This window comes from Triturus cristatus, chromosome 3_2 (assembly GCF_964204655.1).
Source record: "Triturus cristatus chromosome 3_2, aTriCri1.1, whole genome shotgun sequence".
Taxonomy (NCBI): domain Eukaryota; kingdom Metazoa; phylum Chordata; class Amphibia; order Caudata; family Salamandridae; genus Triturus; species Triturus cristatus.
Genome location: NC_140584.1, coordinates 740,644,243 through 740,788,421, shown reverse-complemented (window position 1 = coordinate 740,788,421; position 144,179 = coordinate 740,644,243). Strand labels below are relative to the sequence as shown.

The 144,179-nt window shown below is 46.9% G+C and overlaps 1 protein-coding gene across 1 annotated transcript; it reads left to right on the top strand.

Moving 5' to 3' along the window:
• Positions 1–35,950: 35,950 nt before the first annotated feature.
• MSTN (myostatin) lies at positions 35,951–124,020 on the top strand. The gene is made up of 3 exons (XM_085648806.1): positions 35,951–36,464; positions 113,680–114,050; positions 121,461–124,020. Exons 1-3 carry the CDS (start codon positions 36,089–36,091, stop codon positions 121,839–121,841), a joined length of 1,128 nt encoding a protein of 375 aa, XP_085504932.1. The 5' UTR covers positions 35,951–36,088; the 3' UTR covers positions 121,842–124,020.
• Positions 124,021–144,179: the final 20,159 nt, after the last annotated feature.

The window sequence follows — 144,179 nt, the reverse complement described above, 5'->3', positions numbered from 1 at the left end:
CAGTCACTCACAAAGTTAGATCTGTTCCTATCAATGTCAGGTCTGACCTCAAAAACATTTAGAGACATTAACTAATGATGGCATTATTGCAGAAACTGACTCCTCAGAATGGATTTCTCCCATTGTCCTTGCTAAGAAGAAAAGTGGTGATCTTCGCCTTTGTGTTGATTTGAGGTCTCTGAACCGTAATATAATTGTGGATTGTCATCCTCTTCCCCACATTCAGGACATGCTCGCTAATATCGGCCATTCTAAATATTTCTCCATCATTGACCGACATTCTGCATACCAGATAGCCTGAATCTCAAGAGCTCAACACTTTTGTCACACCATTCGGAGCTTATAAGTACTTAAGGCTACCTTTTAGATTGGCTTCAGCAGCCTCAGACTTCCAAAAAGTAATGGATATTCTGTTCAAGGACATTCCCCACATCCAAGCATTTCAGGACGACATCCTTGTCTTCACTGAAACCAAATAACTATATTTAAAAACTTTACACAATATTTTCTCTATTGTCAATGCCAGAGGTGTTACTATTCAACAGGAAAAGTGTAACTTTTTGGTGGAATAAATTTAGGGCACACCATTAGCCCTGAAGGCTTTAAAACTAAGTTTTGTAATTTGGAAGCTAATGTTCAAGCTCCTCCTCCTCCTGATAAGGATGCCTTGAGATCCTTCTTGGGTCTCTGCAAATATTATGCCCTATTTATTCCTGATTACGCCTCCTATGTTCAACCCTTAAGAAATCTACTCAAGAAAGGTACTAATTTTACATGGACTGATAAAGTCAACACTGCTTTCACTGGCATCAAAAAACTTGTAGTTAATGCTCCTGCTTTGAGTCCCTTTGTTCCTGGTCATCTATGTACTGTTACTGTTGATGCCAGCTTGAATGGTGTTGGAGCAATTTTTGGGCAAAACCTAAATAACAAAGATCTTACTGTAGCTTTTGCTTCCAAGAGTTTCTTTTTTTGAATTCAAATACAGTACCATTGAGAGGGAAGCTTTAGCTTGTGCCTGGGCTGTTCAGAAATGTAAAACCTATCTCTGGGGCACTCATTTTGTTATCTTCACAGATCACAAACCCCTTGTTTATTTATTACAAGGAGATGGTTTAGGCAAAGCTTCTGCACGTCTTGTACGTTTGTTATCTAAACTACAAGAATATAATTTTACCATCAAGTATATTCAAGGTGGTAAAAATTTCAGAGCGGACTGCCTCACCCGTTTACCTTTACCTTCTACAAATGACATTGATGCCGATTTTGAATATGTTGTTGCGACCATTGATGCGTCATGTTATTCCAACGGTGTCATTTCAGAAAAGGAATGGAATGATGCCTCCTCTAATGATGCCATTCTCAAAAAAGTTTGGGAATTTGTCATTAAAGGTTGGCCTCCTCTTCACAGTTACCTCATGAGTTGAAACCTTTTGCCCAAATTGCTTCTGAGTTGTCTCTTGAGAATGATCTATGCATTAGGAATGGTTGTTTTATTCCTCTTTCATCTCTAAGGGGTAAACTTATTCATATTGCACATGAGGGGCACCTAGGTATGACTGCCACATGCAAGAAACTTTGGGAACATTATTGGTGGCATTCCATGAATTCTCATGCTTCCTCATTTATTGAATTGTGTCCTCAATGTACTGTTTCTGACAAGCATTGGAGAACCATGCAAAATCCTCTTCGTCCAGTTCCTTTACCTGAAAACCCTTGGTCAAAGGTTTGCTTTGGATTTTGCTGGTCCTTTCAATCTGTTACCTACCTCATCAAAGTTTTTATTAATACTCATTGATTATTATTCCAAATGGATTTATTTTTCATGTGTTGAATCTGCCTCCACTCAGTCTGTCTTACACTTTCTTAGAAATGTTTTTTCTCTTGAAGGTCCTCGCAAAGAACTTGTCACTGACAATGGCAATCATTTTGTCTCTGCCTCTATGAAAAACCTTTTAATTGACTGTGACATTAAACATATTCATGTTGCTTACTACAGCCCTTCAGCTAACGGGCTAGTTGAAAGAGCTAACCGCTTCTTAAAAGAAGTTATTCAAACTGCTCTTTTCTCTGGATTGGGTTTCAGTTTATACCTCAAAGATAAAGTTAATGCTTACCACAATTCACCACTTTCTACAACTGGTCTCACTCCTTTTGAATTGTTGAAAGGTAGGAAATGTAGATCTAAACTCTTACCATCTTGGCTTGAACAGCAATCTCTTTTCACTGATAAAACTGCTTGCTCTAATTCTATTTTGCGCAATACGGTGTCTTTAGCACAACGTAGCAGAAACTGTATTATGACAATGGTAAACATGTTCTTGACAAGGACTTTTCTTTAGGATCCTGGGAAAGGGGTGGTGGAACAGCGGCAGACTAGTACCCATTTCTGAATTACAAGCTGAAATCTATAAGAATACTGTTATACCTTGTTATGATGATGATTCTATTATTTTTGAGCCTCATGGACATTCTCAATCCTCCGCTACTCATTCCAATGATTACTCTCTTGTTAATGATTCAAATGTTAATCCTACGTGTGATGATTCTTCCTCCTCTGTTTCACAGGCAATGTCTACTAAAAGGATTTCTAGATTGCCAGCATGTTGCAATTACTTTGTTATGACTTAATTGTTTGTGTGAAGGGAGATGTTGTAATATCCTGTCTTTGCCATATTTCCTTTCTCTGTCTCTTTCCCTCTAATTCCCGCGTTCCTTTCCCTGCCCCATTACTTCTTAGAATGTGTTTCCTTTTGTATCAAGGAGCATTCTGACTTTTGAGCTGTGCAGTTCTCCCTGCTGTGGGTCCTGCTTACTATGTATCCTACTTTTCAATTGAATAAATTCTACTGACTTGATACATCCGCAGCGCTGCAGCCAGGCAGCGTTGGTGGTGGGGGTGGGGTCAGGGCACTAATACTCACTATACTAAGGTCGTCAAGTGTGAGTGTGCCCACTGCCCAGGACTGTGTGTGCAATCAAAGGCACTTTGTTACTACAGTATAAGTACGATGTGGAGTGATTTGGATTCATGGCTGGGCTGGAAAGGCTCAAAACACTGAGCAGCAGCCCTCACAGAGTGGTGCATCGTACATGTAGGGAGCGGGATGATAGTGCACAGGGGACAAGAACGTCCCTCTGAACTGAATTCTTCTGATACATTCATACTCATGTGTCAGGATAGTTCATCGCTTCAGTAAACTACGTAACTGGCTTTGTTCTTGCTGTTTACATATATTCAGCCTTCAACATACCACCACTGGCGGTTGGCATCTACAGAAAGGGGCGACGAGCACCAAAAATAAATAATCAAAGAAAACAACACTTACCTGAACCAACGTCCTCCGTCCTCTCCTCCGGAACTCGTCTCAGGAACTGGTTGCACTTCAGTGCAGGCACCAATACTGGCACTACTCTCATGCTGTGAAAGCAGCCCCCAGATTGGAGGGAGCGGCCTTACTAGCAGCTCCCAAGGACACTAGAGCCCTGCACCTACTCTGACCCAGCTATCTTAAGACAGCTGGGTTAGAGGTTTCTAAGTGTGTAAGTGTGGCTGGCCGTAACAAGACAGCCGGCCAAAAAGACATGGGCACTTTGAAAAGTGCACAATTAGCCTACCTCCTCCCTGCTGCTGTCATTCAGCAGTTGCCCCGCCCCCATCCTGACGTGAGCCTCAGGACTATAGGGTAAAAAATAAAATGGTAATGCATTACCATTTTATTTTTCATTCTTTGGGGGGTAACTTAAGTGGGGCGATGCTCCCCCCCCTCCAATGGAGGAGACGGCCCAGGTGAAGAGAATACTAACCGTTGCATGTTGGCAGTTGACTCACTGTGAGAATGGATTTGGAGGCATTTAAATAAACCTGCTTTCTACCAGGGTGGGCGCCTCCGTGTGAGCGGAGGAGCGTCGCCCCACTGCTTTCTCGAAGTGCGTGAAGGAGAAACATAAAATGGTATTATAAATAAATAAAAATTGTTTCTGCTTTTTGCACTGCGTGAAAGCAGAAGGGTTTGGTTGGGGGTGGGCGGGTCTGCTCAAGGGCAGGAGAGGAGTGGCTAGCCCAATGCTGTTGGCCCTGACTGTTAGGTCGTCCCCCTTGGGCCGACCTAACCAGTCATGCGCACTCTCCCTTTTCTCCATGTAGGCTGCATGCCGCCTGTGCGGTTGGGTCTAAACCAATCAAAATGCTGCAGATGCAGCATTGTGGTTGGCTTAGGAGAGGGGAGGGAGGCTGCCTGCTTCCTGTTCCTGCGGAGGCAGGAAAGTAGGAGCTTAGAGCTTAGAAAACGCAGGACCCAGGAAAGGTAAGTTTTATTATGTTTTTTTAATTATTTAAAACCCCGCGTGATGACCCCTTCCCTCGCGACCACTCGCCAGCCCCACCCACCCCGTGACTACCCCTCTCACCTCATGACCGTCCCCCCCCCCACCCATGAGCCATGCCGGCCGTGACTGCTTTCTGCCTTCTAATGTATTTGCTATTCTTTACATATTTTGGCGACACATGAAGAACGGCGGCCGATACTGGACCTCTTATAATTTTCGTGTGTAATGGGAAGGGCTCTCCAGGCAAGGTTTGCAACAGGGTAGTTGAAAGCTAGCTTGGTTGGTTGCAGTCCAGCTGTAGAGATTTGTATGGCCATACTCATGGGCAGTTTTATTAATGTTTTGCACCGGTGTTGTAAATCATTACAAAATGTTTATTTGGGATTTACTTTGCATCACAAAACAACAGCGCCTTTCCATACAATCACCCAAGCTTTTTGGCACAAAGGCCTATCTAGTAACAATGGTAGTTAGGCCTTTGCACCCAAAAATAATGTCTCTTTGAGACAGGTGTTAAAAAGGAAAAATATTTGTTTTCTCCTAATGTTTCTGATGTTGCCTGTGAGATGCACTGTACAACACACATTCAAAGAGGGAAACGTTTTTAAATGTCTCTAGGCATAGTATTTAGTACTGGAAGGTTACCCTTTCAGCACAAAACCAATGCTAGACGTCACATAGACACCTTTGACTAATGGTGCAAAGGTGTGTGTGTGGCCCCAAGCAACTTGATTGTGCACCAGTGCTTGGGAAGAGATCAGCAACAAAGATAATGCAAGCAAGAGGATCATTCGCTAAACACAACGTTGAACAATAATTTTTACCACGGAACTAAACATTCATTACATAGCCAAAAGGTGATTACACTGTTTGTTACAAGTAGGCTGTCCGGAATTCGGTTTAAACCGACTCTGCCCGAAAGTACCCTACCGGATGAAAATCAGCTGACCCGGTTTAAACCGAGTGTCACTGATTTTCATCCTTGTTGCACCTTTTGGCCACTTGATGGAGCCAAAGCGGTACAAATGGTGGTGCATCGCGCGGAGGTGTCAGGGGAAAACAGTGGTTCTGGGCCGGTCCGGCACGCAGGGAGCCGAGGTGTGAATGGCCCACGGGCCAGAGCAACACCAGGCCCCCTGCCTGGCTCCGGTGGGGGTGGGAGGAGAGGAGCTGTTGTGGTCTGCTGTCTGTCCTACTGCGGCCGCACCCGAGTACTTCACAGGTCTTTAAAAAGACCATTTACTTAACAAGGCTTTGTTGTTGTTAACGGGTGGGCGAGGGAAGTGGGTACCGGGGTGGGCACCGGGGAAAGAGACTACTCGCTCAATTATTTGCCTCAATAATAGTCAGCAAAGTGTTGTTTTTCTAGGTCTTGTGCAAGGTGATTTGTAAAACATAAACCGGGTTGGAGAAAAAAAAAGTGATAGTTTCTACAATGTTATTTTGCCTGTACATGTTGGAAGGATTATCTGCTGAAATATTCAGCAATGGCCAGACCAGTGGATTTAAGCCTCCCCACCCCAATTGCATTTATACAAAACACGAAACATTTGCAAGCCAAAAGAAATGCAAACGCCTCCCCTTTAGCTCAGAGGCCTTGCATCAGTCATCGCCCTGCCTGCATTTCGCTGGGGAGCCAGCCTGAAATTGTCTGCATTTGGCAGGGTTAACACTTCCTGGCAGGGAGCTATTAAGAGGAAGTATTCGCGCATATCTGTCAGAGGCAGGAACAAATGCGCGCCCCTTTCGATGTGTGGCACCGCTAACCTACCCGACCTCCCCTCCCTTTCACGCACCCCTTTAGGCTAAACTGCAGCAGTGCTGGGGGTCACGGAGAGCACCTAGGTGTCTTGAAGCAGACCCAGAATATGTTTTTGGGAGGGCAAATTTGTCTCCGACCTGAAAACCATTGGGATTCCGAAGGAAAATGCTTATTAACAGATGTGGCTGCTTTGAGGAGACTTGAGGCTGATGTCGCTTCGAGGACTGCTTTGAACTTAACAAGCACCGATTTGTGGAGCAGACTAGTTTATGAAAGTAAATTACATTTTCTACCAACCTTTCCTCTCCTCCTTTCTGTCTTGGGACCGTGGGGCCGAGGACTTAAAAATTAAAGAGGGTTTGCTTTATGATTCAACAGAAATGGTCACATCTGGATTCAAACGAACAGTGCTCCTGCAACTCTAGGTGTGAGTGTTAAAACATAACTAACATTTTAAGGGATTATAATTGTTCTTGATAGGAATGCAAACTGCCACACAGGCAAGAAAGCTCAGTTAAACGCTCCCACGCAGGTTCCGGAGGTAGCCTACAGGTCACAGCAGCAACCACCACATGGCAGATTCCACCCTTCACCCTTCTGAAGTCGATAAAATGAGCACTGTTGAGTTGGGCCGATGTGATTACATTGGTTACTTTCCGGTTCTAAAAAAATGGCTAATTACACAAACAAACCCCACGTAAATTGCAATGTGTTGCTTTTTTAACATTCAAGTAGTTTTATTTGTGTACAGTTATAAATTATTTAGTTTTTTCTTTCTGAGATTCACAAATTAATGTGTTATTGATAGATTAGTGTTGGGAGCAAATGAGGTAGGTAACGGGATTTTATACATATGTTGTGTTACATCACATTTGTTACATCACATTTGACTTTGGCTCAAAAGTAACAGCTCCATGTATAACACTCCGCGTATATCGGCAGCCAGAAAACGACTGGGCAAGCAACAAGAACATGGGTTTAAAAACAAGCATTGGCATAGCCAATAGGTCTCGCCTTTGGGACTTTATAAGTGTTTAGCCATGCAACAATTAATGTTGTTGCACCAAGGATATTGTGCTGCATAACTAAATACTTATAAGGTCCCAAAGGCGAGACCTATTGGCATGGTGCACCTAACAGTACCTTATTGCATTTCAGCACTTGCTACACAATCCTGTTGGAGAGCAGTCAAAAGAACAAAAGCTGCCATCACTGTCGGACAAAAAAATAAAATCATTTGCAATAACAAAGCCCCAAATACTTATTTCTTTTTTTTTGCTGGAGGAAGGCTTTTTCTTAACCCCATTTTTTTGACTTGCATATGCCCCTTCGGCCACACTGCAATATCATAGCATTTTTAAAAATTCTCTACGTATATTTATTGACAAACGCTGAGTGACCAATTCACGCTTTCATTTAAAACAAGCATTTGCAATTAAATAGGTCTCGCATTTACAAGAGTTTGAGCTATTGACATTGCAAATAACAGTGCCTTTTATTTTTGTTCTCGTTTTTAAAACCTAAATAAAAGGCTTTGTCATTTACAATGCCAATAGCTTAAACTCACATAAATGCGAGACCTATTGCATTGCAAATGCTTGTTAAATCTGAGCTGCAGAATCAAAGGACAATGAAAAGTATTTCATGACTGTATTAACTTCTGAAATGGAGAGCAGTATACAATTTCTGGAAATGGAAAAAGCAATAATAAAAGCGAAGCGTTCCATAAAAACCGGTAAAACACTGTTTCAGTTCGTTTTTATGGCGCAAAAATAAGTAACCACTGAAAAGCACTGTTTTTTTGAGGTATGGAAATCACAGGAAATCACTGAAAAAACACCACCAGAATTTACCAGAAATAGAAACTGAAAACAGGAAAGCCTAGTTACAAGCTATTACTTGGGGATTGAAATAGAGAAAATGAACAAAACTGAATAAATAAACAAAATAATTAAAGGCAGGTGTACATGTAAGATATTTCTTCCATAGGTATTTTAGTAATAATATAGTACAAAGCCAGTTTCCGACATATTAGTAAAGCTAAAGAAGATTTAGAGAGCTAGGAAGCTACCATGAAAGACTTTGAAAAGTGCAACATTTCTAAAAGGCAGAAAAATCCGAGAAACCTTTTAATGTTATCACAAAGAAAAAAAACTATTAATATCTCAGAAAAGCTTTATATCAATCACAGCGATTTTTAGGCCCCCAAAATAATGTCTGTCTCTGTAATGGCTGTGAGAAACTGGGAGTTGGTTGAGGGGGGTGAAACTCTACTCAAGCGACAACCACAATCCTTGTCAAGGTGAACAACAAAAAGTCACTAAATCAACCTAAGCTTAAATCTCTGGTACCTCGGCACAAAATCTGTCATGCAAATGTGTAAAGTATTTATGCAGTGCTCAAACAGTAATAAAGTGAGAACACAACACAAGAAAAATCCCACACCAATTAAAACAATAGAATAAAATGTAATAAATTATTAGACACCAAAATGACAAAAATCCAATCAGTAGAACCAGAAAAATACAATTTTAAAGATTTCAGGTATGTATAGCACATAAAAGCACAACGCGCCACTCGTGGTTATCTGATCTTATGAGACCGGGTTAAAGTCAAAAGCTCAGGCCGATGGCAGTGCAGCGGACCAGATACAAGGACCATGTTGGTCCCGCTAAAAAGGTTACCTTCTAGAGTCCAACGCAAAGGGTTCCTTTAACAATAGAGAAGGCCACGAGGAGCAGGAAGAGTGTAGAGTATAGCTGTCACTGTAGTGCAAAGAGCAGGCCAGGCGTCACACGGTCATCGCTGTAGTGTGGAGGTCCTGTCAGGCATCACCACGGTTGTTGCTGGAGATTCAAGTTGGTGGTCACCGCGGGCTGTCATTGTAACACGAAGTCAGTGGCGTAGCTAGATCTTAGGTCATCCGTGGCGGTCCCTGCATTTGCCACTCTGTGAACGCAATGAAGAGCGGGGCAGTGGGGTGCTGGCGATTCCTCTGATTGCCATTGCCCCCCCTGGAACGGCCGCAATGAAGAGCAGGGGGCTAGCGATTGCCACCAAAGACAGCAGGTAAGAGTGGGGAGAGACTGCCCCCCTTGCTACGCCACTGCAAGAAGTACAGATCTTGTGCTGCTGGTTATCATGGGGGGTTGCTGTAGCACGAATAGTCGGATTCACTGGAGGTTCCTGTTAGTGGTCAGTGCAGGAGGTATAATCTCGGCACAAGCAGGCCCATTCACAATTGCGGAAAGCCCAAGACTTCAGCCCACAACTTCAGGATTTCTTCTTTTCTTTCAGGAGCATCTGAACTGTTGCAACACAGAAGTTAGAGAAACTGGGAGGCACCTTTTGGGGATCAGGAACACACTCGAGCAAAGGCCAGCAAGGCTCAGGCAGATCTGATTGCAGATCCAGGCAGATCCAGTTGTAGCAGGCCAATGGGCATTTGCAGAAAGGCCTCTGGAGCTTGTTATGTCCCTGTAGCTCAGAACAGGAGGTCAGTCAGCTGTAGTATCCACAGGTCCAGTATCCACAGGTTCAGGAGTGTACTGAAAAGTGGGTCTGAGGGTCCTCTTTTTAGGTCTCGCCTGGCGTTAGCAGCGCGCATACGCTGCCCTCGTCATGCAAGAGCTTCTTGGAATCAATACGGTTCCAGAAGTTCGCTTTGTGCTCCGCCCGTGTTTCCCATTGGTGTGCATAATTTTGCATCACCTATTAGCTAAACGTGGTGTTATTATTGCTCGGGAGGCTTTTTAGACCCTCCTGGGTGCCACCCTGTCCGCTTTTGGCCCCGCCCACTGGGATTGGATCTTTTTCTTGCGGATGGACATGGCCTCCTTCAATTACTCGATAAGCACTATATGTGTGACCGCGAGCACTATATTTGTTATTTTTTTAGTTGGGCTGCTTTCCGCTCAGTCCGCGGTGAGTGTCTAGTGCCAGGGCCGCTGGTATAAGGCGATCACCCCGATGCTGCTAAACCAGGTCACGCTATTTGTTATTTTTTTAGTCAGACTCCTTCCCGCTCAGTCCACGGTGAGTGTCTAGTGCCGGGCCGCTGGTATGAGGCGATCACCCCAATGCTACTAAACCAGGTCACGCGGTCTGTAACCAGCACAGCTCAACAGGTCAGAGCAGAACTGCCCAACAAGCCGCGGGTAAACGTGCTGCAAACACAAGCAACTTCACCTGTGTCTGAGAGAGAACACGGAAGTGGTGCATGGAGTGGAATAAAGCGCCTAAGGGCAGGCTGGGGTGAGCGTGCCCCTCATGCATCGAGGGTTGGCTAGTTCAAGGAAGCGCGTCCTTGGCAACGGGTTACAGGCAGGTGGCAGCCACAAACTTTATTTTACATTTCTGAATGCTTGTAACGAACTTTCCAATTATTTCAAAATATATCAGAGCTAGAAAACTTCAAATGAATGACATTGTTTTTTTAAAATAATTCCGGTCCCTCTTTGCCCCCTCCCCATCAGTTTCCGCAGACAGGGGCACAGGAAGAAAGGCTAGAGAGAGCACGAGGCCAAGTGCAGCAGCATTAGGAGGACACCAAAACCAAGCTTCTGTGCACAAAACAACCTCATTCTAAGTAGATTGGGTCCTTCCCATATGATCCATACACAGAGTCCTGCAGCCAGCCGGACGGCACCACCGACCTTCCATGCTTCTCTCCTAGAGACGCCTCAATCTATAGGACGCCTTCTATAACGGCTCCCCATGCCAGCTGACGGCACCCAGGGGCGTAGCTTGGTCAGTGAGATTGGGGGGGTGTAAGCTTCAAATTTCCCAACAGTCACGCTGGGGATATCTTGTTAGAATACATCATGAAAAGCAGGACACGGGGGGTACAAGGCAGTGGAATGAGAGAGGAGGGCTGGATGTTAGGGGGACCTAAAACACAATTGTTTTCAAACTAACCACGTTTTAAGGAAGAGACAAGAGAGAGTGAGAGAGAGAGTGTGTATGTTTGTCAGTATATGTAAAAATCCAGGTGAAATCCGACAGACACCTCACCACACCTGACTGAAAGCACCTGTACCCAAGTATTTGCTGCAGAATAATTTTTTTAGGGGTGTAACACCCCAAAACCCTCCTCAAGCTACGCCCCCTGCACTGCACCTGTAAGTTCTATCAGGTGGAGGGCTTATAATTGGGAAACTAAAGTATGGCATCTATTCGCTGGAATGGAATGCCTTGGAAAAAGATGATCCTCAGGGCTTTAAGTGGGATGAAAAAACTGGAGGGGTCTGTCAAAGGGGCGTGGCCAGTGTGATTAAGGGCGTGGTTTAAAAATCTGTGCTTAGCACAGTGTGCTTCCCGACTGGTGTTTCGCTGTTTCTGTCATTGTATCCGGATATATAATGCAACAAGTAACATTACACCTATTGCAAGACAGGAATATTGGCTTTTGCCAATGGTTGTTAGTTGCATAAGGAAACAAGCATTAAAATGCAATAGGTCTCGCCTTTCATTAAGACAAAGCCGTTTACTTTGCTATACAATACCATTAGCAAAGCAAATGGCTTTAACTTAATCAAAGGCAAGACCTATTGCATTTTAAATGCTTGTTATACCTGGTGTTCACTTTGAAGTGGGAGGAGTCTCTGGAGTTTCCGCCTAAATATATGTCTGGAATTTCCTGCCTCCTTGACCTGGTCCTAGTCTGTCTGGGAGCACAAATGGCTACTGTGAAGTCCTTCGACTGTGAGTTGAGCCAGTTCTTTTGAAGTTCAAGTGTGCTAGAGATGGCTCATCCTGCCAACACCAAGACCGTCTATTGCGATACTGTGAGGAATAAACAAAAGACCAACTGCCAACAACATCTAGTCATGTGACCCAGAAACAGGATGCAGGCACCAAATGGTCGGGACAAGAAAATGCCAACTTGATAAAGTGGCATTTTCAGCATTGCGACTTAAAATCCAACTTTAACTTTTTTTTAACAATTTTTTTAAAAACTTTATTGCAGGTAACACATTGTACACAGCTATGTGCCTACAACCCTGAGGCCGGCAGCAAAGGATGACTTACAGTAGGAGCGTTATTACACAGCTGTTACACCGACAACCCAAAGGCCCGGCAGCGATTTAGGACATTGCGTGTTAATATTGCATTTGTTGTGGAAAAGCCTGCATGAAATATCCAAAATGTATGAACCCGTGTCCAACAATTAAAACATTTGTAACTCCCCCCCTCCCACCCCACCTAACCTTTCCACAAGTTAACAAATTAATATCTGCACACTTAACGGCGTCACTGGTGCTCCTATGACGTATCACAGTTGTACAAGTCCACATACCCCGCCTGCAGCGGACAGCCTCCTATAACATTAGGCATATCTCCAACTTCACAAAAATATGGTAAGGACTAATAGACCCATTTTTCTCAGTAGCCCTCAGGCAGCGCTATCTCCCTGAAGGTCTGCCCCGCCGGCCGCCAACCAGTTCACAAAGGGAACTCATATGTCTTTGGGCCTAGAACTGCTTGGCATTAGTTCCCAATAGCAAGCTAGTTGATCTTTGCAATATGTGGCAGCTTTCAGCCACTCTGCCACTGTAGGAGGAGGCTGTTTTTTCCAGTGCATAGCCACCTGACGTTTTGCTAGCAACAGCAGCATAGCCGTGAGTTTACGAGAACCTTTCGGGACCTCCAGTACAAAACCCAGCAGTGCTACCAGTGGTGTAGCCCGTAGGTGAAAGCCGGTCATTTGTCCAATGTGTAAGAAAATTGATGCCCAGTATTGTGCTATTGTTCCACAATTCCATGCCAGATGCGTAAATGTGGCTGCTGATGCACCACATCTCCAGCAGTTCATATCTGGGTGTAGGCCCATACGGTATAATTGTGGTGGTGTGCGATAGACTGTGTGCAGGAAATTAAAATGCACAAGCCGCAATCTGTAATTTGGCAACAGGTGCTCCAGCTGGGAACAGCAGAATCGCCACTGTTTATCTGTAATAGATATGCCCGCCTCCCTTTCCCAATCAGCTTTAGTTGTAGTGAGGATAATAGGGGAGTTCTTTGTGTTATACTATATATACGCGTGATCAGTTTACGGGGAGATGGATTTGACAATACATTTTCTAACGCTGGCAACGTAGGAGGTTCCAGCGGGAAGTCCGTATACCTAGCCCTACATGCAGCTCTGAGTTGATAGTACAATAACATGTTCAATGCTGTAGGAGTATGAGTTTTGCACATCTGCTGAAGTGACATGAAGATTGCATCCGGATAAAGGTCACCCACTTTCTCCAAATCATGTGCTGTTGCCCTCTTAGTGGTAGCTTTGTCCATTAGTGGTGCTAGTGGTGGATTTCCCCCTAGAGGCATAGATGGTGCATATAAATCCCTCTGGCCCGCCCTCTTCACAATGCCTTTCCATGCTCATCGAGTTGTTTCTACTGTGTCTATCTCTAGATGGGGCTGCCTGTATGGTTTATAAACAGCCGCGTTTAGCGGTACAGGAGCAACTCGATCTATTTCTATCGCCACATGTGGCTGACATGTAGTTGGGTGGTGCCAGAAGTGCAGATGGGTTCCACCAGGTCTTCCACTCTGGCTTCTCGAGGGGCTCACGGGGGGGTAGCTATACTAATACACCGCAGGGTCCCCTATACTCATGATAAACAGTGGACAGACACGCAGGGGTGCTACTTGTTTATTTGGGGCAAGATCGGGGCAGATCCCCTGGTGTTGGGTAGTGTCTATGCTCCCCCTCCTCTGAAATGAAATCTAGTAGAGCGGCTTATGACCTTGTGGGCGGACATGCCAGATGTACTCTCTGTGGTTGGTGGGGACTGGAACAACGTCATGGAGTTGGCCAGAGATCGATGGCGGGCTGGGGGAGGTCCAAAGGGTGGTCGCCCCACGGGATTACACTCATTGGTGACGGGACTTGATTGGGTTGATGTATGGCGGCGCCTTCACGGCGATAGACGGGAATTCACTTACCTATCCATGATTCCTATTCCAGAATTGACTATCTCTTTGTTCCCAGGGTGGCGGTGGGTAGGGTAGTATCGGCGGAGATTCTGCCCAGGGACCTATCCGATCACTCTCCGGTGGCCCTCACGCTGCAAATGGGTCGCGGGCGCCAACCGTTCCGATGGCGCCGCTCTGTATGGCATTTGCAGAAGGACGACTATAAAGAACATATGAATGAAGCCATCAATCAGTATCTGGGGTCCAATGTGGGATCTGTCCCTAGCGCCGGGACTTTGTGGGAGGCACTGAAACCCACACTGAGGGGGGTAGATATCTCCTGGTGGGTGGCGGCCCATAGGGAGCGTAGGGAAGAGCTGATGCGGGCGGAGGCAGAAATAGTAGCACTTAAACGTCGGAGCCGGGAGGCAGAGGGAGGCCAGTCTAGGAGGCAATTATTGATGGCTCAACAGAACTATGCGACTCTTTTGATGGGCGAGGCCCGCCAAACCTGGCTGGCGATGCGTAGCAGGGTGTATCAGTGGGGGGACAAGTCCAGCAAGATGCTGCATCGACTCTGCCAGGGAATTTTTCATTCCCAGGCCCTCCCGAGCGTTTTGGGTCCGGAGGGGGAACCTATTACGGATCCCCCGGCCATCGCAGATAGCTTTGCCGCCTATTATGCAGACTTATATGCCTCCAAAGAATGGTTATCGGCCGCCGTAATAGATACATTTATAGCTGACCTGCCCCCAAAAACCGTATCAGATGAGGTGAGGGAACAATTGGAGCTACCACTGATGGACAAAGAACTGGGCACGGCCCTGGGGGAACTCAACCACGGTAAGGCGCCGGGACCCAACGGGTTCCCCAGTGAATTCTTTAGACACTTTGTGCAGTTGGCCCCTCACTTTCGACCCATGGTAGAGGAGGTTCGGGAACAGGGTTCGCTTCCCCCAGATTGGAGGCATGCGGAGGTAGTGGTGTTTCATAAGCCGGGCAGGCCCCCGGAGCAGCATGCCTCGTATCGTCCTATTTTCCTCTTAAATGTGGAGGCCAAGGTACTGGCCAAGGCCTTGGCCAATTGCCTTTTGCCCCACAATTCCACTCTGGTACACCCTTACCAGGCTGGGTTCATGCCCCAGAGGGGGACCAGACACAATATTAGCACATGTGGCACTGGCGGCTATTCGGCAGTTGGGTGAACCAGCGGCGCTCTTATTGGCCGACATGGGCAGGGCGTTTGACTCCCTGAGTTGGGTCTATCTCTTTGCCTTGCTGCGTAGACTCAATTTTGGACCGTGCTTTCTCTCCTATTTAACGCTCCTCTACACAGATCTGACGGCGTCGGTGCGGGTTGCTGGGTCGATCTCATCCACATTTTCCATCAAGGGGGGCACGCGGCAGGACTTCCCCCTGTCCCCATACTTATTTGCGCTAGCTATGGAACCTTTAGCTGCATAGGTGTATATTGACATGCAGATTCGGGGATTCAAGAGGGCGCCGGGTGTATTCGATTGGATCGCACTTTATGCGGATGATGTCCTTTTCTTTCTTACGGCTGTAGACAGGACGGGGCCGCGGCTTATGCGCATTATGCAAATTTTGGGGGAGACGTCGGGGCTCTATATGAATCCCCGTACGTCCACATTATGTTTTTTGGGGGATCAGACGGGAGTGGGCGCGTGGGCATCATCGGGTTAGTTAGCGGTGGGGGGGCTGAAATACCTTGGTGTGTTTTTAACAGATGTGTCTGCAATCTCCCGGGGGTTGGACTGCATAGGCTTCTCTGTCCTGGGTGATGTTATGCAAGGACGAACGCTCAAATCCTTTCAAGAACTACAGAAAGAATTCCAGAAGCCGTGGTCCCAGTTTTACCACTACCTTCAGTTTCGACATGCTCTGTCCCCTAGCTTAGAGGGTCTGGAGTCGTTCCCGGAATTCAGCCCTCTGGAGGCGAAGGTTTTTATGGGAGAGCTAAATGACCAGAAAATTTCACGGATTTATCAATCCCTGGTTACTCACTGCTCCCCCACACTACGGAAGCTTAGGGGGGACTGGGAAGAGGATGTGGGCACACTGGAGGAGGAGGACTGGACCGGGGCCCTGGCAGCCCCGCGTGGGGCAGCCATAGCGATGCGACTCTGCCTTGTCCAGTTTAAATACCTCCACAGGGTCTATTTTACTCGAGTGCGCCTGTGGAGGGCAGGGCTGATCAGCTCTCCCGTATGTCTCCGCTGTAGTCGAGAGGAGGGTACATTCATCCACACAGTTTGGCACTGTATTTCCCTAGACCGCTTTTGGAGGGGGGTGTCTGCATGCCTCTCGGAGGTCCTGGGGTGGGAGCTTCCCCGCACGCCGCAGCTGGCCTTGCTTCACGTCATGGAGAGAATAGGAGGCAATATTTACAAGCGACACCTCATGCAGCTGGGTTTTACTCTGGCGAAACGTGACATCGCCAAGGTCTGGAAAGCGCCTCGGGACCCATCAGTGGCCGCATGGAAGAACGGGCTAGACTTCTGCATGGGGCTGGAGCAACCTATCTTTGTAGCCTGGGGGCGCAAACATTATAAGATTTGGAAACGGTGGGCGGACTATCGGGGCCTGTTGCTAGACCCGCCATCAGTAGCAGAAGTTCATCTATTGGGATAAATTACATGTCTATATTTGGACTGTGGGGGTGCATTGAGGGTGAGACCCGGAGGGGTTCATCCTTCCTGCTATATCTACAGGATGTGGGCATGACTATGCGGATCTTGTGCGATCAGGGGGGTGGGGTGGGGGTGGGTGGGAGTTGGGGTATCCTTTTCAAGTGTTGCTTTTTTACGTTTAGATGTTATAAAAGTCAAAGTCATCATATTTGTGTGGTTTGATTTTGTAGTCGCCTCTGGGGTGCAGAGCTCTGCAATTTATGTGCAACATGACAAATAAAGTTTGTTTTAAAAAAAAAATAGGGAGAGTGACGGCAAAATGTTTAGTGATGACCCTGCAGAGAGGGGCAAGTCCAACACTGGCTCAGACAACAATTTCAATCAAGAGTCCACCACCGATTTAGGGTTTAGCGAAAAACCATCACCCTAGTTCAATCTCTTTTAGATCAGGGCCAATGAGGTCTTCCCGATTGACTTGGAAACGAAGGAGGGGACAGAGGATGGTTCAGTAATAAATACACTGTGAGTCAGAGGCAGATCTGCAACCAATATGATTAATGGTTAATCTAGCTGACCAAAATGTACCCATTTTTAACCTCGCTAATTACATTCTGAATGAGACTGAAGTCTCTGTTATAATCTCTGGTCTCTCTTTTGTGCATATTTAGTTCAACAACCCCTTACAAACTAAAACTGAACTGTATTGGTTCTTTAGAACAAATAGACTTAGTCGTTTGATACACATGGCATCTGGCCTACTCTACAAAGGGACTCCGGGTCTATTCTAATTTTGTTTCCCTCAAACAATGATGTAACAAAAGATATTTGCACCTATGAAAATGCTATCCTCAGGGAGGTAGACCAGCTCTTTAAAAAGAGACGTAACCATAATTTTAATAAGTCAAACACAGATAATCCTGCCCTTAAAATGCTCCAATCTCTTCCAAACTTCACAATCAAGACGAAAGACAAGGGTGGTGCATTGTGTTACAAAACACAACAGGCTATAACAAAGAATTACTTAGGCAATTAAATCAAACTGCACATTACAGAAAATTAAATAGTGATCCCTTGATTGCTATTAAGCAAGTAGAATATGACACTACAAACAAGGCACTTAATGAAGGATGCCTGAGTGATAAAGAGTTTACTTTCATAAACAAGTCAGACTATGTTGTGCCAGGAACCAAAGATCCAAAAAGAGACATCCAACCAAATATCCAAAAAGACAAGCAAACCACCTGCAAGCCCCATCATATCTGGATGTGAATCCATTTTGAAATCACTTGCACAATATGTGGACTTTTTCATTAAGCCTTTTATTTCTCCGATTACCTTTTTACATTTATAAAGTTTATACACGAATATTTCGCAAAATGAGGACTTCGAAATGTTGGAGACCATACTTGAAACTAGAACACGTCTCCATACTGGCTTCCGCATCATTTTTCCAGCGTGTGCTAACATTGCTCTCAGCAAGATTTATTTCATTTATGAAAACCAATTCTATGAACAGTCCAATTGTGTGGCCATGAGAGCAGTTTTTGAACCAAATATAGATAATCCGTATGTGGCTAATTTTGAACAGAATTATATTTTCAACGAGAAAAATAAAATAATTTGAAATGCATCATCGTTAAATGGGTCCTCCACATTCATGATGTTTTTCTTATTTTCAAAGGCACCGATGATTACCTCAGTGATTTTCACCAGCAGCTCAATTCAGTGAATGGCAACGTTAAGCTAATACAATATGATAAAAATGTCATTCACTTTTCTGACCTCACTATTGAGGAAGACAATGGTATGTTGCATATATCATTATACATGAAGCCTACTGCCCTTAATGCCTTCCTGAGACATGACAGCTATCACCCCCAAAATCTCAAAGATAACCTGCCTTTTGGTCAGTTTTAACACCTGAAACGTATCTGTAGCAAACAAACTGATAATTCAGGGGAAAAACACTTTCAGACAAGCTGAAAGCTAGAGGCTACCCATCTAGGTTGGTTAGGCGATCAATTAAATGCACTTGATATAACAATCACAATGTTTTGATTAAAGTTAAACCACAACCAAAATAATCCAAAATTGTTTAGGTAATGCTTGCCTGGGCGGGTGGACAACCTCGTATAGCGTGGGAGATAATGATGCTCCCCTTCGGGAAAGGGGGACTGGGAGCCCCAGATATGAACTTATAATACTTCAGTGCCCAAGCTTAGTTTGTGCATTACTGGGTCTTCCCCATGCAATTCATGGCACATATGGCGCCAGAGCATGATCACGGCGCTCTGTGCCCCCTGCAGAAGGCATTGTATCTGGCACCCAAGAGCACAAATAGACACTGTGGCTTGCATGGTGCGGTGGGCGTGGAGTGAGCTTAGGCAACGTGTGAGGGTGGGCTCCCTTTATGCTCCCTCACTGTTGCTAATTGGTCATCCTTCCCTCCCGATTACGATTGACGCCAGCACCCTTTGCTCCCTCGGTGTAGCTAATTGGTCATCCTTCCCTCCCGGTTACAATTGACGCTAGCACCCTCACTAGACTATGATCCTCCATACAGTTTACATCCATGGGAGCAATTTACCCAGAGATTTCTTTTGCAATGCCACAGCAAACCCTCCAGGGCCTTGATGAGACACCATTGGGCACGTTCACATATTATCAACTACCGGCTGCTGTTCGGGCGCTTCACACCTCTTTCCCTGCGGCCCTTCTACATTTCAAGAGCTTGAAATGATCCTCGCATGCTGGTAGCAAGACTGTATACCGGGGTGCTGGAGACTGCGCCAGTGCACTTACTCGGTGCTCGACATGCATGGGAGATGGACCTGGGGACTCCTCTCACTGATAATCAATGGAAGTCTGCTTTACTCAATCTAGAGCTCTATTGCCCAACTATAAGAGACTATGCCTGATACAATTCAAGTATTGCATAGATTATACTGCACCCTGGTGAAGTTATTTTGAATGGGGCTGATTGAGGATGTGTGCTGTGCACGCGGTTCCTTGCGCTGACTTTTTCCATCTAGTGTGGGATTGCCCAGAAGTCCAGCAATTTTCGCATGAGGTATTTGATGCTGAAGATGGTATTACTCAGCATATGATTAAGTGCTTGCCGCAAGTTGCGCTTTGGGGATATGTGAGGATGTCCCCTCTGACATGTGCAAATTGACAGCTATGCTTCTACTGCTAGCGACCATTAAATATAAAGGGGTTACCATGTGTCCCTTAGAACCTGGGTATGCAGTTATAAGCTACAAACAGTTCTGTTGGGAGAACGAAATCTCCTCAAGGGGAATTGTAAAATAATGTTTGTCATTAAACATTATATACTAAAAAGGCCTATAAATGATCCCTCAAGCATGTGTGAAACTTCTCCTACTCCAAAACCAAAAATCTTTAAAGAAAAATGATTTACAAAAACCACTGACACAACACAACCATTAACTTGTTTTAAATACATTATTTTTCATATATCAAAACATGCATATCTAATTTCATATTTATATTTTCAACGGCTATCCAGAGAACACAAAGAAAAATACATCACATTCACATATACATAGTGAAAATTACAACTCTCCCGTTGATCACATACACAAACATGAGAGCTTGGAACCACAAATAATCAAAATGTCCCAAAAATGTTTTGTCCCGTGTATCCTTACATCTTCTGTACATATTCCAAGGATACTTGACAGTGGACATAACGTAATTTAGTCGACGTTTCGACCCTTTGATGACCCACCTGGAGATGGTCCCTTTGTGCATGGCCCGACCTTTCTTGGCGTCCAAGAGCTAGTCATTTACCCGGAATTGTTTGGTGCGATCCAAATTGAAGGAAAGCGCAGGTTTTGGATCCAGACCGTGGAGCCTCTCTTCCTTCTTTGTAGGATGCAGAGGAGGAAAGAAAGTGGGCAAAGTGATGGTTTGGCCAATGTGGAAAGAAATAACCACCTTGGCAAGAAAGGAAGGTCTACTTCTGAGGACGCCCTTGTCCGGATGAACAACCGGAAAGGGAGGCTTGGAAGAAAGAGCTTGGAGCTCACTCACCCTGCGAGCAGAGGTGATGGCCACCAGAAAGGCAGTTTTCAAAGTCAAAAGCCTGAGAGGACAGTTATATAGCAGCTCAAAGTGAGCACACATAAGATATGTAAGAACAAAGTTCACGTCCCATTGGGGCATTACAAAGGGAAAAAGATGAATAATGCCCTTAAGGAAACCATTTACAACAGGGGACTTGAAAAGAGAAGGCTGATCAGGAAGCCTAAGGAAGGCTGAAATGGCCAAGAGGTAGCACTTTAGAGTGCTCAGAGCAGAGCCCTGCTGGGCCAAAGAAAGGAGAAACAAGAGAACCTCAGAAAGAGGGGTGGGAAGGGGATCCACAGCCGTTTCTGCGCACCATGCCACACATTTGTTCCATCTGCAGGTGTATACCATCTTAGTGGAGAGACGCCTGGCTGCCAAGATAACATCACAGACTCCGGGAGGCAGGTCAAACAATGTCAACTGCCGCTGCTCAATCTCCACGCAAGGAGGTGGATGCTGGACAGGTTTGGGTGGAGGACCGTCCCCTGCTGCTGCGACAGAAGATCCTCCCGAAGACGCAGTCTGATCGTAGGATCGATGGCCATGTGTAGCACCTCTGGATACCAGACTCTTCGTACCCAATCCGGAGCCACTAGAATGACGTGGGCCCGGTCACCCTTGATCTTCTTCAGCACTCTGGGCAGAAGTGGTATAGGCGGAAAGGCATATAGAAGACCGCAACTCCACTCGCAACGAAAAGCATTGCCTAGCGAGTGCCACCTTGGAAATTCAAACGTGCAGAATTGCTGACATTGCGCGTTCTCTTCGGTGGCGAATAGATCTAACCAAGGCTCCCCCCACTGTCGAAAGAGACCTTGCACCACCTCCGAGTGAAGACGCCATTCGTGATCCATCATGCACCTGCGGCTGAGTTCGTCTGCCCTGGCGTTCAGGGAACCTGCCAGCTGTTGAACCACCAGGGATATGCCCTTATGTTCCAGCCATGTCCAGAGGCGGAGGGCCTCTTGACATAGGGTCCACAACCCCACCCCACCTTGTTTGTTGCAGTACCATATGGTGGTGGTGTTGTTAGTGAACACCTGCACTACTCTTCCCGGGACAGAGGGAAGGAATTCTTTGAGTGCAAGACGAATCGCCCGAAGCTCCAGAAGGTTGATGTGGAGCCCGGACTCCGCCACATACCAGAGGCCTCTGATCTCCACCTCCCCATGTGACCGCCCCATCCCAGAAGTGATGCATCGGTCACCACTGTAAACTCTGGTTGGGGAAGGGGGAGCTATCTGGCATCGACCTAATCCTGGTTTGTTAGCCACCACTGCAATTGGTGTGCAGTGCCCTCTGAGATCTGGACACAATCGGACAGGCTCCCCTGATGTTGTGCCCACTGGAACTTCAGGTCCCACTGCAGAGCCTGCATATGCCATCTGGCATGGTCCACTACCAGGATGCAAGAGGCCATCAGGCCCAGTAGCCTGAGGGTCATCGTGATCGAAAACCGGGATAGAGGCTGAAAGTTCGGAATCATAGCGGAATATCCCGGACTCGCTGTTTGGGAGAATCGCTCCGATGAAGAGGAGCTTCTTAAAGGAAGTCAGGTACGATTTCGGCACGTTGATGGAGAACCCAGCGAATGCAGGAGGTCGGCCGTAGTCTGGAGGTGGGAGACGACAGCTTGGGGCGAGCCCGCCTTCAACAACCAGTCGTCGAGATAGGGGAAAACTGGAACCCCTGATCTGCGCAGATGAGCTGTGACCACCGCCATCACTTTCGTGAATGAATGAATGAATGAAGGAATATTTATAAAGCGCATGGTTACCCGGAGGCATCCCAGCGCTAGCATCAGAGGGGCGCTGGTAAGGCCAAAGGGGAGCACAGTAAACTGAAAGTTCTCGTCAAAGTCAAAAGCCTGAGAGGACAGTTATGTAGCAGCTCAAAGGGAGCACACATAAGATATGTAAGAACCAAGTTCAAGTCCCACTGCGGCATTACAAAGGGAACAGGAGGAAAAAGATGAGTAATGCCCTTAAGGAAACCATTTACAACAGGGGACTTGAAAAGTGAAGGCTGATCAGGAAACATAAGGAAGGCAGAAATGGCCAAGAGGTAGCCCTTTAGAGTGCCCAGAGCGGAGCCCTGCTGGGCCAAAGAAGGGAGGAACAAGAGAACCTCAGAAATAGGGGCGGAAAGGGGATCCACAGCCTTTTCTGTGCACCATGCCACACATTTGTTCCATCTGCAGGTGTATACCATCTTAATGGAGGGACGCCTGTCTGCCAAGATAACATCACAGACTCCGGGAGGCAGGTCAAACAACGTCAACTGCCGCAGCTCAATCTTCACGCAAGGCGGTGGATGCTGGACAGGTTTGGGTGGAGGACCGTCCCCTGCTTCTGCGACAGAAGATCCTCCCGAAGACGCAGTCTGATCGCAGGATCGATGGCCATGTGTAGCACCTCGGGATACCAGACTCTTCGTGCCCAATCCGGAGCCACAAGAATGACTTGGGCCCGGTCACCCTTGATCTTCTTCAGCATGCTGGGCAGAAGTGGTAGAGGCGGAAAGGCATATATAAGACCGCAACTCCACTCGCAACGAAAAGCATTGCCTAGCGAGTGCCACCTTGGAAATTCGAATGTGCAGAATTGCTGACATTGCGCGTTCTCTTCGTGGCGAATAGATCTAACCAATGCTCCCCCCACTGTCGAAAGAGACCTTACACCACCTCCGAGTGAAGACGCCATTCGTGATCCATCATGCACCTGCGGCTGAGTTCGTCCGCCCTGGCGCTCAGGGAACCTGCCAGCTGTTGAACCACCAGGGATATGCCCTTATGTTCCAGCCATGTCCAGAGGCGGAGGGCCTCTTGAAATAGGGTCCACGACCCCACCCCGCCTTATTTGTTACAGTACCATATGGTGGTGGTGTTGTTAGTGAACTGCACTACTCTTCCCGGGACAGAGGGAAGGAATTCTTTGAGTGCAAGACGAATCGCCCGAAGCGCCAAAAGGTTGATGTGGAGCCCGGACTCAGCCACAGACCAGAGGCCTCTGATTTTCACCTCCCCCATGTGACCACCCCATCCCAGAAGTGATGCATCGGTCACCACTGTAAACTCTGGTTGGGGAAGGGAGAGGGATCTGCCATCGACCTAATCCTGGTTCGTTAGCCACCACTGCAATTGGTGTGCAGTGCCCTCCCAGATCTGGACACAATCGGGCAGGTTCCCCTGATGTTGTGCCCACTGGAACTTCAGTTCCCACTGTTGAGCCTGCGTATGCTATCTGGCATGGTCCACTAGCCCAGTAGCCTGAGGGTCATCCTGACTGAAACCCGGTATAGAAGCTGAAATATCGGAATCATAGCCCAAATATCCCAGACTCGCTGTTCGGGAGGATAGACCTGAAACTGCGTTGTGTCCAGAACCGCTCCGATGAAGAGGAGCTTCTGAGAGGGAGTCAGGTGTGACTTAAGCATGTTGATGGAGAACCTCAGCGAATGCAGGAGGTTGGACGTAGTCTGGAGGTGAGAGACGACAGCCTGGGGCGAGCCCTCCTTCATCAGCCAGTCGTCGAGATAGGGGAAGACTGGAACCCATGAGCTGCGCCGATGAGCTGCGACCACCGCCATCTCTTTCGTGAACACCCAAGGGGTGCTGGTAAGGCCAAAGGGGAGCACGGTAAACTGAAAGTGCTTGTGGCCTTCCATGAACCGCAGGATGTGAAAATAAGCATCCTGCAAGTCCAACGCTACCATCCAGTCTCCAGGGCAGACAGGACCTGAGCTAGCGTCAGCATTTTGAACTTCTCCTTCCGCAGGCAGCTGTTGACGTTCCTAAGATCGAAGACAGGACACAGGCCTTTGTCCTTCTTGATCACCAGAAAGTAAAGGGAATAGCAACCATGACCTACTTCTGGGACAGGAACTCACTCGATGGCTCCCTTGGCCAAGAGTGCCAAAACTTCCTGTTGGAGAAGGGCCAGATGATCCTCCGACATGTGATGGTACTGAAGTGGCATGGATGTAGGGGTAGTCTCGAAGTGGAGGGAGTAACCCCTTCGGACTATTTGCAAAACCCACCTGTCTGACGTGATGGTGCGCTAGTGGGGGAGGTGATGGCGAATCCTGCCGCCCACTGGTGTTTGGTGGCCCTGAAAGGTCGGACTAGGAGGGTTTGGAGGCTGCTGTAGAGGGGGCTGTGGTGTACAGGCCCGCTGGTCTCCAGAACCATGGCGGTGGTTCCCACGTCCCTGGCCGCGCTGGGGCTGAACAGCTTGCGTTGGCCTGTGGCTCTGGGCAGGACGTGGCAGGGCACCCCTTACATAGCCACAAAAGGGGCAAAAGGCAGACTGCGCAGGGCGGGTGGTGGAGAGGCCCAAGGACCTGGCTGTAGCCTAAGATTCATTAAAGCGCTCCAGTGCATTGTCTGCCTTGTCGCCAAATAGGTGACGGCCATCAAAGGGAATGTCCATAAGAGTGGATTGGACATCCCCTGAAAAACCAGTCGACCTCAACCAGGCGTGGCGTCGAAGGGCTACCGACGTGGAGATCGTCCTGCCTAGTGAGTCGGCGGTATCTGGCCCACAGCTGATGGTAAACTTCATTGCGTCTATCTCTTCGGCTACTGCATGGGAGAGAATGACCCGGGCCTCCTCCAGGCACTGGGACAGCACTTGCGCTACCGTGTCCCACACAGATTGGGTGTAACGGCTCAAAAGAAATGCGGTGTTTAACGACCGCAGTCCCAAGCTGGAGGAAGAAAACATCTTCTTCCCAAGATGGTCCAGCTTTTTGGATTCCCTATCAGGTGGTTCGTTAGGGAATACGCCTTTGGAGGTGGAGGCTTGGACCACCAAGCTCTCAGGGGTAGGGTGTTGGGAGAGGAAAATGGAGTTGCCAAGAGCCGGGCAGTGGCGTTGGGCAATCATCCTATCCACAGGAGCCCCTGTGTTGGGCCTGGACCAGGTGCCCAAAAGGATGTCAGTGAGGGCTTCATTAAACGAGAGCAGGAGCTCCAAAGAGCTAGCTGCCAGTTGAAGCACCTCTGTCAGGAGGTTAGTCCTGACTACCACCGTAGGTAGCTCGAGGCTGAGAGCCTTAGCAGCCCTACGCAACACCACAGCGTAAGACGCTCCCTCCTCCATAGCCACGATAAGAGGAGCCAACATGCCAAGGTCTGGTGAGGTATCACCTTATCCAGTAGAAATATGATCTAGCCGCAGATTCCTTACCTTTGAACTTCCAGGCATCATTCTGGATCCTGCAGTTTTGTATTAGCAGTACCCCTGGTAGATGGCGTAGGGTGACTCCATGTGATGTCGTCGACATCGTGTTTGTCGTCGTGGTGACGTCCGCATCGTCAATACAGCCACTACTCCGGTGCGCTGACGTCAGTACTTTTCACAACTTTCCATGCCAGTAGTGCAAAGCAAAGGAAGTAAGTGACTGACCATGGTGTGTGAAAAAATGAAAAGCTAGGGCCCTGAAGGGGAACATCCCTGACACTTAAAACCAATTTCACAGTGCAGGGAGGATGAGTGGCTCGGTAAGGAACGTGTGGCTAGATCATGCCTCTACTAGATAAGGTGTTACCGAAGGCAAGTAACTTGTCCATCTGATAGAGACATATAGCCACAGATTCCTTACCTTTGAACAGATACCCAAGCAATACCATCCCCGGCGGAAGGACTGCGTTACGGCTTAGACCCAAAAATCCTGTAAAACGGAGCGACCAAACAGGCCTTTAATGCGAACTTGAGAATCCAAGCAGTAGTGTCTGGCAAACGTGTGCAGAGATGCCCACGCGGCAGTTTGGCAGATATCCGTGACGGGAACACCACGCTGGAGAGCCGTGGTGTCCGCCTTTGCCCTGGAGCAATGGGCCCTAAGCTCTTCAGGGGGATCCTTCTTAGGTAAGGTGTAACAAATGTTTCATACAGAGGATGGCCCATTGGGATATAGTCCTCTTCTGGACAGCACGGCCTTTCTTCGCACCCACATATCCTATAAAGAGTTGGTCATCCACCCGGAATTCTTTGGTTCGATCAAGGTAGAACGACAACCCTCTTTTTGGGTCCAGACAATGGAGACGCTCCTCTTCCTTGGAAGGATGAGGGGGTGCATAGAAGGTGGGCAGGGTAACCGACTGTCCAAGATGGAAGGGTGTTACCATCTTAGGCAGAAAGGATGCCCTAGCGCGGAGTACGACTTAGTCAGGAAAAGACCATCAGGTAAGGATGCTGTGAAGATAGTGCTTAACTCTCCTGGCAGAGGTTATTGCCACCAAAAAAGCTGTCTTGATGGTGAGCAACCGCTAAGGACAATTATGCAGCAGCTCAAATGGTGCACACATCAGAAAAGTGAGAACCAAATTAAGGTCCCACTGTGGCATGAAGAAAGGTGAAGGAGGAAACAAATGGGTTAACCCCTTCAAAAATCTCTGCACCAGAGGAGACTTGAACAGAGAGGGTTGATCAGGTAGCCGAATAAAAGAAGAAAGGCCCGAAAGGTAACCCTTCAATGTGCCCAGAGCACAGCCCTGCTGGGCTAAAGAATGTATGAACAAGAGGACTTCAGATAAGGGAGCAGACAGGGGGTTCGATAGACCGGTCTGTACAATATTTACAAAATGTGTTTGCCTTGTCTCCGAAGAGACAGGAGCCATCAAATGGCATGTCCATGAGGTTAGCCTTGACATCCCCCTAAAAAACAGATGCTGTCAACCAGGCATGGCGACGAACAGCTATCGCCGTGCAAATCGCCCTACCTAGCAATTTCATCATATCCAAGCCACATCTGATGGCGAACTTAACTGCATCCCTCTTGTCTGCGATAGCTTAGGAGAGTAGAGCCCAGTCCTCCTTTGAGACCCTGGGCATCGTCTGCGCTACCGTATCCCATATAGAATGGGAATAACGGTCCACGAGGCATGCAGTGTTCACTGATTGCAATGCAAGACTGGCGGAAGAAATGATAATTTTATTACCAAAGCTCTCCAGTCTTTTGGATTCCCTGTCCGGGGGCATGGAAAGGAATGCGCCACTGAAAGTAGAAGCTTGGACCACCAAGCTTTGAGGGGGGGGTGAGGAAAAGTGGGTCACCCTGTGCAGGGCGATGGCAGGGGCGACAACCTATTCACAGGAGCCCCTGCACTGGGTTTGGACCAGGTTCCCAGAAGGACGTCAGTTAAGGCCTCCTTGAAGGGCAGAAGGGGTTCCGAACTCGAGACCGACCGGCATCAGTCCAGACCGGGCAACGGGTCCACTCGGAGGCTGTGGCGCCAGTGCCAGAGCCGCTGGCTTGGGAGCCACGGGGACCCCTTTGTCCTGCGAAGGCACGCCAGCGGGGAATGGTCACCCAAATATGGTGCCCTTGGTGTAATAAAATTCCTTCAACTGGGTGGGGGTCGCTCCTGGCCCAGGAAAAGGAGGGAAACCCGGAGGCGACCCAGGCACCCGCTCCACGGAGCAGTGCTTTGAACGCCGAGGTCCCTCCGCCGCATCGTGAGACGGGCGGGCGAAGTCGAAGCATGCTTCGACTTCTTGTGGTGCCTCTTACCTGACTTCGACGAAGAGGATTTCGATTCTCCGAAGCTCGGACTTTCCTCTCTGACCTTCCTCTCGACCGAAATCTGGACCGGGACCGATACCGACGAGGCGACCTATGCAGTGCAGGACGCCGGGCCGTGAGAAGCTTTAGGGACTGCTCCCTCAAAGCCTTCGGTGCCATGGCCCGGCAGTCAGAGCACGACTTGGAGTCATGGTAATGCTCCAGGCACCAAAGACAAACCAAATGGGGGTCAGTGACCAACATGACGCGGTGACAGGCGCCTCCAGCTTGAACCTCGAAGGCTTCTTGCTTGACATGACCTCTTAAAACACCGAAGTCAACAAAAAGTTGAAAAAAGTCTGTCAAAAAATGACAGGGGGTAGTTCTCTTCAACTGATCGGCACTGATGGTGCAGAAAGAAAAGAAATGACGTCAGCGCACCGGAGTGACGGTTATATTTACCACGCAGACGTCACGACGACGAACATGACGCCGACCACATCACGTGGTTTCGACCGATGCCATCTACCGGCGCACAGGGGTACTGCTAAAAAAAATCTTGCAGATCCAGCCTGACACCTGGAAGTTCAAAGGTAAGAAATCTGTGACTAGATGTCTCTATCAGATAATAAGTTATTATTAAACTACTATTTCATTGCTTAACCATCCATGTAGTCTTCGGCAAAAAGGGCTGAATTTGGTTGGACACACAAAATGGCTGTTAACCAGTGCCACATTGTCATCAACAACAACACTGAACAGGAAGGCATTCATTGGGAACAAGGAGAAGACATGCAGGCCTATAGCGAAAGCACACCGCCTGGATTCACAAAATGGTTGCCAGCCACATATTCACAACAAGAACCTGGAGGCCTAGAACAAAGAACGCATGTCGGCCTATGTCAAAAGCACACTGGTTGCACACATAAAATGACCACAAGTCGCAAGGTCTCAACAAGAAGCTGGAGGCCTAGAACAAAGAACGCATGTAGGCCTATAGCAAAAACACACTGGCTGCCTACACAAAATGGCCACAAACCACATGGTCACTCACAAGCCACAACAACAAGAGACAGGAGGCCTGTAAAACAAACAGCACATGCAGGCCACTGACTATACTAATTGGGCCCTGGCCAGGGGCCACATGGCATCTGGAACAAAGGCAAATGTTGGGCTAAGGCAAACCCAAACACACACACTGGGCAGACAAAAAAAGGCATTGTAAAACCGAGAAAACATCATTAATTCAGCAATGCCAATGGGCTAAAAAAATATTTACAACAAGACACATCCTTCAAAGGCATTACCCCACCTAGTCCACCTGACTCCTACACACTGTTTGCATGAAAAAAACATGAAATGCCACCATAAAGCAAATTTTGTATTACAATCCAAATCCATCCATGGCCAAAATCCTGTAAACACCACAGAAACTGTTGTTTCATGCACCCATGACTAGCACTGGGCCTGCTGTCTGGAAGACCAATTGGCAGACTAGGCCACATAGCGAATTCAATCAAAATTTCAAATGTATTAAAACATGTACAAAATGTAGTAAACTGCGAAACGTTTTTCCTTTACAAAAGAAGAAAAATGAAATGCAAAGAAATCACTAGGCCCCTACTGAAACAACAGGCCACCCACCACAATAAAAAAAAGTCGATTAAAAGTACAAATAAATCCAGGTGCATGGCCCCACCACTTTTTCAACTTACTTGTGAAATCTCAAATTCAAAGTCCTTAACTCCAATGGGATACGCAGCAGACACAAAGAGTGATCCTTCCAGCTCCAAATACAAATGAAAAGTGACCAGAGAAGGACAAAGCGCTGTGAGGAGCCTGCTGGACAGGAACAGGAAGTTGGAGACTCAGGGGCACTTCCTTCCAGTTAAAAAAAAGTTTAAAAAAATAAAAAAAAGTCTCCTTGCACAATAAACCACCGCTAAATGTCAATTTGAGGAGGTTTTTAACTCCACGTTGTCAGTTCAGGAAGATTTTGATGCTGCTCAAGGAGAGAATCTTCCCCAGAATGCGGCTACACGCTTGGGATTGTGTACAGCAGACAACATCTGCCGGAAGTCATTGGCGCGCCCAAATGACGTGTTGGCAAGCGCAAAATCCTGCGGAAGCATGCGGCCAGCTAGCAAATCTCGTGGCGCCTGCGAACGGCCCTGAAAATCTCGTAAGTGATCGCGAGCGCCCAGCAAGTCGCTCCCACGTGTGAGAAATTGCATTTCAAGCACACGGACCGCGAAAAACCTCGGCTCCTTTGCCGATTGCAGAGTTTAACGTTAACTCCGTATTCTCTGCAGAACGCGGAGTTACCGAATTCCGCAAACTCCATGAACGGAGCAGAGTTTTACGCCCAGGCTTATTAATTATATGCTCTGTGTAATAGGTGGGGGACCAGCCTGAGACCTACCCAAATCATCACTCCCCCCAAATTGGGATTCTTTTAAGGCAGACAGAGACATGTAAACACCATCACTGCGTTTGAGAATATATAATTCTAAGGCCGTATTTATTACAATCAACAAAAACACGACATTTTATATCAACAGAATTATTCAATTATCCAAACTTTCACATGATATTTACAATATTTACATCAAGAATCCTTTGACTAGAGGAACCAATACATGTCATCTCCTAGCAACAGATCCTCAAAAGGAGTCATGGCTGGCCACCCCCCAGGCACCATGGCATTGACTAGTCCAAATCATTAGGGACTGTGGTTCCCATACTGCAAGTTGCCTATCACAAGGCAAACTCACCTTCCCCCTCAAAATAGGGGGAGCGTGGGGCAGCATGAAAACTGGACCCCCAACATACCATGCCAGGGCCAATCCAAGAAGGGATACCCCTGGCACCCAATGAGATGGGCCTGGGCAACCATCCAAACCTTGGTTACCTGGTGCAGACGCCATGCCCCGACATTCTCCAGGGCCATGTAATGGAGTACCGCGAGAGGCTAGGAACAGTTGCTGTAGCAGGAGTCCCAACCCCTTCCCAACACCTCAATGGCAATTCCAGCCCTGGCTTCCTAATTCAGAATTTGCCTGCACTTCAATTACTGATGCCAAGGTTGTCCACCTCTTTTGTGACCAAACATGACTCCTTCTCCGCCCCACAAAAAGAGACTGTCTAAGGGGATGGGAAGGTGGGAAAAAACAAAGCTTCACCGCCATGTTGGCCAGCTGCAGCGGCAAGGTCCAGGGCATGGGGACAGCAACGAAGTCGTCGGGGGCACCAGGTGAGGAAAAAAACATGTAACTGTGTGGGGATGCACTCCCCCTTTTATCCTCAACTGGCTGCCCCCGCGACCGCCCAGGTGGCCCTCCCTCACCCTTACTGGCCTACTGGCCAATCAATTATCGCAGGCATCCCGCCTGCGAAAATTCAAAACTGCAGCACCAGCGTTGATACTGCTCGGCACCGGTCCGAAATGGCCTGCACCCATCTTGGGGGCCCGCCATTGGTTGTCATTGCCCCCTGGGCCATACTTATAATATCATAGTTTATGTTTGTGATTCATAGATGCTATTTACGTCTGTGTGCAGCAGAATTTCAATTTCTCATCAGTTAGTCCCGCCCACAAGTCAGTGGCTCAGGTCTGTTTGCTATGCATGTTTCGCTCTGTATGGTATTGGGTCACCATGTTAAATAAACAGGATATTCATCTAGTACCGTCCATGGATCTGATCAACTAAGTTAGGTGCCAACTTTTGGCTGGGTCCTCAGGGAAGCCATTTATCCTGGTACGTCATAATCGTAAGTATATACATACATCCAATGGGGTGGGGTTGCACCTTCCTTTGAATGTTTCTAACGTAATGAAGGTTCCCTACTCATATAGGTATCCCAACTCGGTCAAACCCACCCTGTTTCATAAATGTATCACCCTATGATATGTGGTGAGTGTGAGGATTGGGGTCTGTGCCAGTGTGTTGCTGGCGAGTATAGAAGGTGTGCCCATCTGCAATCCCAATGTTCGTCATGCCCAGCAGGTGGCAGCAGCAGTGATCACCTCTCCCTGGGGTCTCGGAACGCCACTAGGCAACAATAATGCCAGGGGTGAGCCGCCTGCCCTTCCTTTCCAGGTATAAGATAGGGTATGCACTTGTTTGGATGGTACCAAAAATCTAGCATGATGGCATTGTGCTACCAGAAGTACCAGTATCGGTCTGGCACTTCGAACCCACCTCTGTCAAAAATGCAGTTTCATAATCTCCCTGCGGATTTCTGGCAGTTTCCTCACTACAGGCGTCTAACGAGATGCGATGTAACAGACTGAAATAAAATGTATTAAGTGGATCTGGAATGTTCAGGAATAAGTACAAGAACTTAGGGCATGCCACCATCCTAAGAAGGGCAGCTCGTCCTGCAGGCAACAACAGCAATGTGATCTATATTAACCTGGGCGGGAAGTATTCAATTGCCGGACGCTGTTCAATCTGATCCCGGTGTCAGTGCCTCTGTGCGGGACTAACCCCGAATATTTGACAGTCATCTATCCATCTAGTTGGGAATTCCTAAATGGACTTTCCTGTGGTTCTTGTTAGGGGATGTAATTTGGTATCGGACTAATTAAATGCTATCGTGTAATTGCCACCAAATCTAATGACCTCTCTCTCTCACAATAGGGGAAAGGTTGTCACTTGGCGCACGGAGGAGCATCAGAATGCCAGCTGGGTGCACGGAGAGGGGCAGGGGACCCTACTGCAAGTGTAGGCCTCTGCTCCTGCCGCTGCTGCTTATGCTTTCTTAGATAGCTGCTAAAATGATTTCTTGTGTGATTTGCAACTGCAGTCTGTTATGTATCAGGTTTATGCTATGTTGTGTGACTGCTATGTTATGGTACCTAATACGAAGCTGCTGCTGTCCATATTGTAAGGAAATTGCTATATCATGTAGCAGGTATGCTAGGTTTTGTAGCTGCTCCCTATTATTTACTATGTGACTACTGCCTATTCTGTTGTGAGGCTGCTGGTTAAGTCGTATTTTACAAAATTCTGGATTCCCTGGTGATTTGTTCCGGCCTTGGCTCGTATTTTCGCTCTTAGAGCCATGCCGTGCCCTTGACTGGGCTCGGGCTTGGCTCTCCCCGTGAATTCTCTGGCTCGCCCAACGTTACTCAGGAAGGTAGTGTAATGTGCAAATACAGGAAACGGTAGAACGATAGTGGGAGGTAGAGCTACAGCACACTGTACACGCAGTGTAATGTAGGACGCTCGGGCAACGTAGAAGGACAGTGATAAACAGTGCAGTGCGAACAGTATTTGCAAATGGTGTGGGACAGCCATGGGGGATGCTAAATCGAAGAACGTCTTAATATGTACTGTTCTGTGGAAGGTATTAATGTAGAAAGTCTTGCTAGTGTACTGGTGAATGAGTTGAAAGATGCTCTTTGCACTGTACAATGCCCTCATCTTAAAGTTTAGAAAAAGTGCTTCGTTGGAAATCCAAACATAGGGCGCCATTGAAAGTCCTGGCAAACACTGGGAACTGTAGAAAGTCTAAATAGTGAACTGCAGATAGACGCTATAATGCACTGTAGAAAGGCCCAAGAGTGCGCAGTAGAAACACACTGCACTGTAAAAGGTAGTAACGACGCACTGTATATGGTCCCACTAAGCTAGAGCAATGTCGAGATATAGAGCACTGTAGTATTTTACCTTACACATATAGTGAGTGCACCCTAGAAAGTCCTGGTAGTGCACCGTAAAAAGATAATGTGCTGCTGACATGTCTGCATTGTAGACTGAGACATTCGTGCACTGTGCAAAGTTCTGATAGTGTACAATAAAAACCGCTATAGCACAGAGTGAATTGTAAAACGTGCTAATAAATAATGCACTCTAGAAAGCTGTGACAGATGGAGCGCTTTAAAAATCCAACAGTGCACAGTAGAAACAGTGCTTTCCCATAGATTCCGACAGACAGTCTACTGTAGAAATTCCAAATTAGCGCACTGAAGAAAGTCCCAATAGTGCACTATCGAAAGATGGTACACCCTAGAAAGCCTGTTAGCTAACGTACTGTAGATAGTGCACTTTAGAAAGTCCTGCTAGAACTCCTTAGAAAGATGTACAGTTGTAGAAAAAATAGAGCACCGTAGAAAACCCTGATAGTGCACTGCCACGTTTATTGCAGGTCATAAATGCCATGCTTTTGCCCTCGCTAGTTTATGGCCTTGAAGTCTTACAAGACAAATTCCGGGGTGGCTAAACTTAAACCAATCAGGGCTATTTAGATCAATCTTCAAAACCCCGAACTCCCCTAGGGAGCTCAGATCCGCCGGGAGTTCGGCCTCACAGAGGCCGAACTTGCTGAAGCTCAGATTCAAATTAAAAGAGACAGAGGCCGGGAGTTTGAAATTCCACCTTGGTCAAGACTTGACCAACTCCCCCGCCGCGCCCTGGCAAACTGCCATAGAGAAGTCCCTCGAAGAGCTTCACATGGGTGAACCACGGACCTTAAACATCTGTGGCGGCTTCAAATATCACCTGAGAAAAATCGTGAAAACTCAATCAGCGAAGAACGACCAGCGCATGCTACAAGCCAAGACCCACGACCAATTTGTAGCACCAATCTAAGCAGAGATGCAACCACAACACTGCTTATGGCTGCCCTTGTCAAAGTCGTCTATAGTAAAAAAAAAAAAAAAAAAAAACGTGACTCCGGATGGGTCTATCTGATGTAGGGGAAGTGACTCAAGGTTGGAAACATGCACACCTAGACACCTCCAGTGGCTTCTGCCCCTACCCTAAGGAATCGTAGGTCCGTGTACCGTGCACCCGCCTGTCAGCCGGAAAGAAGGATACTACTCGGGCCACGATTCCAGGAACTGGACACTCGATCCTGCCAGGAGTCAACGAAGCACAGCTTCCAGGGAAAGAGCTGCCGGCTCACGGCGAGGTCCGCGAGGTTCAAGCAGGGCTGTTCAGGGGCCAAAGGCAGGCAGCCGCCCCCTGAAGTACAACTGTTAGGACTTACTTGCACAAAGCACATAGCACTTTTCTCGCAGTCGCTCACACATGTGACCTACGAAGTTTTAATTCAATTTCCTTTTAATGTCATTGCATCCGTGAACGTCACCATTAAGCAAAACCTTGTTTTAATATTTCATCAGCATTTTAGAGCATATGTATTCTTTTATTGCATTGTTCTTCCTTTAGAAGGAATTGTATTGTTCCACTATATCTGAATGGTTGTAATTGTCTAATAAATAAAGAATGTACTTACTTACTAGTGCACCATTAAAATACCGATAGTACACTGCAGAATACTAGTTGCACTGTTCAAAGTCTCCACAATGCACTGTAGAAAGAGTGCCCTTTGGAAAGTGCTGGTAGATAGTACAATGTGGAAAGGGGGTGCACTGCAAAACGTCGTAGCAGGAAACCTCAGGAGAGGGCGCAGTACAAAGATACTGCACTGTGGAAAACTGACAGTGCACTGTAGACAGTACGGATAGATGAAGCACCGCGGACAGTCCTGCTACTACACTGCAGATGGTGCATTATAGAACTTTCCGATAGGAAGTGACGGAAGAAGCATGGCCCCAGGGGACTCCGTACTGTTGGAAGCAGCAGCAGAGCCCTGCCCTGGTGACCTGTGACAGAGAGCACTCCGGACTCTGACAGCTAGATTCATTGATGGCGACGGAGCCAATCCAGGGGGTGGACGACACAAGTGTAACTCAAGTTCCGTATAAAAGCTCTCGCGGGCTGCGCCGCTTCCAGTGGAGCCCGTGAAGAAGCATTGGCGGGGCTTGGGGGATATTATTGAGGCACGGTACCCACCGCAGTGTGTCACTCTTCCGAGCATGAGGCCCATTCAGTTCCTTGCGTGCCTGCTCCTCTCTGCAGTCCTCAGCCTGCCCTCGGCGGAGCTCGACGACGATAACCAGGCTGGCGAGGGCAGCCCGGAGAGGAGCGACCCCTGCACCGCATGCACCTGGCGGCTGAATGCCCGCTACTCGCGCCTGGAGACCATCAAGGCGCAGATCCTGAGCAAACTGCGCATGGAGCAGGCGCCTAACATCAGCAGCGAGGCGCTGCTCCAGATGCTGCCCCGGGCACCCCCGCTCCAGAACCTCATGGACTCGCACGACGTGCAGCGGGACGACGGCAGCGAGGGCACCCTGGAGGATGACGACTATCACGCGACTGCCGAGACCATCATCAGCATGCCATCCGAACGTAAGTATATACAACATATGTACTGTTTCAACAGAGCCAATGCGCCCCCACGCCACCTGAGCCCGTGGCAGCATACGGCTCAGTGAACCTCGGCGTCCCCGAGCCACCTGATCCTGTAGCTGGGTACAACCAAGTAACTCGCGGCGCCCTAGAGCCACCTGAGTCCCTGGCAGCCAGAAACCAGAAGTGCCAAGGTGTCTCCCCGCCTCCTATGTTTGTGGCGGCGCAAAGTCCCTTTAGCCGCGGCGTCTCTGGGGCACATCAGTTCGTGGCAGCGCAGAGCACTGAGATCCACGCCGTCCCCGACCCACCTGAGCCTGTGGCAGCATACAGCCCAGTGAGCTACGGCGTCCCAGAGCCACTTGGTCCTCTGGCATGGAAGTGCCCAGAGGCAAAGGCGTCACTGAGGTTCGGGCATCCTAAGGCGCCAAGACGCCTCCGGGCATACGTTGCGCTATATAAATCGATAAATCAAATCAAAGAACAGCAGAGCCACGACGCCCCCTGTCACCTAAACCTGTGTCTGCGCAGAGCGCCCCTTGAGCCAAAGCGTCCCAATGCCGCGTGCGCCAGTGGTAGCCCAGAGTCCGACGGAGCCATGTATCCCCGAGACAGTTGAGAGCAGGGCAGAGCCACGGAGTCAAGGAGCCGCCTGAACCCCTGGCAGTGCATCCCACCCAGTGAGTCCCCGAGCCCGTGGCGGCTCAGAGCACTGAGAGCCAGGCTTTCCCGACCCTTCTGAGGCTGAGCCCCTTGAGTCACTGGCATGGTAGAGCCCAGAGAGCAAAGGAGGCTCCCGTGGCTCTGGCATCCCGAGACCAGCAGAGCCTCGACGCCCCCCTGCCACCGCCTAAGCCTGCAGTTGCGCAGCGCACCGAGAGACACACGTCCCCCTGCCACCACCTAAGCCTGGGGCTGCGCAGAGCACCGAGAGCCACGGCGTCCCCCTGCCACCACCTAAGCCTGGGACTGCGCAGAGCACCGAGAGCCACAGCGTCCCCCTGCCACCACCTAAGTCTGTGGCTGAGCAGACCACCAAGAGTCACGGCGTCCCAATGCCACCTGGGCCAGTGTGGTATCCCAGAGTCCGACAGAGGCTGAGCCATGTATCCCCGAGACACTTGAGAACAGCAGAGTGCCCAGTAGAGCCAGGACGTCATGGAGCCATCTGAACTCACGGCAGCGAAGACCCCAATGCCATGCCATGACAGAGACTTGTATCCCCGAGACAACATAGAAGGGACAGTTCCACACCGTCAGGAAACCACCCGTGCCCCGTGAGCAACGGATTTCCCGAGCTTGTTGCCGCTCAGAGAAGAGCAGTGAGCCACGGTGGCACAGCGCTACCCGAGACCGTGGCAGGGCACAGCCCTGGCGTCACCGACCCACCACTAGCCGGAGCTCAGAAGAGACACGGCGGCACACGGCCAGCAGAGCCCGTAGCAGTCGGAGCCACCTGCGTCTGTGGCAACCGGAGCCACCTGCGCCTGTGGCAACCGGAGCCACCTGAGCCCGTAGCAGCCAGAGCCACCTGAGCCCGTAGCATCCGAAGCCACCTGAGCCCGTAGCGGCATAGCCACCTGAGCTCGTAGCGGCCGGAGCCACCTGAGCCTGTAGCGTAGCGGCTGGAGCCACCTGAGCCCGTAGCAACTGGAGCCACCTGAGCCCGTAGCGGCCGGAGCCACCTGAGCCCGTAGCAGCCGGTGCCACCTGCGCCTGTAGCAACTGGAGCCACCTGAGCCCGTAGCGGCCGGAACCACCTGAGCCTGCAGCTGGCTGGAGCCACCTGAGCCCGTAGCAACTGGAGCCACCTGAGCCCGTAGCGGCCGGAGCCACCTGAGCCCGTAGCGGCCGGAGCCACCTGAGCCTGTAGCAGCCGGTGCCACCTGCGCCTGTGGCAACCAGAGCCACCTGAGCTCGTAGCGGCCGGAGCCACTTCAGCCGTAGCAACCAAAGCCACCTGAGCTCGTAGCGGCCGAAGCCACCTGAGCCCGTAGCAGCCGGTTCCACCTGCGCCTGTGGCAACCGGAGCCACCTGAGCCCGTAGCATCCGAAGCCACCTGAGCCCGTAGCGGCCGGAGCCACCTGAGCACGTAGCGGCCGGAGCCATTTCAGCCGTAGCAACCAGAGCCACCTGAGCTCGTAGCGGCCGGAGCCACATGAGCCTGTAGCGTAGCGGCTGGAGCCACCTGAGCCCGTAGCAACTGGAGCCACCTGAGCCCGTAGCGGCTGGAGCCACCTGAGCCCGTAGCAGCCGGTGCCACCTGCGCCTGTAGCAACTGGAGCCACCTGAGCCCGTAGCGGCCGGAGCCACCTGAGCCTGCAGCGGCTGGAGCCACCTGAGCCCGTAGCAACTGGAGCCACCTGAGCCCGTAGCAGCCGGAGCCACCTGAGCCCGTAGCGGCCGGAGCCACCTGCGCCTGTAGCAGCCGGTGCCACCTGCGCCTGTGGCAACCAGAGCCACCTGAGCTCGTAGCGGTCGGAGCCACTTCAGCCGTAGCAACTAAAGCCACCTGAGCTCGTAGCGGCCGAAGCCACCTGAGCCCGTAGCAGCCGGTTCCACCTGCGCCTGTGGCAACCGGAGCCACCTGAGCCCGTAGCAGCCGGAGCCACCTGAGCCGTAGCAGCCAGAGCCACCTGAACCCGTAGCAGCCGGAGCCACTTGAGCCCATAGCAGCTGGTGCCACCTGAGCCTGTTACAGGCACAGGCCAGTACAGTAATGGCTCTGCAGCGCACAGTCCACCGAGCCACGCGTCAGGAAGCCACACGAGGCGGTGGCTGCCAAAAGTCAGGCAGTCAAGGAGTCAGTCACTAAGGCTCTTGGGGGTGAGAAGATGACCCTGTCAGAGCAAAACCCAAAGTCAGTCACATTCCCAAAGCTGCCACAGCTGCATAGCACTGAGGGTCCGGCAGACTCCCAGAGCTGCAGAACCACAGAAGAGCACCGTCCGCAGAATCCACAGTATGCGCACGGATCCACAGAATGCGCAGATTCACAGAATGCGTACAGCGCGCAGAATCACAGAATGCGCACAGCGCACAAATTCACAGAATGCGCACAGATCCACAGAATGCGCACATATTCACAGAATGCGCACAGCGCACAAATTCACAGAATGCGCACAGATCCACAGAATGCGCACATATTCACAGAATGCGCACAGCGCACAGATTCACAGAATGCGCACAGCGCACAGATTCACAGAATGCGCACAGATCCACAGAATGGGAGCTTATGAAGTCGCAGAGCCCGACAGAACTCCAAAGAGCCTCCTAAGAACCCCAGGATCTGAAAAGTCCACGGAAAGGGTCTATTCTGGCTAACGTTCTAGTTTCACTTCAACTGCGGTGCAAATCTGTTCATTCATGTTTTTGACAGGGCAAGGAGCAACGATTCATCCTTTTTAACCTGCCACCCCCCCCCCCTTTTAAGCACTGAGCCTCTTGTGCTAGATTTTGATGAAAGTGGAGAACTGAAACTCAGCAAGGTGCATTAATTTTAGACAGTTTTAATGCAGATTAATCTAAAAGCGCCAGTCATTAGCTGAACAAAAATGATTTTTCGATGGAAACTAAGTCTTAATCATAGCTATAAAAAGACTATCGCCAACTCTCATATATGCCTCTCTCTCTCTCTCTCGCTCCATGTATATATATATATATATATATATATATATATATATATATACATACATATCTCAATGAAATTCTACGCAGACAGTCCTCTGCAAAGTTTAATTGGCCACTCAATTTAAGACACAGGAACCCCCTCTAGGCAAGTGCTGGTTTCCAGGGCTAGGAGATCCTGAACCCACCCAGACTTTAAAACATCTCCAGGGGAAAAGATCACAGTTTTCATGTAATCTCACCCATAATCCGTTGCTGTCAAGAATAATGCTGCTAACTGCTGTGGCAGACCCTGAAGTTCAACATTTTGTAGCTCGCCCTGAATGTTAAAATCACATTTTGTGACCACCTCTTACCCTCTATTAATGTTGTCTCCTCTCCTTGACTAACACGCACTAAACCTTAAAGGATCTAAAACGTTTTTTTTTTAAAAAACCTCTTTTAAACAATATTTTTCCAATGTAAAGTCAGAGAAAACCACACCATTAGCACTGAAAAAATATATATTAAGCGACAACATAGTTAAATAATAGGAGCAGAAACTAAACCCTGCTGCTGCTAAAAAACAAAACATTGTCTGTGACGTATGAGGATGTCTTTTTGGATTTCCTCTATGTGTTGTTCGAATAGAGACTGAAGACTACTAAATTACACGCACTGCCAGTGCAGAGCTTCCCAGCCATTCATGGTAGTACGGAGTCTGCAGTGGCACTCCCCAGCAGACACATGTCCCTGTCATGGATGGACACTGAAATACAACTGTTTCCGTTGCCAAGAAACAGATGTGGAAACGAGGCATCAGTGGTGTTGTCAATGCCATTGTTGATGTGATCTTTGCCTACAGATGACACCGAATGTTTCAGTTAATGTTACTATCAACACATATCCCCATAGAATTACTGCAGTACGACTCTTGGCATGCAGAAATACAAGAAATACATTTACATAGAAGGAAGGCTGCAACTTCAGTGATGTCACTGGCGACGTCAAAGGTGATGTGATATGAGAAGTTGTTTGTGATACCTTGACATAAGAATTGCATAGTGGAAGATATAATAATGCAGCTCACCATAGCAGCTTTTGAATAGAGGCCGTATCTTACATTATACTGAAGGCTTTACAGGGCAATCACACATCTGCTGTTTATACAATTGTTACATTACTGACCATTTTGGTTAATTATCACATCTCTTAATATAGGGTTTTCATAGAATTTTCGTAGGTGTTGTCGTGGCCTACTTAAACAGGCACCTGCAGTGTTTTTGGACTCCTGTCCCCAGTGCACTTGGGGCAAACGGTCTGTGTGGCCTTTGGCCACACCATGTGTTTAATCTGCCTGCCTCACCCAACATGACCACTTTGAACAACAACAGCTTAGGTCCCGTTTGATGGATCTGCAATACGTTTCTTTAACAAGTTCACCTAAGATTGAGTTCAGAAATGTTTGTGTAGATTGGCCAGCATGGGTTCTAAGGGGTTGCTAAAAGTTGAATTTCTCCACGACTAATATGGGTATATCCGCATTGCAGCCTCAAGAAACGCTTTGCAGAATTACAGCAAGCCTCGCATATGATTAGAGATTGATCCAACTTAAACACTTTCATTCTTTTAGAGTAAATCCATTCAGTAGCTTCTGCAAAAAAAAAATAAAAAGGAAAAATTACAACATTTAGCGATGTGTTGGGTCTGATTGCGGATCAGGCACACGCTTGGCTCGGGGTGGCACACACCTTGAAAATGTGCCTCTGACACAAACGAGGCCTGTGCACTTCAGATGCATACACATATCGTCTATCCAGCGCATGCGCTAACTCTCCCACTTATCATTTGTGCTGAACAGAGTCCCGCCTTGAAAGGTGGGCGGCAGTTGCAACAGCCGCTCTGGATTTCATTACAGGTGTATCCAGCCCCCTTTGGAGGGCTCAATAAACCTCTCACGTTGGTGCAGCCTGTTATGAACCCCTTGTGGAGGGACGGAGGGGGGTAGAGGGGGAGGAGGCTGGGGCTACCCATCCCTCTTCCCTTAGAGTGGCTTGCCTTCTAGGTGGTGCAGTTAGCGTGTCCCTTAAGAGCTTTCTTGATAATGCACTCACATCTGCGATGTGATGCAAGAACATAACCAACATGCCTTTATTTGCCCCGAGTCACTTCTCCATGTAAGTGGATGCAGGCTTCCCTCATACTGGGCAGGTGTGAGATGTGGGCCCATGCAACAGGTGTTACAGAAGGGGGCCTGCCCTCATCTGCTGCCCATGCTGTGACACAGAAGGGCCCCGCCGCACAAAAAGGAGATACACACGTCCATTGTCCACGGCATATCTGTAAACTCGCTGCTGGATTGCTCAATTCACGAACTAACTGTCAGACAGACATTTTGAATACAAACACAAAGCTGATAGACTGAGACACTCCCCCCCCCCCCCCCCCCCTGTCTTGTGCATTGCTCCTGCGGCTCATGAACCTGAAGGAATGGTTCTAGAAACCATTAATACGTTCACAAACAGGTTTAACCTCTAAAGAAGAGAAGATTAGTTAGGTTTATGTGGGGGCAAGGTGACTACACCCTAGCCACAGGGAGATGATGACACAGCTCATAAAGGTGAAACACGCCATAGGGAGAAACTGCAATGTGAATTTTGTGAACTATTTCCCCAGTTTATGAACAAGTATACCAATTTTGTTCCTCTTTAGAGTGAAAAGTAAATCAGTTTGACATTAACAGCCAATCCTGAACATATAAATGTAATTCTCAAATTTCACACTGTAATTTTATTTTGTGACTCTTTAATCATTTAGAAAAAAACGAACTTGACTCAAAATCAATCTTGTCTCATCTCTGCGAGCCGTTACCTATGTAATGAACCACCACGCTGGATTTATTTTGTTAATAAACAATTTTATTGTTTTTTAAACAAAAAATACCACCAGTAGTCAAATACAGTATACCACAGCATTCGTCTGACATTTCCCTTTTACATATATGGGGGAGTTGGGTTTGTAGTACACGGTCCTACAGATCCCCACACAGTGCACATAGTTTCAGAAGGAGATATGTTTATTCTATCTGCCCCAGCCATTTGTCCCAAACCTTACGGTATTTAGGTAGACACCCTCTAGCCTTGAAAAACGGTTTCTCTTGTGCTGCCCACCAGTCCACACCTCTGCACCATTTCGTTATGCCAGGGGATACCGGATTTATCCAACTAGCCGCAATGTCTCGCTTGGCCATCATTATGGCAGTAGTAAGAAATTGTTTGTCAGCTCAGGAGCCATCTAGCCCATCCGCAATTCCCAGAAGTATTTTTAAGGGACTGTGCGGGACCTCCCAGCCCAGAACCTCTGCGAGTTCTTTCTCTATGGCGCCCCAATAGCGTGCAATGACAGGGCAGGGTCATACCATGTGAAAGAAGTCTGCTTGGTCGTGATCGCAGCGCGCACAAGATGCATTTGACTTCATACCTGCGCTAAAGAGGCGCTTGGGTGTTAGGTAGGTAGCATGTAAATAATATAGTTGGACAAGACAGAGTCTGGCGGAGGTGGTGACAGTCTTGGGTGCCATTAAAGTGTCTCTCCAGTCTTCCTCTTCAAGAGGTCCCACCCAGTGCTCCCATGAGTTTCGTAGCCGGTCTAGTGTGTTTGGAGTGTTATTGGTTAGGGAGCGGTAGATACAAGAGACACCCCCCTTTCCTAGGTTACCTGTCATAATCTGCGCCTCAGGGGGACTATACTCTGGGAGGGATGTGCCCTGGGGTACGTGTAAGTAGAGGGCGTGACATAGCTGCAGATATCTATAGAATTGCGAGGGGTGCAGGGAATAACAGGTTTGCAGGTCTTGGAAAGTGTGCATATGGTCGCTCGTCCACACGTCCCCAAGCTGCGAGATAGCAATGAGGGCCCATGGCCAGAATCCCTCCAGGCCACTGACCTCACGAAGCCAGGTCCCTGACCAAAGTGGTGTGTATTGGGTCAGTTTGTTCATCCATTGGGTGTGGTGCAGGGAGGCACGCCAGGCTAGGAGAACCGCCTGCGTCACTGTTGGCATTGTCCTGGGGACAGTTCCTCCGACATCATCGCCTGGATCCTAGTAGACCCAGATTGCCCATTTCCAGTCTGAATGCTGGTTCCGACCAGCCACCGTTGAACCATTCATGCAGTGTGAGTAAGCGGGTTGCCAGAGAGTATGGATATAGATTAGTCATGCCCATGCCGCCATCAAAGGACGGAATCCGGCACTGGGATATGGCTAAGCGGGGTCTCCGTCCACCCCAAAGGAATTTAGTAGTCAGACTGTTGAGCTCTTTAACCCAGGTTCGTAGGAATTGTAGAAGGGTGTTTTGGATCATGTAGAGGAACCTGGGGAGTATCCTCATTTTGAAGAGGGCAACTCTTCCCAGGGGATTAAGCGGTAGCGTTTGCCACTTATGGAGAACAGCTTGGGCTTTCTTCACCAGCGGGGTGACGTTAAGTGACCAGGCGAGATCAGGGAGCAGGACCACCCAGATTCCCAAGTATTTGAATGACTGCCTTCTGATAGGTATTGTGGATTGCCAATCATAACAGTCTCTTTATAAGTGGAGAGGGACCAGGACGGATTTGCTGGAATTTAGCTTCAGACCAGAGACTTGTCCAAAGAGATGTAAAACCCAGAGGCAGCGAGGGCCGGATTGGCCAAGAAAAGCAAAACATCATCCGCATATAGCGCTAATTTGTTCTCCACAGAATTTGGCCATCTCCATCCTTGAATACAGTCATCAGATCACACAAGGCATGCCAAGGGCTCCATCACCAGGGCAAAAAGGAGTGACGAGAGGGGGCAGCCCTGCCTCGTTCCCCTTTCAATGGAGAATAGCTCAGAGAGTGCCCCATTGACTAGGACTCGTGCTTGTGGTCGATAGTATAATACCTTGACCAGGTTCTGGAAGTGTTGGCCCATCCCCATCTTGATTAGGACGTCTTCTAGATATCACCAGTCTACGGAATCAAACGCCTTCTCGAAATCAAGAAGAAGAAGAGCTAAATAAGGGGTTAGTGATTGGCGATGCGCTTAGCACGCTCGATTTATTAAGAAATGCCCGAGGTAGACGGGGTTAATAGCATACACATCAACGTTAGAAAGGAGGAGCCCACCCTATAGAGGTGGAAATGTATTTTATACAAATAATGTTAATTTTACACCATGCGGTTCAGGAAGCAGATAATGAACATGCACCCAGTTGAAATCTAACTATAGCGAATATCAATGCTAAAATGAAAACATCTTTTACTCTTCAGGTGAAAAAAACACTTACGGATGAAATGTTTAAGAGGAATTAAAACTAATCAGAAAGAAGAAGGCGACTAGACCCTGGGCTGTAGAGCCCCCGAAGGAATGGCTGAAGAATATTCCCTTTTGGCTCTGCTGGTAATGAAGCTGAGAACAAGGCACAATTGAAGGACACAACCCATACAGGATCCTGCTGTGCATAGATAATGGGCAAAGCCGGTTCGGTAGCACAAGGGCTGGTGTGGCCAGGCAGGGTCCCTAACACATGTTGTGCACTGCTGAAGGCCAAGTATACCTGGTTCATTGACACCAGGACTTGCCGAGGACCTTCATCCCCAGTCAAATACGCACAGTGAAAGGTCGTGCACTGGTGTTTTTAATTTTTTTAAATTCTGTTTATTGAAGATATAGGCCAATACACAATGGAGAATGTAGAAGTACAATAACATCGTAATATTGTTCAAAGAGTATGAGCTCCAAACATTTCTTACATGGAATGTTCTAGTATGGAAACACTATATAATCATAATAGGCATATGTAAGGCAAGTCTTTTAATTTCATAACTCTAAAACTAGGAGATTAGAGGGACAGGGAGAAAGCGGACAAGAGGGGGAGAAAGAGTGGAGGGGCAGGGGGAAGTCTCAGCTTTCATCGTGTTCACAGATAAAGCATCAAAGACAGCCCCCAGTATCGGCTGTCGAGGCATTTCCATGCCAGGTGCAGGAAATCTGTGCAAGGAGCCATGCATCTGACGCACCGCGCATCCTCAACCAAGCTGCCTTAAACAGCTATTCTATTGTCCGATACAATTTATGCAGAAAATTATAATGTATCAGATGCAACCTGTAGTTGGGGGTTGGTTCCCTGGCCTGCACACAGCAAAACATCCACTGTTCTTCTGGTATGGGTATGCCCAACTGGACCTCCCACTCATGCCGCGCCTTAGGAACATGTACCGGTGCCATATGTTGCATTTCGGTGTACAGCCGCATTATCAATTTGCAAGAGGAAGGATTCTTCAAGAAGTTTTCTATCGCCTGCAGTGTGGGCAGCACTACTGGAAATGAGGCAAAGCTAGCACGCAGGGCAGCCCGAAGCTGATAATAAGTGAATCTGTCCAGCACATTGAGCTCTGCCCCTTCCAGGGCCTGCTGTGGCGCAATAAATACGTCCTATGGAAATGTATATCCCATTGTGGTGAGCCGAAGTCTCCTAAATCTGTTGCAAGCACCCGCGTCTCGGGAAATGGTCAGTGCGGGGTGTTTAATTAGTGGTATAGCTGTAGCTAACAGCACCTCTTCTCACGCCCTCCGACGCAGCTCGTGCCATGCCCATACAGTGCAGCTAATTGTGTCCACTCTGGACCGCGGCCTAGCTTGCGCCCTGTATAGGACCATGTGCAACGGATGCGGCGCAGCCTGGTCGTGTTCCGGCACACTGTGTGCAATGAACTGCATAGGGTATACCCAGTGATACCTGAATTGTGCCTGTGCACAGTTGTGATAAAGGTCCTTGTCTGGTGAAAACAGTCCACCCTGCTCAAAAGGAAGCCTGAAGCTGCTAGTAAGAGGGAAGGAGAGACTGATGAACAAATATAGACATTTGGACAATATAACCATTTGAGCAATGGTCAGGCACCCCACCAAAGAGAGCGGCAATCGTGCCCACTGTTTCACATGGCTCTCTAACTAGTCCATCAGACGACCATAATTTGATCTCCAAAGAACCTCAATGTCTCAATTTAACCCCATCGCCCAGATACCACACCGGGTCGTCTGCCCAGCGGAGGGGGAACTCAGAGCGAATTGCATGGTGGTCCCTTTAAGCAGGAAAATAACCAACTTTTCCCAGTTTATAAATATGCCGGAGAGCCCACCAAATCTGATGAATTCCCTAATCAGTGGGTCTAGATTCACATATAAAGTAACGTCATCCGCATACAAGGAGACTAGTATCACCTGAGGCGTGAAGGGAAGACCTCAGTGGGTATGGTGCTGCCTAAGGCGGACCACCAGAGGCTCCATAACCATGGTGAAGAGGATGGGGGAGAGCGGGCATCCCTGCCTCGTCCCCCGGGAGACCTGTAATGGGGGGAGGGGGGCGGAATTATCCCGTTAATCCGGATCCTTATAGTAGGCTTTGAGCAGAGGAGATTAATCAGTTGGATGAATTTAGGGCTTATCCCCAGGAGGGCCATCAAAATGAATAGATACGTTCATTCAAGAGAATCAAATGCCTTAGTGGCATCTAGGAAAATGGCAGCTGCCTCCAGCGCAGGGTCGATCTCCTGAATCTGGCAAAAAAGGTGCACAGGTTATGCATTCGTTGTGCAATGTACAATCTCGTTTTATTTTTACCCCCATTAAATTGTAGAGAGTTATCCCCAAGCCGTTTTGAGGTTGTTTGCATGCATTCGTGGAATTTTGCTAGCGATACTGCCTGTGGCCCTTCTAGTGAAAAAATAAGCTGTGTGTTGTCAGCGTAGTTTACCACTTTAATTTCAAATGATTTTATAATGGAGATAAGAGGGCGCATGTAAATATTAAATAGGATCGGGATAATTGCCGATGCCTGCGGGACTCCGTGTTTCATAGCTTTAAATTTGGAGACAAACGGAGGGATAGCTACTGCTTGTTGTCTAGGTACGAGTGAAACCAATTAAGATCATTTCCTCGAATTCCCGATATCATGAGTCTTTCAAGTAGGATCTCATGGTTCACCGTGTCCAGTAATACAAGTATAACCGTTTGACCGATGTCAGCATGCATTCTCATCTTATCCAGGACAGTTACCAAGGCTGTTTCCGTGCCGTGTGCGGGCCGGAAACCGAATTGTACTTCATCCAATAAGTGGTTTTCTTCTAGGAACTGTGAGATAGTTTTACTGACCAATCTTTCCACTATTTTTGCTGGATAAGGCAGCAGAGAGACCGGTCTGTAATTGGCTGGGCATAGAGGGTCTAGTGTGGCCTTTTTCAGTAAAGGGGTCACCATCGCCTTCTTCCAGCATTCAGGGACCATACCGCTACTTAGCGACTGGCAACATATTTGATGCAGCCTCTGGAATAGCTCTGGGTGAAATTCTTTCCTTAGTTTATGCGGCAGTGGGTCTAGAAGAGATCCGCAACAAATACTTAGGGCTATTTTGTTAAATTCTTCTTGTGTGGGGATCTGACACTGCGCCATAGTTGCCATAGTGTTATCCTCTGCTACCTCATTCTGTTTTTCAGATGTCGCCATTTCTAAATAGACACTTGTTTCATTCATTCTGTTCCCCTTGTTATGTTCCAGACCATTAATAATTTTATACATTTTCTCCTCAAAGAAGATTGCCAGGTCATCACATAGCTCTTGGGTGGCTACAGTCTTGTTTTTTATACCATCGGGTTTGGACAGATCCTTTACAATGTTAAAACTTCTTTTAATCCTATCAGGAGCCTGAAGATGAGTTTCTCATAATATGCTGCCTTAGTTCTAGCAATTGTTCCCTTATAGGTATTCAGTTCTTTTCGTAGGATTAGTTTGTCCTTTTCCTCATTAAGCTTACGCCATTTTATCTCTGCTTGCTTGCAGATTTTCTTTTGTTCTTTTAATTCCTCGTTATACCATGGGGCTGAGGGTTTATCCCTATTTTTTAACTTTTACGTGGGTATCATCTGGTCGAGTGTGTAATTAATCTGATCACAGAGGTGAAGATAGTTTACATCCACTGATTTGTTACTGTCAAATAAGCTCTCTCCAGGGCAGAGTGGGGGGTAATTCATTTTCCTCAGCTTTGCCCAGTCCCTTCCCCAGCGGTAGTTGCTAGATTGAGTGGCTCTATTGTTCAGTTTAGGAGGTGTAAGCAGGAATTGAATTTAAAAATGGTCAGCCCAACACAATGGCACTATATCTCCTACCGTTACTTCCATATGGTTTGCGAATACTAGATCTAAAATATGGCGGCCTTGATGTGTTGGGTGTTTCACCAGTTGTTGCAAGCTAATATTCTCACAAGCGTGCAGTAGTTCTTTCAGAGCTGAGTCGAGGTTCCTATTCTCCCAGAGGTTAAAATCTCCTAATATAATCATTCTGGAGTGGGTAAGTGATAAATTGTAAATAGTGTCAATCAAGGCTTGGTTTTGGAGGTTTAGTCCTCCTGGGGCCCTGTAGCATACTATGCCAGAGTACAATTGCTCTTTAGTATCTTTAAGGGAGAATCCTAGCGTTTCAAAACCTTCTATTTCATCGACATTAAAAGTGAGGAAATTCCACTTATCTTTATGTATCACTCCCACCCCCCCTCCTCTCCCATTTAATCTAGGTTTCTGGAATATTTTAAACTTGGGGGGCAGGCTAATCCCAATTCGACTTCTGAGTCAGTACGTGTCTTATCACCCACGAGGATATCCAGGCGCTGGGGGTGGGGAGGGTGCTGCAGCAGTGGGCTATCTGTTGAACAGCCAGGTGTTCAGTTTCTTTCTGAACACTTGGAGCGGTGGGTGTTGCAGAGGGAGTTTGTTCCAGTGTTTGCTGGTCACGTGGGAGAAGGCGCATCTGCAGCTCCTGCTTTTTTTTATGCGGGGGGTGTGGGCCAGGTGAAGGGATGCAGACCGTAGTTCTCTGGTGGACGTTAACTCTGTGTTTGAGGTAGGCGGGACCCGAGTTGCGGAGGGCTTTGTAGGCGTGAGAAACTAGTTTGAACTGGCACCATTTGTTTACAGGGAGCCAGCGTAGTGCTCTGAGGTGGGGATCGTGTGAACTCGACTCGGGAAGGCGAGGATGAATCTTGCTGCTGCGTTCTGTATGATCTTGAGTCTGTTCAGAAGTTGTGTGGTGATCCCTACGTATAGGGTGTTGCTGGCGGCTGGTGAAGAGTACCTCGGCAACTGTGCGTCCAGTGTCGGTGAGGAGCCACTTGAAAATTCACAATGTGGAGGATGTGAAAGCATGCAGAGAAGATGGTGGTTATCTCCTCTCATTGAGAGCTTGCATGTTGAGGATGATGCCTAGGTTTTTTGTGTGTTGTGTGGGTGTGGGAGAGGGAACAGGTTTGGTTGGGCACCAAGTGTAGTTCCAGGAGGAGGTGGTGCTCCCGAAGATGAGGACTCAGTTTTGTCAGTGTTGAGATTGAGGTACTTGTTCTGCCTCCAGCTGGAGACATCAGTCATACATCGTGGAAGTTCATTTTGGTGGATTCTGCAGACAGGGACATGATGAGCTGTTGGCCGCCACCATAGGAAATGATGTTCATCTCATCCACTTTGACCAGGGCGGCTAGAGGAGCCATGTAAGTGTTTAAGATCCTTGGGGGACTCTGCAGATTATTTCAATTGGGCCTGAGGAGAGGAGGGGGCATATGCTTTGTATTCTTTCTGTAAGGAAGGAAGCAATCCACTTGAGGGCTTTCCCTTGGATTCCTGTCTAGTGGAGGCCAAGCAGGAGGGAGTATTGGGATGTGGTGTCGAAAGCTGCGGGTAGGTTGAGCAGAATCCGGGCTGCAGTTTCTCCCATGTCCATGAGAGCTCTGATATCATCAGTGGCAGTGATCAGGGCCGTCTCCATGCTGTGGTTTGCTTATAACCCTGACTGCAAGGGGTCCAAGAGTTTGTTTATTTTCAGGTGGTTGATTAGTAGGATGTTTATAGCTATTTCTAGCACTTTGGCTGGGAAGGGGAGTCAGGATATCGGCAGGTAGTTTTTGAGTTCTGCCAGGTCCGCAGAGGTTTTTTTAGGAGCGGCTTGACATCCGCTTGCTTCCAGGTGGCTGGGAAGTTGTGTTAGTCAATGGAGGTGTTGATGAATGAAGGGAGTTCCTTGCTGATGGGGTTGATTCCTGTGTTGAACATGTGATGGGGCAGGGATCTTTGGGGGCTCTAAGTGTATGAAACCCATGATGGTGGCGGTGGACTCGGGGTGTGAGTGGGTCCCACATGGTGATGGTGGTTAGGTTGTGGTCATTATTGGTGAGGAATCCTCCGAGGATTTAAAGGGTTGGTTGGGGTATGGTTGTGATTTTATCATGGAAAAATTCTGTGATGGAGTCGCCGAGGCCCTGGGAGAGGGCGATGGGGGGTTGGCGAGCTCCTTAATAATGCAGAAGGATTCCTTGCTGTGGTTGGAGCTGGCTTTCAGGCAGGAGTTGAGGGAATCCTTCTTGGAGTTCTTCAATTGTGAGTAGTAGTTGTTTAGTTTTTGTTTGAATTGTTCTCTTTCTCTGCTGCCCAAGGCCAAAAGCTATGTACATCTCGTTCAACGGCATAGGGAGTGGTTTGCATAAGGACTGATGGAGGCTCAATACTCAGATTATGCTGTGCACCAGTGAATGCCATGCACAGCTTGTCCAGAGGCGCAGGGCCTGGCTCTGCACTGAGAGCCCACTGTGTGCCCCTAAAAAATGAATGAAAAAAACAGGCCCTGCAGCAGCATAGTGGGCGTGAACAGGAGACTTTGTTGCAAGTGGTTAAGCTGCATAGGAGTTTGGGTGCAGGGCCGGCTGCAGGACATGAGACCAAACTCGTTTCCTATGGCATAGGGGTTGGTGATACTGGAGGTTGAGTGACGGGCCTGGCTGTACGTGCAGGCCATGCAGCCAAGCCCTTTTGTGCCCAGCCATGCACGGCACAGGTTTTTCACAGTGTGGTCTGAGCAAACAAACTAGCCACAGGTCAGGCCTTGTAGCCAACCTTAACGGCGCATGGCAGAAGGTTGTACATAGTAGCATTAGGCCATTCAGTAGGTTGGGCACAGGCCCTCATACAGTGGGAGTTGGGTGCAGGCCTCGGCAAAACATCAGGTCTTCTGGCCAGTCTCCACTTCTCACAGCCATGCACAGCAGGGTTAGTTGCATTGTGCATTGTACAGTGAGCACTAGGGTTGCCAAAGGCTATACAGTGTGGTCAACCTTTCCTCACACGGTTGAAGACTGTGTGTAGGAGGGTTGGGCAGAAAGTGGATTCGGCACAGAGATTTGGGAATGGAGATATATTAAGACACCGGGGTTCTTTTTGGCATATTTTCAACAAAAACCTGCATTTAAAAAACTTTGTTAGGGGTAAAATATAGTTACCTTCATTCATTCTTTTTTCAAAGACATTAACATATGTACAAAAAAACTCAAAGTTTTCCAGAAAAAAAGTAAATAAAATGAAGTAGAGTGGATTTATGATTATGAAACAAAACAGCACCTGAAATGGTTAGTTATGCAAATCATAACTCATGCCTATCAGTGCACCACTTTAGACCTCACACCTTACATCACTGATGACATCTAACAAGACATCAATGGTGATCTCAAAGATGACATCTCAAATCTCAAACTGCACATCAAATACAATGCTTATGATCCCCCCACCCAAAAAAAACAAAAGCATATCAATAATAGGACCTAAAAGTAACTCAATCCACAATAATTAAATAACACACACTAAAACCTGTAAATATTACAACATTCAGAGTTGTATCTTTCATAGTAATAAGGGTAATGTAATAAGTAATCTCATCTGTGAAATTGTTCACCACCTTTGTAATTACATCTTTCACTTCAGGGGCGAGGTCATGTTAAAGTTAGAATGTAGTTTTGGTTATGAAACACAACCCTCTAAATTTCCCCAGTCATAACTAGCTGTGCAATCTATAGCTCGCATACATGCCATGCAGACCATAACTGCACCCTTGATGCAACAGATGAATTCACAAATGACATAGATGATCTGGTTAATGGCATGATATGCTACCTTACCCTTAATATTATGAATGACATGACTACAAATGCTTTCAGCCTCAGATCCCCCCACTATGGTTTTCACAATATTTTGTTGAAGGTGATGAATCGTAAGTGTGTTGATCCCAGCAGCGGTAAAGGGTAGGATAGGATAGCACTTGTAAAGAGCGCTAATACCCGGAGGTGTCAGGGCGCTATAGCAGACCAGGAGGAAACAAGATGAGAGGCAATCAAGCATCCAAACCTAAAATGAAAAAAGCAAGGTTTTCAAATGTTTTTTAAAAGCCAAGAAGGAGTCCGCATTAGAAATGTAAGTGGGTAGGTTATCTAGATATTAACTAATTATTGAAAGCTATATAGTCCATTATAGCAGCCCTTTGTGACATTGCAGGCTGTATTGGGTCATTTCAGATTCACACTGCTGCTTTTTACGGATTTTCAGCCCTCTGCCACAGACCCACTAAGTTAACAAACTACGTGACTCCTGCAAATAAAATTAAGATCACTAGAGCTGATACGTTATCTCACCAGGCAAAAGTTCACACCAGGTAACTGTCCCTGGAATTGCTGTAGGCTGGAGCAATGTGATTCAAATATAGGTAGTCCCTGACTTGTGATGACACTACCGTAGCCAATAGGCTAATCAAAGCACTATGCCATATTGGAATCTGGAGATTTCCTCATTGGAAATTGCTTTTGAATAGCTGGTAGGTTTAGGCAGTGACAAACTTATGTATCAAGAATAGGAACAGTTGCTGGCTTAAGAACAACATGACTCAATGTCCGGCACAGTTATGCAATTGTTTCAAAAAGCAAATTCTTAATTGTCATAGCAGAAAGAAAGGTGAGAAAGGAGTTCAACTAATGTCCATTTAATTCTTGGTCTCTCAGCTGTGACTGTTAACTAGTGTTGGTACTACTTTTCTTCAAACACAACACTGTGGCATCACTCAGGGGTCCATTATATCTCCTCTATTATTCAAAATTGACCTAACCCCCTTATCAACCCTGATTAAATCATTCAACCTCACCTGTTGCAACTATGCATGAAGACACACACAACTTTTTAAAAATGGATGGCCTGAAATACTTTATTTATAACTTAATGACTGCCTTTAGGGCATAAACACTTAAATGATAAATGAGCCTCTAAAGCACAATGCCGCAAAGACAGAGATTTTGATCTGCACATAAAGAAAGAAATACCAGACTACCACCATATTTCCTAAGGAAAATGAGGCCCTCCAACAATATCAAACAAAATCAGAAACCTAGGGGTAACCATGGATTTAGACCTTTACTTACTTGATACCAGATCTTAAAAACATCACACACAGGGCCTTCCAAGCAATGAAAACACTACGTTGCATCTTCCCATACCTTGGATGAAAACAGAAATTGTAAGCCATGCTCACATTCATAATTTCCAAGCTTGACTATATCAACTGCCTATACCTTGGTGCACCTGTATTCCTCATACGCCAAATACAACTTATCCAAAATGCAGCTGCAAAACCTCTTCTCCGCCTTCACCCAAGAGAACACACAACTCCAGTTTTGCAATCGCTCAACTGGCTACCTATAGCTAGAAGAACAATGTTCTAAGCACTTTGCATTGTCCACAGAACCTCCCAAGGAAAAGGGCAGCTATACCTAGAAGTTAAAATCAAGTAATACAAACAAAACAGTACACAGCACTCCAAGCTTGCACCACTTATTATACCATCTTACCACAAGAAACACGTAGGAGGCACAACTTTCTCAGTCGAAGCCTCCATGCTCTGAAACTTAGTACCCGCTAGCATTCAAAGCATCCAGGAGCATATACATTTCAGAATATACATATATATATCAAAATGTTACTGTATTAAAATTTAGGAGCTAAGAGACTGTGAAGTTCAGTACACTGAGCAAACAGATGTGGAAATGGGATGACTACATTCTCTTTAATTTCAGACCCTTTAAAAATACATTGTTTCACATTACTAAAAACCCACACCACCTTCACATTTTAACCCTTTAGTTTAATGTCTGTATTAATATCAAACACTCATTTACTTCAGTCTGCTCTTCAAGAAAAGTTTTATATTAAACAGTTCATATTCCAATAAAATGGCATTCAGGAGTGCCTCACTTTTGTCTTGAATACAAAACGTAAGCGCTCTAGTTGTCCATTAGACTGTGCAGTTGATTACTAGGGATGGGTGGTAAACTCTGCCGGCGGAGTTCGCCGAGTATTGCCCACTCTGCGCTCTGCTTGGAGCGCAAAGTTTGGCAAAAAAACTGCGCTTGGTGTGTGGCAGAGTTTTCCAGCACCAATTTCTGACCCTGGGCTAGTGCAGAGCACCTAGGATACTGCCTACACCTGTCGCGGGCTCCGTGGACACCAACATGATGGCACTGGCGCAGCAGTATCCAAGAGTCACAGAACTAGTAAGCCGTTTCTGGGCTCAGCACACAGTGACAGCAGCATGCAACACGAGCCAGAGGACCGTACAACACGCCACTCACTTAAGGAGACAGAAGTGAAGAACAGGGCAACACACAAATAACTCAATACATACCTCCAACATATGCACATATTTGAAGCACTGTACAAGTGCATAATCTTCGCCAAAAATCATAGAGCACTGAAACTGGACTTTAATAACGAAATAGTGCATCCCTTTTGAGGTTAGTCGAAGATGCCTCATTTTGCTGCGAAACCCCGAGTAAACTTGGTCCAAACCATTGTGGTAGAGGGAAGGCTCTTTCAGTTGTCACTGATTCACTAAGGCAAATGCATACCCCCAAAACAGGCCTTCCTTCTATGGGTCACTGCATGCATGTAATAGAAATAAGGAAATCTAAGGGAGGGACGTTCTTCCTTAAAGTTCATTGCGGTTGCCGCTACTGAACTCTGGATTCCCACTCCACACTTACGTGCTCTCCTTGGTCCTGGAACCTATGTTTTAGTCTGCATCGCTATTGGTTGAAAGTAGTGAAACCCCGGGAGTGTGTTTCACGTGTCTCAGTTTTCGTGCGAAACGCCGTTTGCTGTTCAGAAGGAGAAAGCAGAGTTCGTCTATCTCTTGTGAAGTTCCGCCAACCTCAGAGACAAAGGGAACGGCTTCTCTTTCTTTACTTACTTTAAAAAGCATCTAATAGTAAAGTAAACAATAGCAGCTGCTTTCAGAGCAATAATCAGGACGCCTGACAAGCTTACCCTTGCAGGCCCATCCTTGATGCTAACATCTACCTCCCTCCCCTCCCCCAACCCACTCCACCCTCAGTGTTTGAAAATACACATTTCAAACACAGAACTCTGTCAGCAATAAGTTACATTGTACTTTATTTTTCATAATCTATGTTTGGTTAAACCAAATGGTGCCAATATACTACTAATGAAAAGCACATAATAATATACATTTTTGATGTCTTTACAATGTGCTGTACATTTAATTATCAATAATCCACATCGTTGCATAAAACTAATTTTAAATATTAGTACATTATCTGCAACAAAACACATTTCTCAGCACATTAACACACATACCTGCAGTCTCAGGCAAAAGAGGAATACTAAACTGGTAACTCTTAACGCCTCAACATCTTTTTAAAGAGTAACAAAAGCAATTGAAAAACCATGTACTAGAAAAAAATACATAACAAGTATCATGTATAATATGTTCTTATATTGCCACCTCAGGTTTCAGGTGATATTTACACATTTATAAATCGCTCAGCCTCTGGCCTCATGGTTTCTAAATGTCACCAGAATCCCTCCATGAGAATGTGCGCCTAAAGTGCACAGTTACCTATTATGTAGTATAGATAGATAGATAGATAGATAGATAGATAGATAGATAGATAGATAGATAGATAGATAGATAGATAGATAGATAGATAGATAGATAGATAGATAGATAGATAGATAGATAGATAGATAGATAGATAGATAGATAGATAGATAGATAGATAGATAGATAGATAGATAGATAGATAGATAGATAGATAGATAGATAGATAGACCTCTTTCAGAATGTAAGAGCTTACGGTGAGAGGGTAAACAGAGCAATCATAAAGACTGAGGTAGGCAAATAAGTTGCAAGTGAAAGCTAAATATATGTGTGCTAATTATCAACACCACTAACCCTGCCAGTGGCAGCACAGTCAATAAAGATGCAGTACATCTAAATATAGGCAGCAAGTTATGCTGTCAGGGGATGGCGTTCGGCCAAGAGGACTGCTTGTCCAGGTACACTCATCGAGACACAGGCATTTATACAGGACACAGGGATGGCTCAGCGATGGAGGGACAGGGTTTATGCAGCTAATAGACATATGTGTTGGGCCTGACCTCTCCATAAACAGAAGCTGGACTGGAAATATTGCCTTGAATATTGGATTTGTTTTCAAAGATTCAGACTTCAATATGTAAAAAATGGCGTCTTGGGGAGTAGGCCATGTCCCCACTGTGCCGCCTGACAGTTAGATGTTGGATAGGTAACTATCATGCAGTGTAAGAATCTAGCAATCACAACTGAGCTGCAAATTCTAGCAGCGATAGGATGTCGATTAGCAAAATTCAGAATTGCCCAAGTACTTGACATCCTCACCTCCACAAAACATTTAATACCATGGCTCTCTAGAACACGAATTCAAATTATCACAGCTATGTGTGCATGCTACTCAACAGACATGCACACTGTATGGGTACTCCTATACGGGTTAAGGAGTATCTTTGTCTATGTGGTATGTACACTCACTTGTAACGATGCCATGGTTAGGTCTGGTTTTAGCATCCAAGCTGGAAAAGCATGCAACCTGCTTGCACGCAGTGCACCCCTATCTATAAGTCAAGGATAAAACAAGCAAGGAGTTAGAATGATGCTGGAGGCTAAAGAAATGAGGCAAACCCCAAGTAGGTTTACCATACATTTAATGATACATGTAGAAGTAAGTAGAAGCCATATCAGTGGATTCCACCAGGAAGGAGTAAGATAGTCACACAAACCCGACACAGGTCATTCTGCCACCCCTCACCATGACAAGCGCAGACCAGAAACACAGTAGTGATTATGCTACTTACCAGTATGCATCTGTTCTTGGCATGTAGGGCTGCTGACATTCATATCTGTGCATAGATCGCCGCCTAGTGTTGGGTCCGGATGATTGCACATTGTTGTCCTGGAAGAGTCTTCGAAGTATCACGAGATAGGTGGCTCCTCCCCTGGACTACAGTGCGCATGGGCATCCTCTCCATCCTTAGATTGTTTTTCGCCATTGTGGCAGTGATGGAGTAGATATAGTAAATGATGACCATGCTATACAGAAAATACTGAGTGCTGCAGCCGCGACAGGCGCCGGGGAGGAGGGTGGGCGATATGAATGTCAGCAGCCCTACATGCCAAGAACAGATGCATACTGGTAAGTAGCATAATCAGTTCGAGGCATGTGGGCTGCTGAATTCATATCTGTGCATAGAATATATAGCAGTACCTCCCCTAGCGGCGGCTACCTGTGCCAGCTGCAGCAGTCTGGAAAAGAGTTTTGAGAACAGCCTGTCCTACAGCTGCTTGCTGTCTTGAGTGTACATCTACGCAGTAGTGTTTGGTAAATGTATGTATAGTGGACCATGTGGCTGCTCTACAAATTTCGTGTAAAGGGATGTTTCCTAGGAAAGCCATGGATGCGCCTAACTTTCGTGTTGAGTGGGCTCGTGGGGGAACCGTTAATGTGCGTTTAGCTTTGTGATAGCAAATCTGAATGCATTTAACGATCCATCTGGCTATTCCTGCTTTGGAAAAGGCGTTGCCTTTGTGTTGTGGAGAGAAGGCAACGAAGAGTTGTTTAGTTTTTCTAAAATCCTTTGTCCTGTCAATATAGTACATGAGAGCCCGCTTTACATCTATGTATGGAGCATTCTTTCCGCGACATTTTGCGGATTTTGGAAGAAAACGGGCAGTTCGATAGTTTGATTAATGTGGAACTGTGATATGACTTTGGGCATGAACTTGGGGTTGTTGCGTAGGACAACCCTGTTTGCGTGGACCTGAATGAATGGCTCCTGAATAGTTAGTGCCTGGAGTTCACTAACTCTCTTTAAGGAAGTGATGGCAACCAGGAAAGCCACTTTCCGGGTGAGGAATTGAATCTCACATGAATGGAGAGGTTCAAAGGGCGGACCCATCAGTCTGGTGAGGACCAAGTTGAGGTTCCACACCGGTGCTGGTGGGTGTCTTGGGGGACTTACTCGTTTAAGTCCTTCCAAGAAGGCTTTGATTGCAGGCACTCTGAATAAAGAGAGGTGCTGCCTGTTTTGGAGATAGGCTGCTATTGCGGTTAAATGGATACGTATTGAGGTGTATGCCAGATTGCATCGGTATAGGTGTAAGAGGTAGCAGATTATGTTTTGAATGGATGCGTCTAGCGGGTTAATGTCATTGTTGTTGCAGTAAATGACAAACCTCTTCCATTTAGCTGCATAGCAAGCTCTGATAGTGGGTCTCCTGGCCTCCTTGATGATCTCCATACAGTCAGGTGGCAGGTTTAGGTAGCCAAACTCTAAGACTTTAGGAGCCAGATTGCCAGGTTCAGCTGTTGCGGATCTGGGTGCTGAATTTCGCCATGGTTCTGCGTTAAAAGTGCGGGTTTGATCCGCAGCCTTTGATGCGGCACCACGGAAAGTTCCAGAAAGGTGGTGTACCATGGCTGACGCGCCCACGTTGGAGCAACTAGGATGAGTGTCAGTGAGTGCTGTCGCAGTTTGCGTGCCATCAGCGGTATTAATGGCATAGGGGGAAAAGCGTACGCAAATCTGCCGGACCAGTTCATCCATATCGCATTGCCCTGCGACTGTGGATGTGGGAACCTGGCGGCAAAGCTTTGGCATTTTGCGTTTTCTTTTGTGGCGAATAGGTCTATCTCTGGATGACCCCACCGCTGGAAGTACGGTTGGAGAACTGATGGGTGTAGCTCCCACTCGTGCATCTGGTGGCTGTGTCTGCTGAGCAGATCCGCCATCTGGTTGTCCTTGCCCGGGAGGTGTTCTGCCATGAGGAATATGTTCCTCTGAATGGCCCACTTCCACATGCTCTGAGCCAGATGAGACAACTGTGGAGAGTGTGTTCCTCCCTGCTTCTGTATGTAGTACATGGCAGTCATGTTGTCCGTTCGGATCAACACGACTTTGTTGCACAAGTGTACTTTGAATGCCTTCATGGCTAGGAAGATTGCCATCAGTTCCAGAAGGTTGAGGTGCATCTTCTTTTGTTGCTGTCAGTATGATTTGTGGAACAGGCTCTTGGAATGGTCGGCCCTTGCAAAGGTTTTGTGGATTCCACCAATGCAGAGAGTTGTATGCCCGACCGCTCACCAACACTAGGTCTTTTAGTTGCCCGTGAGCCTGATTCCATTGACGTGCTAAGCACTCCTGAAGCGGGCGCATATGTAGTCTCGCGTGTGGGACTATGAAAATGCAGGAGGCCATCATGCCTATCAACTGCATGAACACTCGCGCAGGAAGGGAGTGTTGAGGTTGGAATTTTGAGATTAGCAGTTGCATGCTGTTGATTCTCACTAAAGTTGGCTGAGCTGTGGCAGCCAGAGTGTTGATCGTTGCGCCCAAGTATTGTTGTACGTGCGCAGGTTGGAGACTCGATTTTGGGTAATTTAGTGAGAATCCCAGATCGTGAAGAAGGTGAATGGTGTGGGACATGTGGGTGGCACATTGTTGTGCAGACTTGGCCTGAACTAGCCAGTCGTCCAGATAAGGGAAGACGTGAATGTTTTGTCTTCGCAGATGCGCGGCCACTGTTGCCAGGCACTTGGTAAAGACCCTGGGTGCTGTTGTTACTCCGAAGGGGAGAACTTTGAACTGATAGTGATTCCCTTGAATAGTGAATCTGAGGTATTTCCTGTGTGAAGGGTGTATGGGTATTATTTATTATTATTTGTTTATTTTATAAAGCGCACAGCTGCCCCAACGGGGCGTCCCGGCGCTGAAAACCTCCGGAAAAAGAAAAGAGGGCAGGGGACCTATCTTAGGAAGAGAAAAGGAAGGTCTTCAGAGATTTGCGAAAGACTGATTCTGATTGGCAGGTGCGTAAAGCTAGCGGGAGCTTATTCCAAAGTTGAGAGGCACAAAACTCAAAGGTTTTTCCACCTGCACGAACTCGCTTGAATCGAGGGGTGTCGAGAAAAAATAGAGAGTTGGAACGCAATGTCCTAGAATGGGCATATGGTCGCAGGACGTTTTGCAAATGAGCCGATCCGGTGCCTTTTGAGGCTCGAAAGGCGAGTGTCATGGCTTTAAAGATACTCCTTTTAGCAATGGGTAGCCAGTGCAGTTTGCGGAGAAGTGGAGAGATATGGTGTCTAGCAGGAATTCTCTCCACAAGTCGAGCAGCAGCATTTTGGACTGTCTGAAGTTTATGACATAAGCCTGCTGTGATACCAAGATAGAGGGCATTGGCATAATCAAGATGGGAGATTATCAATGCCTGGATCACAGTCTTACGGCAGTCCGCGGGTAGATAGTTGATAAGGCGTTTAATGGTCCTGATTTTGGCGAAACAGGAGGCTGCAACTGTTTGTACCTGATTGCTGAAGCTAAGATGGTTATCCCATCGTACCCCTAGATTTTTTCACCGAGTCTTTAGGGATGGGTGCTTGGCTCAGGTCGTCAGGCCACCACAGGCTGGAATCCAAAGGGGATGGTGAATTGAAGAACAGGACCTCCGTTTTTCCTGCATTAAGTCGGAGGGAGTTGGCGTCCATCCAACTAGAGATGTCCCTAAGACATGATTTCAGCGGATCAAAGGCAGAGACAGAGGGGGTGTCAAAAGTAAAAAGAAGCTGAATATCGTCAGCATAGGAGGTGGATGTAATCCTGGTCTGAGCGATTAGCTTGGCCAAAGGGGTGAAATAAACATTAAAGAGGAGCAGACTCAGGGAGGAGCCCTGAGGGACTCCCCATTTGAGTGGTCTGGCAAGGGAGGTGTAGGGAGGGGTAAAAACCTGCTGTGTGCGGCCCGAAAGAAAAGATGAGAGCCATCTTAACACGGTACCTCCCACACCCAGGTCCTCAAGCCTTTTCAGCAAGATCTTATGAGAGACGGTGTCAAATGCTGCTGATAAATCCAACAGCACTAACACCGCCCTCGACCCCTGGTCAAGCGTCCACCTCACCGAGTCCGCCATTTCAATAAGGGCCGACTCCGTGCTGTGACCCGACCTGAAGCCGTGCTGGGAGTCGTGGAGAAGTCCATTGGATTCAATGTAGTTCACCAACTGACAGTGCACCAGCTTTTCCAGAATCTTTGCTGGAGCAGGCAGAAGGGAAATGGGTCGGTAGTTGCTGGGTTGGTCTGGATCCAAGTTGGACTTCTTGAGGATAGGGACCAGAGAGGCATGTTTCCATTTAGCAGGAAAGCAACCCAATCTCAGGGAGCTATTCCAGATGTGATTTAAGTAAGGGTTGAGTAGGGGTGCGAGTTTTTTGTATTGTTTGGCTGGCCAGGGGTCATTGGGTGAGCCTGATTTACATTTAAGTAGCTCTGCCATAGATTCAGCTTCAGAGATGGCTGCAAATTCGGTTCGAGTGGACGATAGAGGCGTAGGAGTAGTGGATTTTTCTTCCCGTCCTGCTGTATTGAGGGTGGGGAAAGAGGAATAGATGATTTCTATTTTATCCTCAAAAAATTGGGAAAGTTTATCACATAAGGACTGTGAAGCAGGCTGGGTGCGGGTCAGCGCATTGGGGTCTGTAAAGGATCTAACTATGTTGAAAATCTCCCTTGCACCATTACTGGCGAGCATAATTTTGGAGGCCAGAAAGTGTCGTTTATGCTCTACAATTAATCTCCGGTATTCTTTGAGGGCCAGTTTATACGAGATTTTGCTATCCATGGTGTAGTTCTGTCTCCAGAGGCGTTCCAAGGATTTGCAGGAAGCCTTTTTCTGCCTAAGTTCGTCAGAATACCAGGGTGCGGAAGGTGCAGCCCTGTAGGTTTTAATGGGTTTAAGGGGGGCTAGAGCATCTAAGGCCTGCCTGACCCATGTGTCCAGGTGGTCAATTTGTAAGTTTGGATCGAGTGACGGGCAGGGTCGAGTATTTTTTAAATATTCCAGGAGCGTTTCCGGGGTAATGCGACTCCAGTTTCGACCAGATGATCTAGGAGTGATAACGGGTCGGATGTGACAGAAGATGTCGATCTCAAAAGGGATAAGGAAGTGGTCCGACCAGATGACCGGGATAGGGGGGGTCACCCGGATAGATGGTAGGTTGGAGCAGATCAGATCCAGAGTATGACCCGCTTTATGTGTGGGCAAAGATATTAATTGGACTAGGTTGCATGCTGCAAGCGTAGAAATGAAGAGATTGCTGTGCGGGCAAGAGTCGTTATCAACATGGAGATTGAAGTCTCCTAAAGCAGTAAAATTAGCGTATCGTGTGCTAAGCTGAATAACATAATCGTCTAAAGCCGGTAAGTGAGAGGAATTGGAATGTGGGGGGCGGTAGAGGAGAATTCCAGAGCAAGAGGAGGAAGGGGAGAGTTGAACAATGAAAGGCATACCTTCTATACAATCGATTTGATTAAATGGAGGGAGGGTAATCGCCCATTTGGAGTGGTGAATTAAAGCGATGCCACCTCCCGGTGTGCCATTGGGTCTATTGGCACAGGTGATGTTATAACCCTCAGGCAAGGCTAGGGTGATTGCAGGATTTGTAGTGTCGTTCAGCCATGTTTCGGTTAAAAAGAGCAGGTCCCAGTTGTTATCACGGAGGGACTGCCAGATGTCAATGGCATGTTTGCTCAATGATCGACAATTGATCAGCGCAGCTCTGAGGGTCAGGGAGGGCTGAGCTCCATGGGTGGAAGGAGGGTTCGATGAGTGTATAGTGTTGATGGTATGGTCTAAAACAGGAAGGGAAAAATTACAGACAGAGCAGGAACAAACCTCACTCCGAGCGTCTGAGGTAGGTAGCGGGCAGGTCTCACATAGGGGGGGTCTCGCAGACATCAATTCAGTCCGGGAGTATGTTACGGTAGTATGACTAGTGAATCGGAGAGGGAGACCGGCCCCGGTCGCGTCCTGATCGCGGACGAGCGCAGACGAGCTTGCCTTAAGCGCGCCTTCGGCGCGCAATCGGCGCGCCCGCTGCGCTCGTCCGCTGCGCTTGGAAGTATGCATCCTTCAGGTCTAGCGTAGCTAGGAAATCCCCCTGACTGAGTAGTGGGAGAACCTGCTGGAGGGTGAGCATATGGAAATGCTCCGACAGAATATATAGGTTTAGGGGTCGCAGGTCTAGAATAGGTCTGAGCAAGCCGTCCTTTTTGGGGATTAAGAAGTACAGAGAGTACACCCCTGCGCCCTGCTGGTTGATGGGCACTACTTCTATTGCCCCTTTTGCGAGCATAGCAAGCACTTCCTGCTGGAGTAAACCTAAGTGTTCGGCTGACATAGGACGGTGCTTTGGTGGTATGTTGGGTGGAGTGGAAGTTAGTTCTAGACAGTACCCGTGCTGGATGATGTCCCTGACCCACCTGTCCGTGGTGATGTTCTTCCACGCGGACAGGAACAGCTGGAGTCGTCCCCCGACAGGTGTTATGTGGTCGGGGGGTAAGGAGAGGGCGTCACTGTTTGTTCTTTGGAGAGGACCTGGTGTTGCCATAACCAAGTCCCCTGCCCTTGGTGCTGGATCCACGATATCCACCCCTGTTGTTTTTGTCATAGGTGCTTTGAGCGCCACTTTTAGCATACTGCTGTTGTGACCCCTGACCCCTTGTTGTTCCCCTATTTCCGGTGCGACGAAAGGAGCCACTACGAAATTGCTGCGTTTGCAGAGCCCCCATTGATTTCGCAGTGTCTGTGTCTTTCTTTATTTTTTCTAGGGTAGTGTCAACGTCTGGGCCAAATAAGAATTCTGTGTTAACTGGTAAGTTCAGAATATTGTTTTGGATCTCGGGTTTGAAGCCTGAGATGCGTAACCAGGCATGGCGTCGCAGCATGACGCTTGTGTTTATTGCCCTAGCCGCTGTGTCAGCTGCGTCAAGGGCGCATTTTATGGATGCATTAGTGAGGAGTTGTCCTTCTCTAATGAGGAGTTCCGCTGACTCTTTATACTCATCTGGTAGATGTTGGTGCAGTGACTCCAGCGTGTTGTAATGTGACCTGTCATAACGTGCCAGGAGTGCCTGTGTATTGGCAATGCGCAGGATGTTCGCTGCTTGCGCTGCAATGCGTTTGCCCGATGTTTCTAGTACTTTTGACTCTTTGTCTGGGGGAGGAGCATCACCAGTCGTTTGTGAGTGGGCTCTCTTGCGAGCATTGGCAACCACCATGGAGTCTAATGGCAACTGACCCCTAATGTATTTAGGGTCACCGGGTGCAGGCTTGTATTTCTTTTCAATCCTGGGATTTAACACTCTGGCTCTTGTGGTGTCCTTGAAAATGTCTTTGGCAGGTTTGAGAACCCCCTTTAACATGGGCAGAGTTTTTACAGTTCTTTCTGAAGATGCGAAAGTGTCAAGCAGGAAGTCTTCTTCAATGGCGTCAGAATGGAGCTCCACCCCATGATGAGCAGCAGCCCGTTCGATGAGGGCATTAAATGCAGCCGTGTCCTCTGTAGGAGACGTTTTTACGTTATAAAGTTGCGCATCTTGAGTATGAGGCGCGACACTTTGGTCTGTGGGATCATCCCACGCCTGATCCGGGTCTTGTAGTTGTTCATCAGGATCTACGTCCCCAGGGTAGATGGTATCCTCCCCGCCATAGTCCTGTATTGCGTCCGATTCGGAAGGGGTAGGAGAAAAGGACTCTGAATGGAAGGGTTGGAAGTGTTCTTGTAGCACTGGTTCCTGCTCAGCTGGCAGCTTGCGTTTAAGAGGAATTTTGTATGGCTCCTCTTCCCTGATTGGCGTTATTTTGCGCTTGTGGAGCATTAACCTGCCAGTGTCGGCGTCGATAAATTGTGGCCCCGAAGAGTCTTGTTCTGTAAGGCCAGAGGTGGTGGACTGTGTGTGGAGGACACGTGTCCGAATTTGAAATAGTTTCGGTGCCGATGGCGGTGGCAGCCCAAACGTGATGTTGGTGGGCTCCGAGTGCACTCTACAAGGGGAGGTTGTGTCGGGACCCGAGATAGAGTGGAGGGTTGCCCGGTCACGGATGCGTTGTAAAGATGCCGAGACCTGCTGCACAGCGAACGCAGATGGTGGTTTGGTGGGCACCTTGGTAGTAGACGTCGAGGCCAGCCCCGACTTTTTTGTCGGAAGGGGGTCACTGGTCTGAAGGGATGTATCGACAGTCGACGTAGTCGAGGACTTAGTCGGCATCGGTGCTCTAGGCGTCGACGTAGCCGGGGCGGCCATTTTGACTGCGGAGGTTACGGCCTTCGATGTCGGCGCCGAAGGTCTCGGTGCCTTGTGGTGCCCGAGGGCGTGCTTTTTCCGTGTATCGACCGCATCCACTGCGGTGAGCTCGGCGCCGAAGTCTTTTTGTACGCGTTCGGAGCCGGCGACTTTTTTCGGCGTCGGGGCGGTGGATGGTTTCGACGCCTTCGATCCGACCACCACCAGTTTCACTTTCGTTTTTGAAGGGACTGGAGCGATGGATGGTTTTGGGTCTAATAACCCAGTCGTCTTCGGTAATAGTGGCTCTTGCAGAGTGTTCGAGGCCAGACCGGAAGGTGGGGCCGAGGAACCATGTATTTGATCTTGGGTAAGGCCCGAAGGCGATCCCTCGACCGGAGCCTGATGACGACGTACAGTTTCGACCTCCGTTTCGACGGATTGGCCTAGCTCTTCGGGAGAGCTGTCTTCTTCGGCCCCGTAGGCCTCGTCGAAGTCTCCTACCTCATCGACGGTTTCTTCACGTCGAAAGATCACCTCATCGTCGTCGTCCGATCGGGAATCATGTTCTGAAGCGGGGCTAGAGATTACTTCTTCCACGCTCTCGGCGTCCTCGGTGCTGAATATGTTGGTGGGAGCAGGCGCTGCTTGCTGCGCTTCGAGCCTCGCTGCCCGTCGATTCCGCAGAGTCTTCTTAGATCGGAACCGTGCACAGGCCATGCATTTCGATTCGTCGTGATCCGGCGAGAGACATTTATTACAGACTGGGTGGACGTCGATATGAGGGTACTTCGCGTGGCATAACGGACACCTCTTGAATGGAGTCCTCGATTCCATCGTCGATCGAGCTTCGAAGTTTGGACCAAACCGGTCTGAAAGTTGGAAGAGGGTGTGGAGCACTAAAGCTAGTAGTCGACACCGAACGGTAACTGTACCGACGAAAACTAAAGGCCTTTTGGCCTAAAACTAAGTATTCCTAAGTTGAGCTAAGATAGTTACATCCGAACCCAATGGCGGAAAAAAACAAAATAAGGATGGAGAGGATGCCCATGCGCACTGTAGTCCAGGGGAGGAGCCACCTATCTCGTGATACTTCGAAGACACTTCCAGGACAACAATGTGCAATCATCCGGACCCAACACTAGGCGGCGATCTATGCACAGATATGAATTCAGCAGCCCACATGCCTCAAACACTTATCAACACATTGCCAACAAAGAATACTGATGCACTCAAGAGGCCACTCATAACTCTGTGTGGAGGTCATACTGAGCCGGTCAATCTCATGATGAGGATGCAGGGTGCCCAGTGTTTAATTAAGACGGGGCTCAGTGTGTGATCGTCTCCATCTATATAACACCAACGCGCAGCTCTTATTGTAATTCAGGGGTGATCTCTATGTGTTTACTTTTCCCTTCATGGCATTTCTATCTCATTTGCTTGGATGGCCTATCAGTTTCCATTTTGCCCTGCGTATTGCAGCCAAGTAGTCCCATGCCATTTGTGATACTTTCCGCCCAGCCATCCTACATGATTCAAGGGTTGAGAGAGCCGCCAGACCCTGCCGAGCCAGGGCCAGACGCACCGTCATCCAGCTGTGAATATGTCTGCCCCACAGCATGAAGAGAGTGTGGTTGGATGCCATCCCAGGGATCATGGACTACGCTGATAAGACTCACTGAACCTGTCTTGCTCTAATTACGCCACGTGAAGACTGCTGTACCCCATGTGAGTGAATAGGGGCGGCGATAAAGGAAGGAGGCCTGCAAGAACCACTGGGCAGCAGCATTTTGTCAAGTGATGCGTCAGAGCGAGAGTGAGTACCGTCGTGGGAGTAGCTCAACGCAGTGTCTCCTCTCTTCTTTCTCTGGAGGGACAAATTGGAAGTGCAGAGTGCAGGATTTTATGTCCCTCCCCATCCCCAGTCCATGGAGCTGCGGTAGTAGAAATAGCGCCGGGCTCCCCGAGGGCCATAGCTGCAATAGAGTAATGCACTGAGACCTGTGGACTTCTACATTATAGACACAGAGATGTAATCTTAAAATCTGTTCAAGCATATGCCCACACAAACTTGAAAATGTGAGTGTGTCTATTTGACTCCACAGCTGCAGTCCACGCTCAGAGATGTACTTTCATCCAGGTAAAAAATAATTTGAGAGAGGCCCAGTGTAAATACATGCCTCAGTTTCCAGCGAAGGTATAAGACCTTTACTAAGGGTGAACCCACTTTTTCATTGAAGCAGAGCAAGTGGCCAGCTGGCTTCAAGAGTGGCATATCCTGTTGGTGAAGGATTTAATGGGAGACACGCAGAGCAACCAACAGGAGAAGACGCACCAGGACATAGGATAAGGTTGTCTCTTCGCCAACAACACAAGAGAGGAGTGAAAGCATTCAGTGGCAGCAACGTTGGCCATGAAGGACACACCAGCAGAGGAAATGTTGACACAATCACCGGACTCGGACTCTTTGAGAGGAAATAAATCGGATGCATCAGAAGAGGAGGGACAAGATGGTCCTTTGTCACCCCTATGACAGCAGACTAGGTGGCATAATGAGGTCAGTCAGGTGTTTGAAGATTTGGCTGTGGGGTAGGGGAGAAGTGGAGATAGGAATGGTGCTTAACTAACTGGTCTGCTGTGCATAGTTTGGGATAAATTCAGTGTTGGCCACACTACCTGGCATAGATATGAAAGAGAGGGCTGAGTCTTCTTTATCACCCTCTGCCTGGTAGGTTCCCCCCAAGAGAAGATGTTCTGAGTAGGGTTTGAGAACCAGGCACAGTGCTGCTGTGTTTAAATTAATGACAGGTACTTGAGTGGTTAGCATCAGGTAATCCGATTTCTACTTCAAGTACTTATCTTGGTCTCCTTAACTTTGGGAAACCTGCAGTGTTAGGAGTAGTCACACACGCCAATGCAGCGAGATCAGTAGCATGTTAAAGAGTAATTAGGTTGTTTCCTTTGCTTTTTCTGTTGAAATCACTAGTTATATGTGCTTCATTTGATGGCACTAGTTGTTGGTAAGTTTAAGATGTTCATACTAGCTCTTGGTTGGACCGGAGAGACTGACTGGGAAGATATGTAGTGCACAAACCTGGGTATTGATTCATTAGAAGCAACCGAACTACTGGAGACACAGGCCCTTGCTGTGAACTGTAGATAGCTACGGTGGTAAGCACACAAGCTTAATAAGAAGGCTATGACACGGTTCGCACATGCACGTCTTATAAAATAATGACTAGCAAAGTTTGTGGTATGTTATCCTCTATCAAACATAGCAACATTTACAAAGACCTCAACAGAAAGGGGCTCAAACAGTTTTCCCACAGGAAATCCACATATCACAGGCATATGAAGTTTACAGACCAAATGGAAAGGGAAGGCTTACGCAACGGAGTACTCTTCCTACACCAGTGGTTCAATGAGTCGGCTAAAAGCAAATGCCCCGTTCCTACAAAGTAAGGTGGTGATAGATCCTGAGGGCAGATATGTGTTGGTTGAGGGGGGAGCCAGACAGGTCTCTGATCTGAATGATGTGTGTATACGCCCCAAATATAGCACCAGTGAACTTAAGCATGTGAATGATGGGACATCAACTGTAGGGACAATAATTTTAGAGACCGATACTTCTCACCAATATGCAAAACAATGAGTGCTATGATTGACAATGCTATAGTAAAGTGGTTGTACAACAGGAATCTAAGAGATGTATAGTGAGCACAGAACCCAGAATATAAGAATTTCCATTTTACTCCCCAGTCCATGGCCTCCACACCCGATGACCGGGGCAAGACCAAGAGTGGGCTGATCCTTCCCTGCTTCATATGGCTAGGGCCAAGATCTAATATCTGGGTGTCAAAACACATTTTAGGGAGCCAAGGGGGACGCCGGCGCTCCTGGGCCCAACCATGGTGTTAGAGGCCTTTTACTCCTGATGTCCTGGGGCCCGACCTACTATTTATCTTAAGCAACAGGGCTAAGTACTTTATCTGTTCTTGACTTTCAGTGGTAGCTGTAGACGAGCAGTCAATGGCTCCTTCAGGGGAAAAGTGTAAACACAGGTAAGTGAAAACAACCTATAACTCAAAGTGCACACAGTATAAACAAAATATAATTGCCCAGCTCAATACTTACTTTTATAAGAAAAAAAAGTATTTTAGTTGTAACTCTACACATTCGAAAGAGTAACAACATTCATGAGCAATAACAATTCCCTTGAGGTCATAGCTGTTAGGCAAATCCCTGTCCTACCCTCTGCTGTGTAATGTGGTTGGGGTTACTCCCCATTCACTGGTTGCCGCATCTAGGGAATACTTACTAGTAGGCCATACTCAAGAGATCCCTTTTGAATGTAATAAAAAAGTGTCCATAAAGCTTCAGCAAATTCAGTAGCGAATCCCCCAAGGCCCACAGGCCCACTTCATGTCTTATCCGAGTTCTGTTCCTGCTTGGAGAAGCTGGGCAGCTCACGGTGCACGCAGCAGCACCAGGCAGGCGCAGGCTTACTCTCCTGAGTGGTGCAGCTGGCTCTTCCCAGTGATCAGAGCAGCTTCCAGATTGGGAAGACACAGTAATCCACTTTCTCCCCAACGGGGGAATTCGATTCTTCGAATCCCAACTGGAGCCCAGCAAATGTGTGACATCCTCTTCGGCATCCTCCTGGTACTCAGGGGTCAGTCAGGGCAGATCAATTGTGGGTTCTTAGTTGTTTTATAAATGAACGATCTCTTGTGAGTCAGTTATTCCCTGGTCAGTTGGGAAGTGTCTGCTTTGCTGTTGGCTTCATTGAAATAAAAGAAACTTTTCTTTTATTTCAGTGGAGCCAACAGCAAAGCTTAACTTAAAACTTAAAAAAGGGATGAAATTCGAGTGGAAGGACCAACAATCTGAGTGTTTTAACAGCATAAAGAAAGAGATCTGTCAAGCTAATGTGTTGGCACCTTTTGATGTCAAACTTAAATCTATCATAATGGTTGACACCAGTGCTACAGGATTAGGTGCTGTCCTCTCTCAGAAACATCTGAGTGGGGAAAAGACGGTTACGTTCGCGTCCAGGACGCTTACGACTACCGAACTGAACTATTCTGTTTTATTCTGTAATAGAAAGGGAGGCATTGGCGTCGGCCTGGGGTGTGGAATATTTTTGCACATATCTCTGGGGTACTGACCGCAAGTCTTTAGGGAGGCTCTTGTCCCCTGGTGGTGCTGACAAAGGGCCCGCAAGGTTGACTAGATTAGCAGCAAAACTCCAAGAGTATTAATATGAAATTAAGCATATACATGGGTGGAGAAACCTACAAGCAGATTGTCTGTCCAGATTGTCCGTAGATTGGAAAGTTGTTGACGGACCTCCTGTTTCTTACTCTGGTGATGATGGTGCTGTTGCTTCTGTGCAAGATGTGGTGGTGATTGGAGAAGGGACATTTATGGCTGAAGAATGGCGTTGTGAAATTGAGGCAGATGATGTCCTCAAAATAGTGATGAATGACTTGCGACTAGACCTGAGGTTGCAGCCTCACATCTATCACAGGCAATGGCACAAAGTCTTTGGTGATTTGATCCCGGCAGCCCCTCCTGGCACATGGGGTTGCTGTGGACCCTTCAGACACAGCTTAGATTCCTCCTGTGCAATCGTCCACACCACAGTGGCCCCTATGGGCATACAGAGACAATGCTTTGGCATTCACAATCCTGGCACACTGCTCACACAATTATTTCAACGGTGGCTCCCTCTGACATATGGGCTTACTGCAAACATGCGATGCAGGCTTAGTGCTCACGCACAGTGCTCAATACTCGACTCAGTCCACAGAGGACTTCTCCTGGCATACATGGGTTACCTAAAATTATTCTGCACATAGGCTATGACCCGATCGGTGCACAGCTGAATCCTCACACCTCGCACAGGGAGTCCTCATGGTAAGGCTGTCCACTGACCCTTGCTCCCTCCAACGTTCTCATCTTCCTCACAGGGCACACTGGTCTTAGCAAGCAGAAAGCCTCCAAGGTACATGCTCCTGGATTCCTTGGGTGATGTCTCCCTCACCCAGCAGGGAAACTAGTAGGCCTTGGCCCCCAGTCCTGGTTACAGGCAGAAGTATTTCAGAGCTTCCCATCCTCACAGAGCCCGTCTGGCTGCTTGGCAGATAAGAAATCTTTGAGGACTCAACCGCCCCATCTTATAGTCCATTTCCAGACACCAAAATGTGATTGAAGGTCTCAGTCTTTGAAGTTTTATGTTGGATTTCTACTACTTTTGAAGTGTACACTTCTCTTTACTTTTTTATCCTTGAAAGGATGTCTCTCACACCTGCCAAGACTCCAAAAGCTGATGGATCCACAACATATTTAATGGAAGTGACCAGGGTTCACACCTGGACGTCAGCCACAGTGATATGTGCATCAAAAGGTTAATCCCAGGCTCCCAGCCCTACTCTCAGCCCGCTAAGTACCACACATCTCGTGTCAGACTAACTCAATTGTGTTATGTCTCCACATCACTGCAAAGAGCAAAGTATGTCACACAATGTGCAGAGAGTGTGTTCTTGTATTTCAATATTTCCCAGGTGCTCAAGCAACATTGGCTGAATGATTTCATTGGACAGTTTGCAGGCACCAACACATTCCTGGCGCTGGTTGTCAGCAGCCAATCGGGGAGTGAGAAGATCAGTGCTTACACTGATTGGAAGGTGCTGTTATTGGCCAGGCCTCTGCTTGCTGACTCTTACTGGATGTACTACAATGACATAGCAATCCACGGCCCGCCCACACAGAGTGCTCATGTCTGCATGAGGAGTTGAGCGTAAACTTGGCTGTCTGCAGTACTTAGGTCAGGAGATGAAGCACTACCGGACCAGTAGTGAGTGAGACAACCCAGTCTACATGAATCTAACATTTAATCTCCTTTCATAAAGTAAGCAATACTGTGAGTGCATCTGACTCAAGCTCTACAGTGCCAATTATGCAGCCTGGTCAGATAGTCTCTTCTGCACTCTAGTTAGTTACTGCCCTGGTCCTACCTAAAGTCAACTCCCGCTTCCGTGCTTGCAGCAGATGCTAGCTCCCTACCTTGATGAGTGCAGTTGACAGTCACATACAGTGCTCAAAGTTTCTTATATTTAGATTTTCTCTCAAGAGTCCGTCTGTAGCTCACTCGCTCCTCTTCTGAATCTATTGCCTCTGGATCGCCCAAGGAAACAGATTTATTGTAAGATAAATGTCATCTCACCACTTCTTTACAAATACTGCCTTCCTCAATGCCACAATCTCCACCTTACTGCGTGCCCCGGATGATTTCTCTCAGCCTTCTTTATTTTTACACACACAGTCTCGTCCCTGAAGGTTAATTGGCACAGTGGCATATTTCTTCCCTTTTTTCCCCAAACAATGTTAACTAGATACTAAACTGCACAATAAAAGACCTACATTGGACCTTGACTTTATTATACTCGTTTTAAATCTGAAACATGGGCAAAAGGCACTCCTCTCAACCTTTGTTGCCTTGAAGGGAGGGTAAAGTTGAATTGCTTTGAAATGTGATCCCCGTCAAATCAATGCAAATGCCAGTGTTTGTAGAATGACGAAGGTGAGGTTGACATCCTCCAAATCAGGTATGTTGAGAGTTACGTAAAAGGTTATTCTCGTCATGCTATCCAAATGGAACACAGATCAGTAACCTCAAGTCTCTCCTTCTCTTTTACAAAGAAACACGCTACCCACAGCTGCTTTTAGGGTTATTCAGACCACTACATCGCACAAAAAGGGAGTCCTTTATGAAGTGTATACCATTACAAGGGCCACATCCTTTATTGTATTTGTATTAAAGGGTCACAAACAATTAAATGAATTGTAACACATAAGCAAAGTGAAAAAATGCAAATGTCCCACATAAGCAAACTGAAAACCTGGCAGCTATGCACTATTTATGATTCTCTTATCAGCTCCATCTCCTTCCTGAGATGTGTCCAAGACCCTTCCTGACTGATCTATCACTACATTTAAGAGCACCATTTTAAAGTGTAAAGGTGGAGTCTCTTCCTCCTTTTCTCCAGCATTTGTCTCTCCCAGCTCACAGAAATGCAGCAATATACAAATCTGCCTGGGGGCATTCCTCTCCTCCTCATGTCTTCACAAGGCAAGCATAGTATTCCCAAAATGGAACCCAGGGTCTTCCATGTAATGTAACATTGTAGGCACACTTGCATTCAGAGTACTTTCACAGTAAACATACTCTACAGTACTATTACCGCCTTGCAATGTGCCATTACAGACATATACAGATTCAGGACACACATTCAGTCTGCACACACTGTTCAGTATCGTATCTTTTCTGTATTGTACCAGGGAGCGCTATTTGAAAACACACGCACTGCCAGCACACATACTCACCATGTGCGCAGTGAGCAACACCCTTCATGTATAGTACTTCCCGCAAGCACCTATACACCCACACGTTTTTCATTGCTCAGCACTATATCTCTCATGAAATGTATTCTCTGCAGGCATATATACACCAAACACATGCACTAACCCCACATGTACTACACAGTACTACTCTATCCCTGTACTGTACCTGTCCTAGATACACACACATCCAGTGTATAGTCACTACTCCTATGCTGCGCAGCACTTCACATCTGCCTGATATAGGCCAAGGGTGATTAACGCACTTAGCAGAGTAACCTTTAAAAAGGTGAGTAATTGGAACTAGACCCTATTTCAGTGGCCAGGCCTACGGACTTGGTGTCCCTCGCACTGTAATTGGTATGCAACATAGCTCTTATGATACAGGTGCAATGTGTCTGGATGCATGAGATTGTTCTCTTATGGTGCTGCTCTGGGGTAGGTGTGAGTGCGACGGGGGTAGGTTTTGGGGTTTGTTTCTTTGTATTTTTTGTTTGCTACATTTTCAAATGTATTGCTCTTAATTTGTCTTATATTTACGTTGAAATTGTCAAAGTCAATTCAATGTTCATTCTATATGCATGAGTTGCTGGGTTACAGTGCTCTGCGATATATTGGTTATTTGACAAATAAAATCTGTTTTAAAAAGGTGAGTTAGCCTGTAGGCCCCAATCCAGTGACACTGGGCAAAAAGGATCTGTTCACTACTATGGATCACCATATGGTATGCTGACACTACCATGCTTGTGCTGCTTAACTTTTGGTGAACAAAGCAAACACAAGGAGATGATGGATGGAGTGCTGAAACATTTCAGACACTCACCCCCCGTCACAGATCTAGGTTGAATCCATCATCATTCTTTAAATCACTTCACCATCTCAGTTCAGACCCAGCTATATGCAAATCACTCTTGACCCTGTGCCTCATGGGAACAGTCCAGCCCGAACTGCCAAGCCAGGTCCTCCCGGAACCGGAAACAAGCATCCTGGGGCCGGTTTCGGGGTAACACCCCTCATCAGCCAGGCTAGCTTGAATCCAGTGGCAAAGTGAGCAAGGGACCCATGTCTGGGCATACCCTGTCAACTTAGGGCGAACAAAGCAAACACAAGGAGATGATGGACAGAGTGCTGAAACTTTTTAGACACTCACCCCCAGTCACAGATCTGGGTTGAATCCATCATCATTCTTTAACTCACTTCGCCACCTCAGTTCAGACACAGCTATATGCAAATCAGTCTTGACCCTGTGCCTCATGGGAACAGTCCAGCCCGAACTGCCAAGTAGCCAGGTCCTCCCGGAACCGGAAACAAGCATCTTGGGACTGGTTTCGGGGTTAACACCCCTCATCAGCCAGGCTAGCATGAATCCAGTGTCAAAGTGAGCAAGGGGCCCACGTCTGGGCATACCCTGCCAACTTAGGGCTAACAAAGCAAACACAAGGAGATGATGGACGGAGTGCTGAAACTTTTCAGACACTCACCCCCAGTCACAGATCTGGGTTGAATCCATTATCATTCTTTAGCTCACTTCGCTACAGCAGTTCAGACCCAGCTATATGCAAATCAGTCTTGACCCTGTGCCTTATGGAAACAGTCCAGCCCGAACTGCCAAGCTAGGTCCTCCTTGAAACGGAAACAATCATCCTGGGATTGGTTTCGGGGTTACACCCTCATCAGCCAGGCTAGCTTGAATCCAGTGGCAAAGTGAGCAAGGGACCCACGTCTTGGCATACTCTGCCAACTTAGGGCGAACAAAGCAAACACAAGGAGATGATGGACGGAGTGCTGAAACTTTTCAGACACTCACCCCCAGTCACAGATCTGGGTTGAATCCATCATCATTCTTTAGCTCACTTTGCCACCTCAGTTCAGACCCGGCTATATGCAAATCAGTCTTGACCATGTGCTTAATGGAACAGCCAGCCCGAACTGCCAAGCCAGGTCCTCCCTGAATCATCCTGGAACTGGTTTCGGGGTATCATCCCGGCTAGCTTGACTCCGGTGGCAAAGTGAGCTAGGGACGCATGTCTGGGCATACCCTGCCAACTTAGGGCAAACAAAGCAAACACAAGGAGGTGATGGAGGGAGTGCAGAAACCTTTCAGACACTCACACCCAGTCACAGATTTGGATTGAATCCATCATCATTCTTTAGCTCACTTCGCCAATTCAGTTCAGACCTAGCTATATGCAAATCAGTCTTGAGCCTGTGCCTCATGGGAAGAGTCCAGCCCGAACTGCCAAGCCAGGTCCTGGTAGTTCTGGCTGAACTGTTCCCATTGGGCGCAGGGTCAAGAATGATTTGCATATGGCTGGGTTCAAACTGTTATGGCATGGGGAGCAAATAAACGATGGATTTAGGCCCAGATCTCTGTACTGGGGTGAATGTATGGAATTGTTCTGCATTCTGTTCATTAATTTTTCTTTTTGCATTTGTCATCCCTAATGGGTCGGGTATGCCCAGACGTGGGTCCCGTGCTCTCCATGCCACTGGAGTCAAGCTAAGCGGTACAAAAGGGGGTGGTGATGGACGGAGCATCAGAACCAATCAAACACTCACACCCAGTCAACAGATCTGGGTTTGATCCATCACCATTCTTTAGCCCACTCTGCCACCCCAGTTCAGACATGGCCATATGCAAATCAGTCTGACCCTGTGCCTCATGGGAACAGTCCAGCCCGAACTGCCAAGCCATGCCTTCCCTGGACCGGAAACAAGCTTCCTAGGACCGGTTTCTGGCATTTCAGCCGTCTTCAGCCAGGCTTGCTTGAATCCAGTGGCCAAGTGAGCAAGGGACTCACGTCTGAGCATACCCTGCCAACTTATGGCGAACAAAGCGGTACAAAAGGGGGTGGTGATGGACGGAGCATCAGAACCAATCAAACACTCACACCCAGTCAACAGATCTGGGTTTGATCCATCACCATTCTTTAGCCCACTCTGCCACCCCAGTTCAGACATGGCCATATGCAAATCAGTCTGACCCTGTGCCTCATGGGAACAGTCCAGCCCGAACTGCCAAGCCATGCCTTCCCTGGACCGGAAACAAGCTTCCTAGGACCGGTTTCTGGCATTTCAGCCGTCTTCAGCCAGGCTTGCTTGAATCCAGTGGCCAAGTGAGCAAGGGACTCACGTCTGAGCATACCCTGCCAACTTATGGCGAACAAAGCGGTACAAAAGGGGGTGGTGATGGACGGAGCATCAGAACCAATCAAACACTCACACCCAGTCAACAGATCTGGGTTTGATCCATCACCATTCTTTAGCCCACTCTGCCACCCCAGTTCAGACATGGCCATATGCAAATCAGTCTGACCCTGTGCCTCATGGGAACAGTCCAGCCCGAACTGCCAAGCCATGCCTTCCCTGGACCGGAAACAAGCTTCCTAGGACCGGTTTCTGGCATTTCAGCCGTCTTCAGCCAGGCTTGCTTGAATCCAGTGGCCAAGTGAGCAAGGGACTCACGTCTGAGCATACCCTGCCAACTTATGGCGAACAAAGCGGTACAAAAGGGGGTGGTGATGGACGGAGCATCAGAACCAATCAAACACTCACACCCAGTCAACAGATCTGGGTTTGATCCATCACCATTCTTTAGCCCACTCTGCCACCCCAGTTCAGACATGGCCATATGCAAATCAGTCTGACCCTGTGCCTCATGGGAACAGTCCAGCCCGAACTGCCAAGCCATGCCTTCCCTGGACCGGAAACAAGCTTCCTAGGACCGGTTTCTGGCATTTCAGCCGTCTTCAGCCAGGCTTGCTTGAATCCAGTGGCCAAGTGAGCAAGGGACTCACGTCTGAGCATACCCTGCCAACTTATGGCGAACAAAGCGGTACAAAAGGGGGTGGTGATGGACGGAGCATCAGAACCAATCAAACACTCACACCCAGTCAACAGATCTGGGTTTGATCCATCACCATTCTTTAGCCCACTCTGCCACCCCAGTTCAGACATGGCCATATGCAAATCAGTCTGACCCTGTGCCTCATGGGAACAGTCCAGCCCGAACTGCCAAGCCATGCCTTCCCTGGACCGGAAACAAGCTTCCTAGGACCGGTTTCTGGCATTTCAGCCGTCTTCAGCCAGGCTTGCTTGAATCCAGTGGCCAAGTGAGCAAGGGACTCACGTCTGAGCATACCCTGCCAACTTATGGCGAACAAAGCGGTACAAAAGGGGGTGGTGATGGACGGAGCATCAGAACCAATCAAACACTCACACCCAGTCAACAGATCTGGGTTTGATCCATCACCATTCTTTAGCCCACTCTGCCACCCCAGTTCAGACATGGCCATATGCAAATCAGTCTGACCCTGTGCCTCATGGGAACAGTCCAGCCCGAACTGCCAAGCCATGCCTTCCCTGGACCGGAAACAAGCTTCCTAGGACCGGTTTCTGGCATTTCAGCCGTCTTCAGCCAGGCTTGCTTGAATCCAGTGGCCAAGTGAGCAAGGGACTCACGTCTGAGCATACCCTGCCAACTTATGGCGAACAAAGCGGTACAAAAGGGGGTGGTGATGGACGGAGCATCAGAACCAATCAAACACTCACACCCAGTCAACAGATCTGGGTTTGATCCATCACCATTCTTTAGCCCACTCTGCCACCCCAGTTCAGACATGGCCATATGCAAATCAGTCTGACCCTGTGCCTCATGGGAACAGTCCAGCCCGAACTGCCAAGCCATGCCTTCCCTGGACCGGAAACAAGCTTCCTAGGACCGGTTTCTGGCATTTCAGCCGTCTTCAGCCAGGCTTGCTTGAATCCAGTGGCCAAGTGAGCAAGGGACTCACGTCTGAGCATACCCTGCCAACTTATGGCGAACAAAGCGGTACAAAAGGGGGTGGTGATGGACGGAGCATCAGAACCAATCAAACACTCACACCCAGTCAACAGATCTGGGTTTGATCCATCACCATTCTTTAGCCCACTCTGCCACCCCAGTTCAGACATGGCCATATGCAAATCAGTCTGACCCTGTGCCTCATGGGAACAGTCCAGCCCGAACTGCCAAGCCATGCCTTCCCTGGACCGGAAACAAGCTTCCTAGGACCGGTTTCTGGCATTTCAGCCGTCTTCAGCCAGGCTTGCTTGAATCCAGTGGCCAAGTGAGCAAGGGACTCACGTCTGAGCATACCCTGCCAACTTATGGCGAACAAAGCGGTACAAAAGGGGGTGGTGATGGACGGAGCATCAGAACCAATCAAACACTCACACCCAGTCAACAGATCTGGGTTTGATCCATCACCATTCTTTAGCCCACTCTGCCACCCCAGTTCAGACATGGCCATATGCAAATCAGTCTGACCCTGTGCCTCATGGGAACAGTCCAGCCCGAACTGCCAAGCCATGCCTTCCCTGGACCGGAAACAAGCTTCCTAGGACCGGTTTCTGGCATTTCAGCCGTCTTCAGCCAGGCTTGCTTGAATCCAGTGGCCAAGTGAGCAAGGGACTCACGTCTGAGCATACCCTGCCAACTTATGGCGAACAAAGCGGTACAAAAGGGGGTGGTGATGGACGGAGCATCAGAACCAATCAAACACTCACACCCAGTCAACAGATCTGGGTTTGATCCATCACCATTCTTTAGCCCACTCTGCCACCCCAGTTCAGACATGGCCATATGCAAATCAGTCTGACCCTGTGCCTCATGGGAACAGTCCAGCCCGAACTGCCAAGCCATGCCTTCCCTGGACCGGAAACAAGCTTCCTAGGACCGGTTTCTGGCATTTCAGCCGTCTTCAGCCAGGCTTGCTTGAATCCAGTGGCCAAGTGAGCAAGGGACTCACGTCTGAGCATACCCTGCCAACTTATGGCGAACAAAGCGGTACAAAAGGGGGTGGTGATGGACGGAGCATCAGAACCAATCAAACACTCACACCCAGTCAACAGATCTGGGTTTGATCCATCACCATTCTTTAGCCCACTCTGCCACCCCAGTTCAGACATGGCCATATGCAAATCAGTCTGACCCTGTGCCTCATGGGAACAGTCCAGCCCGAACTGCCAAGCCATGCCTTCCCTGGACCGGAAACAAGCTTCCTAGGACCGGTTTCTGGCATTTCAGCCGTCTTCAGCCAGGCTTGCTTGAATCCAGTGGCCAAGTGAGCAAGGGACTCACGTCTGAGCATACCCTGCCAACTTATGGCGAACAAAGCGGTACAAAAGGGGGTCACTGGAACAGGTACAGACTAATTTGCATGTAGCCAGATTCTGACCTGGGATGGTGCAGTGAGCTAAAAAACGGTGATGGATTAAAACCATGATCTCTTGACTTGGTAAGGGTATTCTGCATCATTCAGAAACTCTGTCCATCACCACCCCCTTTTTCCCAAATCGATTTTATCCACACTCAGTGTGGGAGGGTATGCTCAGACGTGAGTCCCTTGCTCATTGCACCATCAGGATTCAGGCAAGCCGGGCCGACGAAGGCTGTGATGCCAGAAACCGGTCCCCGGAAGCTTGTTTCCTTCCCAGTATAAGAATGGGCTTGGTAGTTTGGTTTGACCTGTTCCCATCTTGCACTGGGACAGGTACAGACTAATTTGCATGTAGCCAGATTCTGACCTGGGATGGTGCAGTGAGCTAAAAAACGGTGATGGATTAAAACCATGATCTCTTGACTTGGTAAGGGTATTCTGCATCATTCAGAAACTCTGTCCATCACCACCCCCTTTTTCCCAAATCGATTTTATCCACACTCAGTGTGGGAGGGTATGCTCAGACGTGAGTCCCTTGCTCATTGCACCATCAGGATTCAGGCAAGCCGGGCCGACGAAGGCTGTGATGCCAGAAACCGGTCCCCGGAAGCTTGTTTCCTTCCCAGTATAAGAATGGGCTTGGTAGTTTGGTTTGACCTGTTCCCATCATGCACTGGGACAGGTACAGACTAATTTGCATGTAGCCAGATTCTGACCTGGGATGGTGCAGTGAGCTAAAAAACGGTGATGGATTAAAACCATGATCTCTTGACTTGGTAAGGGTATTCTGCATCATTCAGAAACTCTGTCCATCACCACCCCCTTTTTCCCAAATCGATTTTATCCACACTCAGTGTGGGAGGGTATGCTCAGACGTGAGTCCCTTGCTCATTGCACCATCAGGATTCAGGCAAGCCGGGCCGACGAAGGCTGTGATGCCAGAAACCGGTCCCCGGAAGCTTGTTTCCTTCCCAGTATAAGAATGGGCTTGGTAGTTTGGTTTGACCTGTTCCCATCATGCACTGGGACAGGTACAGACTAATTTGCATGTAGCCAGATTCTGACCTGGGATGGTGCAGTGAGCTAAAAAACGGTGATGGATTAAAACCATGATCTCTTGACTTGGTAAGGGTATTCTGCATCATTCAGAAACTCTGTCCATCACCACCCCCTTTTTCCCAACTGGAGTCAAGCTAGCCTAGCTGCTGAGGGGTGAAACCACGAAACCGGTCCTAGGATGCTTGTTTCCAGTCCTGGGCGGACCAGGCCTGGCAGTTGGGGCTAGACTGTTCACATTGGGCGCAGGGTCAAGACTGATTTGCATATGGCTGGGTTAATAATTATCCAACATTGATTTCCAGAAAACTCTGTCCTGAAGAAGGTGGTTGTTTCATTTTTCACCGAAACGCCGCGTCGACTGTTCCGTAGTTTTCTCAACTTTTATGTGTTAAAAATTACATCATGATTAATTGTGTGCTCTATATGATGACATTGTGATTTTAACTTGGTTTTTAATTGTGTAAAATTCTCTGTGTACAAATATCTTTTTAATGATGAATAAAAATAGAATTTTTTGATTTACTGACTTTGTTTTAAATGTGATATTTTGATTATATTTTAATTATATTCTTACCATGTCAATTCCCTTGTAACTGATGCCAAAATAAGTGCTGTATAAGGATGAGTTGATAGGAGCCCCATACTACACAACACATGATCCACATAGAATTTCAAGTAGGGACCTTTTTAGTTTTGACGTTTGTTTACCCTTTTCCCTACTGTAGTTAATAGGGTGCCTCCTCTTTTTTCCATATATTTTGAAAATGCAAACATTTTGTCCCTAAACACCAAATCTTCAGCTCCTGAATAGACACGCATTTTGTCATAAAATTAAAATATTCATTTTAGATACAGAAACTCAGGAGCTTCTTGCTGCACTGCCCCATGCCAAAGTGAAAGGGCAGGAATGCACCACATTTATGCAATATGGTGCATTTCTGTCCTCTTTCCCTATATTGCCGCCATTTCGGCAGCCTAGCACCAACATGGGTACCCTTGCACCATGGTGTAAGGGTGCCTCCTTGCATGCAGGGTTGTTTTTGTGCAGGAAGGTGAGCTTTCTTGAACAAAAACAATCCTAAGAGGCCTTTTTCTCTCTTTATGTGTGCTGCAAAATGCAGCACACATGGAAAGAGGAAAAAACGAAGAGAAATACACATATTTTTCCTCGTTATGCCTCACCTTGGGAGGCATACGTATTAGGTGCTTCCCCAGGTTAGAAGATTTTTCAAATCTCTGGCAGCGTCAAATTTCATTGGTACTGCGTGGGAAAACCCACGGCAACGTCCATGGAACACCTCCCAGTGCAAAGTAAGGCAACTCAGAGATTTGCGCTGCATTGCCTTATTCATGATTTATGAGGCCACTCAAAGCCACGCAGGGTGGCTTTGCGTGGCTTCATAAATCTGACTGAGAACCCTGCGGCATGCATGTACCACTTTACGTAGTGCAAAAGTGAAATAAGCCCAATAGTTGCAAAAAAAGCCTGCTATTTTCAACAAAAAACACCTTTTATTTTTATAAATACATCCTTGAGCCTCAAACATCAGCTTGCGATTTTCGTCAAGTATAGACGTGCACTACTTTCACACGAGCACAGTTTCAGATTTTTCACGCCTATTTGCCATCAGCAACATATAACTGATTTGTCCATTGTTGGACCTAACGTCCTAGGGTAGCTTGGCTCGAGTGGGAAGGCCTATACCCGGTAACATGTTGTGCTTGCATCCCACTCATTTCACACCCCAGTGCACCACCACTAAAAATGACGCTACACCAGAAAGTTAGAAAAGGTAGAAAAGCTTTATCTTTCCTTATTTCTTGTTTCTCTTTTCTCTCATATCAAATCAATCAGTGTTTGCTTATAACTCATTAGGGTCAAAACATTCCATTGTTACTAGATTGACAGTACAGCAATTTCACTAACGTTGTAGATGAAGTCATTAATCATAGCGCTGCCCATAGCAAATACTTAGCACTTTGAATAAAGTCAATAAATTTAGCGCTGCACATAGCAAGGACTTTGCGCTTTAAATTAAGTCAATAAATATTATGCTGCACTTAGCACTGACAGTGCTTTAAATAAGGTCAATAAATATTATGCCGCACATAGCGTTGACATTGCTTTAGATAAGATCAATAAATATTATGCCGCACATAGCGTTGACATTGCTTTAGATAAGGTCAATAAATATTAGGCCGCACATATCGTTGACATTGCGCTGCAAATATAGTCAATAATTCAAGGCCGCACATATTGTTGACATTGCGCTGCAAACATAGTCAATAATTCAAGGCCGCACATATCGTTGACATTGCGCTGCAAATATAGTCAATAATTCAAGGCCGCACATAGCACTGCCCCCGGGCATTAAATGAGGCCTTATTTCAGATCCAGAGGTCAGGGGTCGCAACACTGCATCTGCGGATTGACTGAGACTTATTTCAGCTTGGCTGAGGACTTCATATTCCACTCAATGTATTGGGCAGACCGTAGCAGGGTTGGCCAGCTCGCCCCTATCTCCCACCAAACCCTTCCCTTTTCCAGTACCTGCCCAGCAGACTTGATGAAGGGTGTTCTTTTTCCCCCTCCCTCCCCAGGGGAGGGGCGGCTCTGGGCCTCACTTGAGTCTCCCGCCCTCCCCTGGGGGTTACCTTATTCTTCGGCCGGTCATAGACTCTTACGCGAGTTCCTTGGCCTCCCGGCGATGTCCGGGCCGAGGGCCTTTCTACACCGTTGCAGTTCGGCGGGAGGGAGGGTTGAGGTGCAGAGGTCCGCTCCTTCACTCGTCCCGGGTTCGCGCCCGCAGTCGCCTAAGGCAGCGCGACCTGCGAGGGCACGGCCCGGTCAGCAACTCCCGCAGCGGCGGGGGCGGCGTCTCGCAGTCCGCCCCCGTCATGTGATCCGAGTACCAGAACCTCCGGCCTAGCGCGGCCCACAGGAAACCTTGGCGGCGCTCTCCTCACAGAGGGCCGCGTTTCAAACTACAATGGCAGCGGTGGGGCCCCAGTCCTCCTTACAAGCCCCTGGTGACAGAAGGGATGATCCTACGGACCTCGGGCCGCAGCGGTAAGTGTTTCCTTATGGAATCTCCAGCGGGGGTGGCCCAAGTTAAGGGGGTGATCTGCAGCTCAGGGGCAATCAACCCGGACAGCCAGTTTTCCTGGGACTGTGGCGCTGGTCACATTTCTACCTAGTCCAGAACAGCTGTCAGTTACAAGATCTGGGGTACTCCAGGGCTCCGGGCAGCAGCAGGGATATAGAGGAATCGGGCCAGTGATGGTAACTCCCAACCCCTATTCCCTTCAGAAGTCCTGGCTAGGCAAATAGCCCTTAAGGTTGGCTTGTTCCTCAAGGTCAGAGGCAAAAGGCAGGGTTAGGTCACAAGGTAGAGGGCAGTGTCACCCGAGGGGGGGGAAAAAGCAGGCCCTAAGTACAGTCAATTCCCCCCTCTAGCGCACCCACCTCCCCACTCAGGTGCCTGGCTCCTGACTACCTCACCTCACACCTACTACCTAAAATGGCCGCCGCCCCTCACCTCTATATATAGCCTGGGCCCTGACTAGCCAGAGTGACCCAGAAGGTTCTGGAACCCCTCATGACAGCCTATCTTCAGGTTCTGAGGTGACAGTTTAGGCCACCATTTTGTAGAGGAGACCTCATCCACCCTCCATTTTAGAGAAGCACCTTGCGCCTCACCCTCAATCAGTGAAAATGGGCACCCAGGGCCTCTACGTCAACACCAAAAAGAGACTAGTAGACAGAAAAAATTAGAGGGTAAAGGAAAAAAATGAGGAGGGAACAGCCAAAGGAATGGCAGGTCTAACACCCATTATATGATCGGGATTATCACAATAACAAGAATAGCCACAATTATGCAAAGAATGCCCATAATATGTCGAGGACTGGCACCAATATGGCATAGAAATCATCATTCTATGGATAGACACATCTATGTTATGAATTCCCACAATATGCCAGTGATGGGCATCATTATGGCATCGCCACATTTATTCCACAATAATGTTAAGAATGGCAATAATATTTCAAAGGTAGACACCAGTCTATTGGGGATACACGCAACTATATAAAAAATGTCCACAATACGTCAGTGGTGGGTACCATTATGCTATGCAAGCCACAGTTATGTTCTTAAGGCCCACAATAAGCCAAAGACGGGCACCAATATGACCAGGCAACAGGTCTGCCAAAAGTGGGTCCCACCTTTCAGGAGGATGACCCCAAATATGTGCAAATAGCCTCTAAATGCTCACGGTAGAGAGGAAAGGACACCATCTCTGCACAGAGGCCCACAGGCACACACACACACACAAGCAAGCACAGAGATACTTGCATGCAAATGCCTGCACACACGTGCATATACATGCACACATACACACGCACCCACTTAGTCACTCCCTGCCAGCAAAGTTACCTACCTAGACATAGCTCTGCATCGCTCTTTTGTCTTCTGACGTCTACTCTCACTCTTCACAACCAGTGGCGTAACTAGGCCTTTTGCTGCCATGGCGGTCTCTGCGTTTGCCACCCCATAAAGGCCACCGGAACGAGCAGGGTGGGGTGTGCTGGCGATCCTGGTGTTTGCTGCCCGCCAGGGGGACTCCGTTGCCCTCAAAACCCGTGCCACATGGGGTGGACCAACCCCTTACACCCGGCTAAGCCACAGCTCCCAGTGGCAGACAGTCTGCATTTGCCAATTGGAAAAGTGATGACCAGGAGGTACCCAGGGACAAAGAATAGAGAGGTGCTATCTCCTCCATGGTATCTACAGCAGAGCAAGGTGTTATGTAGTAGCCATAAAGGGTTGTACGAGGCCCTAAAGGTTCTTTTTCTTGTCCCCTCTGTAACCTCAAACTTTGCACTCAAAATATCTGAACAGGACAACTCACCATCATTGGCTAGGCACCTTTTCCTGTTGCTCTAGAAATGAAACATTTCTAAATCTAAAACTGGTGATCCAAAATTCTGAAAACCTCAATAAAGGCTTCTTGGACACCAGGCCACAAGTAAAAAAGAAAGGGTTCCACCAACTCCAGTTCAGTTTCACAGCAAAATAACCACTTATAACGTCTTCCTAGAAATCCTATGCAGCAGATTTAAATCACTGGGTCAACGTGGCCTACTTCACCTCCCAGACAAAAGGAAGAAGCATCATCTGGACAAGCTGAAAAATATCCCTACTGCATCTGGTCGACTGGTTCTCTTCTAGGCTGATACAACTTCCTCTATCTTCATTGTCTACAGAACTATTCAGCTTGAAGAGAGAAGCTCAACTAGGCCTACAGGCTTCACAGCATTGCCGGAATCCTTAGGGGGTCAGCAAAAGTGTAGCATCAACAGATATGGAGAAAAGATCTGGTTTCAGAGATTCAAGGTAAAACCTAGAGACACTCTCTCCAGTATTTAGGCAAGCATCATTCACAGAAGAATGCAGGGAAGACTTCTTATCTTCATTTGTTGCCAGGAAGTTCTATTTTCTTAGTGGGTCATGCAGAGATTTTTTATAAAGTAAAGAGAGTTACTTACCTTCGGGAAATGCCTTACATGGTAGATACTATCTAGATATAGATTCCTTACCTTAGAATATTCTCCAGGCGTCAGACTGGATCCGGAGATTCTTTAGCAGTTCCCTTGGGTACCTGTAGGTGGCATTGTTCATCTCCATGGGGCATCGTCAGCATTATCCGTGCCAGAAGTGGCGTGCGAGGTGCCTATATAGGCTCTACCTCAGCTCGCTGACCTCAATTCGTGACTATTTGTCCGTGCCAGCAGCAGCACAGAGCCATTCTGAGGTGGTGTGACCAATGTGCCAAAGTGAGGTCCTGAGGGATCATTTGGAGGTGAAATGTACAGTTCACATAACAAGGATGATAGGAGGGTTAGTAAAGAATCTGCAGCTAGATAGTCTCTACCAGATAAGGTGTTATCAAAGGTAAGGAAGCTGTACATCTGATAGAGACTTCTAGCCGCAGATTCCTTACCTTAAAATAGTTACCAATGCAATCTCTCTCTGGAGGTGGGTCTGTGAATCTGTTAAACGAAAAAGTCTTGGAGGACTGAGGGGGCACAATGCCCATCCGGGTGTACCTGACTGTCCAGGCAGTAATCCTTGGCAAATGGTTACAGCGATGCACACATAGGTGCCTGACAGATGTCCACGACTGGGACTCCTTGAGCTAGTGCAGTGGTCGTAGCTTTGGGTCTGGTGGAGTAAGCACACAAGCCCTCAGGGTGTTGCTTCTTGGCCATTGTGTAGCAGATTTTTTGTACAGAGGACAATCCACCTGGAGATGGTTTTCTTGTGAACTGCCTTTCCTTTCTCCACAGCCACAAATCTAATAGACTTGATTGCCACCCGGAATTCTCTGGTATGATCAATGTAGAATGATGATGCTCCTTTTAGATCAAGGCGGTGAAGTCTCTCCCCTTCCTTGGTAGAGGGGGGAGAAAGTAGGCAGTATGATGCTCCACCCAACATGAAAAGGTGTCACCACCTTGGGTAAATAGGAGGCATAGAGCCTAAGGACTAATTTGTCAGGGAAAAAAGGTAGTATAGCGGGGGTTGACAGAAAGAGCCTGCAATTCGCAAACCCTCTTGTTGGACGTTCTGCTTTGATGGTAATCAGTCTTAGGACGGCAGCTATGCATGGGCTCAAATGGTGAACACATTTAAAAAGTGTGAACTAAATTAGGATACCAATGGGGCATAATGTAAGCTATGTGGGGGAAACGTGCTACAAACCTTTCAGGAAACGAGTCACAACGGATGACTTGAATAGTGAGGATTGATCGCAAGAAAGCCCAAATGGCTGAGATACCCTTTGACTGTGCCCAAAGCAAGGCTTTGCTGGGCAAGAGATAAGACAAACAAAAGTACTTCAGACAAGGGTGAACTTTGCAGCACACCAAGCCACAAATCCACAAATCTTTCCTATCAGCAGGCATATCAATTTTGTTAAGGCACGCCTTGCTGCCAGAATTACACCACACACTTCTGGAGGGAGATCAAAGACGCTTTTGCTGTGTCAAGAAATTCTCCAACAGGGGCAGCCTGATCACAGTACAGATGTTCATGCTCAAGAATTCAAGATATCTGATGCTCCGTGGTAAATGTGGAGCCACCAAGATGAATTAGGCTTGGTCATTCCTGATCTTCTTGAGAACTCAGAGCAGGAGTGATATCAGCAGGAATGCATACAGGAGTGCTAAGCTCGGCTCAAGGCAAAATGGGTCTCAAAGCGAGAGCCTTGAAAACTGCAGTGTGCAAGAGTGCCCGCATTGCATGTTCCCAACAGTGGCGAATAGATCTAACTAAGGTGTTAAACCTGTCATCCTTAGGGAGGTCTTCCCCCAAACTGTTTGCCTTGCTCCTACATTTTTGCTGATCTCATTTTTGTTGGCCTTAGGAGCTTGTGCTCTCTTCTTTATACATGGTAAAATTGGCTTACACCCAATTACCACATGTAATTTACTTGTAGGTCCCTAGTAAAGTGGTACTACATGTACCCAGGGCCTGTAAATTAAATACTACAAGAGGGCCAACAGCACTTAATGTGTGATAACTTTCAATAGGGAGCAAGAGGAATATCGAGTTTAGTGTCTAAATAATTGTAATTTAAAACCCTTTTTATTGATAAAGTTGGATTGTAAGTCACAATTCTAAAACGACCACTTATTGAAAAGTTAGCATTTTCTTGTTCCAACCATTTGGTGCCTGCAGTTTGAATCCTGGGTCACAGGACTAGGTGTAGCTGACAGTTGGTCTTTCTGTATTGCTCCCAGACAGTGTGAAAAAAGGGTGAATAGGTTTTGGCAGGATGGGCCATCTCTGGCTTGATGAGGGGGAGGAGCTGTCACCTACCACATTTGCACATCACAAAGGCTCTGCCTGAGAACACTCACAAAGGGTTTGACACTAGTCTATTGTGATGACAGACAATCTGGGGCTAGGACAGGGAGGCAGGAAATTTCAAACACCTCACGAGGTGGAAACCTCCAGAACCTGCTCATTCTTCAAAGCTGGCAAAGGTATAAATATTGGACCCAACTCATCGCTACACCTTTGGACCTGTGGAAGATTCAGTACTGCTGTGCTGCTCTGCAAGAAGGACTGCTACTCTGCTGTCCTGATGCCACATTGAAAAGGACTGGACCTGCATCTTGAACTCAGGACCACCAAAATGAAACCAAGGGCTAGTTGGCTGACCTCATGATCACAGCCCCAAGGCTACAACCACCTTGAACCCAGTACCTGGACTTTGCCTACTGTGAGTTCTCCCTTCAAGTGGTGCCAGCCCAGTCCTGGGCCAATGCAGAGGGACACGTGCTTGTAGCTGCGCTTCGGAACCACCGATGTGCGATGCATCTCCGACGCAGGACCTCGCATCAAAGTCCACGACTGCGCGATGCAGCCTCAACGCAGTCCTTCACATCACAAGTCCCTCATCTACTGCATCGGCAACAAGGACGTAGGACTGCGAATTGCAGCCCCATGCTTCTTCAGAACCACCACTTCGAGACGCATCCGCAAACGCCAAACTTTGCATTGCAAGCCCCCCGTAGACAGCATACTCAATGACAATGCAGGAGTCCTCACAGGCAGCCCCACAGCTCCTCGGAACCGCCACTTTGCGACGCATGCTCAACATGGGATCTAGCAGCGCTCCATAACCAGTATTTAAGGTGCTTTATTCAACAGGCCTAACTTGGTCCCTATATCCAGCCCAAGCTCTATAGCGGTTTTCCTGAAGTTGTGAATTTGTTCCGATTTGACATGACCAAATTACACAGATTGAGCTTTGTGCTTTTAGGCAATATTTTCACATCAATCTTTAAAACCGGTTCTACCAATTGGATTTTTGTCATTTTTGTCTCAAATAATTTATTACATTATACTCTATTTTCCAAAACTGGTGTGAAATTTTTCATGCATTGAATTTCCACTTTATTACTGGCTGAAGTGCTGCATATGCTGCATAACTACTTTACACTTTGCCTCTAAGTCAAGCCTGGCTGCTTTGGTGTCAGGCTTCCACAGGGTTAAGCACAGGCTAATTTACTTGTGACTTCACCCGAACAGAAATTGTGGCTGCTGCTTGGGTAAGATTTCATCCTTCTCAACCAATAACCCAATTTCCTACACAAGGTTCTCTCCAATCTCTGAAAAGAACTTGCTCCACCCCCACATGAAGATGCCATTTGTGATCCGTGAGGCATCGATGGCCGAGTTTGTCCGCTCAGACATTCAGAGAGTCTGCCAGATGTTGAATCACCAGAAAAAGGCCCTGATGCTCCAGCGATGTCAAGAGACACAGGGCTTCTTGACACAGGGTTCGCAACCCCACCCAACCCTACTTGTTGTAATACCAGATGGCAGTGGTGTTGTCCGTGAACACAGCCTTCCATTGACAGAAGGAAGAAAGGTTTCAATGTCAGGCGAATCACTCTCAGTTGTAACAGGTTTATGTGGAGCTGACATTCCCCAGGAGACCAGAGTCCTCTAATCTCCACCTCTCCCGGAGATGACCACTCCAACCCAGAGGTGACAGACTTGTCACTACTGTGAGCTTTGGGTGGGAAAGGGAGAGAGGTCTGATGCTCACTCAATCGTACACCACCACTGCAGATCTTTTTCAGTTCCCTCCATTCTGTGGACTAGGTCAGAGAGGTTGCCCTGATTCTGCGCCCACTTGGACTTCAGATCCCACTGAGGAGCCTGCATATGCCAAAGGGATAAATGATGCCATGAGTCCCAGCTGCCTCAGAGTCAATTTCAGCAAACTCCAGGATAGAGACAGAAGCATTAGAATAATAGCCTGAATACCCTAAACATACCATTCTGTATGATATGCCCGAAACTGCACGGTACCCAGAGCAGCTCCGATGAAATGGCATGTCTGAGAGGGAGTCAGATGTGACTTTGGCACATTTATAGTGAACCGCAGCGAGTGCAGGAGTTCCACCGTAGTCTGATGATGGGAAACGACTGCCTGGGGAGAACCCACCTTCAACAGCCAGTCCTCTTGGTAGCGGAAGACTGGACCTGACCTCCGCAGATGTACTGCAACCGCCGCCATTGCCTTGGTGAACACTCAATGTGCACTGGTAACGCCAAAGTGGAGCACAGCACTGATAATGCTTGTGGCCCACCGTGAGCTGCAGGGTGAGGATATGGAAATAGGCATCCTGCAAGTCCAACAATACAATCCAGTCTCCAGGGTCAAGGGCAGATAGAACTTGAGCCATAGTGAGCATCTTGATTCTCTTTTTGCAGGAAGTAATTGAGATGGCATAGGTACAGTATAGGACAGAGGCCTCCGTCGTTTTTCAGCCCCAGAAAGTAGCAGGAATAGCAACCCCAACCTAGTTCTGATGCCGGAACCTTCTTAATGGCTCCTACAGTAGGGCGAGCCAGCACTTCCTGTTGCAAGAGTGAAAAGTTGTCCTCCGTCAGCTGATCAGTGGATGGTGGCAAATGTGGCAGAGTCTATTGGAAAGATATGGCGTAACCTCACTGGACAATCTGAAGCACATATTTGTCCAATGTAATCTCCCACTATTGGGACAGGTGGTGCTGAATCTTGCCACTAACTGGGTGTACATGATGGTGTGAGGGCATATTAAAGGGTTTTGAGGCTGCGGCTGCAAAGCAAGAGTGGACTGAGTAGATCTCTGGTCTTGGTTCCTATGAGGCTTATGGGAGCTGCATCTGTGGCCAAAGAAGGACTGAGGTTCCTGCTGGCCGTGGTGGCAAGGAGGTAAATGACACATCTGATAGCCCCTGCCATAGCCATGGTATGAGTGGAAGGCATAATGCGGCTGTCGCGGGGTCAAGGTGTGCCCTAACAACCTAGCATTGGCCCTACGGTCCTTCAAACGTTCATGCACCGAATCAGCCGTGTTGCCAAAAAGAAGAATGCAGTTGAAGGGCATGTTCATAAGGGATCCCTGTAGATCCCGCAAAAAGCCAGTAGTTCTTAGCCAGGCATGACGTCAAAGGGTCATTCTGGAAATAATGGCTCTGCCCAGAGAGTCGGTCGAATCCAATCTGCACCTGATTGTGAATTTAGCTGCATCCCTCCCATCAGCAACAGCTTGAGAGAGTATGGCTTGGGTCTCCTCTGAGACCATGGGCAGCACTTGCATAGCCATGTCACATGAAATATGGGAATAGCGGCCCAATAAGCATGCAGTGTTTGCTGATGGCAATGCAAGGCTGGTGGAAGAGAAAATACTTTTTCCACGGATATTCAGCCTTTTCCCTATCTGGTGGTGTGGTAGAGAACACGCCAAGATTAATTTTGGAGGGGGTAGGCTCTCAGGGGTAGGATGGTTGGTGATTTAGGCTGGGTCCCCGGGAGCAGGGCGAAGGTAGCTGGTGATGGTCCTGTGCACAGGAGTGCCTATGCAGGGCTTGGCCCAGGCTCAGAGGATCACATCAGTGAGGGCTTCATTGAAGGGGAATAACGGTTCGAAAGGGAACACTACAGTCTGAAGCACCTCTAACAACACGTTGGTCTTGACCTCTACCATGAGTAGCGTCAGATCCAGGACCTCACCGCTCTCCTGACCACTGTCGCAAAGGAGAGCCCTTCCTCCATAGTCACTGTGAGAGGAGAGAGGAGGCCGGTGTCTGGTGAGGTGACCAGACCACTGACATCAGCCAGGTCCTCAGACCACTGACATCAGCCAGGTCCTCATACCATTGTCAGTCAGGGACTGTTGTAGGGGGGCGTAATACCCAATGGCATCCTTAGATCCCCTCTATTCATGTCCCTCAGAGTACCACTCAGGAAAATCTGTCTCCATCTCCAATTCAAGCCATGTAGGCCTGGTCGGAGCTGGGACCGACATAGGGGATGCCTGTCCTGCTCAGTATAGGAGTCAGGAATCACGATAAGTTACGGTAGCGCTGATGGGAGAATGGATTCTGAGGGCCCAACTAGCGTGGAGGGCGAACACGTCGGTGAAGTCCCTCCTGGACCCATGGAGACCAAAGGCACTCCAGAGGGGTCAGGCACCCAAAAATGAGGCTCATGGGCTAAACAATTCTCTAAATTGGGAGGGTTTGCTCTGGCTCGGGGAAACTTGGGAAAGCGCAGAGTAGACCCAGGCTCAGGTGTGGGTTTTACAGGGATGACTTGAGAGTGGGGCCTAGACTTGTCGTGCTGTTCCTACGCTTTGTCTGATGAATAGGACCAGCGCAGAGAAGTTGAAGAAAGCTTTGGCTTCTTGGACTTCTTCAGTCAGAGATTGCTACGATGACCAGAGTGAGGGACTCCGAGAGCAGGCCCGGGATCTCCCTAGTGAATGGGAACTAGAGCGGTGAGGAGTCACATGGCGAGTGTCCAGAAGCTTCATGGCCACTTCCTGGATGGCCTTTGGATTCGTGGTCCTGCATTTGGGCAGGCCTTGGAGTTGTGGTACCGTTCCAGGCACCATATACACACCAAGTGGGGGTCTGTCACAGACATTTGCCTGTGACAGGCACCACAATGTTTGAAACCAGATGATTTATTGGGTGTAAAAAAGGCACACTGTTCTAATGAAGTCAACAAAACAGTCAAAAAAAGTCAGTCAAAAAGAGACTGAGGGGAGTTTGATCCAGATCCGTGCTGATAGTGCGCAAAAGAAGGCACCGAGGTCACAGTGCTGGAGTGGTGCCTATATATGCACCGTGCATGTCACTTCCAGTGCGGACAATGCCACGTGGGGCCAAACAGCTCCACCTACTGGCACTCAAGTACACTGCTCAAAAGTTTCCAGATCCTGTCTGATTCCTGGGGAACATTCTAAGGTAAAAAATCTGCGGATTGAAGTCTCTAACAGACCCCTTGAGCAAATCAAACTAAAAGTTCTCAAATCCTGTACCTTTAATAGCTCCATTCAGTTCCTGTTTGTGGCCAAAGCTATTCCAGAGTACTTTCACCTGCTATAAAGAGGTATGTCAGTTTCCAGCCTCCCTACCTCTCCCTCCGAACTCCATATTCCCAAGGAAAGTCCAGGTGATCCTACCAAGGATTAAAGAAAACTTTAAACCCTTTATTTTGACCAGCCCCCTAGAACGGATGGACTCTACAAAAAGTAGCAATTTACTTTTTACATTCATGTAACACTTTTAAAAGATGGACTGTGTAGCCTGGTGCGAAAACATGTTTTCAAAGCACATTATATTTTTTGAATGCAATGAGAAAAAATAGGTACATCACTCGAGCATCACCTATTTGAACTTGTGCAACTGTGCAGAAAGATGCCCACTATTAAAGTTGGCGTATCACTGTGGCAAACGTATCAACCTTTAAACAAAAACTATATTAATTCTTAGTCTAGAGCACATTAAGCTGCAGTCTAATCAGCTGACCTCATCTAGTCTAGAGGACATCGCAAATGGTGCATTTCCTACAGTTGAGTATTGATTATCCTAAATCAGTAGAATGCCTTCAGGTTTTCTTTCCAACTCATTGGCTTGAGGAACCTGGCCTAATTCTCAGTTCAAAGCTAGTTCACACTCTCATACCTGCTTTAAATAATGAAGATATTGTTAAATATGATAACATAATGTACTATTATTGCCTCAGCTGGGAGAAAGGATGATAAACCTCTAGAAGGAAAGGATGAATACGCCACCCGTTAATCTTCAACAAATGAAGGTGAAGCGGTTCTGTATGACCTGTCTCACTTCTGACTTGTGGCATGAAGTCCCTCTCTCCCCTTCACACACTCTATTTCTAACTTTTATACCATTGCCTAGCCATTGTTGGATCTTTTAGAATGAACAACCAACAAATACAGACCTGATGCTGTTTCACTTATTTTCACTCTGTGAAACTGTGCTCTTTGAAAAGTAATTATAAATGAGAAACTAGGGGGGTCATTAGCATGCCATACCACCGCGAAATGGGACCGCCCGCAATGCATGCGGCGGTCCCACACATACGCATTCCTAACACTGCGGCGGGCGGTGCTGAAAGCACCACCCACCGGAATGCCAAAAATGCAAGTTGTGCATTTCAATGCACAACGTGACAGGCACCGCGCGATGCCTGCCACGTTGTACACTGAAATGCAGGGGGGTACCATAGGTACCCCCCATGTACACCCCCCAAACCCCAGAATCCCTGGGGGCCCGCTACGGGCTTGAGTCACGCCTTCATGTCCGCAATGCTGAGCCGACCAAGCGGATTTTTATCATATGGTGTGAGACTGTGACGTGGTGCTTCAGTACTGGACAAGGGTGACCCGAGACGTGTTGGAGGTTCCTCTTTCTTCCTTATTGGTTCTTCTCTTGGTATTCGAGGGTTCTGGGGGCAATAGGGCAGAAAAGTCTTTCCTAGGTACGGCCTTCCTGGTGGCAAAGCACAATATTAGATTGCAATGGATGGCCCCCAGATCACCTGCTCTGTTGAAGTGGAGATGAGGTGCTAATTGGTGTGCGCAGCAAGAGCGGGTGGTCTTTGAAGCACATAGCTGCCCTCTGAAACATGCACGGTGTGTGGGAAATGGCTGGGGCAACTATCTTAATTGGTTGTAACCATGTGCTTGTGGGTTTTGCCGCAATGTCTTATCTTACAATTGCAGGATGCCTTGCCTTGTACGGACTGGTTACCACTTGCAATGATGTACCATGTGTACCATGTTCTATTGTTTCACCAGTACTGCTGGCCTACAATTCAATACAAAATGTGTTTATCAAAAAAAAGTATAATGAATTAATAATTAGTTAATCAATACTTTTTATTTAATTGATGATAAATTATGTTAATTGTGTAAATAATTGTTTTAAAATTGTAGGTGCAGGTTGTGGGGTGTATAGGGGTACAGGGTGGGAAGTAAATTAATTATAAGTAATTCATATTTAGTTTTTAATAAATAATAATTATTTAATTGCTAATTAATTATGTAAATTGTACAATTGCAATGTGTGTTTTGTAGGGGTAGTGGGTGGTAAGTAAAATAACTTTATTTAAGTTATAATTCATTTTTAATTGATATTTATTATTAAATTGATAATTATATTGATTGTGTAATTCATTTTTTGCTACGTTAAATTTTAGGAGTGTGATGTGTGTTTTGCGGGGGTATATTGTGGTAAGTAAATTAATTATATTTAAGTAATCATTTTAAGTTAATGATAATTAGTGTATTGATAAATATTTAGGTTAATAGTGTAAATCATTTGTTTCTTAAAGCGAAGTTTTAGGTGTGTGTTGTGAGTTTTGTAGGGTGGGAAATAACGAAAATAAAATTATTTAATAAATATTTTTTTTGTTAATAAATAATTTTTAAATTAATATTTGTAGTTATTTATGATATGCATTTAATACTGTAATATGTATTTATTTTATTTATTTCTTAATATGAAATATATTTGTATTTTGTTTACATATTTATATATTTCTTTGTTTACTATGTTTTTGCAACTATTTCATTGTGTTTAAGAGAATTTGTTTGTTTCTAATGTTGCACTCATTGGTGTGGAAATAGTAAATGTTACCCCTCCGGAACATAACACTTTCCATACTGTTGCAGTCATTGGAGATGCAGTAGTACATTTTACCCCTCCGCAATCTGACACTTTCCCTACTGTTGCACAAAGTGGAGTCGGAATAGTAAATTACCCCTCCGCAATCCAACACTTTCCCTACTGTTGCACTGACTTGAGTGAAAATAGTAAATTTTATCACTCAGCAATCCAACACTTTCCCTACTGTTCCAATGACTGGAGTGGAAATAGTAAATTTTATCTCTCCGCAAATTCAACACTTTCCCTACTGTTCCACTGACTGGAGCAGGAATAGTAAATGTTACCCCTCCGTAATCCAACACTTTCCCTACTGTTGAAGTGAGTAGAGTTGAAATAGTAAATCTTAACCCTCCACAATCCAGCATTTTCCTTACTGTTGCACTGACATGAGTGGGAATAGTAAATTTTACCCCTCCGCAATCCAACACTTTCCTTACTGTTGCATTGACTGGAGTGCGAATAGTACATCTACCTCTCTGCAATCCAACATTTCCCCTAGTTTGTTGCACTGACTGGAGTGGGAATAGGTAATTTGACCCCCACGCAAGCCAACATTTTCCCTACTATTGTATTGACTGGAGTGGGAATAGTAAATGTTACCCCTAAGTGATGTAACAGTTTTCCTACTGCGGTGCTGTGTGAAGTCGGAGTAGTACATTTTAGACATGTTTAGGAGAATACATATGTTTGTATCAATTGTAGTTGGGATAGTTGATATATTAAATGTAAAATTGTATATTACAATTTAAATTATTACGTTTTTGCTTGTTTAAAGTTATAACATTTATAATTATTAATGTTTTTTAATGAGTAAAATATTTTTATAAAATTGTAGGAAATGTATGTTTTTTACTTTTTTATTTTATTTAAAATGTAATTTTTTTAAAATATTTTAAGTTATTGATATATATATATATTTGCTTATTTGTTGATAGTTATTTGCTATATTATTACATATTATTACATTATTTAAAACATTCTAAAATTATATAATATAAATTAAAATTATTAGTTCAATAGTAGTTTTTTAACTAGATGTAGATATATATAATTATTTTTAAGTTAAAGACACATACACTTTAATATATATATATATATTCACTTAAAAAACCATAGGTTTCACACATGTTATAGTTAGCTGGACATTTCCCTCGTAAAAAACCAATGACATTCCCCCGTTATAGTCAGTGCAGGCAACTATAACTCACGCGACCGCAATCCTCTGCTGATGATGTCAGATATTACATCACTGATTACATATGTGTCTTTCTGAAAAATAAATATTTGTATATTTGTAATATATGTATAGCTAAAGATTAATGGAAGAAGACATGGGTAAATAGGTATCTAAATACAGTGATGTAATATCTGACGTCACCAGCAGAGGATTGCGGTCGCGTGAGTTATAGTTGCCTGCACTAACTATAACGGGGGAATTTCATTGGTTTTTTACGAGGGAAATGTCCAGCTAACTATAACATGTGTGAAACCTATGGTTTTTTAAGTGAATATATATATATATATATATTAAAGTGTATGTGTCTTTAACTTAAAAATAATTATATATATCTACATCTAGTTAAAAAACTACTATGACGTCAGATATTACATCACTGTATTTAGATACCTATTTACCCATGTCTTCTTCCATTAATCTTTAGCTATACATATATTACAAATATTTATTTTTCAGAAAGACACATATGTAATCAGTGATGTAATATCTGACATCATCAGCAGAGGATTGCGGTCGCGTGAGTTATAGTTGCCTGCACTGACTATAACGGGGGAATTTCATTGGTTTTTTACGAGGGAAATGTTCAGCTAACTATAACATGTGTGAAACCTATGGTTTTTTAAGTGAATTTGCAAGGTTTTTTAAATGCTAATTCCTAACTATAATGTGTGTGAAACCTATGGTTTTTTAAGTGAATTTGTACGATTTTTAAATGCTAAGTTATGTATTTATTAATTTTTTTTTTTCAGGTTCTTCACCGTGCGCGCACCGTGCGCACCCTTTCGCGCGCTGTGGGCGCTCGGTGCGCTTCACGCACCGAGCGCCCACGATGCGTTGTGCGTACCGTGCGCGCACGGTGTGCGCACCGCCGCGCGTTTTCGAAAAAAAAAACTGTCTACCCAGCCCCCTTTTCACGCTCTCCACCTTTGTTTTTCACTGCCTCAGACTGCGAGAGACAAAATGGCGGCCGACACTTCCTGACTTCGACCGATTCGAATGTTTACTGACATCTAACAACCAATCAGAATTGCGCTCGCGCACGTCACCGTGCACGCACCGTGCACGCACGGTGCGCAGCTATAGATATGTATGGACTTTTAACTGCAATTTTCTCAGGAACTAATGAACAGATTGACTCCAGATATGCAAAAGGCACATCCCTGACCTGAGGACTACCTCTTTGCCAAATTTAAAGTAATTCTGTTCAGCCGTTTGGGCTGTACCTTGGACTAAACGTCCCTATGGAGAATTGCATGGGAAAAACGCGTTTGGGGACCCCCCCTTTTTTCTCAGCCCCCGCTTGACGAATCCCCCCGAGACTTTCAGGGTAGGAGCGGAGCGGAGCGCCCCACCTATTTTGAAAATTTCGCGAGGATTCATCAATCGGTGCCAAAGTTATTCCAAATAGAATGTTGCGGATTTCCTATGGAAACACGGTCCTAACTATAACTATCTACTGGCGACCGCCAGTAGATATATATATATATATATATATATATATATTATCAAAGTGCATGTATCTTTAACTTGAAATTGTATTTGTTACATTTGTTGAAATATATATTAAATCTATTTTATTTTTATCAAATCAATGTTACTATTTAATATTTAAATGTATATATATTTAAAAATGAGAACTGATTACAACAATTTTTTTTCTATATATTTTTGTACTTACCATTTTAAGTATAGGATGATGATATTTTTTAAATCAATATTTTGGTATGGCGATATTTTCATAGGCGACATTTTGTCTGTGAACCTAAAACAATTGCATAATTTCCAGCTTCTATGGAATGCTGCTGTCAGATTGATCACCAGCTACTTCTGAGAAGATCATATCTCACCAGTCCTCAGACCGCTTGATTTGCTCCTCATTTAAAAAGGTTTTACTTCAAAGCAATATCTCTTGTTCACAAGATATTTTTATTGAATGCCATGACCACTGTCCACAAGGCACTCTACACTGAACACCAAACTTCTGTGCAAAGAAGATAATGTGGCATCCTGACGCCACACTTTATGAGCAGCCACCAATGCCCTTTGCACATCTTCAAAACCAGAACGCTTTCCTACGAGGACAGAAATGTATCCCTGGCTACAGCACAATAACATAGTGTGCTTCCTCAAAGTGTATATGAAACTTACAATGCTTTTAGTAAGCAAAAGATTGACATGTTTGCCTTTTTTACTGCCTATGCCTTGGTAATGCTGATGTCAGCTTTAAGATTTCCACTTTTTTAGACATTTTAGTGGTATTAGGTATGTCATCATGAATAGCTCCATGAAGCTTTGCGGAGGTATGCTTAGCAAAAACATTTAACATAACAAATCCATTTAACATTATCATTCCTTCTGATTTATCAGTCTCCTCTCATTTGCCAAATGTCTGGATTATTCAAATGTTTTCTACATTTAATTTGATTTTGAAAAAAGTGAAGTGCAGAAAAGTTCCTCACACGTTTTGTAAGTAAACTCAGAGGGTTTTTTAATTTTCCATTACAAATAAAATTCTCAGAAATCATTTACCATCATAATAGGAAACACAGATGCCCAATCCCAATTGTTGGGACTGGAATGCCCCCTGCAAGGTATACACACGTGTACCCATCCCCTGAGTGCTGGTCTGCAATCCTGACTTTTATTTTGGTAATGGCGTCACAGAAATCAAGCATATACACAGAGACCTAGGCCTGTATCTGACTATGCAAGGTCAAGGACCAGTTGTGTGACATGGAGGAGTGCACCAAGTATGTCATCTTAGTGTCTCTTCCTGGTTGGAGCACATACAGCTGTGATGGTCGCAAACAGCGTCTTGAGAGTGATAGTGCGACCAGGTCCTGAAGTCAGCGAGTGTATGCTAATTAGGGGTGGGCGGAATTTGCGAAAGTGACTTTCGCAAATTATCGCAAAAATGTTAAAAATCTCCGCAAACACGCGGAAATATCGCGAAGATGCGTAAGTTTTTTTTCCGCCCGTTCGCTGTATTTTCTGCGTGGTCGCGGCTCGCCAACTTACCCATGCGGTTGCTCGCGGGCACGGCCATCTTGTTTTCACTCTTCTCGCGGTGCATGATCGCGAGAAGAAAGACGTGATCGCGCGACCAATGACATTACTGCGGGCGCGAACTGTCGCGAGACAGCGCAAATGGCTACCAACAATCCAACATCTCGTGGAGAACGCGACCGGATCGGGAAAACTTGTCGGCGAACGCGGGGATTCAGGTAAGGCGATCGCGCGCGAGAATGTATTATTTTACAGCGCGAGCAAGAAACAAATTTTATCGCTAAGCTGCGGAATGCGGAAATTTTGACATTATCGCGCTCTCCGCGGAACGCGAAAATGTCAAATTATCGCAATTTCCGCGAGCGGAACGGAAATTTAGCCCAGGCCTAATGCTAATGCCCCTCTCATGTAAAGTTCTGGTATTATGCGCATACCCAGAAATCTGCACTGACATCCTGTGTGTATATTGCTTGCATGTGAGCGTGTTGTGTGTGTGTATAACACATGTGCAGTACCAAGTCTCTGTGTGCGAGTCTGAATATTGGAAACAGCTCAATCCATTTAGGATGCCCCTGGATTGCCATGGCACAAGATGGAGGAGGAAGAGGAGGGCAGTTTCCTCAGATGATGACCGTGTATTGCCTGCATTCCTATGGCTGAAGAGAGGGAGGAGATTCAGGCACTGAAGAGAGGAGAGCCAGAGCTACCTTTAGAAATGTCAAGGCTTCTTAGTGATGAGCTGCTGATTAGTACTTCTCGAGCACTGTTGTGTAGAAGATGGTATGGGTGAAGGTTGAGACTGCAGTTTCTGTTGTTCAAGACGAGGAACTTTTTGGCTCAGAACTGTCATTTAGTTTTCCGTGAATACCGCTTTAGTGAAGCTGATGATAGCCAATTGCAGAAACCTCAACATTTTATTGTGTTCATGTTGTGAATACTTCAGTTTAGAAACTGCCCCATTGCTACCTACTGTGAAAAGCTGTACAGCAGGATTCTTCAACAGGTCGATTGCAAGCTACCACTAGCTCGCTGAATTCCTCTGAGTAGCTCACAAATTTTAACTGCTTGTCAGTCGATTTGAATTATGCAGTTGCCCTATGATAAGGCACAATTTTTACAAAATGTGTTTGGTTGTGTGAGGCTGGATAAAATACCCATGCAGCCACATACAGCACATCAGATAGTGTAGAATTATTGTGCTTAAGCTTCTTCATTCATAGTGACAGGCTAGAACTCATCCAGCACCTGGGGGTCGATTCCGATGTCGTTCGGAAAGCATTCCTACCGAATCGGTTCCGGAATGCTTTCCGGACGACTCGGATCGGGGGAGTCTGACCGAGCAATTTAGACGTATCCGGATGCTTCTGGATACTATTCGGCCAGACTCCTACTGACTTCAATGGGAACCTGTGTTCCGTACAAGAACACAGGCTCTCATTAAAGAAAGGGATGGCTGGGGAAAACCTTGCACCGTGTGGCAGGCACCCCTGGGGCCTGCTACACTGTGCATGGTTAGAAAGGGGGGTCCCTTGGGTACCCCCACAAGCCCCATTTGGAATGCCCCAGGGGCCTGCTAAGGGGCCCCCAAAGACAGATTCTGGCAGCCGAATTGTTCCGGAGAAACTGAATCGGAACGGCTGTCCGAATCGGTCATCGTACTCGCTCACTCGGAGTCCATAGAGCTGTTCGATTCGGCTCTGAAAGACGCGACCTGTACGAATGCCTTTCGAAACTGGTTCGGACAGCCCTAAGGGTTTCCAGGCATCGGAATCGGTCGTTGGGAAGTGTGTACAATTCGGTCGGAAACAAGCGTTCTGGATCGGATTCAGTAAACCCGAATCCGATTCGGAGCCCTTCCGAACGACATCAGAATTGACCCCTTAAAATGAAAAGGCCAATGTGAATTACTTTCAGTTTTGCAGGCGTGTTTCTTACGCACCTGTGCATAGTGCTGGAGCTGGGTTTTGTTCTCTTTTTTCTAGCCACCCTTTTTCCCTTCTATTTCTCTATTTCACTAGTCCTTTCCCTACTCTCCTCCTTTTCCTCTCTATCTTTGCTCCATTCCCTCTTTTTTCTTTCATTTCTCACCCGCCTTTTCTCCTTTCTTTCTTCTATCCATTATTTTCACCTCCCATTCTCTCCTACCTGTTTTTTTCTTATCCTTCTCTCTTCTTTCCTTTATCTTCTGTTTCTCATTTCTGTCTCTTGTTCTCTCCTTCCCTTTTCTCTATTATCTCATTCTCCTTCTTTTATCGTCAATCATTCCCTCCTATTTCTACTTTTCTGCTCTCACTTTCTTCTTTCTTGCTGTCGTTCTCTCCTTTATCTCTATTCCATTTCTTAGTCCCCTTCTCTCCTCTCTGCTTTCCTTCTTTATTTGGCTTCTCACCTTTTTCTCATTTCCTTCTCTCTCGCTTTTACTACATTGCTCTTCCCTGGTATTTTCTTTTCCTCCTTTCTGTTCCTTTTCCACTTAGCTTCTCCTTTCATTATCATACTCACACCTTATTTTTGCCTCTCCTTTCACTCTCTCGTTTTCTCAATCGAGTGATGTTTTCCTTTGCTTCTCTCTTTTTTAATTTTCCCTAATTTCTTCTGTCCAATCTTCCACAATTTATTCCTCTTTTCTCAATTTACACTTTTGGTGTTCTTCTTCTACTTTACTTCATTCCCATTTGTCCTTTGCATCTTTTTCTCCTTTTGTCCTTCTCTTCCTACCTTTTTTCCTTCTTCTACACTTTCTTCCTTTCATGCATTGATTTTTGTTTCTATGATTGATGGCATGTATATCAGCATAGGGGTGGCTGTGGGGATATGTTTATTTATAGAAAACAAGTTTGCATCTACCGCACAAAGTATACTATTGCTGTAAGTCCTATTTAAGGGAACAATTTATTTGTTTAAAAAATAAACACTTGAGAGCGCTAGGTGGCGCTAGCCAAGATGGCCGCGCTTAGGTGAGGCTCCTGGATGCTTGACCCCTCGCATCCGTCCTCTATCCGCTGTGGCTGTCCCAGGTGTCCCCTGCTGACCGCCGAGTGCTGAGGAGCTGCTGCCCCGTCCCTGGTGCGATTTTCGGCCGATTCCTTGCAGCCGGAGCCGCGCTACACAGCCTGTGAGCTGCGCCGGTAGCTGAGACGTGCCCACCTGATCCCGAAGACGGCAGTGCCCCCTAATCGAGCCCCCGGCGCATCACGAGGGCGAAGGCCGCGGAGCCACCGGAGGCCGGCCGGGGGCCGGAGGACCGGCGGAGCGGAGCCTGGGCTGGTGCCTGGTCTTGGGCGAGCTTGGGGGACGGCGTATGGTGAGCGCCCCCCGGTGGTGAGGTGATCCTGTTCGGCGGGCGGCTCGGCCCGCGCTGATTGATTGATTGATTGGCTGCCTGCGTGGGACGGCTCGGGGGGCTGAGTTCGACCCCGCCGCTGTCGGTGCCTGCTGTCTCCTGGTGCTAGGCCGACGCTGCCTCGAGGGGGGCGGGCCCGACCCCTGCTGACTTGGTCCTGGCTCTGTCCTCTCTGGTCGCCCCGGGGTGACGAGGCCCCGCAGGCCTGGTGGCCGACTGCTGTGCCTGGAGCGGGGACGTTCCCTGGCGCTTCCGTGCTGGCCCGTGGGGACGAAGTTATCGGACCTCTCCTGTCCTGCACTGCTACCCGGGGGCCGCTGCCGGCCGGGGGGTCCCCCTCCTCCCGCGCCCTGACTGGGCCTGATCCGTCGGAGCCGGACCTTGGGTGGACGTGGCGTTCCCTGGTGCCCTGGGCCTACGCGTTGGACATAGCCGGAGGACCGTCGCGGACCGGGGCGCGAGGCTCGCGGCGAGTGCGGTGCGGCCCGGCCCGTGTCGAGCGGGCCCTGGGCCTTCCATTGTTGGGGAGCGGACGCGCCTTCGCCCTCCCCCTTCCCCTTGGATCCCCCCACTTCTGGCCTGGTGTGGGGGGCGGCTCGGCTTGGCAGGTGGGGGCTGCCTGCCGGTCCACTGCGCCCACCCTCGGGGCCGGCACGTGCTCCCTGGATCCACCATGGGTAAGGAAAAAGGCTCCAAGCCGCCAGCGGCCTCCCACCAGACGCGGATTGATCGGTTCGCCAGCTCGGATCCGCCGGGTGCGGCTGGGGGGGGAGCACCGGCCCCGAACAAAGACTTGGCGGTCGTCCTCCAGGCCATCGAGGCCTCCCGCACATCCTTGGAAGGGATGGTGGGGGAGGTGAAGATCGATGTGGCGCTCCTGCGGCAGGACCTCCGCAACGCCACGGCCCGCATTACCGAAACGGAGTCCCGGATCTCTACGGCAGAAGATGACATTCGCTTGCTACAGGACCAGGTCCGGGAGCTCACGACCCACTCCAAGGAACTGCACAGGCGGGCAGAAGACGCCGAAAATCGCGCCCGTCGCAACAACCTTCGCCTGGTGGGCTTTCCGGAGGGGGTCGAGTCCGGCCGAGCAGATGACTTCCTCGAAAAGTGGTTCAGGTCCTGGATGCCGGCGGCCGATCTATCGACCTGGTTTGTGGTGGAACGGGCGCACCGGTCGCTGGCGGCCAAACCTCCGGTGGGAGCCCCCCCGCGCCCCTTCATTCTTAGGATCCTCAACTTTCGGGATAGAGACGCTATCCTGCGGGAGGCGCGGGTGAGTGGCCCTCTGACTTTTAACAACCACACCGTTATGGTCTTCCCAGACTACACCCGGGAGGTCCAGGAGCAACGCCGCTCCTACACGGAGGTCAAGCAAAAGCTGCGTTCCCTGGGCCTTCAATACCAGCTCCAGTTCCCGGCCCGCCTTCGTGTCGTTTTCCAGACCAAGACACTGTTCTTTGACACTCCCAGGGCGGCTTGGACATGGCTCACTGAGGAACGACCCCTGCGCCAACCCGGTGAGACGTCCTCCAATCCTGTGCCCCGGGGCCACGGTGCAGCTGGGTCGCAGCGACCACGGCGCAGGAAACGCACGCACTCACGACAGCGCCGAGGCGCGGCGCCGGCCCGGACCCGGTCTGAGAGTACATCTGGGAGACGGGTGAGGGAATCTTCGGCCTCTTCCGGCACATCATCCCAGGCGGTTGGGGGGTCCCGGCGCCGTCTGTCGCCTTGTCCGGCCGGGTCTCAAACCCCCCTCAATGTGCAAATTGACTTGTCAGACCTTTCCCGCAGCCCTGCTATATGACTTCCAGTCTGTTCATGCACCTACAGGGGGAGGCGGCGTCCTTGCCGGTTGGCGGGGGTGGGGGGCTCTGCATCCTCACGCTTTAATGCAGCAACCTGGGACGAGACACTGGAAATCCGTGCTTCAGGAGGGGTCCACCACGCTCTTTACACCCGAGCGCTTAGGCTTGGGGTCTTGTAATTGTTGGTTTCGTTAGGGCGACAGATGCTTCCGTTCTTGAAGTGTAGGGTGGGGGGTGGGGGGTCGGGGTTTGTTGTTTGTGGGTTGTTCCTCCTCGGGGGACTGTTATGTTTGGTTTGGATCTGTCCTTCTTTGAGCCTCCTCTGCAGCATCCCACTCAGCGTAGCGCCGCGCTTCTTCATGCCACCGCCAGCCCACGCGCCGCCGTCACTTGCCCTCCTGCGCTGCCCGCGGGCCTCCCCTAGCGAGAGATCCGTGGCCCTGGCTTCCCCTGGCCACCCCGTTCCCAGCGCGCTTCGTTCCCACCATTACCATGGAAGAACTAGCATCTAAGGCTCAGGTGCGCATTTTGTCCTGGAATGTGAACGGCTTGCTAGATAGACTCAAGCGCACCGCTGTCCTCAAGTACGCCCAGCGCGCGGAGGCTGATGTGCTCTTACTTCAGGAAACTCATCTGCTGGGCGAGAAATGTCCCTTTCTGGCGCGCTACGGGTACGACCGGGTATGGCACTCGGGGTTCTCGCGCGGCTCGCGGGGGGTTGCCGTCCTATTGCGCCGCTCCTTCCCTTTTGTGTTCACCCGGGCGATTCACGACCCCCAAGGGATTGGGATTGTCGTTTGCGGCACGCTTGAGGGTCGGCCGCTCAGTCTCCTGTCTCTCTATGCGCCGCCCACCGGGCTGTCCCAGGCTTTATCTTATGCTGCATCGGTGTTGACAGATCTCCCGCCGGGAGCTCTTGTTCTGGGGGGGGATTTCAATGCTGTCTCGGCTCCGCAGCTTGATTCTTCGGGTCCGGTCTCGGCGCCCCGCGCCGCGCGAGCTAAGCAGATGGCGAGCTGGGCGGAGGCCCAGGGCTTATGTGATGCGTGGCGGATCTGGCACCCACGCGCACGGCAGTACACTCACACCTCGGCCGCCCACCACACCCACGCGCGTATTGATGCGATCTTTGTCCCCCCTGCCGACTGTGTAGGCATCCAGGATGTTCGCATCCTTCCTCGGGGGATTTCTGATCATTCTCCGGTCCTCCTGGGTCTGGGCCCCCCCCCTCGTGGGGCCCGCCAGATGTGGCGCCTCAACGCCTGGTTCCTCCAGGACGAGAAGCTCCGCAAGGAGGTGGGGTCCGCATTGACGCAGTATTTTACCGATAACGATGGGTCGGTCTCCTCAGCGGGCACCCTGTGGGAGGCCTGTAAGGCCACCGTCAGGGGGGCGGCCAAGGCACAGGTGGTGCGGCACCGCCGGGCGCAGCTCCAGCAGCTCACCGCCTGTGAGGCCCAGGCACTACGGCTGGAACGATCCCTCTCTGGGACCGGGGATCAGGCCGGGGCTAGGCAACTGCGACTTTTGAGGGAGGAGATCCGTCAGCGGTCGCTTGACGCGGCTAAGCTCCTCTGGCGATCCTCAGTGGCGAGGGTATATGGGTGGGGAGACAAGAATGGTGCACTGCTGCATCGGCTAGCCACGTACCCCAGGGCCTCGCGCATCATCCCGGCGGTGGCTGACTCTGCTGGCCTGCTTCAATCTTCCTCCGTGGCAATCGCAGACGCCTTCGCTCAGTATTACTCGCAGCTATACCGGGCCCGGGCGTCGGACCTCTCCCTGGCTTCACTGCTTGCCACTAGTAACCTGCGGCTTCCCCGTCTTCGGTCCAGCGACTGGGAGAGCATGGAGGTGCCCATTACCCCTGAGGAAATTGGGGATGCGATAGGGCGCACGTCCGCGGGGAAAACTCCGGGTCCGGATGGCTTCCCCCAGGAGTTTTATGCCGCCTACAAGGACCACCTGGTCCCACGGTTGGGTGCCCTCTATGCTGCGGCGATCAAGAACGGCTCCTTCCCTCCGGAGGCCGACATAGCCACGATCGTGGTCCTGCCCAAGTCTACGCCGCCTTCTTGCGATCGTTCGGCATACCGACCGATCTCCCTTATCAATACTGACATCAAACTTTACGCGGCGGTTCTGGCCCAGAGGCTCCGGCCCTTCCTGTCATCCTTGGTACACCCGGACCAATGCGGTTTCATGCCGGACCGCGGCACTCGCCATTGTCTTCGTCGTCTTCATGTGGCCCTGGCTCACCGCCAGCGCCTCTCTCCGTATCTCACCCTTCTCCTTGCAGATTTCGAGAAGGCCTTTGACTCGGTTGGGTGGCCCTATCTCTTTGAGGTCCTGACCCACATGGGCTTCGGCCCCACGTTCGTTGGCATGGTGCGGGTCCTTTACGCGCGCCCACGTGCCAGAGTGCTGGTTAACGGGGCACTGTCGAGGCCCTTTCGGATTGGCCGAGGAACGCGGCAGGGGTGCCCTCTGTCGCCCCTCCTGTTTGCTCTTGCAATGGAGCCCCTTGCTGCCCTGGTCCGCGCGGATCCTCTTCTCCGGGGCTGGGAATGGCCGGGCCGTGTGTCGGACAAGATAGCTCTTTACGCGGACGACGTTCTGCTGTATCTTAGTGACCCGGCGCGCTCGGGTCCCCGGGCACTTCATATCTTGAGCCGCTTCGGCCGCGCCTCCGGCCTTTATTTAAACCCGACAAAATCGGTTCTGGTGCCTCTGCACCCCTCCCGGGAATGCTTCGACTGGCAGGACAGTATTCCCCTGCGTCGGTTGTCCTTCAAGTACCTGGGCATTTGGGTCTCCCTTCTCCCGGAGCTGAGCTGGGCTCTCAATGTGGCCCCCTTGGTCAAGAAAGCCAAGGTGGACCTGGCGCGATGGCAGTCGCTCCCGCTCAACCCACTGGGGAGGGTGGCCCTTTACAAAATGATGATTCTCCCCCGGTTCCTTTATGTGTTGCAGAACACTCCCGTGTCCTTCCCGAGGCCTTGGTTCCGCGAGCTGGACGGGTTGGCGACTAGGTTTCTCTGGGGTGGCGGGAGACCGAGGTTGGCCCTGTCGACGTGTCGCCTCCCCACCTTTGACGGCGGGCTCGGCATGACCAACCTTTACCTCTACTATTTGGCCACCCGCCTCCTGGTCATTCATGACTGGTTTGGAGGGGGATGGTCCGATCCGGCCTATAGGGTGGAATTGGAAGACCTGGGTTTCCCCTGTATTCTAGACCGCCTGTACGGCGCCCCCATCCCCGCCTCCTGCCCGGACATCACCAAAGCGGTCTTCCTGGCCTGGCGAGCGGCGCTTCGCCATACCCACTGGACTGGGAGGCTGACTCGCGCCACCCCACTCTGGCAGGGGACATGGCTGAGAGACGTTGCGGCTCTGGAGGGGTTCAAATCATGGGACCTGCTCGGCATCTCCCAGCTGGGGGATGTCTGGCGGGGGGGACGCATGTGCTCGTACTCGGAACTGCAGGCGCGCTTTTCCCTCCACTCTTCTCAATTTTATAAGTACCTCCAACTGCGACACGCTATACGCACCTATACTCCTCTGGACGTTCGGCTACCGGACCACAATCCCCCTGAGGCGCAGGTTATGCTGGGCAACCTGGGGAGGGGGGGCATATCCCGAATACACCGTTCTCTTATTAACAACACCCCCACGGCCCGGGAAGGCCTGAAGGAACGGTGGGAGGTGTGGGTGGGTCCCCTGGACGAGGTCGACTGGCGGGACGCCCTTATGGCTCCTAGGCTGGTGACGGCCTCCGCTAAATTGAGGCTTATTCAAATCTACTACCTTCACACTGCCTACCTCACACCGGCCCGCCTGCACCGTGCGGGTCTTTCTGCTGACGCGGCCTGCCCCCGCTGCGGTTTTGGCCCGGCTGACTTTATTCATATGGTGTGGTCGTGTCCGGCCTTGGGGGGCTACTGGAGGGGCATAGAAGCCGACCTGACGGAGGTCTTGGGCTGGGCGGTGCCACATGACCCTAGGCACACTCTCCTGGGCATCACTGATGGTCTCGATGGCACACGTGCTGAGAAGCTGTTCCTTATGACAGCATTAATGGTGGCAAAAAGGGATATTGCGGCGGCCTGGAAGCATTCACAACCGCCCAGCCTGGCCAAATGGAGTGATGGAGTGGACTGGTGTGCGGCTCAGGAACGGACACTCTATCAGGCGAGGGGCTGCCTTAAGAAATACCGTAGGATCTGGGGGAAATGGTTGGGCAATGTCGTATGAGGATGTGGTTCTGGGGGGGGGGGCGGGGGGGGGGGCTATGGGTGGGGGCGGGGGGGTGGGGTGGCACTGTGTTGTGCGTTTGTACAGTGGCGGCTTGACAGGCTCAATGTTTCCTTTGTTGTGTCGAAAAATCAATAAAAATTTGGTTATCAAAAAAAAAAAAAAAATAAACACTTTTCTGATTCGCTCGCTTGTGACGTGATTCAGTTAACTTTAGACCATTTGACCAGATAATAGAAGTATTTTGAGACATGGGTCTCAAAAAGACAGCTCATCCCATGTATTGCAAGACAAAAGACCATATCACTCAGTAAGAAACTCTCTTCACAGAGGTGATTTCTAATTAGGAATAAAGGAACAAAATTGGATTTGTCCCTCAGGACCCTCATAGGTATTCACTTAAAGCACATTGCATGTGACCAAGTGTTCTCCAGAAGCAGCATTTGTTGTCTGACCTATAAGTGCCCTGATCAAATCAATATATTATTCAGTAGATCAAGATGGTTTTCATTGATCAGAAGTAGCTCTTAGTATAGGAATCACTGGAGACCCCTGCTTTACACATGGGGGTCAATTACGATGCGGCCCGGAAAGGGCACGACCGTCAGTTGGAGCCTTTCAGGGTCGCATCTCGGTTTAATTTCCGACCGCTGCATTTCAATGCTGGCGGTCGGATATTAAACCGGCTGGTCATTTCGGATGGCTCTGTCGGAGGCCGGCCCATAATCCCAAAAGACGGCCTTTACGCCCTTGAGATTACAATACTTGGCATCAGGGAGGCTTTTCATGTCGAGCATTCCGACATGAAAAGCCTGTCGAAGAGCGAGTATCTTGCCTCTGCGGCCTCCAGTTCGGGGCCTAGTTGCCCCTCTGTTAATCCCTACACCCTGTGGAAGGCACCTTGAGGTACCTGCCACGGGATGCAGGGATTAACACCACCTCCCAGGTTGTGGGTCCTAGTTCCGAGACGGTGTTGGGCGGACACAAGGCCGCCTCACAATGTAATAGGCCCCAAAGTCTGTGTCTGTAGAGCAGCCTAAGAAGGTCACTTGAAAGAGACCCCCCCCAAAACTGGTTCTGAAGTTTGAGACAGTGGATTCACTTCCCCGTCTAGAAAATGTGTATAAAAGTGGAGCCCAAGCCCATTTTATTCTATTTCAGAGATCTTCATGACCAAGGAAGGGAGAGCTTGAGAGAGTACTCGAAAGACTTCTATATGACAATGGCTGGTCTGACAGCCAGTCTCCCATGGAGTAACACCTGAAATCGGCACCTTCTGCTAGAGGATATGAGTATCTGCCTACTGCCTAGAAGCCTGTTGAGAGAGGAAAGTAGTCTGTCTGAACCTGTCCGAGGAGATACTGTGCAGGGGAAGAAACCCTGCATGTTTGTACACGAAGGGACACTCAGAGAAAGCATAGTGTTAAAAAGCGAAGCCAAGAGCACACTGTGCTGAAGAGGGTCTACTGATCTCTCTACAGTTTAAGTAAGGAACGACTACAACAGCTGTGAAGTTCACTGGGCCCAGTCAGGGCCATACCTGCCATGAGGCTCGCCTGGCAAACACTGGGCCACAAGTGCTGTCGTATTTGTATCAGCCAAGGCAGGGCAAGCACTGCTTCACTAACTGGACGGAGCCACATTGTGAGGCTGGCACCTGCATGAGTACCCACATCACCGTGGGACAGTGGATCAACAAGGGAAGCCAAGTGAGTGACAAATATGCGCCGTGCTCAGCCTCCGCAGAATTACACTGCCAAGTTTGCCATGCTCAATTGTGAGGGATTAATAACTGAATTCATACTCTGTATACCGTCAGGGGTAGAAGTTCAAACAAACCAGCTAGTGGAATGAAAGTGCATTTGAATCAGTTGTCTGCACCGACACTTTTTCGTGTTTTTGCAATAATCTTTGTGGGGCAAATTCTTTAAGGGGCAACCAGGGGGTAAGACAGCATGGAAGGGGCGAGGAGAGGTGAACTGCCACATGAGAGAGTTGTTACCAAGTACTGAGTACTGCTATAAGAAATAAACGTCTTTCCTTAAATGACAGCACTGGGCTCAACATTTAAATTATTATCTGTTGATTGTTGAGTTCTAAATTCGTGCCGCCTACGCTACCTCTCTCAGAGGTGACTGCTCGCCATCGCTGTCCTGACAGTGCAAAAAGGGTGTTTTTGGCCCAGTTAGCAAAGCCATTGAAGACAGGCCCAAAGATAGTAGGGGCAAATTACCTCAGGCTCAGCCACTACAGTTGAGACACAGTAGCCCCTGCCTGCACTGTGGCCCACGAACGGGCTCTTAAACCAACGTTTATGAAATATGACAATCAGCTGCAGAAAATAATTTTTAGCTGTACTATTTCCATTTGAATGGGGACAAATCTCTTGAAAACTCACAGTAACTCTTCTTTTTGTTCTTATTCTAGATGAAAGTTACACGCAGTTACAAATAAAACCGAAATGCTGCTTCTTTAAGCTAAGTCCCAAGATCCAGCACAATAAAGTGATGAAGGCTCAGCTCTGGATCTACCTCAAGCCACTTCCAAAGCCTACAAAAGTGTGTGTGCAAATTTTGCGGCTCATCAAACCCATGAGAGATGGCACAAGGCTTACAGGTATCAGGTCCCTGAAGCTCGACTTGCCCAACACTGGCATCTGGCAGAGCATTGACGTGAAATCCATTGTGCAAAATTGGCTGAAGCAACCGGAGTCCAACCTGGGCATTGAGATAAAGGCCTCTGATGAGGCAGGTCGTGAGCTGCCAATCACCTACCAAGGGAGAAACGATGATGGACTAGTAAGTGATGCATGCAGAACAACTGACTTAAAATCCTCCTCTAGTGAACATAATTATATGACTTTTGCTTTAGTAATATATTACCATCTCTTTCGGTACCAAACACTTTAAGCACATCTCACCAATACCTGTAGCTACTCTAACGTTTGCCTCCATTTGTTGCACTCATCATCAATTGACTGACCTATTCTAACTTACTTTTCCTAACATCACGTTTCAGTTTCCGAATGTTCCAACATATGGTAACAAGTCTGCTGGCTAGAAAGAAGTTTTAATTTTCATATCCTTAACAATGACCTCAATCCGCTGGCCTAGTCACCATCCACGCGGTTTCATTTAGAAATGTATCAATAGAAAAGGCTTAAATACAAAACTGCCTCCATGGACGCTGTGTTTATCCTACCAGAACTGCTTTAGATCCTCCAAATTCACACGTAGATCAAAAGGATGCAGATGTTTTTTTCCACAGTCCAAGATCTTTGTTAATGGAATGTTTTCCCAATAAACATCCCCATCAACACTGATCACCTTAAAGTTTAGAAGAAAACGAGAATGCCCTAACCTTTTCTCAATACCAGAAGTGCCTTGAGGTGAATGATGTGGCTGAGCTGCACTATACAAATTCAAACTAAACAGCGAGAACAAAACAACAAACACATGCAAAACTAAAGGAATTTGCCTATGAGAAAGTGCCCAATAACTGGGGGAAGAAGAAAAAAAAGTGGCTTAGAACATCTAGCTATGTTTCTGCACCCAAATGCAACATTTCAAAGACAGAGCCGGGCTCTCCTCTTGGTAGCAATGGTATGATAAGGCCTATCCAGAAGAGAGATGTTGTTGGTTAGATAGATCAATAAGCACAAAACACAACTAGAAAAAGACTAGGATGAGGGGGTCCAGACAAAGATAAAAATAAAAATATTAAACACATATTAAATAAATACCACTAAAAGGCCAGGGTCAACAGAAGGAGTAATCTACATAAACAATAAAGTTTATTCAAAAATAGGATCAATTTAACATGTAAAACATTTAAATTGTACAATTGGTATGAAAATCACATTGTCTAAACGCATAAAATTAAATTAAAAGCCTCATCAATAATAGTCTATAAAAGACAAAGTATACTCCACAAAGCACTTGGAAGCGATTAATGTTCTGTGTGTTGTGTGATGAAGTTCTCTCTCCTTCGGGGGGCGAGGGGCGAGTTGGCCCCGCTAGGCTAGGTCCTCAGACGGATGCACTACTAAATGAATGAATGAATGAAATTGGATTTCTATAGCGCGTAGCTACCCTGAGGCCTCCTAGCGCTTGCGGAGCAAACAGACAGATAGGTATATCATGCTAATGTGAAGTCGGAAGGCCAGTATGTTTGGTTCCCCTCGGAGGGTAGGGGGGAGAGAATTCCAAAGATTGGAGGCATTCAGGGAGAAAGAGCGTCCACCCCATCTGGATCTTCGTACTTTCCTTGGGGTGGCAAGAAAAGCGGAGCTGGAACGAAGACTCCTGGAGGGTTGATAGGGGGTGACCAGGGACTGAATGATGGCTGGGCTCTATGAGCTGGGCTCTATGAGCTGGGCTCTATGAGCCAGGCACATGGCCTTGAAATGTATCCTGGACCGAATTGGAAGCCAGTGAAGATTCCTCAAGGCAGGTTTTGCTGATTGTCTCCGAGGAATCTGGAGCAGTTGGCGAGCCGCACAATTCTGGATCACTTGTAATCTCTGGATTGTGGACTGAGGGGCGCCCAGATACAACGCGTTCCCGTAGTCCAGGCGGGATAGTATGAAGGCTTGCACCATAATACCTCCTCGCCTGGAAAAGGAGCAGAGGGAGGATCTTTCTTAACATTCTCATTAGGCCAAAACATGTAGCAGAGAGCTTAGTGGCTTGATGATTAAAACAGAGAGAACTGTCAAGCCACATGCCTAGGCTCTTAATCTGCTGCTTTGGGGTGGGAATAGGGCCAAGACAGGTCGGCCATATAAGTGCCGAGGAGGGTGATGGAGAATTACCCAGAAACATCAATTCGGTCTTGTCCCCATTTAGCTTGAGGTGAGTGATCCATCCATTCAGCTACCGCCTCTAGGCAGGTACCTAGGGCGCAGGATGATCCCTCAGGGTGGTTTAATGCCACAACCAATTGGGTATCATCTGCATAGGTGATGATCTTTATGCCGAATGGAAGGACTATCTCTGCCAATGGGGCCATATAGGTGTTAAAAAGTGTGGGGCTCAGGGAAGAACCCTGGTGGACCCCACAGCTAAGAGGCCACCGGTTTGATGTGACAGTTCCTTCAAAGACTTGAAAGAACCGATCCTTTAGAAAGGACTGGAACCAGGTAAGTGCCAAGTTTGTCACTCCAAGATTTTTTAAGCGCTCAAGCAAGATATTATGATCAACAGTGTCGAAGGCGGCATTGAGGTCTAAAAGAATGATTGCTGCTGAGCCGCCCTGGTCCAGGAGTCTCCTTGCCTCCGCTGTTACAGCCATAAAGGCCGCCTCAGTCCCGAGCTAAGGACGGAATCCTGTTTGAGAGACATGAAGCAAGTTGTTGGATTCCAAGTACTGTACCAGCGTGGAATTTATGTGTCTCTCAATCAAATTACTCAGCCATGGAAGGAGAGAGATCGGACGTTTTTATTGCATGTACTTCAGGAATCAGTGCTTGGTTTTGTACTCCGTTAGCTTGGTGAGGCAGTGCTGCCTAAAAGTCTTGGCAAACAATTAACAAGCTTCAATGTACAAAGTAGTTTCCACAATCAGAGAATCTTTCAGTTCTCACTGAATTGGCTCCTCATTTCCAAGGGTTGAGAGGACTTCAAATTAAATACTTCAACAAGGAGGAACCAGAAACTCCAGGTCCGCCAGAGACCTCTTGCTCCAACATGCGCGGTTGCTGGGAAAAAAAACTACAATCGGGCCTTCTCTGGTGCCGCACCAAGAAGATGGAACTCTCTCCTGCCCACCATCAGAAGAATCCCCTCAATGGCACACTTCAAAAAAGATGCCAAAACCTTACTTATGGGCAAATTCCTCGCTTAATTTTCGCCTCAACCCCCCAGAGACATCTGAGATGATCGCTACGAGTAAATGTATAATGCAAAATGTACATACGTATCCTCTATCCCTTAGGTACCCAGCACCCCGTCACCTCCTACCCTGTTGTACACTTTTGAGACTTTCGCCACGAGTAATAAGAAATAATGTAAAATGTACATTCGTACCCTCTATCCCTTATGTACCCAGCACCACCTCACACCTTCCTATACTATTGTGTACTTTTGTGATTTCAAACCTATTGTATACTGTTTTGTTCCTGTAAAGCGCTCTGATACCCTAACGGGTCAAGTTTGCGCTCCAAGAAACACTAAAATAAATATATAAATAAATAATAAGCATGACAGCTATCCAGGGGGAGTCTAGTCCAGTCCTTCAGATCTGGAGATAGACCCATGCTATCCTACATTATTGACAACCCTTAGTAGGACTTCTGGGACGCCTTTGCTGCATACATAATCAGGGCTTTAGATGAGTCATTGAGGTGGTTCATAGATTCCACTATATGTAGAAACCTCTAACATTTAGTGGGCTTTTCAATCAAAGATTAACCCAATCAACTGTTAACTTACCTACAAATGCTACTTACTCTCTAAATTTAATTTACGCAAATCAAATCTTGAATATTGTTTACGGATAAGCCAATATGACTACTGCAAAGATTATCTGGAAAAATGTTCTCCCCTCAATGCCTCTCTCTGCCGGTTGCTTAGAGAACCTGGGAAGCTCAGTGTCACAGTTTGGGCTGGTTTCGCTCGGAGTTTCAACTAAAGGAGGAAATCTGGCGGAAGAACCTGAGAAACACTAGGGTTGCCCATCCCAACCCAAAATGGGTTAATGGTAAAATAAACAGAAGAGATTGTCTGTACCTATTATGCTGTTGTCATAATATCAAAATATACATTTATTAGATTGAAACAGAAAAGTAAAACATCTATAAGTTCATAGGAAATTTTTTTAGAAAACCCCCAAACCAGAATTATGTTTTTTTCAGTAGTTGTGTGTTTCAATGATAGTACATTTGAGCACTGTCACTTTCTAGGTACATAACTGCAAGTTTTAAGCTTGGAATGACCATGTCAAAACACTACATAATTTTCACATTTACGTTCATTTAACGTAAATGAAATTTTAAAATCTACACTGTGACTGAGAAGATATTGTGCTACAGTTTCTCTCCTTATATACTTCACATGCAGACCACTTTACATGTAGGGCTGTTTTTTTAAATAGTTTGACACAAGTACCCAGGTCAGACCCTGAGCTGTGTTCATAAGTATTGCAAAGACAAGTAAAACACCTGGAAAACAGAAACGTGAAGATCGATCACACGCAGGGTAATTCACTTTACAGTAAGAAAAAACTGAGTGTATCCATTTTAAGCTACTTTGGGACCAGGATTTGTTGACTAACCATCTAAACTTTGTAAATACATTTTTCGTTCATTGGAATTAAGGGTTAGTAAATATACCTGCTAAACCGTATAAAAATAGCTTGCAAAAAGCAAAACAATGTAAAAGTTGTGACATAGATGTTTTGAGATAAATGACAGCTCAGCAAACTTACATAAAATATAATTTTTCCGTTTCACAATTTCAAATTCTAACTTATACTTACAGTATAAGATCAAGTATCCCGAATAAGTCAGTTCATATCTAGGTTAGATGAATCCTTGGAATATTCTACACTACCAACACTATTACCCAGCTGTACAATGATTTGGTTGATTGTTCCGGAGATGGTATGAAACACTTACTGCTTGCAGAATGGAGGACGTGGAGTTATTTCAAGACTGTTGGTCCTCTTATCCTCTAAATATATATGTGTGAAAACATTTTCATGTTTTGCTTATGCTTCACTCAGGAGGAATATTACAAAATGTGTAAGCACAACAAAAGAAACGACCCTAGTACTGTTGCAAATTAACTAGAAATGCGCATGAGGTTGTAAAAGGCAATCAACTTCAGCCTTTTTCGATTCAAATAAATGTTTCTATATAACATTAGATCCATAAAAATTTAACTTGATTCAGTAGCCACAAAAGTAGGCAGAAGTTCGGAGTCAGCAATAAAGATTAATACTTCAAGTTAGATAATAATGCCTGAAGATTCATCATCACCAGCTATTTGACACAAGCATAAGGAGGTAGTTGAATCCTATAATATTGAGGAAAAGATATGTTTAACGGTTAATTCAAATTTATGCAGGTTTTCATTGTGGGAACTTTTAGAAGCTTTTCAGCCCCTTTCTCAGTCTAATTTTAATAACAAATCAAGATTTTATCCACGAAACAAACACTTTTTAGGTCTCGGCTATAACAGCTATAGCCTTTTACCATAAAATGAGCTTTTATTACTAGATCAAACCTATTGAAAAAGAGTCTTTTTTACAATATTTGAATGGGTTTGTTCAAATATTATAAGCCTATTCAAAGATGACGGCTATCTTTGAATGCGTTTCTAATCTTTAAAAAGACACATTTAAAGAATTCATGTCATAGAAGGCCTGTGAATCCACAGTGGCATTGGACAAAAATATAAGCATTGGCAAATACAAACGCTTTAAGTTCCAAGACCTATTGGCTTTGTTAGTGCTTATTCTTGAAGTCATTTTCTTTCACTTACTTGTTCTCTTGTATTTCATGTTTATTTCATGTTTTGATATTTCTTCCCTTGCATTCTTCTACAGTGAAAGTAGTTAAATAACGTTATTATAGGCATGCAACTGATTGGTCAAGACTGCAAATGCCACTGCTCCTATACAATCTTTTCAACTGCTGAATCAAAGACCAGGTGGTGTCAAGGGTCTTCCTAGGAAGTTGTTCCCTGATTTGAAATGCACACAGGATAAGCATGTGAAGATAATAAAATAAACATTAATTTGTCCCAGGGCAAAATTAGAGCTTAATTACTTTGTGCTGAATTTCTGGAGCAGTCACTGCCTTGCATTACTCTGCCCTAGAAAGGCAGTCCATGGGTGGAGCGTGGGTGTTCCTATGCATCCACCCGTACATTTTGGCACATTCCCAGTTTTACCAAAAGGCATAAACCTGAGTATGCGTAACAATGGTATGCCTTCCCAGGGGAGGCACAACGAGGAGAAATATCTTTATTTCTCCTCACTGTTTCCTCTTTCTAAGTGTGCTGATTCTGGTGGCTGCATTGCATTCTGCAGCACACTTGGAAAGAGCAAAAAGCCTCTGAGATTTTTTTTTGTGCAGGAAGGTATCCCCTTCCTGCACAAAAACAATCCTGCTTGAAACGCAGGTACCCTTGAACCATGGCGCTAGGGTGCCCTCATTGGTACTAGGCAACAGAGGGCATGCCAGCGCAGGCAGAGAGCAGGAATGTGCCATTTATTAGTATATATGGTGCATACCTGCCCTCTCACTTTCATGCAGCGCAGCACATCACGTTGTCTTGCTGCATTGCGAGGCGTTGTGTTACGTGAAACCTTGATAAATCTGGTCCAATTATTCAGGGCCTCATTTACAAATGTATTTTGCAGTCGGAAAGCCTGACATTTGCAGAACCAAAGGATAAAATCGCAGGAGTTATGACTGTAAAACACCTTTTTACAATGCATTAAAGCCCTTTTACCATTCAGAAAATTCCTTTCAACTCTTAAAATGGCTTTTGCGATCCATCAGGAACCACAAATAAAGGGGACATGTAAAAAGGGACACCCCTCACCCCACCTATTTGAAAGTCACAACGGTGGTCATAAATAATTGATCAGTTACTGAGCCGCAGAGGTGGTGTTGTAACAGATTTGAAAATGAGAAACTGACCTCTGACCACTGCCTGGTCCCCACCAATGTTTCCCCAGGCAAACATGAAACTTTTATTTTAAAGTGCCTGTCCATTTAATGGGAGTAAATAGTTTCAGTTTTGGAATGGAAATGCAGTACTGCAGGTCTGCTATCCTTTGCAGACGGCCATCCTTACATTTGCAGCTAATCACAGGGGTCGCAAAGTGCAGCCTGCAAATTCATATTCATTCGGCTGGTCATTTTGGTTCCCCCCTGTGAATGGATAATTTGCATTGCGACCTATCAGTAAATAGGTCCCGAAGCAAACTGCGTTCCCATCTGCCAACCACTTGGTGTTCAAAATGAACATCATGCTTTGTGAGTAGAATAGTACATCAGGTCCATTACTCCTTGAGCTCACTTTGCTCAAATGAGACATTTTACAACAGTGCAGTCTGTGGCATCTTCAACATGTAGTGAGAAATCCTCCTTAAATTAGACTATTTCAGCACAGAATTTGCACTGTAATATTATAATTTCAATGTCAACACCATTGCTATATGATGTCTTCTCATCATGTTTTCCCTTCAATTCTCAGAACCCATTTCTGGAAGTCAAAATTTCAGACTCCCCCAAGAGATCCCGGCGAGACTTCGGCTTGGACTGCGATGAGCAATCCACAGAAACCCACTGCTGCCGCTACCCCCTGACCGTGGACTTCGAAGCCTTTGGCTGGGACTGGATAATTGCTCCCAAGAGATACAAAGCCTACTACTGCTCTGGGGACTGCGAGTCCATATTCCTGCATAAGTACCCTCACATCCCTTTGATGCAAAACGAGAAGCGTAAAGGCCTTGCTGGCCACTGCTGCACCCCCTCCAAAATGTCTCCAATCAACATGCTGTATTTTAATGGAGAACAGGAGATCATACACGGCAAAATCCCCAGCATGGTGGTAGATAGTTGTGGGTGCTCATGAACTATCTCTACAGGGCTCTTGCTTCGCAACATGAGAAGTGCAATGCAAATGGTCTTCCTCGAGTTTAGCAATTTGAAAATTGACATTCAGTGCACTATGATGGGAAGTGAATTAAAGTGCAGAGTCACTGCACCTCAAGGACATAGCATGTGAATGACAGATTACCTCTGTCTTCGTAGGGCATGCCAAAATATCTGCCGTGTCCAGTTCTAACTCCAAAAGCTTTCAGTGAGTTAGAATGTGATAAAATAGTACATCAGGATATATAGGCCACGACGTTTGCACTGGTCAATAGTACTTTAAAATGAAGAGAAGTAATATATATGCACTCTCAATGCAGGACGTCCGGCAACCAGATAACAAGGGATTTCATTAAGGACTTTCTACAAGAAAGCAAATGTACTGGCTGACACAATCCAATCATGTATGCAGGCATCCAACCCTTTATGCAACCCCAGCGCAACTCACCCACCACTTGTCAATGTAATGTAATCATGCAGTGCAACTAAAAATACAAGGATATTTATTGCACATACAGGCATAAGAATGCCTGATGTTTTTTATGTCGTTTTGAAACCTGCCTTAGTGAAAATATAGTGTACTACATTTTTTAAAGTTTGTATCCTCCTTACCTCTCTTGACACTTTCTATTAGAAGCAATGTTAAGAGGCTTGTGACTCTGTTGGCGAATTGAAGTGTAGGGTTCTGTTTGAGCAAATTTGCAAAGATCTCAAATGTTTCCACTGCAGATGTGAGAAGTTCATTGAGTAGCGTTTTTCTTGGCAGTCTGGGACTCATACCCTGGCTGGCAGACAGCCACCTAGAAAGAATGGTGGTGAAATATCATGAGCCTCATAATAATGTGAAAAAGAATGCTTTAATGAAAAAGGTCCGACTCACAGTATTTTCGTCACCTAGCGTGATCATCTAACATATACTTCCTTAATAGCCACTAATCCATTTAAGCGTTATAGCACACTGCCAAGGGCTATAATCATTGTTAAAGGCCATGAACCAGAGTTACAGGTGTGAGCCTGTAACAAGGAAAATGGCCTTTAGCAACTGGTATAGCCAAAGGCAGACGGGCAATAATGCCATTAGAACATTCCACCCACTGAACGTATAATATACAGGGAGAAAGAAAAAGACAAGCTTTGGAATATGTGTGCAAAAGGTTTAGGTGAACCAGTATTAGCCTGAGCTGCTTCATTTTCTTCAGTGGAGTGCCCAACATTCCAAAGCACTAATATAATTTAAGCTCTCCCTACCTTCCGACCTCTTTGTCACCTGCATCCAACTCTATTGTCCCCATCTTGCACTTTCCATGACCTCCCAGTGACCCTATTCATCCTGGTTCTGACAACACATAACCTACCTGTGAGTTTGCCAGTGGCCTTGAGACTTTAGTTAGGAAGATACACCTGACGCGAGACTAAACCCCCTGTCCTACAGCAAGTAAAAAAATAAGGCAAGCCTCATTGCTTTGCTCTTTCTCCTTGCACAACTCAAGCTAACATCTGTAACATTACATTGGCAATACTCATTTAAAATGCCCAAGGACAAGCCCATGTTTACAAGGTACAGGGGGGCCCTCTTTCCAGCTCGAGAGATCTTAAAGAATCAAACTTTATTTCTTAATAGAACAAACAATGCACTCTAATCAACCATTTTCATGTTATTTCCACCATCAGTGAGTTCTGGGCACTCTTCCATGTGGGCCCCAGAAGTAAGGACGACCAAAGTACTCCACTATTCTCTTATGTACTGCAAGATGTTCTTTACTCCCTCATCAATGATACTCCTGTATCCTGCACTGAACAGTTCGCATGAAAATATTAAACAGCTGAAATCATCCCCCCTGAAGAATGCCCCTCCAACAATACCCTGAACCTTATAACCAGCAGTTCTGTTGGGATTACTCTGTACTCTTTTCTTTTGAAGCCTCTCCCTCAAACCCAGCCTTCAACAATCTACAAACATTGTCCCTTGGTGAGAGCCTGTATAGGCAGTTCTATTTTCGGTGAAGGGTTTTCTTGGACAATGCACCTACAGCCATCACGTTTAACAACTGCTTCTTAAATCAAGACAACAAACTCTCCGCATGCTCCAATGATTGTTCTGTGTAGTTTTGATTTTATGCACGCACCTCATTTATGCCTGCCAATTATAAATTCAAAGCATTTTTTTTGTATGGGTTCATCGGGTGATCAGTGCTAGTCTCTCTACTAAGTGGAATAGCCTCACTCTACAGGCAGACATTGGTTTGGTTGTTCACCCGTTCACAGCAAAAATACATGGAGTAGCCATTCTCAGCACCACTCAGCCTTGTGTGACATTAGTGACAAACGGCTGGTGTCTTTTTGTCTCCTCAGTCTATAGAATTGTACACATTGCTGCAGCATAGCTGTGCCCTCCAGCAGGCCCATCCTCGATCATCTTTGGTGAGGAAGCTCTTAGCAATTGTTGAATTGCCTGAATCACAGTATGCTCCGGTCAACTCCAGAACAGCAGCCGACCTATTTCTTCTGGAATGTGGGCTTTCTAAAGCCCAGATCCTGTGCCCTTCCATCCTGCTCTGCTCACAAACACACAATAGATATGGTTACATTTTCTACCTGTAGAGCGCATACGTTACACACTTGTGGCATAAGCCACCACACACTCTTTTCATGTGCCTGTGCAACGGCTTCTTCTGAGGTCCTCGCTTTCAAGGTCTCATTCTGTACTTCTCTTGACCTACTCCTCCTTCAGAGAAGGGAGCAGGCAGGCATTGCGGATGCCACTTACATGGACAGTTTCCGTCCTTATAACTAGTGCTTTCAACCATTCTTCTTGCTAGGATACCCTGCTTCCCCAGACCCCCCATTTTTACTGCAGCAGGCAGCTCAATAGGCCAACCGGCCATTTTGTTCAACTTTGCTATTCACTTGTAGCACCACCAATCTGTCCCAGTAACTTACAGGATCGAGAAGGGTGATGAAGTGCAGCACAGCACAGCAGCTAAAATGGAACTGTGGCCAGCTCGAGTATCAGTAGCCACCAGCTTTCAGAGTTACAGTCTCTGAGAACAAGAATGCGTTGATTCCTACATTCAACAGTAGGGGTGGCTGAGAGACATTCTTAATTCAGCTAACCCTCCATTATTTGCCATAACACTTTGTATTCTGGGACTGATAAATCCTTAATTTTATCGGGTAACGAGAAATTACAAGTCCCGCAATCCAAAGTATTCTTGTTTAAACCACTGAACTGGATACCAGCTATATCGTGCTCCTATATTTATAAAATAGACAAAATCAGCGAATGCAAAATAAACCCTAAAAAAATACTTATACCATAAATGGCTGACTCCAGTCCCAGTTTTATACTCCATACAATCCTACACAAATCAGCCTATTCCCAGTGTCTCGCCTATCGATGAGTATTTAGAATATCATTTATTTTGTCCTTTCCAATGTTATCTGTTGTGTGGAGGAGACTATTTTAGAGCAAAAGTTTTAGAGGTTCGTGAAGAATTCTCCCTCACAAGTGCAGACGCTTCTATGTGTCAGTCGACAGGTTCACCAGGAGCAAAATATGATTTGAATATTATTATAGAATCGTATTTGTAATAACCTTTACAAGGCATCGAATCACAGATAGGTCCTCAGAGCTCACGACTAAGGTGCTACTCAGGATAAAGGTATTTCCTGGAAAGGCCTGCTCTCTTGTAATTCAGCGGTTCTTAACCTTTCGAATTCTAGGAACCCCTCACTGACTCACAACTAGAAGCCAAGAACCCTGCCTAAGCAATCGCTACGATTTGAACCTCACAACAATACACCAAAATAAACAAACAAGTATACAGCAAACAAATACACAAATGATTCAATATTTCATTGGATTCACAAAGAAAATATATGCAAAAATCAAAATTTTAATGGGATGGTTGGAGCAGTTCAAAATTTAATTTGTATCTCCTAAGGGTGATATATTATGCTTGACTTCAGCATATCACTTTGAGTTTTTTGCCGCCTGATGCATGATCTCTTTTTGCTGGTGCATACCAGTGCTTAAATTGTGGCCACCAATTGTCCATACTAGATTCAGTTTACTGAAATTGTGCTGCTCCCACAAATCAACATAAGGACACTAACTTAATTTTGCAGTCTCCAGTTTAAAATTCCTTCACATTTACAGAGCATTAAAAACATTTCTGTTTAGTTTTTATGTATATACCTTATTAATGTGCTAATATTTCATTTTCTAAACAGCTGCAGATCCCTTAATAGAAACTCAAACCAAGATCTGCTGTTCTAGTTGGTACTGAGACTTAGGCTCTATATGAAAGTAGACTATTAAGTGGGGTAGGTGGTCGTCAACCTCAAAGAATAATAACACTAACTTAGTTACCTGGCTTAACTTAGGGCAATGTGTAATGTATTTATGCAGTTCCAAAACAGTATAAAGTCAAAATGCCAAATAATAAAAATACCAAGCCAGATTAGGAAAATAGAGCAAATTGTAATGCACAAAATGACACCAAAACAACAAAAATCCAGTAAGGGGAACCAGAGATATGAATTTCTACATTTTTAAGTAACAATAGCGTCAAAATGTACTATACGCCAATGATAGTGTATGAAAGTGATGGACCGGGATTTGGGCACGATTTCATCTGACCACAATGGAGTGCAGGTCGGATACACCAAGCGGGTTCATCCCGGTCAAAGATTTTACCTTCTGGCTTAGTTTATTTTTATGGGGGTCAAAGTCCTCCAGCGGGACAAGCTTGTATCTATATCTGAGTAAGATGCATCAAAATCAGACTCCTTTGCAGAGAGGTCTCTCTTATGGCTTCAGATGTATGTAAGTCCAAAAATGTTTTAAGTCCCCACTTTTCAGGGTTTCAGGAACAGCTCGTCTGGGTCTCTTTTAAAGCCCCAAAGACCTCAAGGACACCCATAGGAGCCAGGAATCACTTCAGCAGAGGCACCAGCAAGCTTCAGGCCAGGTCCAGTTGGTACTGGTCAACTGGTCACTTCAGGAAAAAGGCCTCTTGCATGTTAATTCCTTTAGCTACATAGGAGATCAGCTAAGTGACCCTTGGAGTCCACTTTTTTCCTTGGCACAAGAGAGAGCAGGTCCAGTCCTTTCGGGCTCCTTCCAATATATATACAGTGGTTCCAAACCTCTTCTGATTTTCCACAGGTCCAGTAGGTGTTCAGCAGAGGGTTCCTTGGGACGCCACATTTATGGCTTGCACTAGCCATTGAGTAGGGATAACTCCTGGATACTCCCTAACCAATGGGGAAAAAGTTCCCTGGGGAAACCCTACCCACTTTTTCAGCAGTTCCAGTTTGCCTTACTCCAAACAATCCCACAGTTTACCTCACTCCTAGAATGTAGGATGGGGAAACTCTTTCGCCCTTCTGTAGAGGTCTAGTGCCCACCCAAAGGTGTGGCCAGGGAAATAAGCAATCACCTCTCCTATGTCACTTCGAAACAGGTCTGAGGATAGCTTCCCTCCTCCACCCACTGGTTAAGTGCTGTGTTTGTAAAAGAATAACATCTCTTGCTCTATGAAGAAGTCCAATGCGTAAAAACAAGTGTTAGTCCCCAAAAAGGAGTGCTGGTGGTCTCCACCGGCTCAAATGAAATACTGTTCGAGCCATTTGGCTAGTGTGGGATTTGGGAAGAAAGGCTTTCCTTTCTTCAGGTCTCTCCTTAACCTAAACTATGAACGAGCAAGCCACACCTCTGTCCTTTTCAAGTTAATGAAGTTCCTCTGTCCACCAAAACTGTCCTTCCTGGGCGATAGGGATCACATGCCCCACACCCGGTCTATCCTATCACCAGTCCTAAGCCATTGTTCTGCTCTGAGGGGAGTTTTTATACATCATTAAGGTCAAGCACTTGCCAAAATAGTTGCTGGAGATCATGTGTAAATTAGCCTTCAGGAGCTTCAGGCAGGGAGAATGTGACTTTCTAAAAGTTACTTTTCCTAAATATGTATGAAGTATTCGACCATTGAATTGAGCTTTTAACAAATATTAGAAAATAGTAATTGAATCACTTTTGCCCCCGGTTCCTGTACAATGTTAGAGAATATAGTTTATAATCTGGACTCTGAAATTTTCTAGGATTCAGCTACAGCCCGGCCAGTGAAAATAGCTTTTTTGGCTAAATCACTGCAAGAACATGCCAATTTTCATTTCACACATGCTCCACTTTTACATACAAGGCACCCTACCTTGTGTTCAACAAATTATACTCAGTGGTGACTTATTAATATTTAAAAGCAGTGTTGCCCGTCTGTGAAAAAATTGTTATTTTGCCAGTTTAACAGCAGGTTTTTAGGCTGCTGAAGTCAGGCTACACATGGTAGGCCTGAAGCCATGTTTTATAGGTCAACTCTGTGGATGGCACAATAGGTGCTGAAGTCCACACGTGGCATTTAACTTAGAGGCCCTGTTTAAATATACCATATAATAGGGGCTTATTGGCAAATGAAATATGTCAATCTAGGTAAGCCAATTTAATCATGTTTAAAAGAACCAGTTTAATAACCAGCAGAAATAGGGCCCAGGTGAAAAATCTGGGGTGACCATGTTAAAAAGACATGCTGCAGGCCCCGATTACGGCCATCCTGAAGAAGATTTCCTGCAGTAAATTGCAAGGATCTGAATCAATCCAGTGCGACAAATAGCAACCAGATTCATGCCCTCAGAACGAGGCCCATGGTGAATTTCAGCAGGATTGACCTTCTGGAGCTTACCTGGTGGAAAATGCAGTGGGTGTGCAGTACTTATCGCACACCTCATAATTGCGATATGTGCAGTAACAGGAGTTGCTATATTAATGCAATTAATCGGGCCATTGAATTCAAAATCTGCTAAATGTTCATCTGAGCAGGTTTTGAAAAGAAATGCACACTGGTTTATAGCAGGCATACTAGCAACGTCATTTGAGCCATGAGACAAAATACATAAATAGAGGATGAACGTTTGATGTGCATTGTGCTACCAATGTTTTATTTTTATACATGTAAAATGAAAAACTATATTCTGGTTCTATGATATGTGAATTTTCAGTGAGTATCTGAATTTATGAAATACAGTCGTGGCACCCATTTTAATTAGCAGTGTATATCTGATCACTTTTATGCAATATTATTGTAACTTATGATTGGGCATCATGGGTTTAATGGATTTTTGGAAGCTTATGTTGTCCCATGACTAGAAAGAAAAAAATATAGGTGTCGCGTACACATGATCCCAGTTTGTGTACAATGGAATGCAGTTTTTATTAAATTAAATATGCTTCTGGATCATGAGGTCGGTGCAGTCAAAGTGCATACAATCACTGATAGACTAGGTCTGATCAATTCTTATATTCCATGTAAAAACACTTTTAATATATCTACAGTGTGCCCTGGAAAATAAACATTAGTAGCATAGTGTATATGTAATAGTTTATTTTTAAATACAGCACAATATCGCTTTAAAACAATTTGCCTCCTTTGTGCTGTTAGCCAATATTAGATTTAAATTGATGAAGCAATGTCAAAGTGTGATTCTAAAACAAAAGACCTTTAATAAGGAAAGTTACTGCAATATGTTATAGAATAAATAGGTTTTCGATAACAGCTGTAACAATCAAATCTAGGCACTCTAAAGAAATCATACACTAGCTGAAGTACACTGTATATTGCATATTATGGCACAGGTCTGTCCTACCTTCCTTCGGACAAACTCCACAGGATAGCAAATTTCAAATTTTATTTGTCATCAGCGTTGCCGCACATAACGCGTTTCAGCTGGCTTCCCAGCCTTTTTCAAACTGACTATACATCATTACGGTAACCAATAAATATGTGCAACATGTTTTGGTGTTACATATAAACAGGGAAAAAAATACTTCCTAACTTAGCCGTCGACTTTTCTATCTTTATACACATAAAGTGCAAAAGGCGGATTCAATAAATACATTCAATAAATAAATGTATACTTAAAATATTTATAACAATTATATTGCACAACATTCATGAAAGATTATCCTAAAATTCTTTCCTTAAAATTCTTTTTTTGAATTCTTTTTTTTAGAAAAATGTATTCCTACAGAAATCTCTTTCATGACAGTCTCTCTCTCTCTCTCTTTGTCACATGCAAGAGGTAAATTCTTCATCATTTCATTGGGAGTTTACAAAATACAATTAAAGTGCATAGTGCTTAATGTGGTGTGCAAGATACTTCATAGCTCGTGGAATTATGCCCAAGTGTGCTAAAATAATTTTCACCCAAGGCAAATAAGGAGAACATGTTTTTAACTTCCAATTGTTATTCTTGAAATTTAATCTGGAATTCTAATCAGAATTTTTTTCCCCATAAATGAAAACTCCTCAAATCAGTTATTGCCTCTAACATATTGAAACCACTGTGCATCCCACTCATCTATCTGTGTTCAACAGCTGCTCCTCCATTGAGTTATAAGTGAAACATTCTATCCTGTAACACATTAAACACTGTGGCTTCCTTCCACCTTGAACTGAACCTTTGAGAAGGGGGAAGATGCTGCCTTCCATATACCCCACAATTACAAATGTACATGAAGTTCTTCCTCAGTAACTATATATATATATATATATATATATATATATATATATATATATATATATATATATACATATATATATATATATATATATATATATATATATATATATATATATACACACACAGAGAGAGAAAGAGAGAGGGATAGATATTTGTATATATAGATAGATATATTTTCAATGAAAAAAACAAAGGTTGAAGCTTAGTTATAGTTAGAAACACTTATTTTCCCTATACAATCCAAGTTTAAAGTATCCAAACATAAAAAATTCTAAAGCAATAACTTTTATTTACAATTTATTCACCACCTTCAAATTATCATAAGTAACTGACCTCATTACACTCCCTTTTCAGCTCGCTAACCAGCAACACTAACAATAACTCTCCACTCTACCATGCATGTGTTGTGACAAATAATGTAATTTGAGAAGTTGTAAGAGTAGTTATGAATGCTATGATTTCACATTCTATAAGTGATGTAGTATGAAAGGGTATAAACAGTGCATGGAAAAGGCATGAGTCATAGTTAATGTATAGTGGTGAGTGAGGTGACAAGACTGTGTTCGGAGGTGCGTGACTTTAAGTGATTTGAAGGTGGTGTGTAAATTATATATTTAAGCTATGATTATAACTTAACAATTTTTAATGTTTGTTTATTTTAAGTTGAATTTATATAGAAAGAATACATAAGGTATTTCTAACTATAAATTATCCTTAACCTTTGTTTTTTTTCATTGTATGTTAATGGTTTTTATTTTTTAATAAAAATGTGTTTTAAATTGCAGCGTGGAGTGTCATTGATTGGAGTGTCATAAAGTGGAGTGTAGCACAGAACAGTGAAGGAGAGTGTTGTAGAGTCTAGTGTCATACACTGGAGTATTGTAGCGGGGAGTCAAGTCGAGGGGAGTGATGTAGCGTACAGTGAAGTAAGGTGTAATACAGTGGAGTAGTATGGTGTGTCATATTGTGAAGTGAAATATCGTAAAGTGGAGCAGGATGTTGTAGTGTAGTGCCATGTGAAACAGTAGGGCTCAGTGTTGTACAGTGGAGTGTCATCGGCTGGAGTGTCATTAAATAGTGTGTAATGGAGTGGAATGTAATTGAGCAGTGGCATAGAGTGTAGCAGTGTTCTAGAGTGTAGTGGCATAGAGTGATTTCAGTAGAGTGTTGTATAGTTCAGTGTTCTCAAGTGAAGTATCGCGCAGTAGAGTAGCGGAGAGTCTCATATAGTATAGTGTTGTACAGTGGAGTATCATTATTTGTGAGAGCACAGTGCATGGTAGAGTGGGGAGTGATATTTAGTGTTGTCAAGGTTAGCAAGCTGAAAACAGTGTGTAATGAGGTCCGCTACTTATAATAATTTAAAGGTGGTGGATACATTGTAAATGAAAGCTGTAACCATAACATTGAAATGTTTCAAGTTTATGTAGTTTAAACTTGGTTTGTATAAGGAAAATACGTTTTCCCAACTATAACTAAGCTTTAACCTTTGTTTTTTTTCATTGAATTTCAATTTTTTTTTAACATTTTTAATAAAAAGTGTTTTAAATCATAGAGTTCAGTGTCACAAGTAGATAGTTTTTATGTGCAGTGAAGTACAGTACAGTGGGGGAGAGTGTTGTAAAGTCTATTGTCATAGACTGGAATACTGTAGATGGGCATAGAGTAGAGGGCAGAAGGGTATTGTACAGTGTAGTAAAGTGTTTTATAGGGTACTGGCATGGTGTCTCATATAGTGGAGTCAAGTATCGTAGACTGGAGCAGCGAGTTGTACAGTGGAATGGCATGTCAAACAGTAGAGTAGGGTGTTGTAGACTGTCACAGAATGAAGTAGTGTATTAGAGTTGAGTACAGTGAAGTAGTGTCTTAGAGTGCAGTATTGTCAAGAGGACTGTTGTAGAATACAGCAGAGGAGAGTGTCGTAGAGTGGAGTCCCATGTCATGTAGTGGAGTGAAGTATCATAGAGAGAAAATGAATGCTGCCTTTGAGTATCATACAGTGTAGTACAGTAGCGTAAAGTGAAGTAGAGTGGCATATATTGTAGTACAGTGTTGTAGAGTGGAGCTTCATACAGGGGAGTAGGATGTCAGACAGTGGAGCAGCATAGAGTGGAGTATATAGTACAGGGGTGTAGAGTAGGATAAATAGAGTGGAGTGGAGTACACTGGAGTGGACTAGTGTAGAGTGGAATAAAGTGTCATAGATTGGAATGACATGTCGTAGACTATAGTGGCGTGGAGTGAAGTAGAGTGGAGTGGCATAACATACAGTTGAGTAAAGTGTCATAAACTGGAGCGCCATGCTGTACCGTAGAGTGTAGTCGGGTGTCGTACAGTATTGGAAAGTGATGTAGACTACAGTAGAGTGGCATACAGTCTAGATGATTTTTGTAGAGTGGAGTGGTGTACAGTACAATGTTGTAGAGCGTGGTTGAATGGATTAGCATATATTGTTAGAGTACAATGGCATTGAGTGGCGTGGAGTGGTGTACAGTGGGATACTGTATAGTACAGTTTTACACAGTGGAGCGAAGGCGTATAGACAGAAGTGATGTGTCAAAGAGTGACATACAGTGTAGTAGAGTGTTGTGGAATGGAGTTGCTTAGAGTACAGTAGTGTGTGAAACAGTGGTGCTTCGTAGAGTGTATTGTTGTATAGTATCATAGAGTGAGGTAAAGTCTCACAGCGGAGTAGAGTCAAGTCGAGTGAAGTGGTGTAACGTAGTGTAGAGTAAAGTACACAATACAGTGTATTGGTGTGTCATAGAATAGAGTGGCATGGAGTGGAGTGGACCTGTGTAGTGTAGATAATAAACTGTTCTAAACTGAAGTGGGGTCTTGTATAGTAGAGAGGAGTGCTTTGTCATATAGAAAAGTGTGGTATAGTGGAATTGAGTGTTGTACATTGGAGTGTATGGGTATAGAGTGGAGTACAGAGTTGGACAGTGTAGTGTATGGGGACAGAGTGGAGTAGTATGGTGTAGAGTGCCATGAAGTGTGGTAGACTTTTACAGAGTGGAGTTACATAGGGTGGAGGAAAGTTTTCAAACAATGGAGCGGCGTAGAGTGGCGTACACTGTAGTGATGTAGAGTGGATTACCGTAAAGTGGAGTGGCGTACAGTGGCATACTGTACAGCGGAGAGTAGAAAAGAGGTGTGGCATAGATTGGAATAGCATAGAGTGCAGTGGTGCACAGTGGAGTGGAGTACAGTGGAGTAGGGTACAGTGGATTAGCATAAAGTGGGGTGGCATACATTGAAGCAGCATAGCATAGTGTTTTAGAAACTGTTATAAATTGGAGTGGTGTGTCGTACAGTGTTGGAAACGGTCATAAAGTGGATTACTGCTTTGTACATTAGAGTGCACAGGCATAGAGTTGAGAGCAGATTTTGGAAAAATTGAGTTTAAAGGGATAGATTGGACACTAGTAGAGTGTCATAGAATGCAGTAGAGTTTTGTAAAGGAGTTATTTAGAGTGGAGGAGAGTACACTGGGATGGCGTAGAGTGGAGTAGAGTACAGTGAGTGGAATAAAGAGGAATAGCGTAGACTGGAGTGGAGTACAGTGGATTAGCATACAGTATAATAGCGTATAGTGTAGTAGCACACAGTGGAGTGGCATACAGTGGAGTGAGGTAAAGTGGAATATCATACAGTAGAGGGGCAAATATTGAAGTTGTGTACAGTGTTATAGGGTAGAGTGGAGTGGCATAGAGTGGAATAGCTCAGATTGGAGTACAGTAGAGTGGATTAGAGTAGAATAGCATAGAGTGGAACAGCATGGAGTAGAATAGGGTAGAGTGGAGTGGCATATAGTGGAGTGGTGCAGACCAGAGTAGTGTACAGTGCAAAAGAGGTAGAGTGAAATAGCATATAGTGGAGTGGCATCCAATGGACTAGCATAGATTAGAGTTGCATAGTATGGAGTGGTGTACACTGGAGTGGCGAAGAGTGGAGAAGCGTATAGTGGAGTGGCATACAGTGGAGCAGCGTAGAGTGGAGTGTTGTACAGTAGAGTGGCATAGACTGGTATAGAGTATAGAGGAGTAGCATACAGTGCCGTTGCATACAGTGAAGTGGTGTAGACCAGAGTGGCATACACTGAAATAGGGAACAGTATAATAGCTTACACTGGAATGGGGTAGAGCATAATAGCTTACAGTGGAATGGCGCACAGTGGAGTGTAGTCTAATGGAATAGCGTTGAATGGAGTGGCGTAGAAGCATACAGTGAAGTGGCTTAAATGGAGAAGCATACTGTGGAATAGCATAGATTGGAATAGAATATACTTGAGTAGAGTACAGCACATATAGGAGGCAAAACCTGGGCCCACTGGCTGTACCTCTGTATATGCCAGTTGAAACTGGGCATTAGAGGCACCACATGAGCATATGCACCTGTTTCCAAGCAGTGGAAAGGCAACTGTGTCACATAGTAGCAGATCTTATTCAATCTCTCAGTGGTATTTGAATTAGGGCCATGTTGCTGATGCTATTTAAGTATCAGGTGTACACAGCTTATTTAACACAAATAACAATCCTGTAACAAATGCCAATGCTATCCTTTGAAATGTTCGCAAAATATAAGAAAATATAGGAAACCAGTTGATGTTGAATCTAAGAAAGGTATTGCAATAAAGCAGATGAAAAGATTCAAAGCGAACAATTAAGAAGAATATTTAATACAGCAGCATGAGATCTGTGTCAGACATTTTTTAATTCAAAATAAAATATGATTGCTAATATCAATTGTGAACACTTTTATTGAGAATCAAACAGTGCCAAAAGGGGGAATGCTTTAATGCAAAGTCTTAAATATAGTTGTCTCTTCATTTTCATTTGTTTACCCTAAGATAAATTCAATATAATTAACGAAATGACCAGCATTAAAGAAATATATCCAATGTACAGAAAATTGCACAGACTTATTTTCAAATTTCACTCCATTTCTAGGACAGCTCCCAGAATCTCCATGGTGAAGTATGAAAAATAGTATACAGTATTTTATAGACTTAACTCTTCTCTAAAATAAAGCGAAATGCAACCAAGTGATACCAGTTTTAGTGCAGATCTGAGAGCGGAGGATAGAAGCACTCTGTGGTGCAGATCATTATTATTACTGAGGTGTTTATGAAGCACAACAGCTACTCCAGAGAGTGACCATCGCAACATGAAGCAAGGTTGCCTGCTCCGGAGCATGGCAGCCAACTGCGTGCCAGGGCAAGGGAAAGCACAGAGATGCGTCTTATTGTTGTAAATACGACCACATCTGTGCTTTTAAAATGACGCAGCAAAATGGCTTGCTGCGCCGCGCTGTGTCATTTTGTAGTAGAGGAGGCCCTCAACATATTTTCGTTGACGCAAAAGCCAAATATCTTTTGAGGCATATACTCATGCATCAGATATTTAGGTGCTCAGATCTAACTTATCACATAGACGGCATCAAATCGGTGGTTTTAAAATGTAATGTACTACAATTTTGTAATTGAGTATCTAATTTGCTGTCAGTCGAAAAATTGATGATTATTCTGAAAAGCCACACTTTTCGTGGTCATACCGAGTAAAATGAAAATCCCTCCTGATCTTCTGTAAATCGTTCATTTGATAGATTTCCGTCGGCCCTAAAATGCAGGTCACCAGTGGCGAGTTTGAACTTTCAGTGAACTTGTCACATTTACATTCAGCTGCTTCCTTGCATGGAAAGTACATCTCTATCCACTGATGACACATACACCGCTCGCACATACATACCTAACATTTCTGTGTCAACGAAGCATTTACAGTATGCATAGCCCGTGGGACGGGAAGACATCAGGGAAAGACTAGCCAGCCAACGTTTCATTAAAGTTCCTCAACCCATTGCATTGTTTGAATTATTCTGATTGGCCTAGAGGTCATATGGCTGAAATACTTGCCATCTGTACGTTTAAGACTGCTGTTAGGGATGTCTGCGCTGAGGGAGAATGACCCAAACTGTCTATGAATCCAAGCAGCACAGAACGCACATTTTGCGGTGATTGTTTTGGTGTCTCATTTATATAGTGAATATTTGCAGCGTTTCAATTATGATGCACACCCGACCCCTTCCACTCGGCCCCCTATAGTAATAACCGAATATGCTCAGTAAATGGAGAGGAGAACATGTGTATCATTAGGCATAAGGAACGATGTCCTAGCTGAGAAATATCTTATGAGAGGGTGCAAGCATGGCACCTTCACTTGGCCCATAAATGTTGAAAAATTAGCTGTCGCCATCTACTTGCAATATCAGACATCAGAATATCTGCATAGGCTTTCCTTCCCCAACTACATTCCGAACCCCTCCATTCAACACTATCCATCTAGCCCTGTAGAAGCCTCCATCCTATCTCCCTCAATGCCCTTCTCTCCCCTTAGGTCATTAACTACCAGATGCATACCTTTATGTCACACCTATTCCACCCTCTTCTTTCGGTATTCCAACCCTGTATTTTCTGCCATTTTGAAGTGTCTGTGTAACCTATTAAACACCAACACACAATAACTCTCCCAATGATGCTGTGCGGTACTGGTCTGTAAAGGCAGAACACACTTGAGGGTGAAGACAACTTGGACATGGATTTTCTGCAAGGAACGACTGCCACAATGGAGAGACACATGGTTATGTGCTATTGAGGTTTTTATTGGCTCGGGATAGGCGAACTTAACTTATCATTCAGCTGTTCCAGCAGCACTAAGCTGGAGTGGTACTTCCCCACACCTTTCCACACCACAGAAGAGCCCTTGCCTGCCCGTAACCAAAGACCTCATATTTCATTCTATTCCTATTCTCCCCCTCCTAAAAAGTACCTCTTCTCTGTATTAATCTTGGTGTTCCCAGTTCACTTCAGAAGGAGTTGAAACCAGAGCATGCTCTCTACAGTCAAACCTCATCTACCACTTGGCATTCTAACCTGACGCTATCTTATACGCTACAAGTAGTAAAAGAGAAACACTGTAGTATAACATTTTTCACCAGCGCAGTTAACTGGTGGCACAGTTCAGCTCAGATCCTTAAAGCCACTAGTCAGGCAACTTGTTGAGCCCTCGTGGCTCCGACGTGAAGGTAGGCCACACCTATTCAGGTGCTTGGAATAACGGACACAAATACATGCTTAGTGTGGTAGCCGGAGTGCCACAATCAGACGCTCTGGCACTTATTTATCCCCTCAGGCCCCGCCCAGCCCTTGGGGTGTGCTGGTGACACAATAGATGGTAGAGGCCAGGTGACACTCTAAATCGCATCCAAATTTTATGAGAAGAAAACCAAACTAAATTTACACTATACACACATAGACTCAGAGCGACTGGCTCTGGGCTGGGTTGGGCCGAAGACCATACCTCTGGCCCCAGCCCCATCATCTCTCGCACTAAGCCGGGGGTTGACACCAGTGTGTGGTGCAACAGTGGCATCTGGGTTCTGATGATCAGTAGTGGGCACAGGATGGGCAGTTAATGACATGCCCTGCAGGTTGCGAGGGCTGCTTCCTGCACCATCAGCCCTATGGCAAGCTGCCACCTCCTCCTCAGCCAACCTCTTATCCTTTTGCACCAAATCATCTCTTTGCTCCTTGAGTGAAGGCGACACTCGCTTGAACCAGGACCCATTCCTGGCTACGGTTGATTGGTCTTGCTGTACAGTGACCATGGTCCCCTGGAGGTATAGGATTCTCCAGACTTCCCTCTCAAACGGCGTAAGGAACTTACACCCTGGGTTGCAATCCCACATAATCACTTGATCGCCCACTGATAGCACTGGGGCCCAGTTTGAATGCTGTACCTAGTGGACCTCTGGAGTAGTAAGTTCATGGGGGCACAGTTTGTGGTGCTATGCGGAGTCTGTCGATATGCTTGCAGGAACGGGTGGAGGCAGTATTCTGCATCCTCATCCTGCTCCACGCCTATGCGGAGTGCTCAATTCATTGCACGCATGATACATTTCACCTCCCCGTTCGGCTGGGGCCACTGTAGGAGTCACCTTCCGATGCTTAATGTTGAGCAATAGCAGGTACCGCTGGTATTCCTGCCTTTAGAATGGGGGCCCTTGTTTGTCTTGACTTTGTCAAAGCCCTAGCATGGCAAAGACTTTCTCTTGGACTGACTTCACTTTTGAAAATGCAGTGTATTGTACCAGTTCATATGACTGTCTGCTAGCACTGCCCTAAGTTCCCCATCAAGGAACCTTCCAAAGTCCATGTTGATTTGGGACCAGGGTCTTAGGCATGGTTCCTCAGTTATTACAGAAGGCTGTGGTTCCCCGCTAGTGATCGCGCAGAAATGATAATCCTGCACCTTTTCCTCTACCATGGTGTCCATCCCTGGGAACAAGACCTTATCTCGCAATCGTGCGTTGGTCTTCACCACTCCTTGGAGATCTTGATGGGCCAAGTCAACGACCATTGTCCATAGGCATTGGGGCACTATAATACACTTTCCTCTTATTAGAAGTCCTTCACTCCTGGTGCTCGGCTCATCCCTGACCCTCCTGAGCTGGGTCATGGTTCTTTGATCAGTGGGCTGTAGTGATCTGACCCCATCCAGAAAATGATGCCACCGCTTCAAAAGAGCGCATCTTTGACCTCAGACAAACTCATATCTGTCATGGTTGCTTCAGTAATTTCTTCAAATCAACAGAACCCTGGCACATGGTTCATGTACAACCATCTGTACAAATGCTTCGGCCTCCTTGTGTTCCTCACAGGCTGCTCCTGGGGGTGGAAAGACAGGTAGTCCGCCAGGCAGTTCATTCTGGGGCGCTACACTATTTATAAGGAATAAGGCTGCAGCTGTACTGCCCACCGCTCAATGCTGGAAGGGGCATGTCAAGATATTCCCGCAAAGAGTGGGACAAGGGACTTGTGGTCCGTGACAACTTTGAACTGCTGGCCACACAAGTGCAGATGGAAATGCCTGCAGGCCCATGGGATTGCCAGCACCTCCTGCTCTATATCAGCACATCCAACCTCTGTGTCCAAAATAGTTCTGCTGACATATGCGATTGGGACCAACGAACCTGTTACTCTTTTCCTGCAAAAGGGCAGCGCCTAGTCCTACAGGGCTAGCATCCAAAACAAGTTTCGGCTTGCATCAAAATAAGCCATGGTGGCATCTGGTGATTTGCCAGGTGTAATCATTCACCTGGCAAATCCCCATATCTGTGCGATCCACGGAGTGTTAGGCCACAGTCTTCCAATCTTTATAGCGTTGCTCAGAGCTGTATATGGTGTTCCTCTAGGGTCACAGAAAAATATCGAGCCTTATGTTTGAGACACCCACAAGGCTGGAAAGAGTTTCATGGGTGGTGTTATGAAACACTTCAACTGCCGAGGAGATGCTAAAGTTCAAGTGCCTGTACCTCCTGAGGCCCATTTGCATTGAGAACCTCATTATATATCGACTGGCGGGAGTTAGCTCCAGCTGGTGGTAGCCGGCACTGAGGTCAAGTTTAGAGAACCATTGTGCATCATACAGGTCTGCCACAATGTTGTCCATTGTTGAGGTGATATGCCCTTCAAGCCGAATGGCCTTGTTTGGGAGGCACATGTCTACACAAAGCCAAATGGACCCGGGTGGTCATGAGCGCGATTAGAAGGGGTGATACCCAGGGCGTGGGCCTAGTGACTTTCTTGATCACACACTGACGCTCTTATGAGAGGGTGCAAGCATGGCATCTTCACTTGGCCCATAAATGTTGAAAAATTAGCTGTCGCCATCTACTTGCAATATCAGACATCAGAATATCTGCATAGGCTCTCCTTCCCCAACTACATTCCGAACCCCTCCATTCAACACTATCCTTCTAGCCCTGTAGAAGCCTCCATCCTATCTCCCTCAATGCCCTTCTCTCCCCTTAGGTCATTAACTACCAGATGCATACCTTTATGTCACACCTATTCCACCCTCTTCTTTCGGTATTCCAACCCTGTATTTTCTGCCATTTTGAAGTGTCTGTGTAACCTATTAAACACCAACACACAATAACTCTCCCAATGATGCTGTGCGGTAATGGTCTGTAAAGGCAGAACACACTTGAGGGTGAAGACAACTTGGACATGGATTTCCTGCAAGGAACAACTGCCACAATGGAGAGACACATGGTTATGTGCTATTGAGGTTTTTATTGGCTCGGGATAGGCGAACTTAACTTATCATTCAGCTGTTCCAGCAGCACTAAGCTGGAGTGGTACTTCCCCACACCTTTCCACACCACAGAAGAGCCCTTGCCTGCCCGTAACCAAAGACCTCATATTTCATTCTATTCCTATTCTCCCCCTCCTAAAAAGTACCTCTTCTCTGTATTAATCTTGGTGTTCCCAGTTCACTTCAGAAGGAGTTGAAACCAGAGCATGCTCTCTACAGTCAAACCTCATCTACCACTTGGCATTCTAACCTGACGCTATCTTATACGCTACAAGTAGTAAAAGAGAAACACTGTAGTATAACATTTTTCACCAGCGCAGTTAACTGGTGGCACAGTTCAGCTCAGATCCTTAAAGCCACTAGTCAGGCAACTTGTTGAGCCCTCGTGGCTCCGACGTGAAGGTAGGCCACACCTATTCAGGTGCTTGGAATAACGGACACAAATACATGCTTAGTGTGGTAGCCGGAGTGCCACAATCAGACGCTCTGGCACTTATTTATCCCCTCAGGCCCCGCCCAGCCCTTGGGGTGTGCTGGTGACACAATAGATGGTAGAGGCCAGGTGACACTCTAAATCGCATCCAAATTTTATGAGAAGAAAACCAAACTAAATTTACACTATACACACATAGACTCAGAGCGACTGGCTCTGGGCTGGGTTGGGCCGAAGACCATACCTCTGGCCCCAGCCCCATCATCTCTCGCACTAAGCCGGGGGTTGACACCAGTGTGTGGTGCAACAGTGGCATCTGGGTTCTGATGATCAGTAGTGGGCACAGGATGGGCAGTTAATGACATGCCCTGCAGGTTGCGAGGGCTGCTTCCTGCACCATCAGCCCTATGGCAAGCTGCCACCTCCTCCTCAGCCAACCTCTTATCCTTTTGCACCAAATCATCTCTTTGCTCCTTGAGTGAAGGCGACACTCGCTTGAACCAGGACCCATTCCTGGCTACGGTTGATTGGTCTTGCTGTACAGTGACCATGGTCCCCTGGAGGTATACGATTCTCCAGACTTCCCTCTCAAACGGCGTAAGGAACTTACACCCTGGGTTGCAATCCCACATAATCACTTGATCGCCCACTGATAGCACTGGGGCCCAGTTTGAATGCTGTACCTAGTGGACCTCTGGAGTAGTAAGTTCATGGGGGCACAGTTTGTGGTGCTATGCGGAGTCTGTCGATATGCTTGCAGGAACGGGTGGAGGCAGTATTCTGCATCCTCATCCTGCTCCACGCCTATGGGGAGTGCTCAATTCATTGCACGCATGATACATTTCACCTCCCCGTTCGGCTGGGGCCACTGTAGGAGTCACCTTCCGATGCTTAATGTTGAGCAATAGCAGGTACCGCTGGTATTCCTGCCTTTAGAATGGGGGCCCTTGTTTGTCTTGACTTTGTCAAAGCCCTAGCATGGCAAAGACTTTCTCTTGGACTGACTTCACTTTTGAAAATGCAGTGTATTGTACCAGTTCATATGACTGTCTGCTAGCACTGCCCTAAGTTCCCCATCAAGGAACCTTCCAAAGTCCATGTTGATTTGGGACCAGGGTCTTAGGCATGGTTCCTCAGTTATTACAGAAGGCTGTGGTTCCCCGCTAGTGATCGCGCAGAAATGATAACCCTGCACCTTTTCCTCTACCATGGTGTCCATCCCTGGGAACAAGACCTTATCTCGCAATCGTGCGTTGGTCTTCACCACTCCTTGGAGATCTTGATGGGCCAAGTCAACGACCATTGTCCATAGGCATTGGGGCACTATAATACACTTTCCTCTTATTAGAAGTCCTTCACTCCTGGTGCTCGGCTCATCCCTGACCCTCCTGAGCTGGGTCATGGTTCTTTGATCAGTGGGCTGTAGTGATCTGACCCCATCCAGAAAATGATGCCACCGCTTCAAAAGAGCGCATCTTTGACCTCAGACAAACTCATATCTGTCATGGTTGCTTCAGTAATTTCTTCAAATCAACAGAACCCTGGCACATGGTTCATGTACAACCATCTGTACAAATGCTTCGGCCTCCTTGTGTTCCTCACAGGCTGCTCCTGGGGGTGGAAAGATAGGTAGTCCGCCAGGCAGTTCATTCTGGGGCGCTACACTATTTATAAGGAATAAGGCTGCAGCTGTACTGCCCACCGCTCAATGCTGGAAGGGGCATGTCAAGATATTCCCGCAAAGAGTGGGACAAGGGACTTGTGGTCCGTGACAACTTTGAACTGCTGGCCACACAAGTGCAGATGGAAATGCCTGCAGGCCCATGGGATTGCCAGCACCTCCTGCTCTATATCAGCACATCCAACCTCTGTGTCCAAAATAGTTCTGCTGACATATGCGATTGGGACCAACGAACCTGTTACTCTTTTCCTGCAAAAGGGCAGCGCCTAGTCCTACAGGGCTAGCATCCAAAACAAGTTTCGGCTTGCATCAAAATAAGCCATGGTGGCATCTGGTGATTTGCCAGGTGTAATCATTCACCTGGCAAATCCCCATATCTGTGCGATCCACGGAGTGTTAGGCCACAGTCTTCCAATCTTTATAGCGTTGCTCAGAGCTGTATATGGTGTTCCTCTAGGGTCACAGAAAAATATCGAGCCTTATGTTTGAGACACCCACAAGGCTGGAAAGAGTTTCATGGGTGGTGTTATGAAACACTTCAACTGCCGAGGAGATGCCAAAGTTCAAGTGCCTGTACCTCCTGAGGCCCATTTGCATTGAGAACCTCATTATATATCGACTGGCGGGAGTTAGCTCCAGCTGGTGGTAGCCGGCACTGAGGTCAAGTTTAGAGAACCATTGTGCATCATACAGGTCTGCCACAATGTTGTCCATTGTTGAGGTGATATGCCCTTCAAGCCGAATGGCCTTGTTTGGGAGGCACATGTCTACACAAAGCCAAATGGACCCGGGTGGACATGAGCGCGATTAGAAGGGGTGATACCCCGGGCGTGGGCCTAGTGACTTTCTTGATCACACACTGACGCTCTTATGAGAGGGTGCAAGCATGGCATCTTCACTTGGCCCATAAATGTTGAAAAATTAGCTGTCGCCATCTACTTGCAATATCAGACATCAGAATATCTGCATAGGCTCTCCTTCCCCAACTACATTCCGAACCCCTCCATTCAACACTATCCTTCTAGCCCTGTAGAAGCCTCCATCCTATCTCCCTCAATGCCCTTCTCTCCCCTTAGGTCATTAACTACCAGATGCATACCTTTATGTCACACCTATTCCACCCTCTTCTTTCGGTATTCCAACCCTGTATTTTCTGCCATTTTGAAGTGTCTGTGTAACCTATTAAACAGCAACACACAATAACTCTCCCAATGATGCTGTGCGGTACTGGTCTGTAAAGGCAGAACACACTTGAGGGTGAAGACAACTTGGACATGGATTTCCTGCAAGGAACAACTGCCACAATGGAGAGACACATGGTTATGTGCTATTGAGGTTTTTATTGGCTCGGGATAGGCGAACTTAACTTATCATTCAGCTGTTCCAGCAGCACTAAGCTGGAGTGGTACTTCCCCACACCTTTCCACACCACAGAAGAGCCCTTGCCTGCCCGTAACCAAATACCTCATATTT

Excerpts from the sequence above, each read along its gene's own strand:
- MSTN (XM_085648806.1), top strand. The coding sequence starts at position 36,089 with ATGAGGCCCATTCAGTTCCTTGCGTGCCTGCTCCTCTCTGCAGTCCTC. Across the intron at positions 36,465-113,679 it reads CATCAGCATGCCATCCGAAC|ATGAAAGTTACACGCAGTTA; the intron begins GTAAGTATATAC and ends TTCTTATTCTAG. Across the intron at positions 114,051-121,460 it reads GGAGAAACGATGATGGACTA|AACCCATTTCTGGAAGTCAA; the intron begins GTAAGTGATGCA and ends TTCAATTCTCAG.